The 105,127-nt window shown below is 41.5% G+C and overlaps 4 protein-coding genes across 6 annotated transcripts; all 4 read left to right on the forward strand.

Annotated features, from left to right (window-relative positions):
* Positions 1-8,838: 8,838 nt before the first annotated feature.
* LOC311037385 (toll-like receptor 2) lies at positions 8,839-17,130 on the forward strand. 2 transcript variants are annotated; one of them, XM_084046522.1, is made up of 4 exons: positions 8,839-8,922; positions 11,720-14,166; positions 14,393-14,510; positions 15,809-17,130. In XM_084046522.1, exons 2-4 carry the CDS (start codon positions 11,811-11,813, stop codon positions 16,023-16,025), a joined length of 2,691 nt encoding a protein of 896 aa, XP_083902648.1. In that variant the 5' UTR covers positions 8,839-8,922; positions 11,720-11,810; the 3' UTR covers positions 16,026-17,130. The 2 variants fall into 2 exon arrangements, with proteins under 2 accessions (XP_083902648.1, XP_083902649.1); XM_084046523.1 differs by lacking the exon at positions 8,839-8,922 and having other exon boundaries at positions 11,632-14,166.
* A 1,941-nt stretch (positions 17,131-19,071) lies between these two features.
* dennd1a (DENN/MADD domain containing 1A) lies at positions 19,072-62,138 on the forward strand. Of its 2 annotated transcripts, XM_084047490.1 has the most exons (23): positions 19,072-19,216; positions 30,324-30,388; positions 33,108-33,151; positions 33,900-33,949; positions 35,103-35,222; positions 40,049-40,118; positions 42,467-42,547; positions 43,116-43,169; positions 45,514-45,624; positions 47,304-47,404; positions 48,861-48,906; positions 49,603-49,704; positions 50,276-50,401; positions 51,435-51,536; positions 52,305-52,392; positions 52,702-52,742; positions 52,925-52,996; positions 53,518-53,574; positions 54,117-54,251; positions 54,912-54,982; positions 56,923-57,057; positions 58,459-58,699; positions 59,629-62,138. In XM_084047490.1, exons 1-23 carry the CDS (start codon positions 19,200-19,202, stop codon positions 60,673-60,675), a joined length of 2,976 nt encoding a protein of 991 aa, XP_083903616.1. In that variant the 5' UTR covers positions 19,072-19,199; the 3' UTR covers positions 60,676-62,138. The 2 variants fall into 2 exon arrangements, with proteins under 2 accessions (XP_083903616.1, XP_083903617.1); XM_084047491.1 differs by lacking the exon at positions 56,923-57,057.
* Positions 62,139-71,437: 9,299 nt separating this feature from the next.
* Positions 71,438-77,271, forward strand: LOC311037631 (chymotrypsin A-like). Its single transcript, XM_084046864.1, has 6 exons — positions 71,438-71,530; positions 72,204-72,280; positions 72,516-72,590; positions 73,054-73,234; positions 74,903-75,045; positions 77,028-77,271. The coding sequence occupies exons 4-6, from the start codon at positions 73,132-73,134 to the stop codon at positions 77,187-77,189; spliced, it is 408 nt and encodes a 135-aa protein (XP_083902990.1). The 5' UTR covers positions 71,438-71,530; positions 72,204-72,280; positions 72,516-72,590; positions 73,054-73,131; the 3' UTR covers positions 77,190-77,271.
* A 1,598-nt stretch (positions 77,272-78,869) lies between these two features.
* Positions 78,870-80,352, forward strand: LOC311037965 (F-box only protein 7-like; the record flags this gene model as incomplete). Its single annotated transcript, XM_084047260.1, has 2 exons — positions 78,870-80,046; positions 80,213-80,352. 2 exons carry the CDS (start codon positions 78,870-78,872, stop codon positions 80,350-80,352), a joined length of 1,317 nt encoding a protein of 438 aa, XP_083903386.1.
* Between the last annotated feature and the right edge of the window lie 24,775 nt (positions 80,353-105,127).

The following is a 105,127-nucleotide window of genomic DNA, read 5'->3' on the forward strand; positions in this document are numbered from 1 at the left end:
TTCTGTATATCTCTGCTGTCCGGCAGGAACCAGCTAACTCCAAAATGTTCATTTTTCAGGAAATGAAAAAAACAAAACTAAAAGTGGAGTTAGGAGGTTTTGTTCATCATTGATAAGAACAGCTGAATGGACCTCCATGCTCACAATGAGGTTGGAGGTCAGAAAGGGGTTGGAGCCTGGAGTCAGCAAAACCAGCTAACTCCACCCCCCTTTGGTGGACTTAGCTGGTTTAGCAGAAAGTTTGAGGATCCAATGGAGACTTTTTAATACTTTTCATTGGTTCAATATTTTTTTTTACCAACACACAGACGTAAAGGGTGTTCAATAGCACTGATTTATGGAAAAAAAATACAAAAGCGGAAAAATGAAGTTAGCTGATTCCTGCCGGACAGCAATGATATGTTGATGAATTGAATGCGTAGGACCACAATGGAAACAAGTCCCCAGGATGTTTTAGTGTTATCCTTTTACCCTTAATGTTTTACTGTACCACGTGCTGTTTACATTTCTTACTAATAATTACTAAGTATTCAATCAATTTAATTAATACATTATAATAGATAAAATCAGGTACGGTACCCTAATATACTCTTACTCCAAATAGTACAATAGCCTAAACACACACATGAATGATTCATAATAATGTTACACCCTGACTCAGGGTTGCAACAAAAGGGAGACACAGGCACGGTTAAAAGTATATAAAATGTCTTTATTTAAAGATAAACTAATAAAACAACAGCAAACATAACATGTCAGTAAATATGCACGATCATCAGTGTGTAGGCAGTGTATGGGTGCGAGTGTACTGTATGTGCAGGGTGAATGTTGTAAGGTGTAAACCAAGGTAGGTTAACAAACAGACTGAGGAGAGAGGAGAGAGAATCTAACAGAAAGAGGGCTGGTTTTAAAGCCCTCAGAGCAATGGGCTCTATTCACAGCAGCCATATCATGAAGACATTCACAGGTGTTACCAATGATACTAATGAAGGCTCTGTTCCATTCTGGTCTAACAGAGTCAGGGTGCTGATATTGTGCATGTTGGCTCACTGGAAACACTCTGCTACACCAGTGGGTCTACAGTTGGGGTCCAGGGACCCTCATGGGCTTCCAAATGGCCCCTACGGGTCCATTTGGTTCCATTTGTACACGCTCAGAGTTATGGGGGTCGTGGAAACCACTGTGCTAGACTAAATGGAACAGAGCCTTCATTAGTATCATTGGTAACACCTGTGAAGGAAGTGATAATATGGCTGCTGTACATAGAGCCTATAGGCTCAGGTGCTCCAGATCAGAGCTGATGGCCTCCCAGCTCCACCTACCAGTGGGAGGGCGTCACAATAATAATAATAATGATGTTTCTTCACGCAATTAAATAAATAATAAAACATTTTAGGAAACATTAAAACAAACAATACTGAATGTATTTTGTATTATGAATTGTTTCACTCACAGTGAAACAATTGACATAATACACATAGTTCGTATAACCCCAAAACTCTGCTACATAATGGTAAACAAGGCACAGAAAGACAGCATATTACATCATGGGTGATTCTACCATAGACCATAGAAAATAGATTCAACCAATATGTGCTGTTGGCATTTCATTAAACATTAAGCAAAGTGAAGTACAGTTTCAATATAGTTCATAAACCATAGGCATTACATTGACCCCTCTATAATTAATCCTTCTGGGATTATGGAATAGGATTTATAATAGTATTGAGACAGACTGATGCTAATTTACTGGACTCAAAGCATTTTTCTTTATAAACCAAAGATAATTTGAACGATCTGAGGTGATTTCAGAAACTCATTAGAGATCTTCAGTACTGTGTGTGTGTGTGTGTGTGTGTGTGTGTGTGTGTGTGTGTGTGTGTGTGTGTGTGTGTGTGTGTGTGTGCACGCGCGTGTGCGAGAGAGGGGGGAGGGGGTACACAGCCTACAGCAGAGACTTTTCAGTAGGACTTAGTGAGGAGAGAATTAGGACAGTTGAATCACCCTGAATCTGACACCCTGAGACAAGATGGCTGTTTCACCCGATGATGACCTCTGACACCCTGACCGCTGTTACGCCCCAACTGACGACCTATTAAAATACAGTGACGGCCTGAGACAAATCATTTGACTCCAGAAGATCTGCTATTTTTGTATTTTTGTGACCCATAAATACGGGACTGCAAACCAACATTGGGTCACAACCCTATGATTGGGAAACACTCAAAAAGGCTCTCTTTCTCCCTCCCTTGCTTGCACTGAGCGTGCTCTGGTCTGATGTCAAACACAATCTCCTCTCCCTCTCTAATCCTAACCCTCTATTCCTATTAATAAAGGCTCAGAAAAGCACCCCCAAAATAACTGGGGAAAAAAGGAAAAAGACACAAGTACAGAAGTCAAACTTTTTTATCTATTTCAAGTACCCCCACAACTTCAACACCATCCAATCACAACTGCTAGCGCAGAAGCTTGCGGTGATGTGCGTGGACCGCGCCATGGTGGCATGGATCATGGACTATCTTACAGGTAGACCGTGGTGCGTGAGACTGCAGGGATGTCGGTCTGATATTTAGTGAGCAACACAGACTCCCCACGGCACCCCGCTGTCATCCGTCCTGTTCAATCTCTACATCTCTGACTTACGGTTCAGCTCCGAGACATGTCACAGAAGTTCTCTGAAAGATTCATTCACCCCAGGAGGAAGTTAGTTCACAAACTTGGACACATCATCAGTGTTGTTTCCTGGAGTCACTGGGTGTTTTGGGTCTCGCAACAGACACCCTACTCCAGGCGACCCGACCAAGGCTGACCAGACCCTGGCCTGTGTCCAAGTGGCATGCTACTGCCCCCACTGTCTCATGGCAGCATGGAGGCTGTATGTAAAATCACCGGTGTATTCCATTCAGCAGTAACACTGTGGTGTGCGTTTAGTGTTCTGATTTATGTTGACACTGTAACGATATCTGTGTTTTCTAACGCCTGTCTGATTGTAATAATAATAATTATAATAGTAATAATTATTAGAAAGAATTGAGCAATAAGAACTGGAATGGGCCCACGTTTACGTAAAACAAATTGGTGATACTTGCTAAGCACTGAAATCGGTCCAGGTTTAGATAAAACAAGTTGCTACACTCACTGTTAAGAATGCATTTGTTTTCTTGTAAATCTAATTTGTACAAGATATTTTAGTGTGGGATTATTTGTATCCTTTCTTGTGGACAGATTGCAATCAGTGTTTTACTGTTAGGACGAGGCACTATGTACTATTGTACTAGGCCAGTTTGTTATGCACAATAATCTAGTACGATTTAGAATAAATGCATAATTCCTGATTTTTGCTTTATGTTTTTTTGTTGCTTTTTGTTCAGTTACAGATACGTGATATATCTGACATTTCTTGGAATATATCGATTATCGCAGATATTGTGTAATGTGATATTATCGTTATCGAGGGCCAAACATCATCACAGTATCAAATCGTGAGTTACTTCATCCCACCCCTAGTGTATACTGTTGTATACTTTCATCATTGATGGTGCTTTCTTTGTGATGTTATTTTTTCCCCTTGTGACTGTACCTATAAGCTTCTCTTACTCTGTATCTGTAACTTGCGCCTGAATTCTCCCCCATCATATCAATAAAGGTCTACTCTAGAGAGTGAACAAATGAAACCAAATGGACCCCCTGTACACTCTCAGAGTTTCTTTGGAACCCCCAAGGACCCCAGATGGCCCCTGGACCCCACTTTGAGAACCACTCAAGTATGTGAGCCATTCCACTTGTGTTCTGAACGTAGCCGTTCTTATATACAAACATATAAGTATAAATGAGCATTAAGCTAAACCTAAGTCTCCCTACGGATTGTAAAGGCCAGGCATATTTTTCCAGTGATATGTAATTCTCCACAGCTGTTGTCCAGCTGCCTGATGGAGCCAGCCAGCCATCTCCTTAAGGAGCTTACCAACAGCACACAGACAGATTCAGAGCTGGCACCATGTCACCAAACTGGGACACTGTGAATCAACACTCCCTTCTGCCAAACTAGTCACAAATACAAACACTAGAGCAGCCAGCCATTCCCAAACTGTGGGCCGTGGCCCGCTGGTGGGCCATGAGGATATTGTAAGTAATTGCCCCAAAAGAATAGGCTCTATGCACAGCAGCCATATTGGGAATGAATTGGGCCCCTTCCTTACTTCCTTCACAGGTGTTACCAATGATACTAATTAAAGCTCTGTTCCATTTAGTGTGGCATAGTGGTTGTCTTATTTTCAAGGACCCCATAACTCTGAGAAGGGTCCATTTGGTTCCATTTGTACACTCTCAGAGTTACACACCCACCATAAGGGGCCATTTGGGAACCAAAATGGAGTCTGACCAGAATGGAACAGAGCCTTCATTAGTATCATTGGTAACACCTGTGAAGGAAGTAAGGAAGGGGCCCAATTTCTTTCCAATATGGCTGCTATGCATAGAGCCTATCGGCAAAACACTACAATTTCAATGATAACATAACAAATAATGTAAAAATAATAATAATAATAATAATAATAATAATGTTATTAATGAATTAAAGTACTCTGTTTAAACTAAAGCAACACTATAGCAGCTCACATCACAACGTGTTGCAAGCTTGTAGATCGGATATTTTCGAATAGCTGATATAGGGTTAAAGTGGTTCAACAGATTTTAATGCTATATTCATTCATTTAGCTGGGGCCCCAGTTTGAGAACCACTGCTGTAGACACATGAGACATATTCACAGCACGTCGACTTCAGGAGAGATGCCGGGAACAAAGGCAGCCATTGAGCATGGCCTTCATACACCTGACAAAGGCTTTTGACGCAGTGGACCGCCAGGCGTACTATCTAGGTACAGCTGCCCTGATAAATACATCAAAATCTTGACAGCATGTCAGCTACAGTGCTCAGCAACAGCGGCTTTGAATCCAAGTCCTTCACTGTGGAAACGGGGGTCAAACTATGCATACCCTGTTTGCTGTCTTTACTGCTGCCATACTCCTCCTCATTGGCAAAGAGCTGCCACAGGGGATTCCTGGCCTGTGCAGAGCAATGTGATTATATTTAATTAAAACCAACGAAACAACTAAAACTAAAATTGAAAAACGAAACAAAAAAAACATAATTTTAGTTTACTGAAAATAAAAATAAAAACGAGGCTTTACAAAAAATCACGCCCAGCGTGAGTTTGATGAGTGTGCTGGTATTCAGGCGGTACTACTCTGTTTGATGTGTACTACTTCTATTTAATGTACGGGCACTGGTATTCAGACAATACTAGGCTACTCTATTGGATGTGTGGGCACTGGTATTCAGACAGCACTACTCTATTGGATGTGTGGGCCCTGGTATTCAGACAGCACTACTCTATTTGATGTGTGGGTGCTCGTATTCAGACGGTACTACTCTATTTGATGTATGGGCACTGGTGTTCAGACTGTACTACCCTATTTGATGTGTGGGCACTAGAGGGTAGCATGGGTCCAAAAAATGGGATACGAACCGAAACGGACCCGTGGATAATTGGACCGGTCCGAACGGAACCGAGAAAACATTCTAAATTACAGGACCCGGTCCGAAACGGACCCGTGGATAGGTGGACACGGCCCGAAACGGGACCGAGGCAAACTGGACCCAGTCCGATATGAACCGAGGATAATTCTAATGTATTAGACCCGGTCCGACTGGGTCTCTAGACCCGAACTGGACCCGGAACTCATTTAATGTTAAAATCACGCATATTAACCATGTGTGTCAGTCATCTCCTGCTCCCCCCCGCCCCAACAGAGTAATCAGAGACGAGTTGCGTCGCGTGCGTTCTCCTCTGTGTTGCAGACAGAACATTTTCGCCGACCTTATACAGTCTGTCCCCGAAAATTATGTCCATAAACATGCTCCACACAGACGATGTTCCAACTTGCATCTTCCCGTGACTTTTGTTTGACAGACAGGGTGCAAAACATAGTCTCGGCCATGTCTTTCGGCCTGGTGGAGACAGTAACAACTAGAAAAGTGTGCTCCTCGGAGCGCAAATCCCCACCAGGCTGGATTGCCTACCCAGGGCCCGCCAAATTTGGAAGGCAGTCGCCAATTGAAATGGAATCTGCAAAATCATTCGATTCTGGACATCCACCTATTTGTCTTGTTCTTGTTATTATCTCTGAGTGCACACACAAATAAATTCCAAATCAACGGAAGTCTACGGGTCGGCTCGGGCTCCGTCTATAACCAGAAAACCGTAACCGCTTCATATTCAGGTCAGTTACCTTCGCACTTACCGGATCATGTCAGCATCTCTGTCGAGAGGAGAGAGAGCCTCCTCCCATCAGGTGGCGCAGTAATAGACACATGGAGGAGTCCGAGGAGGAGGATGACGAACAGGAGGTCTGAAGATGGAAAGAGGAGGCGAGGAGAGAGGTGAGGAGAAGACAAAATGGATGGAGACTCGTCCACAGTGTTTGATCCAGGCCTATTTAACCTATTTAATTTCAAAGGCCCCGAGTTTGGGATGCATTAGGCCAGGGGCCCCCATTTCACATCATTTGTATCTCTGGTAACCCAATCTTACTAGACTGTAAAATGCTCAGTGTTAGTGTTCCTCAGGGTCCATTTCATTCCAATTATAATGACATGCCCAGAATACAGACTGAACTGTCAGACTTTAGTTTTAGTGCCTTCAGAGCCGCTTTGAATAGAAGCTCACACAAATCTGTTCTCCTATAACATAATGGTCAAGAAATATGTCCAGAATAGGGACACCAGGGTTAAACATTTGTAATATATACTGTACTGGTTTATTTACACCATGGCTAAAGTGGTTAAGAATGTGTATTATATACTGCCTACTGGTTTATTTACACCAGGGTTAAAGTGGTTAAAAATGTGTATTATATACTGTACTGGTTTATTTACACCAGGGTTAAAGTGGTTAAAAATGTGTATTATATACTGTACTGGTTTATTTACACCAGGGTTAAAGTGGTTAAAAATGTGTAATACATAAACAGATATTTTAATAATTCATTATATATTCATTAATACTATATTGAATAAATACCCTTTATTTTCACAGAATCAAATGTTTTATGGTCATGATTCGCCAGGAGCCTGGATGGCTTGGTTCCAGGCTTAAAATAATTATTTTTGGAAATCTCTAAGGGATAAATGAATGGGTTTTGATTTTTGGCACCACAGAATGTCTGCCATTGCTATGCCCTATACTAGAGTTTAAGTGGTCAAGTCCAATGCCCTTGAACCAATTTAATTACAAATAATATAAAAACTAAATAATGTATCTCCTTAGAAAACATAAACAATAATAAAAAAGGTCCGTCAGTGATCAATTCAACGCAAATGTATCATCAAATAAGATAGAAATCTGTAGGTACTGTCACACTTAATGGGGATAAATACTAGACTGATCCTAGAAATTACATCTAAGTTTATTGAATTCTTAGTAAATGTGGGTGTTTCTCTTGAGGGGAAAAAAATCACAATTGAGAGGAAGTCTCCTTTATTATATAGACGGCTGTTATTCTCTATTTAGTTTTTTGGAATGATCTGACACCTCTGGTGTACTAAACAACTTCACAATGTCATGGAGAGAGTCCCTAAAGCTGTGTGTGCCACCTGCTGGAAGAACAAGGAAGTACAGTGGATGCTTCCTATAATCACTTGAAAGTGGTTAAGACCATCTTTAGCATCCCTACTCTGGGGCTAACATGCACTTGCAAATACAAAGTCTTTAATGTTCTGCAGTAGCAGTCAACAAAAACGGTGTTTCTATCTACTACACCAAGCAGGAGTCACCTATATATGAACCATTGATAATTAGAACAATGCAGGTGTGTCTCATTAATGAATGACATCATGTATGGAATACAAAACAATTCTAATAAAATTACATTTCAAAAACATCAAACCACAAATCCCAGAACAAACCACAAACTTGCATTATATGTTACAAACTTTCTACCTGTTGCCTCTGGAAACCTCCCTACAGCGAAACCTCCCCCCAGAAACATCCCTTTATATTGTGTGCGTCCACAAACCAACCACACACCTTCAGTAAATATACCACACTGTGGTTAAACTTGACCTCTCTGTCTCCGCCTCCTCCTTATTTGGTCAGCCTGACCCGAGACCATTGGCTGCTCACCCCTGTCAGTCACTTAAACCTGAACTATACCCAAAGACATTATTTCAGTCTAATATAAGAAAAAAAAACAATCTGTACATTGAAACTATACAAACAGGATGCCAGGTCAACAAATGAACCTGGCATCTAAATAACATGCTATCTAAATGACATTTTAACCTTTGCATAAGACTGCATGGTCGTTAAGGCTACTGTAGGTCAAGTAAGTGCTACAGGCTAAGGTGGAGTCTTGTTGTTTACACAGATTGATCCGTCTTAGTTTCACTAAAGTGAAGCATTTCTGCATTTTTAGGGTGCTTCCTCTTTCACTATTTGTCACCTCATGTTATTTCTGAGGTGTCAGCTGAGGATAATACACTCCTTGATTCTCAGATGTTGGCAGGCCTTTTAGCTTACATTTTGATTAATTCTCTATCACAAATGTAGGCCTATGTCTTGTAAGGCAGTCTGTCTTGGAGTTCCAGTAACATTTTTCAACTCTGAGTTTCTTAAATTAGCCTTTCATTATATATGTTCTGTCCGCCATTTAATGCCTTAGGAAAAAAACTTGGCCCGAAGCCAAACCTAGTTGCCTAGCCCTGCACTGAAATGAAGTATTTCTGCATTTTTAGGGTGCTTCCTCTTTCACTTTCACCCCATGTTATGTCTGAGTTGTCAGCTGAGCTGTGGTCAAATGGACTTCATTCCTGTCTGAGTGAAACACTGGAACGATGGTTGTCACTGACGTTTAGGAGTTCAGGTAGGATTCAATATTACAATTCCTTCATCCTGGAAAGTATTATTCATTGTGACTTTTCTGTGTTATATCTTATATAAATCAATGCGGATGATGTAATATGTTAAAGGGATGAACCAGTCAAAGTTTTTACTTCTACCTCTAGACATTCTTTGTGTGTGTGTGTGTGTGTGTGTGTGTGTGTGTGTGTGTGTGTGTGTGTGTGTGTGTGTGTGTGTGTGTGTGTGTGTGTGTGTGTGTGTGTGTGTATATATATATATGTGTATATATATATATATATATATATATATATACACACACACACACACACACACACACACACACACACACACACACACACACACACACACACACACACACACACACACACACACACACACACACACACACACACACACACACACACACACACACACACACACACACACACAAAGTGTATCCAGGTCTTTGGCATCTGAATTTCCCGTGAGATCAATACAGGTCTTATATTATGTTAGATCTCGTAATTAACTGCCGTTCATATTGAAACACTGTGGAAAAACATTCTACAAGAATTTGAAAGCCACAACGTAATCAAAAACGACTAGTATTTCCCTAGAACAATTGCCTTTCAAAATTGCACATTTATACCAAAATTATCTTTGTGGTGTTTTCTCTCCTGATTGGATGAAGTTGATGACCCACCTAAAAATATATGTTCTATTTAATAAGTTTCCAGTAGCAGTTGTTGTTATAGGGAGCAAGGAAACAATCCTTACAAGTGCAAAGTTCAAACTCAAGAGGAGAAATGTCCAGATACATTCTGTAACATTAATTGAATACAAACAGAACATGTGACACGTCATGAGTTTCCCTGTCATTGCTAGGGTTATATTGCTGTAATTGCAGCTTTTATCAGCATGTTCAGGTTTCGGTACTCAGCCCCGGGCGGCAGTGCTGGCTTAATGCAAGCACGGGGCACCAAGCTTGGGGGTGGGGGGGTTTCGCACCAAACGGCAGGGCGAAAGTGAGAGAAGACTGTACTATTGCTGAAAGACCGGCGAAATATTGAAACGATGGCTGCTATAAGAACCGGTAAAACGTGTCGGCAGCACTACCGCTGGTGGAGCGAAAACCTTCCACTGCAGTGGAAGATTCTCGCTTGTAGCACTGGGCACCACAAAGGGTTGTTGCGTGTGGGTGACACACACACACACACACACACACACACACACACACACACACACACACACGGCTGGCTCACTGATGTAAAGTCATCAACCACACACACCAGGAGCATTTATTTAGTGTGATTAATTCACATGAATTCAAACTGAAACTAGCAACGATACTAGTGCTAGTGTGTCTAATGTCTGGTAAGATAGGGCCCTATATTTACAATGTAGGCATTTAGCAGATGCTCTTCAACCAGAGTGACTTACAGTAAGCAAGGTAAACACATTGATCAAATGCAGAGAGACAGTTTAGTGCCTCATTAATCTAGGATCATAGGTAAACGAAGAACCTAACATCAGTCTAAACACTATAATATAAAAATCAAAATAAATGAAACTTTACGAACAGGATGCCAGTTCAATCAACATGGCATCTGTCTAACAGAATGCGTATATTTTTTAACCTTTTCATAAGACTGCATGGTTGTCAAGGTTAGGTCAAGCGCTACGGGCAAAGGTGGAGTTTGACCTTGTAATATTGTTGTTTACACTGATTGATAGTTACTATAGTTCCACCAAAGTGAAGTATTTCTGCATTTTTAGTGTGCTTCCTCTTTCACCTTCCTCTTTTCACCCCATGTTATAGAACCAAGTGGACCCATAGGTCCAGACAGACAGACAGACAGACAGACAGACAGATAGACAGACAGAGAGAAAGAGGGAGAGACAGACAGACAGACAGACAGACAGACAGACAGACAGACAGACAGACAGACAGACAGACAGACAGACAGACAGACAGACAGACAGACAGACAGAGAGAGAGAGAGAAAGACAGACAGAGAGAAAGAAAGACAGAGAGAGAGAAAGAGGGAGAGACAGACAGACAGACAGACAGATTTTGATTTTTAACCAAAACTTTATTTTAACAATCTCTTAACAATCAACTTCTGCATCAATGTCCACTGAATCATCGATCTTCCTCTTTCTGCTGACATACTGTAGATGGCCATCTTTGCTTGTCCCAAAATAAAATTCATAACTTGAGACTTTTGTTTTGTATTCATTCTATACTTGAAAGTGAAACCCAGAATGAATATATGCATGGAGAAAACCTCTCCCACCCTACTAAATAACCTCTCCAGCAACAAGAACAAAGGCACCAGGCGTCTACACTCCAAAAAACAGTGGAACACAGTCTCTCTCAAAGGAAAAAAAGGACATTTATCAGTTACCTCCTGATTCATGACAGAAATAAAAGCATTGACAGCTATTATCCCATGTAAAACTCTCCACTGTAGGTCAGCTACTTTTTTTGTTGGCTTGTAAACACTCCTCCACTCAGGTCTGACTGTGACATCTTCCCCCAAATGCAGATGACCCTATTGTGCAATTTTTCTTATTTAAACATTTGACCATAGGCATTCATGTCCAGTCAGACAGTGTTTCAGTGTTCATGCAACTTATTAATGTTCCTCACCGATCTCACTCCAAACTCAGATGCCAGAGCAGCTGCGTTATCCAAGTTACATTTCAGTCTCAGATGAGTCCCAAAAAGATGGTTTAAACCTTTAAATCTTTAAAGTTCAAGATAAAACAAAAGGTTACTGTATACTGTAACTGTTTTACTGTTGTATCCTCTTCAGATCATCAATGCTGAACAGTGTTGTCACCAACCAGTGTCCACAGCAGAATTACACCACCGAAAGTACCTGACAGTTGACCCTGAAGACAGCCATGATGCTACAGACAGGAATCTGCCATGGTTTCTCCTTATTTCTGTTGCTAACGCTTCATCTTAATCCTACACTGGCTTACTTCCTGAAAGACTGCACTATTCTTTACTCTGACAATGTCACTGCTGGTGTTTCAGTGAATTGTTATAATTGTGATCTTGATAGCGTACCAGATGACATTCCTAGAGACGTTATATTACTAACACTAACGTACAATAAGATCCAACAGATAAACTGGTCAGATTTTTACCATCTGTCAAATCTCACAGATTTGGATCTGAGTTTTAATTTAATAACTCATGTAGATGACGGGGCTTTTGTCCCTTTGGTGCAACTTAAAGTGCTCCATATGGACGGTAACCAACTGACAACACCGACAGACAATATGTTTCAGGGACTGTCTAACGTCTTGATACTGAGCATGGATAGTAGTAGTAACACATTCATCAACCCTGCTGCCTTCCAGTCACTCACCAGCTTACAGGAACTAAGTCTGTGGTCCAATCAAATGACAGATATTATCACCATCTTACAACTACCAAGCTTACAGGTGCTGAACATCACATTTCATGAATTAGAGTCTTTTCAGTCAAAAGATCTGCCATTAAACATGTCCTCTGAGCTCAGGGAGTTGAGAGTGAGGTCACGGTCAATAAAAAAGTTTAGCATCACAACAGCTGTATTTCCACATCTTAAGACAATCGACCTGTCAGAATGTTGTAATGATAATGGATGGGAGTGGGACATACCAGACAAGTATTTTCGGAGGAATATAACTAAGGTGTATTTGGCTGGTGATATCATGTCTTATATCACCATCAGAAAGGCTCTACAGAGCCTTGATTCACTGGAGGACCTAACGTTGGAATCGTGGGATGTGTGGATAGACAGAGATCTCTTAAATATTGTGTGCAAAATACCAACTCTGAGAACACTCAGTGTGCAGGGTTACAATGACAGCCTTAGTAAAACACTGTCACCTTGTACTCAGCTAACCTACCTGGATCTATCATATAATGTCCTGACTGAACTGTCTAAGGATTCAATAAAACAAATGAAACAATTGAGTCACCTGAACCTAGCCAACAACCAGCTTTCCAAAGTGCCAGACGATGTTAAGAATCTCTCCACGCTTCAAGTCCTCGTCCTGAGTAACAATCGTATTAATGATTTAAACTGCTCAGACTTCATAAATTTAACCAGACTCACACACCTTTATCTAGATTACAACGACATACATGAACTCAAACCATGTGTTTTTCAACATCTTAATGAGTTAAAGGTTCTAACTGTGACTCACAATTTAATTATTCAGTATGGCGCCACATTCAAGACGGGCCTACACAAACTAGAATCTTTGGATTTAAAAATGAATGACATCTCACGGCCCCAAGGGAAAGGGGATTTCATGAGTCTGAAATCGCTCAAGCACTTAGCCATGGAATACAATAACTTAGGTGTTTACGATCCTTGGAACAACAACTGTTTTGAAGGACTAGATGAACTTGAAACACTTATTCTAAATGTTAATAACCAATTCAAAATGACATCTTCACCTCCCCATGAGTTACAATGGCAAAACTATTTACTGCAGAGCCTGAAGAGCTTAACAATACAATACAGTCCACAATACAGTCCATATATCGTATGGGACATGCTCTCAGATATGAAACATTTGGAACATTTGTATGTTGAGCATGGTATACAACCGGACTCAGACTCATTTAAATATGTACCACAGCTGAAGACTCTGTCCTTAAGAAGCTGTAATCTGAAGTCCCTGGATTTCCTGGCACAAGCCAATCTGACTAGACTATCCTGGCTGGACCTGAGCCAGAATGAGTTGATGACGGGGATCAATGTCTCCGTGTTCAGTTTTCTCCCTGCTCTCAGGTATATTCAAATGAATGACAACCCTTTAGCTTGTGATTGTTCAAATGCTGACTTTCAGCAGTGGATGCAGAACAACCACCAAACGCAGGTAGTTGACGCTCACCTCTACACGTGTGGCTCTCCTCTGGCTAAAAAGGGAACCAGGTTTCTGGACTTTGACATTCATTCCTGTTGGGTGGACGCTAGCTTCATCTGCTACGTTTCCTCCACTTGTGTGATTGTGCTAACTCTGCTCACATCGTTCACCTACCACTTCCTGAGGTTGCATCTTCTCTATGCCTACTACCTCTTCCTGGCCTTCCTTCATGATGCCAAGGAAAGAAAGAGGGGGTCTCCTCAGCGCTACGATGCCTTCGTCTCCTACAACGTTCACGATGAGCTCTGGGTTTGCAGAGAAATGCTTCCAGTGCTGGAGGGAGAGCAGGGCTGGAGACTCTGTCTGCACCATCGAGACATCCTACCAGGTACAAACCTCTCTCTGTCTCTAAGTAATACCGTATTTATCTAAATATGTCTGTCTCTTTCTGTCAATAACATTTCTAAGCAGGTAGGGACCTCTCTCTGTCTGAAAAACTGGGTTGTCTTTGGTGGTATTATTATTACAGTATGTGATACTATATGTCTATCTGTCTCTCAAGAGGTGAAATAGTTTTGAATCTGGTGTGAATAATGTCTGTGTTTTATATCCAGGTAAACCCATCATAGAGAACATTACAGATGCCATCTATAGCAGCAGAAAGACCATCTGTGTGATCAGCCATCATTACCTGGAGAGTGAATGGTGCTCTAGAGAGATCCAGATGGCCAGGTGAGGGCTCCATTTCTCTGACGTTTCACTGTAGAATCCATGAAAAAAAAAGATATGAGGGCCACATTTACACACATGGAAGAGGCAACACAATGTGTCCATTATGCAGAATTGACATTCATTCTTTTTTATTTTTTTATTTTTATGGCATAGAATAATAGATAACCAGTAATCAATAATAATAATAATAATAATAAAATTACAATAGTAATTTATTATTATGAATAGCAGCAACCAATCGACAGCCTTCCACCATCAGTCTCCACAGTCTCCACCTTCCACCATCATAAAATGACGGATACTGAAATGATTATAAACTCATTTATTAAACAATTAAATCCTTTAATTGGGATATGTCTATGATTTTCATGTTAACATATTTGGTAACCATTTTAGAAATGCAATAAGCCAGCTAAACAATGTAAAGAAGAACAAAAGATAAGGGTGCTGTAATCAAATACAAAACACTGTGGTGGATCACAGTGGTATCAGAGCTGGAGGAGGGTAGAGGCTCCATCACAATGATTATATCTCCCTACAATCCAGGATGTTTTGTCACATTGTTTGTGATTTGGTGCCTTGCATTACAGAGGAATTGAACATTCACTGAATGTGTGTTTTCTGTTTGTGTGAATGTGTTTGTTGATGATACCCACCATCAGAATATCCTCGTCATTTGGACCAAGCTTCCCTTATTCAGGTCTTAAAGTTTATCCACTACAATATTCAATGGTTTAAAGTTCTGATGTGGATACAGTGTAGGCTTTAGTTTAAAGAGTGTCTTTGCCAAACCACAACAAACACTCTTTACCTCCCAAAATGGAACCCCCACAGCCTCACTTCCTGGAACTGTTCTAACAGCTTTTCCCCCACAGCGCCCCCTATGGAATGAACCCTGACAACAGATAATGAATGGATGTGTTCATCAAATCAGAACAGAACAGAACAATGTTCCGTACAATACTTTTCGGTTTTAAATATTTAACCATCTTTTTAACCAATATATTCCCTTTGCTATCACCAAGTATGTTATGAGTCATTCAATACCAATAGATGGGCAGGAAATATATCCTTTCACACATTTATGTGGCAGTGTCACACTATAAACTGTATTTACTGTAAATAAACCATTATTTACAGAAAATAAATACATTTTTTTGAATGCAACTAGTAGTTTGTCTCAGTGTAAATAAAGTGTTACTTAATGTAAATAAAGTGTTACTTAATGTAAATAAAGTCTAACTTAATGTAAATGAAAGTTGACTGAGTGTAAATGTCCTCTGGTCTCCTGTATGCAGCTACCGTCTGTTTGATGAACAGAAGGACGTATTGATCCTGGTGTTTCTGGAGGACATTCCAGCCCACCAGTTGTCTCCCTACTATCACATGAGGAGGCTGGTGGAGAGACACACCTACCTGAGCTGGTCCCAGGCTGGACAGCACCCTGGACTGTTCTGGCAGAACCTACGCAGAGCTCTGGACACACCACACACTGACCTGGGTTTGAATGAATAATCTGATATTTCATGTATTTATGTTACGGTGAATGTGAATGAAAGGGGAATCTGGAGGAGAATTTTAATTGATTTTGAAGGAGAAATCGTACTGTCAGGGATGGGGGAGTGTTTGTTTCATTGTTTGCTGATGACATAACAGTGCTAGTGTTAACTTTTACTTGCTTGTTTTTGTTATTCAATATGAACATTTAAAGCGCCTCTTAAGACTCTCCTCTTACAGTAATTGTTTTTTTGTTTCATTCTTTACTTTTTATTATTTGAAATTTGAAATTATGTTTTTATTTCACTTTATATTTTACCTTCTATTGGATTTCATCATTTTGTTGTACTTTAATGTAATTTAGCAGGGATCATGTACAATTAAAATAAGGAAATAAAAAAAAGAATACAATACAGGTAATAGAGGCTGGTGAGAGCATGACAGTGTGGTTTTAAACCAATGAAAATGGTGAAGGTGGGAGTTTTTTAGATTTGTATTGATTTACCAGAAAAGGTTGATTGTTCAAAGGTTTTTCTCCTGCATACAACCTCTCACTGAGGCTCTATTCTCCCTAACTTTACATTTACATGGATGTCTTTCTTCATTGCTCATTACCATATTAATAAATTGTGTTAAATGAATAAATATAACATAAATATATTATTCTTAATATTTTAAGCATAATAATATGTTATACAACAATCAGTAACAGTAACAAAGTAATAAATGGGATGTAGGCCTATTTGATTCTCCTTACCTTAATCACTTGAACCCCAGCAAACCTATTCTGGGGGAACATTCACCAAAAATAGCTGATCTACAAGCTTACATGCGTCGCGTTGCGACACGTTGTGAGCTTGTATCCTTTATCGTGGTGGGTCACATTTACTTAAGTACTGTACCTCAAATGTAAACATTTGAGGTATTTGTTCTTTACTGGAGTATTTCCAATTTTCAATACTTTTACTTCTACTCCACTACATTAGCCAGGGCTGCCAACACTCCTGGATCCTGCATGAGTCTCCTGGTTTTTGACAACGTCTCCTGACACTCTCCTGGATCGTCATTTCTTCTGGGTTTCTCCTAGATTTGGTATCAAACTCCCAAAATTCACCAGAACACAGGAAATTACATCTACTATGTTAAAAAGTTTCGGGGGGACGACCCCCAGACTCCGGTTCGGGGGTGTGGTCAGCCATCATACAGAGATATTAACTTTTAAGTAATGAATAGCTATTTTTAAAGATGGGTCTTACATTGCTTCAGTCATCAAATCAATTTCTGTAGGCCTACTTTTTTAATGGATGAAATTGTACCCATTATTTTCCAAGTAAAGCATCCTCACAAAATTCACCAAAACACAGGAAATGACATCTACTCTGATAAAAAAAAAAAATATTTACAGGGGGGGGGCCCAGACCCCCCGCTAGCCACGCCCCCAACCAATCTCCTGGATTCTGACAGTCCAATGTTGGCAGCCCTGACATTAGCCTGATCAGAGAGTAGGCGGGGTCTAGGGTCTGGAACCAGGGGAGGTATGTCTCCTTTGATGTTGCCAAAAAAGATGGGCTCACTTGCAGACAGTGCACCCAAATGACCACTGTAGTCACTCCTCTCATACAGTGACATCATGTATCGTCTATCGGCCGCTGTCACATCCAACATGTCAACATCCAGGCTTTCCCCAGAGTCAATAATGGGAAAAGTGCAAAAAAATAAAAACAGTTGCATTGTTTTGTTCAAAAATGTCTATAAATCATTTGAAAAGGTATAGGCCTATGTATGACAATATTAAAGTTTAAAAACGTTGGACGTTGGTTTCAAATTTGGCACAATGCATATGAAATTAGCAAGAGAAGGTTGATAACATTTGTCTACGCTTACTTTATACATTTTAATATATAATAATAGAAGAGTCAATTTGGGAATTTATAAAATGATTAAGATCAATCCAAAAAAGATGACAGTAAGTAGGCTACAATCCCTAAATTAAAAGAAAGAAGTGTGAATATCAATCTTATATTTTATAAGATTGGTCTTGACAGGATATAACAGATATAAGTAATTTGAAAGTAACCTTTCATATCTAATTTGTATTAAGACATTTTCTCAAATACCCAGCAAGTGTTCTTCCAATCTGTCATTGTCATTATATAAATGATTCCAATAGAAAACTGCTGGAGGGTTGGAAACAATATCCCTTTGAATAATACTCCGCACACATTGATTAATGGCTTTATCACTCAAGAAAGGGCATACATTACCAATCAAACAAATCATGAGAAACTTGAAATAAAACTTGAAATAAGACAGTTTATTAGGAGTAGACATCAGTAGCCTTCTAGCCCCATATCAAATACAATGGAATATTCTCTAGGTAACTAACAGGAAACCTGTAGACTGAGAGAAATTCTTCATAGGTGAATAACTGACCATTGTCATTTAATTATTAGTAAAATATTATTATCATCCCATCTCTTAAGTTAATATATAAAGACTTGTTTTTAAACCTAATATCTTGATTGTTCCAAATGAAATATTTATGGGGATAGAAATTGTGTGAGTAGGCTACATCATTGACCAGGATAATTAAAGTTGGCCATGAAAATTATAAAGTTTAACCGGTAACAGAAAATCCAATCCTTCTGGTGAGTTGAATAAAGTTCCAAATTTAGTTTTTTTAAGAAAAAGTTGATCCATTCATTTGATTTTAAAGGAAGAGTTTAGGGAGGTGAAGTCTAAAGCATTAACGCCACCAGTCCAGCAGAACATAATTTGTTATTTATCACAACATTCTTCTTATAATATAATGTATTTTCTTAAAAAATATAAAATGAAATACAAAACGTGCAGCACGTAGGCAGTTAATCAAATCTCTTGACGTCATCTCACACAACGTGACCCGCATGGACTCTGGTACGTGTAGTTCCCGACGGAGCACCAGTCCGCGCTGGCAAACGGGGCCCGTCTGGCCATAGAACTACAACTCCCGCAGCAGCGTTGTGTGTCACGTGACGTATGACACCATCATGGAGGAGTCGTCCATATCCGCCTGACAGCCAGTCAGTCAGATATAGACGGTGGAGAGATAACAACATGTCGGTGTGAATTGGAGGTTTTTACATGTTTTCTGGAGGTTTGCGGAGTCAACAGAAGGTCTAAACGCAGGCGGCAGGACACAGACATGGGAAGATGGGTTCCCGCATCAAGTAAGAAGCGTTAATGTTCTCCTACTAACATTAAAACACCCTCCATTGTTGTTCCATGACAGCAGCGGGTCATGTGTAGAGAGAGAGTGAGACAGTCACAACAGGGCCGTGAATAATAATACAATAATATTATTATTGTATTATATATCTTATTATTATTATATATTATATATCATTATATATTATATTATATTATAATATGTATTGTGTTATATATTATTATTATTGTATTATATATGTATTGTTGTTACAGTGGTTATAGGTGTGTAGAGGGATATATAATACAATAATAGTATTATACTATTAGATATCTTATAATTATTATTATTATTATATATTATATACCATTATATAGTAATATATATTGTATTATATATTATTATTGTATTATATATGTATTGTTACAATGGTATAGGTGTGTAGTGTTTCCCCTTTTGTGTGTTTTAAACGTACCTCAATGCTAAATTGGCTCTCCCCCCCTAGAATATTAAAATGGACAATAATATTAAAGCATTTGGAAAATGGTCTGAAGTAATATAGTGTATATATGATTTGAACATGCTTGAACATTTGACATTTACGGCCTAATATTTCTACATATATTGCTAAGAAACGTGTGGCTTGCCAGTCATTATGGGCATATACAAGAAGTTAAAGAGTACATTTAGGTCTGAATTCTAATGATGAATTCTTTATTTATTTTTTTTACATTTTGAGAAAACAAATAATAGGCAATTTAACATTGAGGTGCCCACGATGTTTAGGTGCCAACTCTTCCTATGCTTTCTAAGTTTCAACCAAATGGACTTGTGGGTCCATTTGGTTCCATTTGTACACTCTCAGAGTTACAGACCTGCAAGGGTCAATTTAGACCCTTCAAAATAAAGATGATCAAATTAAAAAAATGTAAAGCCTTGGACCAAGGCTGTCAGGGATTTCTTTTATTCAGCAGTCCTCAAACTTTTTAAGTTGAAGGACCCGCAGAACTCTGAAAGTTTACAAATGGAACCAAATGGACCCCTGCGGGTCCACTTGTACTCTCAAGAGTTACAGACCTTGTGTAAGGGTCCATTTAGAGCCCCCTCAAGGAGGAACCCTGAGGGTCCCTGGACGCCACTTTGAGAGCCACTGCTTTTTTATCGATTTGTCAGAATCGAAAAATAGCCTTCAATAACTGAAGATATATAGTGTATGCATTATGCAATCAGCTGACAGCTTAACTGATAGATTGCTTTATCATTTTACAAACACCTTAGGCTCAGATCACACATTGGAATAAGATAGACACAGACACAACGGAGATCTCCTTCTTTTTACTTGCGCAAGGAGCAATGTACAGCTTGACCTGAATCATTTCTGAAGTACAACTCACTTTACATTGTCATTTATACAAGGAAACAGGACAGACAGAGAAGCTAGCAGGGAGGCGTGACCAAAAGTACTTAAAAGTATCAGATTACTCTAGTAATCTATACTGAATGTAATTTATAACAGCGTACAGGCAGAGCAAACTGAGAGAGAGAGAACTCCAAGGCAGGGAGTGAACTGATAACAGAGGAATGCAAACATCTGTAGCTGTAACGATAACAAACCACCTAATATGCAGTCTCTGGCTTCTGCACACATAAGGAGAAGAATATACATCATCTATTCAATTGAATGATTAATTAGTTGAACACATTAACAATATGAATAGAACTTATAACCCCACATTACATAGAACTGAGAATCGGCTCTGTCATTTCCCTCCTGTTGATCAAATTTATTAATCTTCACATTCTTCTTGTTTTCCGCTTTTTCAAAATGGACATCATAACAGGAATCACTTGCCTCTTTTGCTTTCAGTGGCCTTGGTACTTAAGCTATCCGCTTTTCGCACTTTGTCATACAGAGCATAGCACAAAGCTGTTATCAGGGCACATGATGAGACTATTAGAATGTCACTTGATCCTGATCAATAATGATATAAACGATTGTAGATAATGCTGAAAAAACCCACGGATAGGAAAAAGGACATTATCACTCTCAATGTGTGGCTTTCTTGTGAGCAGTGGTTGTAACACTTAATAACCTTCAACCGTTTGTATCATTAATTTGACCATTATGAACTGACAATTCATTTTCAAATATTAACAGAGCTTAAATGTCTGTGTCATTTTCATCATAAAGGCTTCGAAGGGAGAACACATTCCCGTCATCTTTTAAGTCTTGCCCAGTCTGGGATACCGCAGTATACGTTTGAACGAACGTGTCAGCAACCATGCGTTTCACTAAGGTCCTGATGCACGGGATCACACAGACCGATAACACGCGAAACAGCACCAAAGCACAGAGTACCATTGTTTCAAATTTGCACAGAGCTTGAATCCAACCCCCTCCCATTAACCAAGAAAAACCACCCCTTATCGTGATGTTACCATTCATAGCTTTCTGAAGGGCACGTAGATTGGACATCGCGTTATTGGCCTCCTTAGCATTAATGTCATCTGAAATGTAAACACAACAGGTACTTATTCGAAAAGTACTTCTCACCAGGACCACTGGATCCCCAGTGGTGTCACGGTGTTTTGATGGCATCATTAGTATGTGGCTTCGGAGAGGGTTTGATGGCATGTTAGGGTGTGGCTTAGCCCAGATGATGACCGTTTGGTCGGTTATCCCGCCCCTCCCTTCGGAGGTTGTCTTAAATGCGCCCTCATTCCACACTAACACATTTACACTCCATGATATGCATTTAACCTCCTCACACTTCATACTTAGTCCGCTTCAGAGTGACATAAAAGCTCTTATTTATGTGCTTAAAACTGATCATACGTTTTGCACGGCAAATAGCATTGACCCCCAAGGCGCACTCACTATTTTGGATTCGAGGCACTTACTTACTACCAGTTAACTGCAACAGGAAATGTAGGATGTAGACATATATATATGCAACATAACAATCATAATTATCTTAGCTTTAGCCTTCCCCTGCTTAACTTTTAATAATAGAGACAAAAGATACATAGAAAAATATACAATAACATAGATAGGAAAATATAAAAACAAGTGTGGTGCATCGTCCTTCTAAGTGTAATCAGGTGAGGGAGGGGGTACTATTCTAAGTGGATTCTTCACCGGTTAGGGCCTAATATCACTCTATATGTGAGACTCCACCCCACAAGCCGGCCTTCTTCACCTTCTTACGTAATGTTCGATGATGTTTGCACCAACTTGCGAATGTTTTTGTGTGGATTGGACAAACCACACGTCTCACATCAGGTGACATGTTGACCAGGGACTGCATCTCACAGCAGTTGGCATGTTGACGTGACCCGGGCATGGACCCTCCTAGCACGGAGAGTTCAGTTCACACTTGATGACCTGGTCAGCATCACCATAAGCAGTCCCATCGTTCCTGTGGAAGAGATAAAATCTTGGCAGCTTACTAGTTCTTTTGACCTTTGTAACGTCTTCAAATTCATTTTTACAGTGTATGGCTTTTACCAGAATTTTTTAAAATATAAGTGTGAATATAGTGTGAATATGCTTCATAATCTTCAACTATCCCTCCTGTTGAACCATTACTCAGATGATTGGTTCAATATATTTCAATTACTGCATTAAGACACTATAATTATATAAAAAAATAAAAAAATAAAACAATCGCCTTATAACACTGCTTGGGTACTTCAAATATAGGAATTTGACACACTAGTATCAAGACACAACAAATGAAAGATAAGTTCCATGAGAACTGAACTCGCTTCCTTTGCTATTGTTTTTATATAAGCGTTCCCATGGGCTTGGGACGAGGTAGTCACTGCTCTACCCATAACATCTTGCAGGCTGAGATTAGAATGTCTTCACATGATATACTCCACAATTTGAGTAGAAATACTCTAGTTTCTTACATGTGGAGAGGGAAAGGGCCAAAACTATGAATACTACTGATTCTCAAACATGTACGAAGTGTCAGTTTTGACATAGGGTAACTTTACATAAGTCTTCTAATACTTATGATACTTTTCATTATTGAGTATTTCTTAAAATCAACAACTGCTCTACAGCTTGTAGATCTGCCATCTTTTGGAAAAAGATTTCCATTGCTAGTTAAGACACAAATGTCACTTACAAAAGTAGAGCTATCTTCGCTTAAGTCTTTTAACTATTTTTAAATCAAAACAAAAATATTGAATATAGTTTTAATACAAAAAGTTTGTGAGCCACTCCATGGCACAGCGGATTCAGACTTGCAGCCCTGCAGTAGCTTGCAAACTCCACCCACACTCCAGGACACGACACACAAACCTCTACGCTTCTTCTCTGGACAGTAATGCCCCTTGACCCTGCAGTGCACATTCCTAGCTTGGGGTACTTGGAACTAATCCCTCTTAATATTTAAGGTTCACTTCGCTTCGCTAATTTACTAAAAACTTCATATTCTACCGCAATGAGCTCAATATCATTAAGCAAAGGCCCATGTTACTTTGATCACTCTTTCAGAGTAAACCACCCACAGGCCTTAATTCAATGTAATGTCACCGCAACAGAACAGAAGTCATAACACATCTTTAACATTTGAGTTTAGACAAAGGGCTTGTAACAGAAAAATGGGCCTTATATGGGAGCTGGTTAATAGCTTTAACTGCACATACTTCACTGATAAGGGCTCCTAAATATCACTAGAACTTATGGCCTTTTGTGATGTTTTTTTTTTCACTTCATCACTGTCTTTCTGTCTCGCTCTGTTAGCACACAGCCCGCACACACACGTGCACATACACACGTGCACACAGACTCCTCTAAACACCCACACACACAGTACCACACAGCAACCCTATTGGTTGGCATTTAAGTACAGTACTTGAGTAAATGTACTCAATTACTTTCCAACATACACTCATTTCAACTGTTCGCTGTAACTCATTCATACCAACCACAAAAATACTTTTACTCTCTGGGAGTTACTGATTTGCTCAGTCACCATTCTGTCACTTCTTCCCCCCACACGTATGTGATACTTAAGTACAGTACTTGAGTAAATGTACTCAGTCACTTTCACACTCACACTCTTGAGAATGGTTTATACAGTAAACTACATCTGAAGCTGTAACGCCCAGTGATTAAGTATACTCATAGCGGTATTTGGAGTCCAATGTACATGATCTCCCACTGTCTGAAAATCACGCGCTGGGATTGGTGTCAGGTGCCGATAGTTTGTTTCGATGAACAAATTAAGGGATAAGAGACTTTCTTGCTGTAGCCAACTCAGTGATGTGGAATAATTTAGCAAGGGCATATAGATGATTGCATTTGGAACCGTTTCCCTGGCTTAAGATTCTAATTATGACTGTAATAAGATGTGGGGCTTTTATTCATGCATAAAACTTTGCTTTAGACTGGCTACTGTAAACAGGCAAGGGGCTTAGACATCGTAGCTAATTAATACCAAATGTGTGCAGAATGTGTGCCCTCATCATATATATATATATATATATAAGGGTTTCTGTACCAATAAAACCAAGGTCCTGCCATGTATCATCTTTCTCCATTCTGCTCTTAGGTTTACGTGTCTTTCTGTTATTATGTCTTTCCTCTTCCCATCCGTCAACCGTAGTGCTCGATTTACAATCTGCTATGAAATGGCCGGTACGGCCACAGCGAAAACATGTTCGGGAGGGTCCCTTCTTTCCTTTTGGTCTAGCTCCTTGGTAATCAACATCACCCCACTCTCTTTCTTTCGCTTTCTCTCCCATCTTGCATACACGCACGCTTGAGTACAGTATCTGAGTAAATGTACTCAGTTACTTTTCCACACTCTCAAGCAGTCGCTATCTCTCTCTGCTCGGCACATATATTCCACTGAACATTCCTCACAATCTCTCATAGGCTTCTACAGGAACATACACATATTCCCTGGGGATCCCCACACCCATTCACTGTACTCTCATTCATAGATTCATACAGAAATCACCAGTCCACGCGACTGTCCCAAACAGACCTCGTCTCTCAACCACCGTGATTATCATTCATACTTATTTCGAGCGTTATTTACACTGCTGTATACTGGTTGAATCGCACTTCACACATTCCTTAATAACACATCTTAATATCACACTATCACCACGTTCCAACGGATTTCTCCGGAAAGGTGCTCACGGTAGTGAGGATCTTTTAGTAATATTAAGCACAAACATACAATATAAACACATTCAGTTTCACCACGTTCCAACGGATTTCTCATCGAACACCCAAGAGTACTCTCATCCAATCTAGACCGAACACCCCTTAGAATGAAATGGGGGTTATTCTAGATTTAGACTGAATATAGATACCTCGTGGGTTATTCTAGAAGATGATCCGGAAAAGTGCTCACGGCTCACTCCTAGTGATGACCGCGGAGAGAAAATCGTTAGACCCGGATAACTCACTCAGATCGCGTTTTGGATACACATAGTGATGCGCTTAAGTCTTTCGGACCTCCCCACTCCTGTGCCTCCTGCACCGGGACGCAGTCCTAGGCTAGACCCCTTTCCACTTGAGGTCTACACCCAGGTCACCCTGGATAGAGAATTCAAGTCTCCTGCTTCCCGGCGTCTTCTTTTCAAAGCCCACCGATCACAGGAGCATCACTCGCTTAGTAACTGTTGCACAAGCGGCGGTCGCTTTGAGCTTGTGATGGCCTGACTGTACATTGAGCCGAGCATGACGGCCAAGCATACCTTCCAAAGGCATCGCATGGTCTTAATGTCACCTGTGACCCGACCGGCCGGTGACCCAGTCGATAGCGACCCCTTACCCGTTGGCGTGGTTGGCGCCCCAGGCAGGAAACCGACGGTCTTGTCCTGGCCCCGCTTGGCTACGGGAACCAGAATATTAACCGTTTTCACCAGCCTTGCCTTTTCACAGAGGCCGTCCCTCAAGACTGCACCTTCTGCTAGGTGTGGACTGTCGTCCACCTACCACGCAGTGCCTGACACATCACAACATTTACAAAACCCACAGGTGACACTTCAACGCTGTGACTTTCAAAATGTTGCCATGTGCGACACCCACGCAGACTAGACGGTTGTTTACACAGACAGGATGTTGATTCATCCTTGACAGAACACGGGGGCCTTTCAGTCACTCCCCAGCACTATATGTGGTATTTAACGTGCTCTGGGAGCCTTGCGACCCCGCTGCCGCCTGTTGTGCGCAGGGATTGGGGAGCCTAACCCCCTAACCTACGCACGTCTGTCAATATCTGTGATTTCATACACACTACAGTATACAATTTGCAGGAAATAAATCACTCTGTTGCTTCTAAAACAAGCAAAATATCCTAAGATTTCACTGCTTATTCAGTGCTTAGGCCTATGTCTATATGCACGCAGATAGACAACTTTTGTGTCTCACTCACGTGCTATCTTATAGTTGTGTGATCAGCGTTCAAATGCCGTCGGCCGTTCCTTGAAGAGCAGATGATAAGACGAGATGACCACCGGCCTGGAGGCGAATTCAACGCTCCAGGATTTTTTCAGGATCCGGGTCCTGGCTGCAGACTTTTCCAGCGGCGTCTTCCTTCTTACTCTTCTTGGAACAGCTCTGACATCCAGGCTCGAGGGACCATTGTAATGATAGATTGCTTTATCATTTTACAAACACCTTAGGCTCAGATCACACATTGGAATAAGATAGACACAGACACAACGGAGATCTCCTTCTTTTTACTTGCCGCAAGGAAAAATGTACAGCTTGACCTGAATCATTTCTGGAGTACAACTCACTTTACATTGTCATTTATACAAGGAAACAGGACAGACAGAGAAGCTAGCAGGGAGGCGTGACCAAAAGTACTTAAAAGTATCAGATTACTCTAGTAATCTATACTGAATGTAATTTATAACAGCGTACAGGCAGAGCAAACTGAGAGAGAGAGAACTCCAAGGCAGGGAGTGAACTGATAACAGAGGAATGCAAACATCTGTAGCTGTAACGATAACAAACCACCTAATATGCAGTCTCTGGCTTCTGCACACATAAGGAGAAGAATATACATCATCTATTCAATTGAATGATTAATTAGTTGAACACATTAACAATATGAATAGAACTTATAACCCCACATTACATAGAACTGAGAATCGGCTCTGTCATTAACCCATTGAGACCTGGAACGCATCTGTGTCACTTTAGATTTCTTTGGCTATTCAAAAAAATAGCAGATATACAAGCTCATAGCGCGGCCCAGAGTGCCGCGCTATGAGCTTGTAGATCTGCTCTTTGAAAAATCCTGAAAAAAATCTAAAAGTGTTTTAGATTTAGATTTTTTTAAAGAATCACCTCAGGTCTTATGCCACATTGTGCTAACAAAGACATACATCAGCAATATTCAGCATGGCTGGAAAACTGATGAACTAACTCAAATATTGCACAATTCACTAATGTGTGGGCTACTCTCTGAGTGGGGAAAGCAGTTCTCTTATTTTGTGTGGAAAAAAATGCTGTGCTGACTAAGGAAATGACACCATGTGAACAATAACGGAGCATGGGAACTTTGACCTGGATTTAATAGGCCTGCAAGACGTGCAATTTACAATTTGGGCATTTAGCAGAAGCTCTTATCCAGAGCGACTTACAAGTGCAAAGTCAGAGTAAATGGCATGAACCCTAGTAAAAAAGAAAAAGAAAAAAACTTCTACGAGCTTGTAGATCTGCTATTTTGGAAAAATCGTGGAAATTTGTGCAAATCTTTGAATAATATGTATTTTTACATATTAACTCAAATCTTTGCTTCTGGGGATTCTACAAATGTCTTCTAAATCCTAACATTTTTTTGAAAAAAAATATGTTGCTATAAAATCAGTGGTTCTCAAACCTTTTCATGTCAAGGACCACCCAAAATGATATGAATTTTGGTCGCGGACCCCCATCTAAAAATATATATTGTTCCAGGGACCACCACAGAAGCTGTAACAGAGTTAAAAATGTTCGCTTTCGAAAAATAGACATTCAAAGATTTGCACACATTTTCACGAAAAAAAAAAAAGAGAAAGCAGATCTACAAGCTCATAGCGTGGCACCGAGAGTGCCGCGCTATGAGCTTGTATATCTGCTATTATTTTGAATAGCCCAAAGAAATCTTAAAATGACACGGATACGTTCCCGGTCTCAGAGAGTTAAGGGGCGGACTGCAAACAAAGCCAGGGGATGAAAAATTCAGCGGCTCTTATATTTGTTATGTAAAAAAGTTTTTTTTTCTAGTTTGCTCTCCGTGTGTCCTTGAGCAAGGCACAACCCCTAACTGCTCTCCGGGTGTTGTATTTATATCACCCAGTGCCCCTAATAGTTAGGATGGTGGCATCTTACAAATGTACTGTGAAAAATTCCCCCAAAGGGTAAGGGACCAAATGATTAAAATACAGAAATGCAAGCTGTCAATTTTATCATCCACTTCATGTTGAAATGTGTTGTCCAGCAGATCATATCACATGGACAAAGAAGTGGCAAAATAATCATCAAACAATAAGGAGACATTTTTTTTATTTCTTGTCCACCTTTGGAGTTACATCACTGTTTGTCTGTTTTCTAATTTTATGTTTTTTGTGAGGACTGCGGATTAAAACCAGCATCTTTGCTAAATCCGGTGTATTTACATCTATGTGACGTCCATTAATATGCATTGTCCTGTCCAAATAAACAAATAAAGTAAATCATGGCAGTAACACAACCCAAACCTCTACCATAGTGGTTTTGCCCTTTTGAGCCCAAATGTGTTGCAAGTTTTACTTGTGACCAATTATTTGAAAGCTCAAGCGATTAGATTTATTTGCACTGCGTTCATTTAGAAGGTCTCATGTGGAAAAAAAGAAAAGAACACAACAGCAACACTGAGGTGGACTCTCATAATAACTCATAACAACGAGCCTTTACCCTGTGACATCTAGTATCAGTGTTTGTGTTCAGTTCAACACACATCTCCCTATCCTGGCGCTGAACCAAACTGTAGAGCAGTGGTTGCCACACTGGGGGGGTCGGGGTCCCCAAATTATTTTGGGGGGTCCCCAGATGATTGGCTTAACCCTTTTAAGACCTGAAGCCGATTCTACATGTCTCCTAAATCCCAACAGTTTTCTGAAAAACGTAAGTTTCTATATCAGTGGTTCTCAAACTTTTTCATGTCAAGGACCCTCAAAATGATATGTATTTGGCCGCGGACCCCCATCAAAATATTTTGTTCCAGGGACCCCCAGAAGCAAAGATTTGAGTTAAAAATATTCGCTTTAAAAATATATATATTCAATGATTTGCACACATTTTCATGATTTTTCAAAAATAGCAGATCTGCAAGCTCATAGCGCGGCACTCGGTGCCGCGCTATGAGCTTGTATATCTGCTATTTTTGAATAGCCAAAGTGTAAAATATAGCTTTTTAGCTCAAATCTAAAAATGACAGTTCCAGGTCTTAATGGGTTAATGTGCAACATTCTCACTCAACAGTAAACAAACCAATATACAATATAAGCGTATACAGGGTATCTGCACATCATAAAGTGACGATTTAATGACTTATACAACCTTTTTAATACCAAATTGTCAAATATTACGTACGAAAGAGGCATACTTTGTGAAAATATCCGAACTACAAGCTCACAACGCCTATTTTCACAGTGTGTATCTGTGGAACCGAGTCAAACTAAATGTAATGCCTGCATTTCCAAGTGCTTGTCAGGGTGGGGGGTCCCCAGTTAAAATATCATTATTTTGGGGGGGTCGCAGCCTGAAACTTTTGGGAACCCTTGCTGTAGAGCACAATAATGCTCTGTATAAAACGCTTGATTTCATAACAATGTTTTGAGCCTTTTGATCCGTTTGAGGAAAAAAAGCAAAAGAAAAAACAGTCAGGGATTTATTTTATCCAGAAGTTTCAAGCACCCCCATAACTCTGAGAGTGTACAAATGGAACCAAATGGACCTCTAAGGGTCCATTTGGCTCCATTTGTACAGTCAGAGTTACACATCTAATAAGGGTTCCATTTAGAACCTCCCCCAAGGAAAGCACAGGTCCCTGGGCCCCACGTTTTGTTTTATCTTATGATGTGTTGCTGACTTGTTTCCCCCCGTGTGTGTTTTTGTGTTTTAGGGAGAGCCCTGATTCCATATTCGAGCTGTATTTGGAGGTTGCTCACCCAGGAACAGAAGGCTCTGGTAAGACTTTCAAAGCCGCTTTGGAAGCATTCACAACATTTCACCTGTGATGTTGATCATTTAACAAGGACACAACCGCATGATAAGGAAAATAGGTGATCTACAAGATCACAACGTGTCATGATTCGTCACATTGTGAGCTGGTAGATAGAGCATTTGGACAATGTTTGCCCATAATGACATGCCCAAAATAGGGACGCCAGGTTTAAAAGTGGTTACACTTAATTTCTGATAATTATACTAATTGGATTATCTGGAAATAAAATTACAAAATTTAAAAATTCAAACACAACTTTGCAGTTTGCACACTCTTCTTGATATAAAATAAATCTTTAAGAAATGGGAAATTCCACTTCAGCCTGACACTCAAATATGGTTCAAAGGTTAGAATAAAAATAAAATAAAATGTAAATGACTGTCCAACTCACCTGTAATGGAAATCCATTATATTGGATGGCAGTTGAAAAACCCTGAACCCTCAAAATATTTTGAGATGGGGGTCCGCGGCCAAATAGATATCTAAAAATGTTTTCTAAATCCTAACAGTATGTTGCTATATCAGTGGTGCTTCAACGTTTTCATGTGAAGGTCCCCCAAAATTATATGTATTTGGCCGCGGACCCCCATCTCATAATATTTATTTCCAGGGACCCCCAGAAGCAAATATTAGAGTAAAACACGTTTGCTTTAAAAAATATATATATATTCAAAGATTTGCACACATTTTCATGATTTTTCAAAAAAATTGCAGATCTACAAGCTCTTAGCACGGCACTCGGTGCCGCGCTATGAGAGGTTTAAAGGGGGGTGTAAGTTAAATACGTTAAAGCCAATTTAAATAGCTCCATGTTGTGATAGTAATCATTGCTCTTGATTGAATGAAATTGGTATCCTGATTTGAAAATGCATTTTCTGTTTCTTGGGAGATGCAACTCACTCAGTAACACTGTTAATGAACAAACACACTGTAGCAATGATTACTATCAGAATATCAATGTATTTAACACTTATTTCAACAAAAACAGCAACAAAAATATCACTTACACCCTTGTCACCCCATTTAATTAACCCCATTTAAGATTTAGTCCAAAAAGCCCTGCCACCTAGGGATGTTCTAACGGTGTTAGAATTTCCCCATATGGTTCATATTTAGTTTTAGTGGAACCTGTATGAAACCTGTATAACAAAGTGCACACAGTTCACAGTGCAGTGCTTTTTTTGGGTTATCCTTTTAACATTCTTTTGTATAAATCAGTCTGTACCGCTGTTCTTTTTTTGCAAACTGTTAATTAAAGGTAGGGTAAGTGATTTACTTTTGTTACAATAAGTGTTAAAAAGCTCCATATTCTGATAGTACTCATTGCTATAGAGTGTTTGTTCAGTAAAATGAGTCTCCCAGCTCTTTATTAAACAGAAAAGGCAGTGGTCAGTGCTCTCTCCTGATTGGCTTAATCTTTGTCACCTGCCTGAAAATGCACTATATTCTGTTTTACTAAAGAGCTAGAGAGACCCCTGTGACCGAACAAACGCTCTGTAGCAATGATTACTATCAGAATATACTACTTTAACCTTTTTAAGTACCAAAAAAAAATAATATATATATATGTATCACTTAGCCTACCCTTTTAAGTGATCATTCAAAAAGCCTCTCTTTGATACAAAAATATCGAGGCAGTTTAACAACGGTCGTGACTCCTCGCGAATAATGACGGACGCATCACATGCTGTAACAAAGAATAACAAAACGACTGCCCCAAAACACAGTCGCCCCGGGGCAAATCCTTAAAAAATAAAATACATATTAAAGCAACATTGGCATTAATTGGCCTGCTACATACATATTGGGATTAGTTTGCTTTGCAGTGTTTTAACTTACGTATTCTTTGCCAGGAAAAAAACGATTGGTTCACCTTCTCTGGCTTAAGAAGAGCTTTTACTGGTGTAACTATGTTCCCCGCTGCACTGAACAGCCTCTAGGATGCGCAACTTGTTGCACATGTGCCTTCTTTCTCCCGCCCCTCACTCTCGTCACGTGATATACGCTTCTGTGGCTCTGTGCCCTGCATGCGACCTGTAGGGCTGTCACGATTACACATTTAAGTTGACGATTAATTGTCACTAAACTAATTGCGATTAACGATTTTAATTGTGTGTTTGGCCATTGAACGTTGGAACGTGTGAATGAAATAAAAAAGTCTGTTCGCCTTTTAGGTTTGCTTTATTTTTAATTTGAAAGCTTTTGACGATTATGCAAAAATAATTGCAATTAGACGATTATGTAATAATTGTGACAGGCCTAGCGACCTGGCCGACTGCACTCTCCAACTCGTTGAGGCAGAGAGCAGGAGGAGACAAGTTTGTACTGTCCAGTATCCGGCTAAATATTTGTAACAACCGTAGTCATTTACAAGAACGTGCATGAATGGCACACAAAAAATGTACTTTTATTTGAAAAAAAGAAAAATAAGAAACTTAAAAAAAAACAACTCAAACTCAAATCGGTGTGCAGGTAACGTACTCGGCAGTGTGCCTGCACACCGGTAACACCGGGTACTGTGACATCCCTACTGCCACCCCCACACACCTTTAAAAAAAAGTAAATACAAATAATATCAAATTTATCTTGTCATAACAACTTTTTATAGTCAGTTATAACGTGCAGCAGCGTTGACGTATGTGATTGTTCGGTTTACTAATTAGTTGTGTCATTTATTTCCAGGTCCGGAGGTGCGGAGGCAGTACCCAGAAGACTACAGTGATCAGGTTCACTATACAATACATGCTATACAACTGTCACTCTCATCATTTATTTAAAGAGAACATTTTTAATTCAAATCTTTGCTTCTGGGGGTCCCTGGAACAACATATTTTCAGATGGGGGTCCGCGGCCAAATACATGTCATTTTGGGGGTCCTTGACATGAAAAAGTTTGAGAACCACTGATGTTATAGCAACATATGTTTAACAACATAGGAATTAGAAAACATTTGTAGAATCCCCAGAAGCAAAGATTTGAGTTAAAAATGTTTCAAGATTTTTCTAAAATAGCATATCTCCGAGTGCCACGCTATGAGCTTGTAGATCTGCTATTTTTGAATAGCCAGAGAAATCTAAAATGACAGGGATGCGTTCCCGGATTGAATGGGTTAAAAACATGAACACACTACAAGATTTTACAATAATGGGGCATCACACACTGCAGATTTCATGAAGCAGCACCTCACATCATTTCATGTCACATGATCACACGCGGAAGCAGTAGCAGAGCAGATGTAGACGAGAACGGTTAAACTTGCAGTGTTGACGAGCCGTTGTGGTACGTCTGAGAAGACACACTACTATGTACAGTGATCTTGCCACATTAATCTACAAGCCTCAGCCGCCCTACGTACTGTACCCCAAGCCTTCGAGTGTGTCAGTTCGGAGCTCACCTTGTTCCTGTTTGGCTGTGTTTCTTCATTCAATCATGTCATTGTTTCTGTTTCCTCTTTTGATTTGTTTTGATCCACAGGAAACTCTTCAGACTTTGCCCAGGTTCTGTTTCCCTTTCATCATGGACAGGTAGAACGCACGCACGCACGCACGCACGCACGCACGCACGCACGCACGCACGCACGCACACACACACGCACACATGCACACACACACACACACACGCACACGCACACACACACACACACGCATGCACACATGCATGCACGCACACACACATGTGCACATGATGCAAATACCCCAAAAGTGTTAGCAGATTATTTGGACAACAGTGGGAAGGCGATAGGTTTTTTCCTGGGATGGCTGCACTCATTTTGCTTCCAGTGATAATCGGTCAAATACATATTAATTTGGGTGCCTTTGATATGAAAAAGTTTGAGAACCACCACTGTAGTCCCTGTTGACCCCTGCTGGTTGATCTGTGTCACTGAGTCGTTTACTTATTCACAGCAGTCCTGTCTTTCTCTTACATCATACTCCATACGTTAAGTTTTCGCTATAATGTCTCTTTTCACAATATGCGGTCACAGTTCAGCCTAATTCTGATAGGCCAACTGCCATGGCATGCCCAGGGAACATATGGTGTTAGGGTGTACTACTGATTGTTAAGTTATTTGTATAGTCTGGCGTAGGCATATTGAAACCGTGATATGATTGGTTAGAATCCGCTTTCGCTGCTGTTCTAGCCCATTTATTCAATTTAGATTAAGCCAGATAAAATCTCTGATAGAACGCTAGTATACGCTGGGCCTAGGCAGGAGCGGGTGGGCACGCATGTGTTCCCGAAAGTTTGCGGTTATTGGGCGGATTTGGGGCGTTTTTGGGCGTTCTTTTTTTTTACTTTATTTCTGTTTTAGGGTTAGGTTAGGGTTATGTTATTTAATTCTTATTTTTGCCTGATTTTACCGATTTATTAGTTATTATTTTATTAATCAAAAAAATAATGATATTATATTATTATTCTATTATATATATTATTTTTTTGCAAAATCGATTGGGTGGGCCAGCTTTCTATGTGGGTGGGCCACGGCCCACCTAGGCCCACCCATGGCTGCGCCCCTGATATGCGAGAGTTGTATACTGTATATAGTTGTCCTATAACCCCTAGGGAAGATTTCGAGCAGCTTTTGCAGAAAGCCTTGGCAGGCCGCACTTCTCAATTTTGGAAAATGAATGAACCTTTTGTCTTTCCACCTGTCTTTGTGTGTCTCTCTCCCTCCAGCCTGACGGTCAGCCAGGTGGGACAGAACTTCACCTTTGTGCTGACGGACATAGAGAGCAAGCAGAGATTTGGATTCTGCCGCCTCTCCTCAGGAGCCCAGAACTGTTACTGCATCCTCAGGTGTGTGTGTGTGTGTGTGTGTGTGTGTGTGTGTGTGTGTGTGTGTGTGTGTGTGTGTGTGTGTGTGTGTGTGTGTGTGTGTGTGTGTGTGTGTGTGTGTGTGTGTGTGTGTGTGTGTGTGTGTGTGTGTGTGTGTGTGTGCTGTCCAAGACTGACGCCACCTATCCAGAAATTGTGCATGACCTGGTCAGGTGTACAATTGTCATTTTAGACATTTAGCAGACGCTCTTATCCAGAGTGACTTACAAGGGCGAGAACGGAATAAGCAGATTAAGCATGAAATCTAGTCAACAACCAACAAGGTCAATACTTAAATAGAGTGCTGAGAGAACAACGTCGTGCTTCTGAGAAACTATACAATATACGTTTTTTTGTAAATATAAGAAACTAGAACACCAGGTAAACAAAGAACGTAGCATCTGTCCAAACAACATGCTATCTAAAAAAAACATTCTGTACATTTGAAACTATAGGGTACCAAATAACCTAGCGTCCGTCTAAACATCTGAAAAACATTCTGTGCATTTGAGAGAAAACTAATCTAAGAAACAACATGAGAACAAGTGATTAAGATAATACTGTATCTGTATATGTATAAACGTTATTTCAGACACAATAGGTCCATATACAAACAGTACAAAACAGACAATAACAGCACATAAATAGCCTGAGTACCAGACTGTTTTCACTAATTAAAAACACATAAACATTGCCTCCAGTGTTTCCAGAAGCATGAGGAATACCTTGTTATCACTCTGTGTGATCCCTGTTAAGGCCATAATTAATATATTCTTTGACTCCATCCGTCTACACATACATTTAAACATGTCATTCCTCAATACGGCATGAAAGGTGGGTACATTATTTACTGCTCACAAACATTTCACTTGCACTAGTCCATCTTGGGAGTTTCAGGAATATTCGTATATAAAAACTATCATCGAGAAAGGATACAAGGAGAGTGCTAGGGGGAGGTGGAGTCTGATGGCCAAACAGTTGACAGCGCCGAGCTGTGTAGCTCGGTATGAACTGAAAAGTACTGTTCCTATAGAGCATTGGTTCTCAAAGTGGGGTCCGGGGACCCCCAGGGGTCCTTGCGGGGGGTTCCAGGGGGTCCCCAGCAAAATGTGTTAATAGCGTCACAATAATTTAAACTTATATACTTTGGCTATTCAAAAATAGTAGATATACAAGCTCATAGCGCGGCACGGCACCGAGTGCCGTGCTATGAGCTTGTAGATCTGCTATTTTTGAAAAATCGTGAAAATCTGTGCAAACCTTTTGAATACATATATTTTTAAGCGAACATTTGTAATTCAAATCATTGCTTCTGGGGGTCCCTGGAACTAAATATTTGAGATGGGGGTCCGCGGCCAAATATATATCATTTTAGGGGTCCTTGACATGAAAAGGTTTGAGAACCACTGCTATAGAGAGTGGGGGTTGACTGTGTTGTTAGGCTGTATGTAGTAATTATGACTGTTGGGTAACATAAGAGTGCTTGTAGTGTCTACTGCAAGGCAGGTTTGTTTGTATAGCACGTTGCAGCAACAAGACAATTCAAAGTGCTTTACACAAAACATTAACCACTTAAAGCCTTGTTGACTGGGGTTCCCCATGTGCTCTATAGGCTCTATACCTTTTTCCATCTACACCAAATCTCTTCTCCGAATAGAAATAACACATTTAAAAGCATCTGAATACTATAGGCTCTATTCTCAGCAGCCATATTATGAAGAAATGCACAGGTGTTACCAATGATACTAATGAAGGCTCTGTTCCATTCTGGTCAAACAGAGTCAGGGTGCTGATATTGTGCATGTTGGCTCACTGGAAACACTCTGCTACACCAGTGGGTCTACAGTTGGGGTCCAGGGACCCTCATGGGCTTCCAAATGTCCCCTTACGGGGTGTGTAACTCTGAGAGTTACGGGTCCATTTGGTTCCATTTGTACACTCACAGAGTTATGGGGGTCGTGGAAACCACTGTGCTACACTAAATGGAACAGAGCCTTCATTAGTATCATTGGTAACACCTGTGAAGGAAGTGATAATATGGCTGCTGTGCATAGAGCCTATTGAAAATACAAACGTAGTTATTCAAAAAGAGACTAAGATTGGATATCAGGGTTAATGTGGTTAAAGGAGCTGTACATGCCGCAGCGGATACATATACTATGTGTAAATATGTAGATTCATTGTTGTTCTTTTTCTCTCTTCCCCTTGCCTCGCTCTTATTCTTCCCTTTCTCTTTTTTTGTATGGAAATAACAAAAACAATGGAGCTTGCACAACAACTAATTTCACGCACTGTTTTACACCTGTAAACTTGTGATGTGACAATAAAGATGATTCTGATTCATAGTTGAGATGCAATTGTTAGTTTTTTATAGCTCCCTCTGGTACAGACAGACTGATTAGAATATGCATAATGTTCCACTTGTTGCTTTGTGGTGACTCTGCTAATATGCTATTGTTCCCAACCCGACTGAGCTACCCGGACAGTGCATTCTCTGACATTATCTAGGGCTGTTAACTTTCCTCAGAAATGATATTCGAATATTGGTCTTAAAAATTGGCAGATATTCGAATGTATTCGAATATTATTATTATTATTATTACTCTCCGCCAGGAGAGTATTGTTTTCACTTTCTAAATATGACACACCGATTGGTCAAGCCTCACGTGACACGTGACAATACGGTGAAATACTGTGATCTGATTGGCTAGTGACGCATAACGGCCTATAAATACATGGCGTCACTTTGACAGTGTCTGCGCCACTGTCAAAGTGAGGTAAGACAGGAACCATCACGAAATGGCTGCATGGCTGATACATAATTGGCAGATAGGACAGATAGGACACTTATATAGACAGGAGGGATATGACACTTACACAGACAGGACGGATAGGACACTTATACAGACAGGACGGATAGGACACTTATACAGACAGGACGGATAGAACACTTACACAGACAGGACGGATAGGACACTTACATAGACAGGAGGGATATGACACTTACACAGACAGGACGGATAGGACACTTACAGTATACAGACAGGACGGATAGGACACTTATACAGACAGGACGGATAGGACACTTACACAGACAGGAGGGATAGGACACTTACATAGACAGGACGGATAGGACACTTATACAGACAAGACGGATAGGACACTTATACAGACGGATAGGACACTTATACAGACAGGACGGATCGGACACTTATACAGACAGGATGGATAGGACAGTTAGAACATAAGAATTAGAACATTCCCAACATTCCCAACACAAGTCTGGTAAGAGTGAGTAAGACAGGAACAATCACGAAATGGTTGAGAAATGGCGGATACTGTAACAATTGGATAGGACACTTACACAGACAGGACGGATAGGACACTTACACAGACAGGACGGATAGGACACTTACAAAGACAGGATGGATAGGACACTTATACAGACAGGAGGGATAGGACACTTATACAGACAGGACGGATAGGACACTTATACAGATAGAACATTCCCAACATTCCCAACACAAGTCTTCTAGCGGAGAGTTGTGCTCCGGGGAGCACAACTCAAGACAGGAGGGATATGACACTTACACAGACGGATAGGACACTTACAGTACACAGACAGGACGGATAGGACACTTATACAGACAGGACGGATAGGACACTTATACAGACAGGACGGATAGGACACTTATACAGACAGGACGGATAGAACACTTACACAGACAGGACGGATAGGACACTTACATAGACAGGAGGGATATGACACTTACACAGACAGGACGGATAGGACACTTACAGTATACAGACAGGACGGATAGGACACTTACAGTATACAGACAGGACGGATAGGACACTTATACAGACAGGAGGGATAGGACACTTACACAGACAGGAGGGATAGGACACTTACATAGACAGGACGGATAGGACACTTATACAGACAAGACGGATAGGACACTTATACAGACGGATAGGACACTTATACAGACAGGACGGATCGGACACTTATACAGACAGGATGGATAGGACAGTTAGAACATAAGAATTAGAACATTCCCAACATTCCCAACACAAGTCTGGTAAGAGTGAGGTAAGACAGGAACAATCACGAAATGGTTGAGAAATGGCGGATACTGTAACAATTGGATAGGACACTTACACAGACAGGACGGATAGGACACTTACACAGACAGGACGGATAGGACACTTAGATAGACAGGACGGATAGGACACTTATACAGACAGGAGGGATAGGACACTTATACAGACAGGACGGATAGGACACTTATACAGATAGAACATTCCCAACATTCCCAACAGCGGAGAGTTGTGCTCCGAGGAGCACTTTTTCTAGTTATTATTATTATTATAAAAAAATATATATATATTTTTTTTCAAAAACGTTTTTTTTTTGACTGAAACAATACAAAAAACAATGTATCGATCCAATAAAACATATATTTTGTTTGTTTTTATAACTTGATACATTGTTTTTTGTATTGTCCCTGTCAAATAAACTAAAACAAAAATAAAAAAAATAAAAATAAAACAATTTTTTTATAATTTTTTTTTAAAATTCTAATATAAATTTTCATATTCGAATATACATATTTTCCCAATATTCGAATATTGAATATTCGTTTGACAGCCCCTATTATTACAGTATGTTGATGGAAAATACTGTAGTGATTCTTACATATTTGTACCATGTAAAAAAAATGTTGGTTGTCATTGTGGGATAATCCCAGTTAGTATATCAAAGTGTAAGAAGATAACAAAAATCTTGTTTTGTTTTTTTGTCCCAGTTACCTGCCTTGGTTTGAAGTTTTCTACAAGCTGCTCAACATGTTGGCAGATTACACTATCAAAGGCCAGGTCAGTAACACGTCAGCTGCTTTAATCAAACTAGTGTTACTGTCATGCAGAAACCGTGTATCTCCATATTTCAACTTTTAATGTTTTCTTCTTCCTCTTTTTTTTACGTGACTACAAAAGTAGCAAAAATAGCAGATCTACAAGTGTGAGCTTGTAGATCTGCTATTTGGGGAAAAACAATTAACCCATTAAGACCTGAGACGCATCTGTGTCGTTTTATTTGAGCTAAAAAAGCATTATTTTACACTTTGGCTATTTTTGAAAAAGCGTGAAAATGTGTGCAAATCTTTGAATATTTATTCTTTTAAAGCAAACATTTTTATCTCAAATCTTTGCTTCTGGGGGTCCCTGGAACAAAATATTTTGAGATGGGGTCGGCGGCCTAATACACATCATTTTGGGGGTCCTTGACATGAAAAGCTTTGAGCACCACTGATATAGAAAACATACGTTTTTCAGAAAACTGTTGGGATTTAGAAGACATTTGTAGAATCGGCTTCAGGTCTTAATAGGTTAAGGCAAAAGTGGTTAAGTGTATCTGTGGGTTTTATAAATATTGAATCAATGAAAAGTATTAAAAAGAGTACTACTTAATGACTACAATGGATCCATTGGAACACACACTCCTTTTTTTTCTCCATTTCCTGAAAAGTAACAGTATTAGACGTACATGGTTTCTGCCCAACAGCGACAATGTTACTTTATTGAACCTGTGAGCCATGTAACGCTGAAAACGTTCACAGCTTATCAGGATAAACGTTTAGCATCCTCTAGGGCAGTGGTTCTCAAAGTAGGGTCTGGGGACCTGCAGGGGTCATTTGGGGGTGTTCCACAGGGGCCCTAACAAAAATGAACAGTTTAATTCCGCTCTATCCGGTCTATTAGTTAACTCATTGGGAGACTGTATAAGAATGACTATTCTGATCACAGGTTTTACGCTCTCTGGACCTACTCTCTTCAACAGTAAAGACAGTTGTAGAATTCTGTTCTAAATATCATCTAACAACCAAAAAAATCTCCTCTTATGGGGTCCCTGGCACAAAATGTTTTCAGGTGGTGGTCTACAGGCTAATGCATATCAATTTGGGGGTCCTCGACTTGAAAATGTTATAAAGAACATATTGGAACAGGCAATACATGAGGCTGCTTTACTCACAGTTGAGCTATTCCATTCCAAGTGTTCAGTGATGGACAGTTGGACATATCAGGTTTTAGGTGACACTCGTCAGCAGGAGATGATATGGCAACCTGAAAGTGTGCTCCTCAAAGCGCTTATCTCCAACAGGCTGGGTTTGCCTAGCCAGGAAGGAAGCTTAGGGGAAGAGTAGCATTTCAACAACGTACCATGCAGCTTTTAGCATTTGTTGGCAGAAGTCAAATTGGTTTTGGAGCTGCACTCTATAGAGGCCCCTCGACATGCGATTCCAATTGGCTCTATGCACAGCAGCCATATTGTGAAGACATTCACAGGTGTTACCAATGATACTAATGAAGGCTCTGTTCCATTCTGGTCAAACAGAGTCAGGGTGCTGATATTGTGCATGTTGACTCACTGGAAACACTCTGCTACACCAGTGGGTCTAAAGTTGGGGTCCAGGGACCCTCGTGGTTCCTTGAGGGTGTTCCAAATGTCCCCTTACGGGTGTGTAACTCTGAGAGTGTACAAATGGAACCAAATGGACCCGTAAGGGTTCCATTTGTACACTCTCAGAGTTATGGGGTCATGGAAACCACTGTGCTACACTAAATTGAACAGAGCCTTCATTAGTATCATTGGTAACACCTGTGAAGGAAGTGATGATATGGCTGCTGTGCATAGAGCCTATTTGGGGATGATTGGATATTGCATTTTGTTGTAAGCAATAGGACCCTCGCACTACTGTTTGAAGCCAATTAGAGGCGAACCGTATGGAATATCAAAACCTTGTTTGACGTTCATTTTCACATGTCTCATGATGTCATTTGTACCTAATTTGGTGGAAAAAAATATGTTTCTGCAGCAAACTGTGACACCAACTATGGACGGAAATTAAATCTTTTGGCTCTGCCCTCTGGGCCAGTGGCTTTTCGAGATCACTGGCCCCACCATTGTAATTGGTCAAGAATTGACCCCCTAATAAAGGGGGGGAAACAAAAATACTAAACACCTCACATATGGGCCTATTCCATATTATGTGTAAATAAGTGCATATAACTACTAGCTACAATAAAGCAATTGTTCAATATTAGATTGTTATTAATACATACAGTTATATCATGGTCATTGCAACAAATACTGTTTGTATGTACTGTACTGTATGTGTAACTGGCTATTATTGTGTGGTTCTTGCTTTCCGTGACCTTTTCAGGAGAGTGAATGGCAAGAGCTATTAGTGTCTTTACACACACTGCCCATCCCCGATGCTGGGACCCCCGTTCATCTCAGCATGGTGAGCCTGACTTCTTGATTTATAACCACTTATAACACCTGGTGTCCCTATTTAGGCGAACATTTTCAATCATTTTCAAAACTAGCTAAAATAGCCGATCTAGAAGCTCATGTCACAGAGCTATTTGCTATTTTTGAAATAGGGCTTTAGTGGTTATAGTGCTTGTGGAAAAATTGTGTCTGTTGAGAAGCTTGGGAACGCTGTTTTTGAATTCACTATAATCCTTGTTTCTGTGTCTTCCCCAACACATTTTAACCCATTCAATCCGGGAACGCATCTGTGTCATTTTAGATTTCTTTGGTTATTAACTCATTCACTGCCAGAATTATTTCTGGCCCGTTTGAACACCGCCAAGATTTTTCATTGAAAAAAAAAAGTACTCAAGAGCCGAGATACAGAATTTTTAAGTTTTAAGTTAACAAGGAAGTGGATGGGAGTCTATATCTTCGAAAAATTAGTCGTTCTTGGCAGGCATGGCTTAAAGCAGAAGTCGTTTTAGTCGTTCTAGGCAGGGAATGAGTTAAAAAAATAGTATAAAATATTCATCACTGTGCCTGTTCCCTTGCAGTATACCTGTTTTACTGTGCCTAACACAAGAGAACTTCCCAGCATCCCAGAAAATGTGAGTATGGTCAAATGTGTCTGTTCCTCTAGTGTCATTAACATGCACCCTAGCGTCCCTTTTCTGGGGCAAACATTTGGCAATAATGGCTGATCTACTGGCTCACAACACAACACGTTGTGAGCTTGTAGATCAGCTATTTTTGGCAAAGATATTTAGTGTAGAACGAAAACAGGAGGGGGCCTAGTATAGAGCCCCGGGGGACTCCGGTCAACTAAGGATATAGGGGTTTAAAGTGGGTTAAAGGAGTTTCAGTTCAGTTTATTTGTATTTATAGTGCAATATCACCCCACGGGGTCTCTGTGCACTTCACAACAGGTCATACAACAAAAACATCATACCAAAAAAAACACAGTAGCAAAGAAACATAGTCAAATATGCCTGCACGCATGGTCAAACAATTGCCATGCGGCAGTGCACGGCCCAGGCAGTGCATAGCTGAAAAAAATTACATATTAGCTAAAAATAAAGGAAATTTTAACAATGTTAAAAACCACAGGGCAAGGAGAGGTGGCCTCCTTGAATTAGACTTGGGGGGAACCATAGTGCAGGGAAAAAAGGTGGCTTTTTAGCCTAGATTTAAAAATGCCCAAGGAGTCGGCATCTCTAACAGCTGTAGGGAGAGCATTCCAGAGATATAATAGGGGGCACGATGTGTGAATGCTCTGCCCCCAACTGTTATTTTATTATGTGTTGTGACTGTGAGGAGACCAGCATCCTGGGAGCGTAGTAGTCGTCCAGGGATGTAAGGTTCTATTAGACTGGACATGTAAGATGGAGCAAATCCATTTAAGGCTTTATAGATCAGGAGTAGCACCTTGAAATCGGCTCTGGCCTGTATCGGCCAGCCAGTGTAGTGCTATGAGTGTTGGTGTGATATGATCGTATTTTCTTTTTCTGGTTAGTACTCTGCTGCATTTTGGACTAGTCTAAGGCCATTTGTTGCTGTTGAGGGTAGACCGGAAAAGAGTGCATTACAGTAATCTATTCTTGAAGTGATGAAAGCGTGGACCAGGGTTTCGGCATCGGGAAGAGAGAGTATTGGACGAATTTTGGCTAAGTTGCGCAGATGGAAGAAGGCAGATTTTGTGATGCTTTTGATATGGTGTGTGACGGATAGGGATGGGTCAAAAACTACGGTACTCCTAAACTTCTGACTGTTGGTTTGTGGGTTATTGAACAGCCATCAAGGTTTAGAGTTGCGTTATTGAACAGATGGGTGTGTTTAGCACTTCATATAATTGGACTTATGTTGCTTTATATATAGCTGAAATCTAAAATTATAAAGATTCTTTCCTGATTTTAATTCGTTAAATACATAGCATTTTTTACTCTATGTATTGCCAATAATGCAGAATGCATAGCATACTGTACAATTCCATTATTGAACAGGTACTGGGCCAATCAAAGAGCACAGAGATTCCATTCATTTATTGATAGGATAAAACATAATATAAACAAGACGATGAATTGCAAAACATCGTAACAAATTAATCTAGTTGGAAAAGCATGAGTAGATGACAATAAATTGCCAGAGAGCATGCGTATAAAGAACATAACCTAATAATCACGTTAAATCGTGTACATGGAAGAATTTTCCTTTTGATCGGGTTGTGAAGAGATTTAACAACCCCTCTGCAACCGATTTCAATTTCAATCTTATTCATTGTGATTGAGGTGTTTAGATGGAGCATTTTTATTTGGTTTGAGCTTTTAACCCGACCATAATTGGAATATCAGGGTCCATGTAAACCCAGCTAGAGTGAGTACAGAAATGGAGCCATCTTATAATTAGCGAGGACCAATTATATGAAGATTATCATCGGAAATGTGTGAAGCTTCCACATTCATATTTCCGATTCAATATCCACCAGATAGCCCTTATATAGTTGTCACTAATAGCTGAAAGGCAGCAGCTCGCAGCAAACTGCTCGTATGAAAAATGAATGTACACTCAAATGTTTTCATTGGACACTGCTTTCATTTGAACTGTCGTTCAAACTCTTCAAATTTGTAGATAGTACAGTAATAGTTTTTGGGGGGAAAGCTATAACCCTAAAATGAAGGGTGTTTTACCAGGTCGTTGCTGGGATTAGATAATAAGAATGATTACATTTTTTTGTTTGTTTAAGTCTGCATCGGCAGGTGTAAGGTAAACCCTACTGGAAACTTGTTTTGCAATATTGGCAATGTATCAATCTATTTCACCACCATGCAATAATATATTGGCCAAAATTTCAGCCAAAAAGCACTGTGCATCCCTATTAGACGTGGTCTACAGGTCACTGCCTTTCACATCTAATGTGTCTCCTCTTGTTGTGTGTCATTGTTTGTTCCCTTGCAGAGAAACCTAACAGAGTATTTTGTAGCAGTAGATGTCAATAACATGCTCCATCTGTACGCTAGTATGCTTTTTGAGCGTCGAATCCTCATCTGCTGTAGCAAACTAAGCACTGTAAGTAGAATACACATCCTTTTGTCTGTTTCTACTACTGTTGTTCCCTCCATTCCTTTCTCTTCTCTGTGTTCTACCCATCCTTCTCTCTTCACCTCTGTTTTTCCTTCATTTATTCCATGTGTTCTTTGCCCTTCAGTCTTCACCCCTCATGACAACCACGAGGTCTCTGAACTTGTCTGAAGAGTTTCATTGGATTTGTGCCTTATAATAGGTAGTTCAGGGGTCTTCAACAGTCTGATAGGAACTATTTTTTCATGTTAACCACTTGAACCCTAGCCTCCCTATTCTGAGGGGAACATTAGCCGAAAATAGCAGATCTACAAGCTCACATGTGAGCTTGTAGATCGGCTACTTTCGGCAAAGAGGTTTGGTGTAGGGGGGAAGAGCACATCAAGTACAAGTTTTCTAAGTATTGAGGGTTTAAGTGGTGAACTGTCTGAAAATACACATTAACATGAATCCAACACAACGCTACACAAGTCTATGAAGTTTTCTACGAAATCTATGAAAAAGTTTAATCTGCTACACAATTGTATGCAATATGTAGTAGGGCTGTCAGTTCTCCTCTATAATCCCATTTGAATTTCAATGCTTTATTATTTTCAATATTCAAATATATTTGAATATTTTATATAATATATAAAATATGTATAGTAGTACAATAATAAACACGCATGCACACATACAATTGCTCTAATAACAGGCTAAACAAAACAGTGAAACCAACTACTTTAGTTAAGGGTTATGGCTTTAATTTATGTTAATGTTCGGGTTTTTTGATAAGAGGGGAGAAATATTAGGCAACAACTTATTACTGCACGTATATAATGTCTCTGTAATGTCTCTCTCTTGCCAACTAGTGCCTGTTTTTGTTTCGGTGTACAGCGGTGTTGGGCAGAGAACACAGCTGACCTACAAGCCCATCAGCCAAGTGTTGTGGTCTTGCAGATCGGCTGGGGCGAAGCTACACTACAGCTCAAGTGAGGGCAGCTGTGCTAGTGCGACAGATAGAGAGAAGCAGAGCGGATTAGCTGATCTTCTGCATTACAGACGGATAATGTTACATAAAAACTTTCGCTGTTGTCATAATTATTAAAGTTTCTAAAACGTAACTTTCAAGTGGCGTTTGTAGGGGGAAACTTTAAGGAAGAGAGGAGTCTTGCCTGCCTCTGCGCTGAACCAACGTGGTTTGACCAGAAACACACACACACACACACACACACACACAGGCATGCGGTGCACAACACACACACACGACACATTGGGTGGTTTTCTGTGTGCTAACTTTCTGTGTGCAGTAGATGCACTCAAACATTATTGTTAATCATGTGTGACATGATGAAAGCATTTGTTTTCGCATTGGTAGGTCAGGAAAAAATACAAATAAATATTAAAAATGTAATTAACAAAATAAAATATATATTTTTTAAACTACATTCGAATGGCAATTTTAGCGTTCGAATGTTATACATGTTTTCCACAATTATTTTCAAATAGCGAAATTCGTTCTGACAGCCCTAATATGTAGTGGGGGGTCCCTGCTTCATCTCTCTCTCAACTAAGCAGTCCAATGCCTGAAAAACGTTGAAGATCCCTGAGCTGGTTCATTAGTAGAACACTAAGCTGCACTGTAACTGCACAGATTTGGTTGTATACATTCTCCTGTCTCTACACAGTTAACGGCGTGTATCCATGGATCAGCAGCCATGTTGTATCCTATGTTCTGGCAACATGTTTACATCCCCGTCCTACCGCAGCATCTCATAGATTACTGCTGGTGAGTGTTTTCCTATATACTTTGTCTCAGCTCGTTGTCTTTGAGCTTGCAGATCGGCTACTTTTGACATTCTTGCAAATGTTCGCCTACAATGATCCGCCTAAAATAGACATGCCAGTTAGGTAGTGTTTAGGTATAAAGGTGCATGTCAGAATATTTGAATATCGTAAAAAATGAAACTTTTTGATGTTTCAGATTCATGGCACGTAACATGAAATATTTGAACCCTTTTTTCTTTTCGTTTGGTTATAATCTGGATGATTACGATGATTACGGCTCATGGAAATCCAAAATCCAGTACCTTAAAAGTATCTCAAAAGAATATCTCAAAAGTTGACCTGGAATGACTTCCTTAAATCCCAATAATCCCAATAATAATACATAATACGCTAAATACGTTTTAGAAAATATAATATATAATATTTTCTTGGATTAATTTGGGTCATATTATTATTGTCATATCTAAACATGCATTTTCCGAGATATGTAGATTTTTTAGATGAACTTAGTGTTCTTTTCCCCCCTCCTTTTTTGTAATATAGTGAGATGCCTTATGATGCGTACTGTTGTATCTTTAGTTTATTAGTGAATATTTTAATATATACATATGGACAATTTAATATGGTCTTGGCTATTGCATTTTTCTGCAGTGCATATTTCAGTTTCACATGTGCCAATAGCTGGCAGTGTTGCCTTATTTTGTTGTAGTGCATGCATGATATCTGTAATATTTTTCTCAGTAGAAGGAGAGCAGTACGACATCAGAATGTGTGAGCCAGCAGTGGTTCTCAACATTAACATTGACATGATTTTTCTGTGTAGATTGGGGGTCCCAGAGATTTAAAAAAGTGGCATCAAATGGGGGGTCCGTGGCCTAATGCATATCAAACTGGGGGTCCTTCAAATTAAAAATGTTGAAAAACAGTGATCTAGAACAAGAAAGAGACGTTATATTGAGCAGCGTTACAGTAAAGAGAAATTAAGTTTGAAACCTATCATTCCATTTATTTATAAAAAGCTGTAGTTACCATTAGCAAATTAGAAAAATTAAAGGTTGCACTTGCAGCCACTTAATAAAATGTCACGTACTGTGATTGGTTGGGAAGATACACGAGACTACATTCATTTCTTGTGTATGTCTTGTAGCAACACTGTCGTGTCGGCGAGACTGTGAATGCTCAAACCTCTGAACGCTGAATGACATATAGTGCGACACGTCGGCCACCACTTGCCTCTCAAAGCATACATTTACGTTGAGACATTGTAGTACTGGTGTAAGAGCCTTGTGATTATGCCATTTAATGACTATATACTGTAGGCCTGGACATATTTTGGAACACTTATAGAAACGTTTAGAAAATGAATTGGTAATAACGTGTGGGTACCCTGACATTAAAGGCAGATGGAATGTGGTGTTTGTTACTTCATAATCATGAGTGAATGCATTTTTTTGCAGTGCTCCGATGCCCTACCTTATTGGTGTGCATTCCAGCCTAATGGAGGTAGGTGTCTTTCATTTACAACATGAAACCCAGGTGTGAAATGCTATTGCTTATTTTCTCCCGTAGTCATTCAGATAAGATATTCAGATATTTCCTGATAAGCTATCATCCACTGTGGTGCATCAGGCTTTGTCGAGCGCCTGTACGAACACAATTGGCCCGTGTTCGGGGGCGGGGGGAAGCCAGACGGGGAGGGTGATATTTGTCACTACACGTATTCCCACGGGCTGGGGGATGTCACCTGTCAGCAGGGAGTAAGCTCTACGTCCTCCCGGTGGGGGCTCCTCACTGGCAGGTGAGTCAGTACTAGGATACAACAGCAGTGACAACACACAAATGTGTGAGGAGAGGAATTCATTGGCATAACGGCTACATTGGGGCTTAAAAACATTTGGGACCTCAGTGGTCTGATTTTGGAAAGGCGTCCTGTGGGGTATGCAACACTTATGTATTACTGTTACAAGCGACTACATGTTAATGGCATTCAATGTCTATGGCGTAGTGTTTCATCTCTTTCTCAGTAATAGTAAAGACGTTTGCAGCAGATGTTTCGGCTGGTATTTAGGATGGTTTAAATGCAAAGGATGAATTTCAGGTATCTGCAAATGTAGCTGACATAAAAAACCTAATTAAAGGGGACGCGGTTATTACATGTTATTCTTAACATGCAGTGTGTACTCATGTGCTCGTGTACAGAAAGTGAGAGGCATGGCTCTGGATGATGTGGTCGTCCTCAACGTAGACACCAACACACTGGAAACCCCCTTTGAAGACCTCCAGACCCTGCCCAGCGACGTGGTATGAACACTATTTAATGCTGTGTGTGTGTGTGTGTGTGTGTGTGTGTGTGTGTGTGTGTGTGTGTGTGTGTGTGTGTGTTGCATGCGCAGTGTCAGGTGTTCAGCTTAGAATCTTAGACCTTGTTTTTCTTGTTTTATTTGAACAATACTGGAGTCTGGAGAACATAGATCAAAAAGCATGAAGGTGGATTGAACAGAGTGAGAATATTTCTGTCAGTCGGTCGTTGTTGAAGCGTCATCACCCAAAAGTTTCATGCCATTTTTATTTCATTGTGGGTGTTCGAGTGAAAACTGGCAGAAAAAGACTCGCTGGCTGCAGAATACTGTTGGGATTTAGGAGACATTTGTAGAATTGGCTTCAGGTCTTAATGGGTTAAATCTAAATAGAATCTTAAGGATTCCAATGCCTAAATCATGGGGGATGACGTTGGTGTAAAGAGAGACCACGTCAAGGGTAACCAAATACATGGAATTGGGGATATTTATTTACCTCTGAAAGCGCAACAGTTTTCCCTGTTCTGTTGTGTTGAGTGTAAAGGAGTATTTGTATGTGTGTCTGTTGCATCCAGATATCGTCTTTGAAGAACCGTCTGAAGAAGGTTTCCATAACAACGGGGGAAGGCGTGGCCAGGGCTTTCCTGAAGAGCCAGGCCGCTCTGTTTGGAAGCTATAGGAATGCACTGCAGATCGAACCGGTAAGCAGTGGTGTAAAGTAACTAAGTACATTTACTCAAGCACTGTACTGAAGTACAATTTTTAGGTATTTTTTTTACTTAACTGGAGTATTTCCAATCTTCAGTACTTTTACTTCTACTCCACTACATCTCAGAGGCAAATATTGTACTTTTACTCCACTACAATTATTTGAAAACTTTAGTTACTTTGCAGATATAAATTATTATATTGTAAAACATACATTAACCACTTCAGCCCTATTTTATACTTAGGCATTAGAAAATAGCCACACATCGCACTGTGAACATTTTAATGATTTTAACCATAAAAGCTGTGCCCGAGTTCTGCCTCAATTAAACACATCATCTGTTTTTAGAAATGAAATCTTTGTAAGTTTGGGTCCCGGGGGGAAGGGGGGACAAACCAAATTTCTCTTTTGGGTCTCAAGCTGAAATACTTTGGGAACCTCTGGGCTAATAGAACATCAATCAAACTATGGTATGTTTTTTTTTAAAGGTGGTCAGTAATGTCAAGTAGGGCATTAACAGAATAATCGAATATTCGAATATTCGACTATCAAACCGACTATTCGACTATCAAACCACTATTCGATTATTCGATAAAAAAAAAATTAAAAAAAATAAATCTTTTTTTTTTTTTTTTTTGATTTTTTTTTTTTTAGTGGCTTTTCTGCAGCAGACACGCAGCTGTAAGCTCTGGTGTGACGTCAACTCGCATTCCTTGAGTCCAGTCATCAATGTCATTGAAAAAAAAAAAAAAAAAAAAACTTTTTATCTTTTTTTTTTTTTTTTTTTTTATTATTTTATTTTTTATAATCAAATCGATTAATCGAATATTCGAATACTTATAGGTCGAATAATTCGAATACTAAAAATCACTATTCGTGAATGCCCTAATGTCAAGTATACAATGAGTCAGTAGTCAATGGATTCTATCACTATGCTGCTTTAATTCACCTGACGGTTGGATGTAAATGTAAGTAACCGACCACTCCCTCTTCCTGACGGCCAGTGTGGTTTCCTTTGCTTTTAGGGAGAGCCAATCACGTTCAACGAGGAGACATTCATGAACCATCGATCCAACACCATGAGGCAGTTTCTACACAACGCCATTCAGCTGCAACTATTCAAACAGGTATGCACATGCACACCACACACACACACACACACACACACACACACACACACACACACACCTTAATTATGCTTAACGCATTTTGGGCGGAAACCTTATTTGTAGCTATACCTTTCAGGACGGGAACCCCTCTTGGGGTTCTTGTTGCTATGTACAGTATATAGCAACATAGATTTTGCAGTAATTTTTTTTATAAATATTTGAAGTTTTTCAGAAAACCTAGGTCAGGATTTAGAAGGCGTTTTTAGAATCGGCCTCTGGTCTAAATGGGTTAAGCCATAGTACATTATTTATTTAGATTATTGGTATATTACAGTAGTACCAGACATTATTATTATTGCCAGTCTTTGTATATTTATATTATTTGTCATAATCTGTGCAGTATTTGTTTACAAAGCTGAAAAGGCAAACAGAAATGTAATTTTGATGTATATGTTCCAATGTTCAATGCCAAAAACTCAAACAATTACTAGTATGATGATTAATTATCAACCAAAATTGTATGATCTTGACCACACACACACACACACACACACACACACACACACACACACACACACACACACACACACACACACACACACACACACCGATGCGTTGCCACTTTATGCACCTTATGTGTAACCTCATGCAGATGCCTACTGCTCTCCCTCCCCCTTTTTTCCTTATCTGAAAACTATGAAATGAATGAACTTGCACTAAAATGAGTGAAAAACCTGTGATATGACAATAACATTTATTCTGGCTCTTCTGCCCTGTCGTGGTCAGTTTGTGGACGGTCGTTTGGACCTGTTGAACTCAGGAGAGGGGTTCAGTGACGTGTTTGAAGAGGAGATCAACATGGGTGAATACGCTGGTGAGTCCTAAGACATATTGGTTTGGATGGAACCTCCAGTGACTTTTCCTCCGATTTCAGCCACAAACAAAAATGTTTTGGGGGGACAATAGAAAAGAAAAGGAAAACATTCATTGAATAGTTCAATTTTTTTTTTGTAAAATTAAAATTAAATGAAAGTACAAATAGGAAAATATTACAATATTAACAGCAACAAAAACAGCAGTAATAATCCATCTGTTTTAAATTCCAAACTTGACCTTTAGTGGGACCTTGACCTTTGATCCTTTCCACCCATCCAGTCACACAAGTCCTCTGTCCATTTCACAGGTAGTGACAAGATCTACCACCAGTGGCTTCTAACTGTCAAGGTGAGACACAGTTCATGCCGCTGTAACTAATGGAATAGATAGTCTTTAATGCACAGTACACTTACCCATGTCATACCACCACCAACTGGTCAAGTGTAAGTATTGCACCTCTTAAGATGATGAAATGGGATGCATTCAGAGAAACGGCAAGTTGATGATGTTTGTGATGTGTTGTGTGACAGAAAGGGGGCGGGGCTCTCTTTAACACCATGAGGACCAGGGCCAACCCTGCCATGAAGACCGTCTACAAGTTTGTAAGCATTTGACCCGCTTCTGTTCGACACAAACATTAACCCATTAAGACCTGAGGCCGATTCTACAAATGCCAAGTGGCTTCTAAATCAGTAGTTCGCAAACTTTTTCGTATCAAGAACCCCCCAAAAAATGCATTTGGCCGCGGACCCCCCCATCTGCAAATGTTTTGTGCCAGGGACCACCCTAGAGGAGAAGATTTGTGTTAAGAAATAAAAAAATATTCAACATTTTTCAAACACTTTCAACATTTTTCAAAAATGTTCAAAAATTGCAGATGTACAAGCTCACAGCGACACGCTGTGAGCTTGTAGATCTGTTATGTTTTAATAGACAACGCTAAAATCTAAAATGACACAGATGCTTTCCCGGTTTTAATGGGTTAAGATAAACTTTAACGTTTGTAAGCATTTGACCCGCTTTTGTTGGACACATAAACATAAATAAACGTTACTCTTCAGCGCCAAATGCGCACGAGCATACTTCCAATTGTTGTTCCAATCACTTTCTCTATCCATGGTAGGCGAAGGACCACGCTAAAATGGGCATTAAGGAAGTCAGGAGCCGACTCAAGCAGAAGGTATACAACTCTACTGTATTTGACCAAGGAAATGTATGTAATAAAAATGTTTCTTTCTGTTAATCAGATGATATGAGGTGGCCAGGTTGCATATTGTCATTGAAATCAGTTGAAAGCCAGCAGAGGATTGTGTCCTTGTCAGTGCACTAGTGACACCTACTGGTGTACTAAGTGTTGTCTTTTCCTTGTTTTTATGACTTGTGGTCTATTTTATACTTATTTGTTTTAGTTGAAAATCGTGTAAAATAGCAAAAATAGACGATCTACATCTCACATTACGTGTTGTGATGCGACATATTGTGAGCTTGTAGAGCACTTACTTTTGCCATTAACAAAATGAATAAAGATAATCATTACATCACGTTACTGTCACAATATCAATGTTGAGGTATTCGGTTAATGTTGTCCATATATTGCCCAGCCTTAACTCTACATGTATCAGAGGTGGAGAAATGGATTAAAGGTTGATCCAATAATAATAACAGCAAAAATCTATCTGATAATCTCCTGCTTACATAAACTGGACCCTGTGATCTCTCCAGGAGCAAGCAGAGAATGGCTACACCACTGCGGGCGTGGCGGCCATTGAACACGACGGCTCTTCCGGCACAGAGCAGAGAGAGGGAGTGTGGACCACCCTGGACCACCGCAGGCCCGTCACCGTGCACTTTGGACAGGTAGGCAGAACCAAACCACCCGGATTGGAGTGGCAGGGGTCTTCAACGTTTTCCAGGACCCCCTTAGCTAACAGAGCGATGAAGCAGGGACCCCCCACTACATATTGTATAAAATTGTGCTGCAGCTTTTTCATAGATTTCATAGACTGCTTCGTAGATGTGTTTGACAGCACTGTCATCAGTGTTGGATTCATGTTCATGTGTATTTTCAGACATTTAACCACTTAAACCGTCAATACTTAGTAAATTTCTCTGTGTACTTGGTCTGCTCTTTTTGCCCTCTACACCAAACCTCTTTCCTGAACATAGACGATGCGAGGCATTGTGAGCTTGTAGATCTGCTATTTTTGGCTAAAGTTCTCCTCAGAATAGGGATGCTGGGGTTCAATTGGTTAATGTAAAAAAAAAAATACTATGACACAAAGATTTGGCAGCCCCCCTGTAGTAACTCTGAGGACCACCTAGGGGTCCTGGACCCCTTGTTAACTGCTTTAACTTTCACTCAATTTCTTTGTTCTTTGTTTCGTTTGATACTGTAGTATGATGATGTAGGGCATTCATTTACGAAAAAACATAACGTTTAAATGGAGATACCTAGGTTTCTACCCGACAGCAACGATTATGGTATTTAATAGTTTCGTTTTTCATTTTCCTCCACAGGCGCGGCCCCCCAGGCCCCTGATGATGAAGAGACCGTCTAGCAATGTAGGCCTGGACAGCAACCCTGACCTGTACGTTATTAACAAAAAAAACACCACCACTTAACCGCTTAAACCCGATATCAGGGCTACCATTGGCACAGGTTGAGGGTTACCACTGGCACACTGGCATAAGTGTGAGATAGAGGATTTTTCTTTTAAATTACAAACTTAGTCAATTAATTTAAGTCCTCTGGCATTTGTATGCAAATGACGTCACCTCCTGCACATAATCCTTCCTCCTATTTACGCCTATTCTACTTAGTTGTATGTATACGTCAGAGTCTGTTAGCCTGGCATGGCCAGACTAATATCACTGCATGGATATTAGTCTGGAATCACTGTGTGGAACCTGCATTTCCAAGGGGCGGATTAACCCATTGAGACCTGAAGCCGATTCTACATGTCTCCTAAATCTCAACAGTTTTCTGAAAAACGTATGTTTCTATATCAGTGGTGCTCAAACTTTTTCATGTCAAGAACCCCCAAAATTATATGTATTTGGCCGCGGACCCCCATCAAAATATTTTGTTCCAGGGACCCCCAGAAGCAAAGATTTGAGTTAAAAATGTTCGCTTTAAAAATATATATATTCAGAAGATTTGCACACATTTTCACGATTTTTCAAAAATAGCAGATCTACAAGCTCATAGCGTGGCACTCGGTGCCGCACTATGAGCTTGTATATCTGCTATTTTTGAATAGCACAAAGTGTAAAATAATGCTTTTTAGCTCAAATCTAAAAATGACACAGTTCCAGGTCTTAATGGGTTAAAACAAATGCCTTTAATGATAAACCCGCCCCATATTTGTATACTGGGCCCTGAACGGTGCCCCACAACTTCGGGGGCAGCGATTCTTTTATCTTATTTTGATTATTATTACAAAACATATTCGAACCACTTCAACCCTATTTATATTTTGGCCATTAAAAATGAATAAATGTATTCTTTGCAGCGAGGCGCACCTGCCGTTCGGCTGTTTGGACGTTTGCAGCGTTGCATCGTGGGTAGTGGCCTGCAAAGCGATCCATTCTAACTGCTATCGCGTACGACTCAATGCTCCTTTTCATCATTCTGACAATATCCAATGCAGAAGAGAGTTTTGAGGAGAGAGAGGGGAGTAGTTTTGAAGGTTGTTTTTAAAAGGGAATTCATGAGCTAATGCTGTGCATGTAACATTCATTACTGGATCTCCATTTCATGACTACATATTAATCTGAGTTCTGTCAATCATCATCATTTTCCTATCCTTTCTTCTCTACCACCCACTGTGTGCTTTTAACCACTTAAACCCTGTATACCCCCCCCCCAAACTAGACCCTGTAGTATTTCCCCTCTACATCAAATCTCTTTGACGAAAATAGCAAATCTTCAAGCTCACAGTGCAGTGCATTGCGTTGCCTCGTGTTGTGAGCTTGTAGATCGGCAATGTCTTTGTTATATTGATAGGGACGCTAGCCAGCATTCATATTCTGGCAAGAACATCAGCCAGAAATAGCACGTTATGACACGTTGTGATACTCTGTGAGCTTGTATATCGGCTATTATGTGAGCTTGTATATCGGTTATTTTTGGTGAAGAGATTTGCTATGGACGGAAAAAAGCAGTCCAAGTGTTGAGCAAACTCGGGTCCAGCTTACTAAGTCTAGAGGGTTTAACATCTCTGGCTCACACTGCAAAATCCTGAGTGTTGATTTGAGTCCTGTAAGGGTTCGTTTATACACTCTCAAGTGATATTTCTTTGGTAAAATAAGTGTTAAATAGCTCTATATCGTGATAGATATCATTGAGTGTTTGTTCTCTCCAGCCCTTTTATAAACAAAAAATGTGTAAACACAGGGCAAACTTGCATACTACAGTATGCCTTTAACAAAAAAGAAAAAAATACTTACCCTACCTATTACCTACATATAAACGCTCCAGCTGTCGCCTTCTTTTCCTCTTTTCCCTTTCTTCTCTGTCGTCCTCTAGCTGTGCCCGTCCTACGCGCCACTACACGGTCTTTCTGTCGGAGGATTCGTCAGAGGACGAGCTGCAGCGCGACGACCAGTCCGCCTCGGGCTTTAACGAAACCTTTCTCTTCTCTTCCTTCGAATGGTCTCCCCTGTAAGCCAGATTCGCACTCGAGTCGCGCGACGGCATCGCCCGGTGAAAAACGGCCGACCTACAGGTTTCAAGGCGACTTGTAGGTCGGCTGTTTGCACCGTGCGACATTGTCGTGCGACGGAGTATACTTTTCGCTTTATGCTCCTCTTTGATTGGACACTTGATCATCCAATCATGCCTTCTGTTTCTCTCTGACCTTTTCTTTCTGTTGGTTTGTGTGCATCAGAGATGGGTAGGTAGAGTAGCAATTATAATGTATCTAACTAGTACTGAAGTAAGAACATATCTAGTACTCAGTCAAGTACTCAAGTAATGAGTTTCTTCATACGATCTGATTTATTGTAATAATCACAACAATCATACCATATTTGAAATGTCTACATTATAAAATTATAAGTGTGTGTACTACAGAAATAAACACAATTGTCTGATGTCTCTCTAATGTACATTACATTTTCAAGCATTGGCCCAAATGTAAAAGAGTAAAAGTGACAGTTTTTCTTCACAAGTAAACTTGAGTTAAGGTGACAAGTGCGTTGCATTAAACCTACTCTTACAAGTACAATGTATTAGTAATATAACTTATTACTACCCTCCTCTGGTGTGCATTCACTAGTCTTGGATGCCAGAGCTTCCCACTAGCACTTTGAACGCACCGGTTATATATGGTTATACTTTTAACATCAGTCTGTGCTCTCAACTGCAGTATCCTACAGCCGTGGATCAACGTTTTCATGTCATGGACCCCCACATTAATATGTATTTGGCTGCAGACTCTCATCTGAAAATATTTAGTGCCAGAAGTTACAATAGGTTTGTATAGGAAGGGGGCATGGTAGATTAAATGAATATCAAATATCTAAGTATTGAATCAAGCAACTTAATAACTGCGTGGAGTGGCTGTATTTTGGATTTGTTCCACAGTTTATGTTGACATTCATCCCTTGCAGGGACGCCTCTGTCTGTGGGAGGAGGGGGGGGGGGTCTCGGCCGGAGCTCTTAATTGAACTTCAATGCGGTTGTGCACTGAGTTGATTGATTGGGCCATAAAAGTGTAAAACTCGTTATGGACTCGTTAGTGCTCTCTCTAATCAATGACTGCATCAGAGACGGCAATCACTTTGATACTTTATTTATTTTGTATCTATCAGAAAGTGATTTTATTTATTTGTATCCTTATAAGTTACATAAAAAAAATCTTAAGTTCATGTAGATTCAAGATTTTGCACTTATTTATTTATTTATTTTAAATCTGGCATGGGTCGGACTCCAGTTTAATGCGTGTGACTGTGAATAGTATTTCATTTACTAGCTCTGCTACTTGTAACTCTCTCCACACTGCATGAGGCTCGATGCACAGCTATATGAGACTAAAGACATCCTCTTTGGCACCTCCTGCAGGCCTCAGCCCTACCGTTCCCTGAAGGAGGTGGAGTCCGCCGCGGAAGGCGGCGGCGATCCCGGCCCGGTGCCGGAGCATCGCACGGCCCCGCCCAGCCCGACCGCCGACAAGCTCTCCAACGTCAACCTGCTGGGTGAGCTGTTCAGCTGCCAGGACGAGCCGGACAGCCAGCCGCTCAGCCTGGCCAAGAGTCTGGAGGACCTGAGGACGCCCAAAGAGCTGTACAAGTTCACGTACCAGGTAACGCGAGGCTATTACGGAAACTAGAATTGGCAAAACATCGTAGTTAAAGGAGCCATTTTTAACGTGACATTCCACTGTTTATGTTGACATTCATCCCTCGCCTCTGTCTGTGGGGGGAGCGGGCTCTGCCGGAGCTCTTAATTGATCCCTTCCAACTTCAAAGGGGTTGTGCACTGAGTTGATTGATTGTGTCAAACTCGTTCTGTGCTCGTTAATAATAATAATAAAATAAACTTTATTTGTATAGCACCTTTCATGACAGGAAATGCAGCTTAAAGTGCTTTACAGAGCAAGAATACAATTACAGAAAAAGTACAAATAAGTTAGTGCTCTGCTGCTCTCTAATCAATGAATGCATCCTAGCATACCTTTAAAATGACCCCAGAAAGTGTGTATTTTGTATTTATTTGTTTGCGTGTTCATTGTATAATTAAAGTAAAAAAAATAATATATATATATATATATATTTATATATATCACATGCTCATATTACTGAGGCGCCATAAATACTTTATTTATTTTGTATCTATCAGAAAGTTATTGTATTTATTTGTTTCCTTATATGAACCTTATCTTCATATAATTGGTCCTCATTAATGCTCATTATAAGATGCCACCATGTCTCTCTACTTGCTCTCCGTCTCATTAGTGGGCTGTGGACAGTTCAGAAACCTGACTACTAATGACATCATCGATGAGGATTCCAAGCTAATAGAAACTACAGCCTTTCTCTTCCTGGAAAGTTAGCATGCTGACATAGAAGCCAATAAAAATAAACAAATAAAGTTATCAATCTTGTTTGAAATGTCCACAGCCCTCGCCTCGAGACACAGAGTGAGTAGACCGAAATGGTGCCATCTTGGGTGAAGCGCTCCTTTTAATTATCAATATATTTTCATGTTTTCTTTGCGTTCCTTGTGTTGCAGCGCATGGACCTTTCTGCCAACGAACGCACCTGCACCCTGCCTGGGCTCAAGCTCTCCCACCCCTACAACAAGCAGTGGAGCGGGCAGGACGACATGGCTGCACCTGCCTGGCCTTCTCCTGGCTGGGAGCGACCGCCGTCTGAGCCGCCGTCGGAGCTGCAGGAAGCACAGCCGCCCAGCGGTGAAAGCTTCGGGCCGAGCTCCGTCTGCCCCGATCCGTCCGGCGAGAGCAACATCACCATCCCGCGTCCCCAAGGCAGGAAAACGCCGGAACCCGGCAAGATCCTGGCACCCCACGTGACCAAAGCCCGCACCACGCCGACGGGGTCGTGGGAAGGACGGACTTCGGCGGGGGGGCAGGAGTTTAGGCAAGCCCTGGGGATGAGCCCCGGCGAGGATCTCCTCAAGCCCACCAGGTCAGACAGCGACGACTTAGACTTGTTGAACCTTTTAGACCCTCTTAACGACTCTGCGCAGGCCGCCGCCACTTCCCTGTACGAAGGGGGAGAATCCGGCTCTTCGGCCTCCAAACCGACCCTTCCGCCTCGGCCCAACCTGCCGGGTCTTCCCTGCCTCCCGCCATACACCCACACAACACTCAACCCCTTCGCCCATGGCCTGCGCACCACCTCCCCCCTCACACACTACTCCCCGGCGGTGGGCGCCAATCCCTTCGGCGGAGTCTACATGTCTCCCGCCGGGCCCTACTTCCACGGGCCGCCCCGGCCACACCCCCCCTCCGCGCTGCCTGAACTCTACAGAGCCTACTCCCCGAGTGCTTTCTCGACCGGCTTTCGGCCGCTCGGGTCGGCTTTCCCCCCCGCGGCCGCCTCCCTGCCCCACCTGTCCGCCAGCAATCACGCCCTCTCCGCCCTGGCGGACTCGCCCAGCGCGCCCAACCTGGCGCCGAGGAAGCCGCAGAAAACCGAGGAGGACTCCGCGGCGGCTCAGGACTTCTTCGGGGATCTGTTGACTATGGCAAAGCCGGCCACGCCTCCCAAGAAGAAGGCAGACGACCTTCGAAGGAGGTGGGAGACGTTTGATTAACGTCTCGCAATAATGTCCCCCCCCTGGGCTTAACCGTCCCCAAAGTACCACCAGCTGTGCTGCAGACCAATGACCACTAAGCGCGTCTGGTGGCTGAAGTTGCAGCCGATGCATAAACGCCGACTTCCCCCGTCTACGAGACACAGGGATGTAAAATGTGTGTTTTGAGTTTTGGTCTCTTTTCCCTCTCCGACAAGAACACTAGACATAACCGTGGCCCTTGCTGCTTCAGCACAACTCACTGTCCACAGTTAATTGTTTGATTCTTTGCAGCTGAGCCTGCTGCGTAAGCCTCATCTCCGACGCCACCTTATAGTCATACATGCTTATACCGCTCAATACATATAGCTACTTTTGTGACGTACAAATGCCAGTGACCTGAAGGGTGAGGGGGAATATGTCATACTCCTGTAACAAAAAAAACAAAACAGTGTTTGTCAAAATGATGCTAGCCCTTATCGGTAGAGAAGCTAGTCCGCTATTGTTGATTACCAGCTTTGTGGCATTATGGTAGTTATGACGTGTGGCGCATTGCAGTTATTTCATCTATCGATGTCGAGTGGGGTCATGCTGAGCAGGCCTTTCTTGGAGCCCACCGTCGCCTCGTGATTGCATCACTCGATGAAAAGAACAAATTATGAACTGAAAAAACTTGTCACGTCATGGTTGATCAACCGGAAAACTGCTTTTCCCCAAAATCCGGTGTTTTCCTCTAGCAACATGATCGTGCGACGAATCATGAACTAGGCTTAACTCTCGGGCTCGTGTCGTTAATCCCTGAATTATGTGTGACGAACTCTATGAAACCCTTGATGGGATGAATGACCCACTTTAAATATGCAGTGAGACACTGAATATCTGTAACTCTACAGCAGACCTGCTTTCTGCAACTTCCTGTCAATAAACAGTATGGGAACTTCTACATCTGTGACTGTGTATATACAGTATGTATCCACGTTTACAGAACATCTTATGTCACTATTCTATTTTAACTGTTCACTGTTAAAGTTTGTGAAGGATACAAACGTATGGATCAGAACCCACTTTATACATTTACGCGAGTGGTTCTAAAAGTGGGGTCTGGGGACCCCCATGGGTCCTTGGGGGGGTCTTTGTTCCAGGGGGTGAGCTTGTAGAGCTGCTTTTTTCATTTATTTTTTATGAAACATCTTGAAAATATGAAATATTTGGAATCATTTTGAACCTTTTTAACAACACAAATCTTTTCTTATGGGGTCCCTGGCACAACGTCCATTCAGGTATGGATTTGCAGCCAAATACATGAACAATCTTAACATGAGTCTTTAACATGAACAATGTTGAGAAGGACTGATTAAGTTGCTGGATGGAATACCTCATTAACAACTAGATGACATGATATCAGTGTATAGATGTCGGACTATTTTATCAGGTGGGTTGGACGGACGCCCTTTTAAATCTCTGGGACTCAATCTACACTGTTTTGTCAGTGTTAATTTAACTCTTGAGAGTGTAGAAATGAAACCAAATGGACCCGTAAGGGTCCATTTGGTTTCATTTGTACACTCTCAGAGTTACAGACCCTCAAGGCCCCATTTGGTTCCTAACAATCATTTCGCTGGGCACCCCCTGGAACCCCCTCAAGGACCTCTGTGGGTTCCCCGGACCCCATGTTGAGAACCACTGGCTCACACCCCACATGAGATCCATGTCATCAGTGGACGTGAGGAAATCTGACGGACTAGTTCCGCAATTCTGAATGTGGTATTGTGACAGTGTGCCATTATTTACCGTAAACAATAGTCCTCCCTTTCTTTACAGCTGTAGATCTCCAAATCGTTTTTTTTTTGTTGTTGTCACAGATGGGTCCAATCAACAGACGTCGATTTAATATCGGCTGATATTTACTCGGTGGCGAATATCCGCCCAGTCGTAATGCTTCTCGTGATTTAAAAAAAAGGTAATCGGCCTTTAATATATAATTAAGCACTTTTAAGTTTGATTTTGTGTTGGATGTGTTTTTATTTGTTTTCTGTTTCTCGTAATTAAAAATGACATGCAATCGTTTTTGGGTGGTTTCCATTAGTTCACTTAACTGTTTATTTTTTAACCCATTAAAACCGGGAATGCGTCCGGTGTCGTTTTAGATTTTAGCGTTGGCTATTCAAAAATAGCAGATCTACAAGCTCACAGCGCGGCTGAAGAATTTTGAACTACTGGCCCGGACCGCTGGCGTAGCGGTCCAGGCACCTAGGTTACAATGTAGCTTGACAGCGCATCGCAGGTTCGAGTCCCGATTCCGACGGCCTTTGCTGCGTGTCACCCCCCATCTCTCTCCCCATTTCCTGCCAGTCTACTGTCCTATCTATAATAAAGGCATAAAAAGGCCAAAAATGTATTTAGAAGACATTTGTAGAATCGGCCACAGGTCTTAATGGGTTTTAACAGACCTGACAACGTCCTTCTGATTTTTCTCATAGTAGCCTGAAAGATTATTTCTCCTAGTTGCCATCAATGTTAGGAATAACATGTTAGGAATAAATTACCCCTAAATAAACCACTTATAAATCGTGAAAATGTTTGCAAATCTTTGAATATATATATTTTTAAAGCAAACATTTGTAACTCAAATCTTTGCTTCTGGGGGTCCCTGGAACAAAATATTTTACAAATGTTCGCTTTAAAAAATATATAAAAGATTTGCACAAATTTGTACCAAAAAAGATCTACAAGCTCATAGCGCGGCACCGAGAGTGCCACGCTGTGAGCTTGTATATCTGCTATTTTTGAATAGCCAAAGAAATCTAAAATGACAGATGTGTTCCCGGATTCAATGAGCTGGTTGGTGCCTTGCATGGTTTCCTCCTCTGCCATGAATGTGGGATGAATAGTGAGCTACAAGCTCACAACACATAGAATTGCGACAAGTTTGATCTCCTATTTTGGAACTTTTTGGAAAACCTTTGGAAACCTGTGAGAAATGTGAAAGTTATAATATAATGACATGCCCATATAAAGTAGGTCTCTTGACACCTCTGCATAGCGTCTGTCTGCTGTCGTCGCCGCACCCCATTTCGGATGCTATGGTCGTCCACACTGCTGTCCTCCACCTCTCCGGCCTGGCTGTCTCTCTCTCTTAGCAGCCACCCACAGACGGGGTCTCCCAATAGGTGACACACGGCACTCCCCGCCTGTTGCCAAGCTGAAAGTTGTAACATTTTTTAACAATGCTATTACCGTGCATGTGGTAGTTAGCTATGTTAAAGTTATGGGATAACACTGTAGAACTGACATCACATCGAGAACATAGACAGACAGTGGATGAAAGTTATGATTTGAACGTGCTGGACTACAAGGCCTCGCATACTTGTTTGTGATCTTTCCTAGCATTGCACAGTATACAGTTGACACATCAATAACACGGAGAACAGTGAATTAAATGTCAGCAGTGGTTAACATATTTGTTGACCAATGCGTGAAGAGAAGAAGCAACACTTTCTAACGGTTCTCACCTTGACTTCCCCGTTCACATTTGTTTGTTTCTGTTTGTGTGTCCTTATTCTCATCAGTGGGTCTCGCTGATTGTTGATGTAGACACTGTACAGAAAATCAAACATTAGAAATGACATTTTATATTTTGTCTGTGATCATTCGCAACCTTGTAGATAAAGCGTGCTTTGTTTAACACACTATTAAGGCAGATCAGTGAACCAAAAGCCACTAATAGTGTAGTGAACAGATGTACTATGAGCAGATCTACTGAACATCCCCCTTCTGTGACACACGCGGAAGCTTGCCTACTCTAAAATGGCGCCCGAGATACCAATGCCTCAGAGCCGAAGGAGGCGTCTACCTTTATATGTCTATGGTGAGGAGCCCCCACCGGGAGGATGTAGAGCCTTCGTCCCACTGTGGATTCGAACCCACAACCTCTGCGGTGGTGGGCAGGCATTTTACCTCTGCGCCACCCGAGCACATACATACAAATTTAAATCATCAGTTGTCGGAGTTAAAAGAATGATATTGCTCGATATCGTCCGGATAAGAATGGTATAGGACATGCCTTTAAGACTAATTATGTGTACATACCCAACACACATATACACAAAATGGCACTAGTATTAGCTACCCAATATAGCAGGGTATGGGGGTAGTTAAATGACTGTAATAGGCTATACGGGGCTGGGTCCAGCTGGAATAGGCTAGACTAGAATGTTCTAGGTCTTAATAGACTCTAATATGCTCTATTAGGCTGTACTAGGCTCTTGTCAGCCCTTTAGCCCATTTGCACTTGAGATTAACCACTGTGTCCACGGGCAATAGTTTTACAAGGGTTTGTGTCCACCGGCAATAGTTTTACATGAACATTTCTAGGCTATTAGAGTCTAGTAAGGCCTAGAACATTCTAGTCTAGCCTATTCCAGCTGGACCCAGCACTGTATAGCCTATTACAGTCATTTAACTACGCCCATAGCCTAAGCTATTCTCCCAGTGGGCTGGACTTTGTGTGCTGGAATGTGCCGGACTGCTTAGCTCTGGTGGGCTATAATGGGCTCTGGTGGGCTGTGCTGGGCTCTGTTAGGTTGTACGGGGCAGTACTATACTATAGCCTAAACATTTTCATGTAAAACTATTGCCGGTGGACACAAACCCATGTAAAACTATTGCCCGTGGACACAGTGGTTAATCTCAAGTGCAAAGGGGCTACAGGGCTGACAAGAGCCTAGTACAGCCTAATAGAGCCTATTAGAGTCTAGTAAGACCTAGAACATTCTAGTCTAGCCTATTCCAGATGGACCCAGCCCTGTATAGCCTATTACAGTCATTTAACTACCCCCATACCCTAGGCTATTCTCCCAGTGGGCTGGACTTTGTGTGCTGGAATGTGCCGGACTGCTGGGCTCTGGTGGGCTATAATGGGCTCTGGTGGGCTGTGCTGGGCTCTGTTAGGTTGTACGGGGCAGTACTATACTATAGCCTAAACATTTTCATGTAAAACTATTGCCGGTGGACACAAACCCATGTAAAACTATTGCCTGTGGACACAGTGGTTAATCTCAAGTGCAAAGGGGCTACAGGGCTGACAAGAGCCTAGTACAGCCTAATATAGCCTATTAGAGTCTAGTAAGGCCATTAAGTAAGTGGACATTAAAACATAGACTTAGATTCGAGAGCTAAACTTTTAGGACTAAAAGAGAAAAACAAATTGTAATGCCTTACCAAATTCTTGCATAATTTATGCTAATAAGGAAAGGTAGCATGATTGCACCATGGTAATAGATGGATTTCTGGACATCATAAACATGGACTTAAACTCTTAGATTACCTTTATAAGTTAATTAAAAGCTAAATTATAGCCTTTTCCAAGTTTTTGGCAATTAAGTTGCTCATTATGCAAAATTCTCGATATTTATGCCTAAACCGAGACTTTTACAGCTTGGCATCCGGCAGAAATGGATTCAGCGCCTAAAAATCATATAGAAACAACTCACTTAGTACTTTTACTCAAAAATGCCTACCACATTGTTTTCCAGGGGGAATTTTCCATTTTCGGCCCTGTCTAGTAGGTCGCCTACTTCGCCCATTCAATGGTCTGATAAAACGTTATAATCTCCCATTCAATGCATTGATAGCATTCGAAGCCGGTGCCAAGGCACAAAGTGGAGAGGTAACAGGTAGACATGCTCCTCTAACATTACCCTTAAAGACCGTTTGTGTCTAGGGTTGATTTTATCAGCCATTTTTAATGGCTGATAAAAAAAGCTGCCATAATATGGCTGATTTAAATTTAGTCTCATTCTTAGTCCAGTTTCTATCGCCCTTGTTGTTTTTTATCATATTTAGTCAACCTCATCCTTTATTTATTTAAGTTTCAGTCGACTAAAAGTCGAGCATTTTAGTCTTTATCTTAGTCCATAAGGTATTTAGTATTTACTTTAAGTCAATGACAGTGATTAAAAATAAATTGACTTTTTACCGCCCTGATCCCAGTACAACCCATCACTAAACACCTGGTTATAGAACCAATGTCCAGTTCTACCAACTGATCATAGTACTGCCTGACAACACAACGTTATAGAACCATACATTTTGTTTGACTCAGATCCTGAGTGGGCTGCCCATTGATCCGACAGCCAGACCAATGATGGTGCTTAGGAATAAAGAGCTGATGCGCGCAATACCATGGCACAATCCTAAATTCCAGGTGCGGAGAGGGCATGCCTGTGTGTGTGTGTGTGTGTGTGTGTGTGTGTGTGTGTGTGTGTGTGTGTGTGTGTGTGTGTGTGTGTGTGTGTGTGTGTGTGTGTGTGTGTGTGTGTGTGTGTGTGTGTGTGTGTGTGTGTGTGTGTGTGTGTGTGTGTGTACAATGCCAGTTTCTTTGGAAACTATCTAGATCTCGCCTAACCAGAAACAGTGTCTGATGACATTGTATTCACCTGACCTCTCACTCTGTTGTCGGTTAACTTGGGTTCATGCACTCTGAGTTAAAATGTCTATTAAATGGCTGCATTGCAATTGTTTTGCATTTGTTCGTTGCTGTACTCCAATCAATTCATATTGAGAGAGAGAGAGAGAGAGAGAGAGAGAGAGAGAGAGAGAGAGAGAGAGAGAGAGAGAGAGAGAGAGAGAGAGAGAGAGAGAGAGAGAGAGAGAGAGAGAGAGAGAGAGAGAGAGAGAGAGAGAGAGAGAGAGAGAGAGAGAGAGAGAGAGAGAGAGAGAGAGAGAGAGAGAGAGAGAGAGAGAGAGAGAGAGAGAGACGGAATAGATTGAAGAGAGAGAGAGAGAGAAACGGAATAGATTGAAGAGAGAGAGAGAGAGAAACGGAATAGATTGAAGAGAGAGAGAGAGAGAAACGGAATAGATTGAAGAGAGAGAGAGAGAGAAACGGAATAGATTGAAGAGAGAGAGAGAGAGAAACGGAATAGATTGAAGAGAGAGAGAGAGAGAAACGGAATAGATTGAAGAGAGAGAGAGAGAGAAACGGAATAGATTGAAGAGAGAGAGAGAGAGAAACGGAATAGATTGAAGAGAGAGAGAGAGAGAAACGGAATAGATTGAAGAGAGAGAGAGAGAGAAACGGAATAGATTGAAGAGAGAGAGAGAGAGAAACGGAATAGATTGAAGAGAGAGAGAGAGAGAAACGGAATAGATTGAAGAGAGAGAGAGAGAGAAACGGAATAGATTGAAGAGAGAGAGAGAGAGAGAAACGGAATAGATTGAAGAGAGAGAGAGAGAGAGAAACGGAATAGATTGAAGAGAGAGAGAGAGAGAGAAACGGAATAGATTGAAGAGAGAGAGAGAGAGAGAGAAACGGAATAGATTGAAGAGAGAGAGAGAGAGAGAAACGGAATAGATTGAAGAGAGAGAGAGAGAGAGAAACGGAATAGATTGAAGAGACAGAGAGAGAGAGAGAGAGAAACGGAATAGATTGAAGAGACAGAGAGAGAGAGAGAGAGAAACGGAATAGATTGAAGAGACAGAGAGAGAGACATGGAAACGGAATAGATTGAAGAGAAAGACATGGAAACGGAATAGATTGAAGAGAGAGAGAGCCATGGAAACGGAATAGATTGAGTCATGTTTTTTGCAATTCAACTTAAATGAGTGTGCATCAAGTGAGGCTTGAACCAGCAACCTTGCGGTCAAGAGGCACTCTTAGGTAGCTGCAACACTACCTATAGTGCTATAGCTTTGTCCAGGCTGATGTTGTCTGTTGAGGATCACAAACGCTTGCCTTCTGTCATGACCCAAGCCCCTGTTTCACTAACACTAAGATCACTCGTTCACAAACCATTTACCAATGAAGAAATTGTACATCTCCTCAGAAGCAAAGTAGCCGATCTACAAGCTCACAAACCATTAAAAGTTGTCAGATTGTACATCGGCTATTTTCACAATGAAGTATGTTATACATTGAAAAAACATACTCTCATTGCTATCTGAAAAGTTGTGAGATTGTAGATCAGCTGTATGTAAAAAACACTCAATTAAGTATTTCATGTTATCTTTAACAATTGCAGATGTATTCATTGATAGTCATGTTGTGTGAAATGCAACTTAGATGAAGTCTGCACCAAGTGAGGCTTGAACTGGTGACCTTCAGGTTGTGGGGCACACATTTAAGCGAGAAGCCACCAACAGACAAGAACCTGTGAAAGGAGATCACACACATGATACAGTTTCACGCAAATAGCTGAAAAAGTGTTTTTCAAACTGCTCAAGATTGCGGACAATCTAAGGGCGGTGCTTACTGGTCAACGTGATAGATGTGTTCCTCATTAGTCAAGGCACATGTGTAAGCAGGTCTAATGGCTGTCGGCCAAACGAGGCATGACTTTTGCCTGTTTAAAGTTTGCATTTTCAAAAAATTGCTATAGCGCCCCCGTTTGACCAATTGGAGTAAGATTGGTTTCAGTGATATTTGGAATGGCCCTTTACATTTCTGCAAAGTTTCAAAGAATGGTAAGTCTGCATATATGTGTTAGGGGCAGATGAATAATTGTCATAAAACTGCAATATTCATTGGCTCATTAAAGCTTCATTTTTTCACTTATGGAAAATATTTTGCAAATGTTTTTTGGCATAGGTCCAAAGTTCATGTGTAAAAAGTTTCGTGCAGATTACTCAAAAATCCCAGGAGGAGATAGGTTTTAACTGTTTTTCATATAATTCAAAATGGTGGGAGATCTAAAGGTCAGAGGTCAAAAGTCAGAGTGTGAAAGTTGTTCAGCATGAGGAGACGCATGTGTGCATCGAAGTTTCATGGCTGTAGGTGAAACAGGGCATGAGTTGTACCTGTTCAAAGTTGGCATTTTCAACTGAGTGCTATAGCGCCACCTTTTGACGAAAGATTGTGAGAATTATTTCTTGATCGTTTTTCATGACCATCTATGATATGGCAGAGTTTCATAAAAAGCGACTGCACGGTTCAGCCAGAACTGCCAAAAGTGGCAGTTCTGAAGAAACGGAATAATCAGAATAACAATACGGGTCCATGCTGGAAGCCTGGCCCCGTAAAAAAATGAAAAAGAATCCTGACATTCAGTTCTTCAGTCAGTGATAGAGGTAGCAACTTGCACTTCTCCACATTCTCCCAGAACAAGGGACATGTGTTCAACCTCAATTGATTTCAAAAGCATATTTTTTGTTGTACAAAAATATAAAGAATTTATGTTCATTTTTTAAATGTGTGTGTTGTGATCACTGATCATCCCTAGCATTGTACAGTATACAGTTCACACATGAATTAAGACAGAGAACAGAGAATTCAAAGTCAGCAGTGGTTAACAAAATGGTTGACTAATGTGTGAGACGCAACGGTTCTCACCTTGACTTCCCTTTTACATTTGCTTGTGGTCTTCATCTGTTTATCAATGTAATGTTAAGATAGACATATTTTACAGGAAAGTGTAAGTGTGTGTGTCTGTGTGTGTGTGTGTGTGTGTGTGTGTGTGTGTGTGTGTGTGTGTGTGTGTGTGTGTGCGTGCGTGTGTGTGGCACGCAAAAACAGGATTTGTTGATGACAGCGGAATGCCATTAAGAACTGAAATCACTCCCTGATGAATAGATAATGAGTAGGAGCTGACGTGTCAAAAAACATCAAGATAAAAGACGCCGTGCTGTTCAGTGAAGGTCAGTGAAGGTCAGGTTCACATTTAAGAGTAAGTGTATTCCAGCAGCCGCAGCGCATCACCGTCTCTGTCCTGACAGACTGAGATGTTCAAACTAAGATTGATTCTGTTCCTGCTGCTCTGGAGCTCAGGTAGGAGTTGTTTTTTAAATGAATAATCACTCATAATGAATGTATTCTGTGTGTAACGCAATAATGCAGTGGCTCTCAAACTTTTAAATTTCAAGGACCCCCATGCAGTGGTGTAAAGTACCTAAGTACATTTACTTATAAGTACTGTATTTAAGTAAAACTATGAGGTATTTGTACTTTACTTGAGTATTTCCAATTTCCAATACTTTTACTACTACTCCACTACATCTCGGATCCAATTCTCTCTGACCTACTTAACTAATGACTTTTAGAAGGAACATGACAAAACTCTAATCCAAAGTAATGGAGGTCACTTTGAAGTTGTGTTGCTCAGCTTGAACAGTTGCCGTCCATCTTTTCAACAGGTACAGATCCAGCATCAGCAGACCACTTGTATTCCCTTGCAGAAGTTACCGTGGAGAATGGAACCACCCTGGGAGACCCACTCATGTGGGTAGAGACAAAAAATGTTACTCAAGTATTTGACCCATTTTTTCTTTCTTTTCTTTTTTCTCGCATTTCTAAACCAATAATTTCATGATCAGCGAACCGGTAGGAAGCGGTACTCGTTTGGTCTCCTACCTGCCGGTCATCAAATTATTGGCTTAAGAATGCGACAAAAACAAAACAATATCAAGTCTCCATGGGGTGACTAATCGATAGAAAAAAAGTAATTTTGGGTGTGAACTATCCCTTTAAGAGTGCTTGTTTAGCTGTAAATATACAGTGTTATAAGCCGATGAAATAGCTTTTATACTTGACCTTATAGGTCATTATAAAATGCTCAATTATGTGTTGATTATTGTTATAAAGCATCATGAGTATTTATGAGTTCTCATAACTATAATTAAACAGTGTTATATGTAGGTTATAATGCATTATCATTATGTTTATGAAGACTTATAGACATGCATAGCAAGTGTTACCAGCTGATCTTGCAAGCTTTTAGATGAAATTGCTATGGCTATTTTCGACTATGGGCTTAGGGTTAAATGGCACAAAAAAAGAAAGAAAAAAGAAATCCGTCCAAACATCCCTGGATGTTCTGGGTTGGGGATCATTAACGGCCGGCAGGCTGTAGCTCACTCCTGGCCCTGGCAGGCGTCCCTGCAGGTAAATCACCAACAACTCTTTGTTTACTAGAGCAGTGGTTCCCAAACTGAGACATTGTTTTGGGGGGTCCCCAGACGATTAGCTTAATGTGGTGCAACATTGTTTTCTCACAGTTAAAGAAACCAACCTACAGTATAAGTGTTTTCGGGGTATCTGCACATTTCTAAAGTGACAATGTAAGCGCTTAAACAGCTTTTAAGACATTTGTAACACCTCTGAAATTAATTTTTCATTGCGTCAAAAGTAATCAACAAACTATACTATGAAAAATTGTCAAACTTTGGTGAAATTGTCAAATATTACCTATTTTGACAATTATCTGTGGAACCGAGTCAAGCTAAATGTAATGCCTCAACTCCTACGATTCCAAGTGCTTGTCAGGGTGGTCAGTTCAAAAATGATTATTTTGGGGAGTCACGGCCTGAAAAGTTTGGGAACCCTTGTACTAGAATGGACCGTGCAGTGGAGTGTTTGCTCTGTGTGTGTGTGTGTGTGTACCTGTGCGTGCATGCTTGCATGCATGATGCAAAGGAGTGGGTGACAGTAAGGCGGACGTAAGGAAAGATGGGAAGCTACAGTTTGTTGTTTTGTCGTTTCATGATGGCAGACTTTCTGAAGCGCTCTTATGTTGAATCAAACGTACAGTTTGCTAATGAGAACAATGTGAATCCAGGCCAGCGGCTCGCACTTCTGTGGTGGAACGCTGATCGGCAAGTACTGGGTGGTGACTGCTGCAAGCTGCAAGGCCAGGTATGGTAGTCAAGCCGCCATGTGTCTTTGTTTTGTTTGTTTGTTCGTTGGTTAATTTCTTTCTGTCGTTCGTTTGTTCGTTCGTTCATTCCATAGCCCTTAAAAAATAAAATGTCTTTGCCTTTTGCACCTTGCTCTGCATGTCTCTCCTCTTTGAGTTAAACACCCTCCATCATTGTGTATTTTTGAGTTAAACACCCTCCATCATTGTGTATTTCTTTGTAAACCTTTTCAGCACAAGTCACCGTGTGATCCTGGGCCAGCACGACCTCAGAAACACTGAGGCATCCAGAAGAAGAGTATTGCACGAGTAGGCTGCTTTGTTTGATACAGTATGACATGATGCATATTGTTGCTGTCGGGCAGACACCTCTTATCTCTAACCTTTTGTGTTTTTTCGTAAATTAACATCCTACTTCATCATACTAGAGCATCACACAAAAGCAGATATACAAGCTCGAAACGCGACGCTTCACGCCACGTTTATGCTACGTTTGTTATTTTTTTATTTGAATCCCGAAAAGTAGCAGTTTTGGAGATAATGAGGTTTCCAGACGGAGACGATAAAATAGGGACACAACATAATTTTGTTACATTTGTTATCAGGGTCCTCTCTCCATTACCTGCTCCTAATTTTGGCAATTACAGTACATGTTTTGAAGTTTCTAATGTTCCTTGGCTCCAGATTGGAAAATGTGGTTGGAGCCAGGCATTCATTCAGTCAACAAGCACTAACAAACTATCTTTTTCCATTCATCTCTCCTACATGCTAGGTCTTCAAGCACCCTGACTACAACGCCGGAACTCATGACTACGACATTGCCCTGATCAAACTGGCCCACCCTGCCCGGATGAACAGCTATGTGTCCCCTGTGTGCGTCGCCGAGACGTGCGACAACTACCATCATGGCACCAATTGTGTGGCCACCGGCTGGGGCCTGACCCGCTACATCCGTGAGTGAATGAGAGCAAACACACCCATCAACCACAGTTCAACAGTGTAGAATAGAGTAGGAGAGAGTAGGATGTGTGGATTGTACATTAGCCTATAGTGACAAACAGTGTGCACAAGACATTTGGCGCTGATCGGTCCAGCGGTTTGCGAGATTTGCTCCGGACAGACACACAGATATACAGACAGACAGACAGATGGTCTTATAGACAGCTTAGCCTCTTTCAGAGACATTCTGAGTGGCACATATATGGGGCGACAGTGGCTCAGGGGTAGAGTGGCCAGGTAGAGTGAACTGGAAACCGCAAGGTTCCCAGTTCGATCCCGGGCTGGGGGGCTCCCCCAGAGTTAGTGTTGAAGTGTCCTTGAGCAAGACACTGAACCCCTAATTGTTCCCGATGAGCAGGTTGGTGCCTTGCATGGTTTCCTCCGCCGTCGGTGTATGAATGTGTGTGTGAATGGGTGAATGCACAATCTATGTAAAGCGCTTTGGATCAAAGCACTGTGTAAAATGTCTTGGTAGAGAGTTCACTGCCTGGCTAAATTATATACCCCGACACCAGTATGCCGGCAAGAGCAGTTGGACCAGACCAGGATTGAGAGTTGAAAATGGGTTTATTGCCAGTTCTGTGTACAACACAAATGCTGATGATGATGATGATATGGTGATGATTGATGATGATTTTAAACTATAATAGAACAAACAAGGGGAACCAATCAAACAAAGTACACAACAATAAACTTAGGCAAGGTAACTTAACAAGTGATAAAAACTAGGCATAAATGTCAAATAAACAAATAATCAAAAGGAACATTATGTACTAATAAACAGGAAACAAGCAAACAAATAATCAAAAGGAACATATGTACTAATAAACAGGAAACAAGCAAACAAATAATCAAAAGGAACATATGTACTAATAAACAGGAAACAAGCAAACAAATAATCAAAAGGAACATATGTACTAATAAACAGGAAACAAACAGAACTTACATATAATGCATCAAGTGGACATACAACATAGGAGCACTAGCCAGCAGCACCTCTTCCCCTGGTGACAAATGTTTGGTCTGACACTACCTGGGCCTATATAGACCTACCTCAGGTGTGACAAATTAGGCTAAAACCAGACTCCGCCCACCACTAATGAAATGATTAGAACCACAGGGTCCAACTCCACCCACTCCCAGCAAGAGAGTGAGAGGATTTTCTACACACTGTATAAATGCACCATTTAACATACTATAGGTGTCTATAGCAGCAATTCGTTAGTACAATGGACTACAATGGAAACAACCTTTAGCATAACCTTTGACCTGTATTGTTATGTACTGTACTGCACTGTATTGAATTATTCAATCATTCAATCATTCAATCATTCATTCAATCAGTCAATCAATCAAATCAATCAATCAATCAATCAATCCCAAAATGTGTGCCGAGGCTAGTTTTCATATTTTTTTTCACAGTTTTCATCGTGATAGCTGATGTGATAAATAGAAACTTAAAGTACACTACCTTAGTTCCATTGATCGAGGCCGCAGCACAATCGATTGATTGTTCATTAAAAATAAACATGCTCTGAAAACGCACAGGGCCCCCCAACCTTGGTCTATTAGCTCAAAGCTAAACTGTTGAATCATTATGTACGTTCTGTTGTGTTTCCCAGCTGCCAGGACACCTACCACGCTCCGGCAGGCCTGCCTGCCCCTCTGGGGGTTCCAGAAGTGCAAGAGCTACTGGGGCCGCCGCCATTCTGCCATCAGCAGTCAGATGTTGTGTGCTGGAGCCAACGGGGCTGAAACCTGCCAGGTGAGTGACACCCTTCAATGAAAAAGAGAGGGGAAAAATGTCAAGATGACGTTAACCCATTCAAACCGGGAACGCATCTGTGTAACCACATTAACCATTATTTTATACTTTGGCTATTTTTGAATAATCGTGAAAATTTGTGCAAATCTTTGAATATATATATATATATTTTTAAAGCGAACATTTTTAACTCAAATCTTTGCTTCGGGGAGGGTCCCTGGAACAACATATTTTTTAATAGATTGGGGTCCGCGGCCAAATACATATCATTTTGGTGATCCTTGACATGAAAGACTTTGAGAACTACTGATTATAGCAACAGTGTTGTTTTCAAAAAACTGTTAGGATTTAGAAGACATTAAAGAATCATCAGAAGCAAAGATTTGAGTTAAAAAAAGTTGCTTTAAAAAATATATATATTCAAAGATTTGCACACATTTTCACGATAAAAAAAAAAAAGCAGATCTACAAGCCCGTAGTGCAGCACTCGGTGCCGTGCTACGAGCTTGTATATCTGCTATTTTTGAATAGCCAAAGAAATCCTAAAATGACACAGATGCGTTCCCGGTCTTAATGGATGAATGCCACGTTCATGAAGATGGAAAGCAACGGCCAACGTTTGCAGCTGCTACAAAATCAAAGCTGCCATCCAAGTTGAGCTGGTTTTAACTGCAGCTTTCAACTTCCACTCAACTTTTCTCTTCACACAATGCCTGCTTGCAATGGGGTCAAACTAATTATTTACGTCAGTTCCGTGCTCTTTTTAACCGTAGGCGTTATAGATTCCTTTATAGTTTTGCTTGCTTGTCGGACGCATGCTTGACGTCAACGAGTGTGTCGACAAAACCGCGTCAACTTTTTTAGCTTCGTATCTCTTGTAGCTGCCAGTGTGAACGCGACATTAGACGTCAAACACATTCAAGGAAATCTTCACCCCCACTTCACCTATCATGGAGGTTACGGTGAATGAAGAATCCCAAAGCGAAGAGATTTTTTTTTATTTGATGAATTGAAGAAAATAGGGGTCCTTCCAGGATTAAAAACAGCAAAACTATATCAAAAATATGTTAATAAACTCCAACACAACTCTCAAAGTATAATTACAAGCTTCCTGTATCAAGTCTGCTCAGTACTTCTGAAACACTGCATGTCTGCTGAAACGTGTCTCATGTACTGTATTAAGGACGCCCACACCTGGGAGAACAAGTGCATATGAAGTCAGTCACCTGTGTTGAATCCCACACGCACACCCAGGATCATATCTCTTTCACATGAGACTGTTTATCCCGGAAGAGTCTTAAAGTTTCTGTGAAAATGTGACGTTTTGAAAGTTCTAGGGACACATACTGGATGCAAGAGGGCTTGGATTATACTTGTTCTTTAGTTGCTTACAAACAGATATTTGATATGGTTTTGCTATTGTTAATCATGAACCCCTATTTTCCTCAACTCATAGAGCATTTTCTTTATTTTGGATATTTGGACCGCATAGGTGACAAATTCTCAATGTATTCAAGGCTTCATATGAGTAATAAAAAAAAAGAAGTCATTTTGGGGGTGAAGTACTTCTTTAACCACTTTAACCCTGGTGTCTCCATTTTAGGCATGTCATAAGTAAATAAGTAAATAAATACATAAATACATAAATACATAAATACATAAATACATAAATACATAAATACATAAATACATAAACACATAAACACATAAACACATAAATACATAAAATAAGAAATATATATTAGATTAGAACATTGTTGTGGATACGTGGTGACGTGGTTAAAATACAAAAAAAAAGAAAGCCAGACACCAGAGGATTAAGCACTTAGTTAAAACCCCAGCATCCATATTGTGGGGAAAAACGTGTACTTTGTAAGCTTGTAGATCGGCTAATTTCAGCGTTTCATGTAGAGCGAAAACAGAAAAGACACTATGTTTTTTTTTTTAAGTGGTTACAAAACACACGGTTCTTGTTATTTCAGGGTGGCGGTGGCGGACCCCTGGTGTGCAAGAAGAACGGAGCCTGGATGCTGTTTGGTGTCACCTCCTGGGGCATTAGGGGCTGCATTACCACCACACCTGGCGTGTACTCCGCCATCCCTTGGCTGCGCGCCTGGATGGACCGCACCATGGCTGACAACTAAACTGTTAACCGCCTGGCTGCACCTACAGTAGGGCTGTCACCATTTACTAAATTTAAGTTGCCGATCAATTGTCATACAAATAGTCGCGATTAACGATTGAATTGGGTTTTGGCATTGAACATTGGAATAAAAAAATTTATTAAAGAAAATCTGTTAGCCTTTTAGACTTCGTAAACAGAAATTGCCCTGGGCAGATATGAGTGAACATACAAAGGAATTACTGGCATATTTAATCATTTCATACTTTAAAAGGAAAGCAGAAACAGTTGTTTGTGACGAGTTGTAAGCTTGTAGATCTGCTATATCTGCTTTTTTTTATATTTAAAAATGTATGAACATTTTTCAACAATTATGACGAATGTTAAAAAATAATTGTGATTATCTCAAATAATTTCGATTAGACGATGATGTAATCATTGTGACAGGCCTAGATGGACGCACTATCGCTGACAACTAAACTGCAAACAGTTGTTACTGTAGCTGGTATTTACACCAGTGGTTCCCGCCATACAATATTTGAGTTATTAGAACGTTTCAAAAGCATTCAAAATTATAGTTTTTTACTTTGTTTTGAAAATAGCAGATCTGAGATCGGCTATTTTCAAACGGACAGCGTATGTAGCGTTAAAGTGATTAAACCTGTTTTGGATGCTACAATAACCAATTTGGCTGGGGACCCCCTGGAACCCCCTCAAGGACCCCTGGGGGTCCCCGGACCCCACTTTGAGAACCACTGATCTACACAATCAATAGTAGCCTACAATCACTGCAAATGACTGCCTGTATTTGTCCCTGCACTTTGTTTGCAGTGATGAATGCATATTGCTTATTGGAATTGCAATTGAGTACCAGTTATTGTCTCCGCCAGGCCGAAGGCCGTGGCTGGGGACTATGTTTTCTTGAGTAAAAGTACAAAAGTATTGGTATACAAATGTACCAGAAGTAAGAGGCATTGTGCAGAATGTCCCATTTCAAGTTTTAAAACATTTATGAAAATCTTTTCATAATATTATTATTATTAAAAGCCCCATATATGGAGTACTCTGATGTCTTCAAAATGACATCATAGTACTGACCTCATGGCCAGACTCCATATTTGAGCATACCTGACACAGAACTCCATATATGGCCATAAAAGGGACACAGACAGACAGACAGACAGACAGACAGACAGACAGACAGATAGATCTAGGTTCAGGCTGCATAGCGGCCCTCACATTTAGAGTTCACCTACAAGTTACACCTCCAATCCGACCAACATGCCCATATATGGGCGTGTCAGGGGCCCCAGGGGACACAAGCAAATCGGTGATGCTAGGCAACGGTTTATGTCGCATCTGACATGAGAGCTGGTGATGTCATACTGATGAGGCACCACCTTGGGAGAGTTTGGGAATCTCCACAATATGGGCAAGTGTTTCAACCTATCAGCTTGTGGATCTCCATACATGGGCAATGATGTACCCTATATTTTAGACCAGGTGTGTGAGTAAAGACTGATGTCATATTTGATGACATCAGATGTCAAGCAGCTATAAAACGCGGCTTCGTGTCGCACCTTATGTCACATCTTTTGTCACAGAGTCTGTGAGAGCGGTGGTGTGAGGGGGCCCTTTGTAGAGAGAGCAGATCGGGGATTTCTACAAAACGTCGTTTGTCGTTCACATCAGCACCGGAAGCATGAGGTTAAGAATTCAGATCAACAACCAAATCAGCAGAGTTGAGCTGGCGGGAGAGGAGCCCACGTTGGCAGATCTCCAACTGCAGGTCCAGGAGATCCTTCTACCTTCTCACGGACTCAGTCCGGACACAGAGTTCACTCTGTCTCTGAACAGCACAGAGCCTCTGGTGGTTGCAGACACTGTCCTCCAAACTCTGTCCTCCTGTGGGATCGTTTCTGGGGATTCTATCAGTGTGCTCCTGTCCACCGCCTCCCCTTCAGCCCGGTCTGTCAGCAGCAGCAGCACTTGTAGCAGCCGTACGCCATCCCAACAACGCGGCCAGATAAACCACATGGATGCTACACCTTCTTCCAGTGAGCCTAGCGGCAGCGGCCAATCGTCACGCATGCAAGTCTGCACCTGGGAGCCCGTGCTTTGCAGCGAGGCAGAGGAGGGGAAGGTTCCCCACTACCTGGAAGTCCTGCACCACGGAGCCCAAAGCGGCAGCCCCGCCGACTGCCTCGTGGTGGCAGTGCATCTCCTGATGCTGGAGACGGGCTTCGTTCATCGCGGTTCTTCCGACATCGCGCCTGGTGGTGAGATGGCGGCGATGCCCACCGGCTGGAGGAAAGCGGGCGGAGCGTACGGACTGCATTACACTCATCCTCTGTGTGAGGAGAGCCTCGTCATGCTCAATGCCGTGTCCATGGGAGCCAAGCTTGTTATCAACGCCACTCTGAAGATCAAGACGGCGGATGCGACAGCAACGACGACGACAACGGTGGGCAAACTGTGTCTGAGTCCATCCAACTTTGTGAGAGCGGCGTGGGCGGGCTCCAGTGCAGCCGCGGCGTTTAACCATCTGCGGACGCTGTCGCGGACATTCAAAGACCAGCTGGCGTTCCCTTTAATAGCTGCAGCCAGAGACTCCATGGCTCTGCCGGCTGCGTTTGGGCTGGACGCTCTTCCCCCAGAGCTTCTGCTCCCAATCCTGAGGCTTCTGGACGTCCACAGCCTGGTGGCGTTGTCCTCCGTTAGCGGACGTTTCCACAGCGTCACAGCAGACAACCCACTGTGGAGACACATCTACCAGCGGGACTTCAACAGACGAGATGGATCCAGCGGCGGATCATCCAGAGACACTGACTGGAAAGATCTTTACAAGCGGGAGTACAAGTCACGCCAGGATCGGCTACGTGTCGACCCTAACCCTAACCCTCGACGTTTCATCCCTTACCCTATGCCTAACCCTAACCCTAACCCATACCCATACCCTATGCCTATACCTATCCCTGACCCTTACCCTTACCCTATGCCTAACCCAGACCCTTACCCTTACCCTTACCCTTTTCATCCTTTCAGGCATAACTCCATCAGGCAGCTCCCATGTCAAGCAGAGCCACCAAGAGGTGGTTTTCTTGGACGGCAAGGATCAACGACCACATATAGAGGCCGGGCCAGAAGAGGAGGTGGTGTTCCTGGACACGACCAGAGCCATTTAAGGAGAGTTGCGTCACCTCCGTTAACTTCATCGGGCCAGTCTTCTACAGAGCCTTCTATTGGCGAATAGTGACAAAGCAATGAACCGGAAGTTTATGGAATGCACTGGAGTCTCTTTGTCTCGAGTATACATGAACCACGTGTTTGTTTCCATTGTGGTCCATGTAAAACATTCCACATCTAGCAAGAAACAATACAACAAACAGATGATACAAGAAATTCATTTAAAGAATACACAGTTCATGTTGATAACTTAATATGGGGGACCAGGGTTGATAACGTGTGGAGGATGCCACTCACAGGAGATGTTGTGAAGCTCACTAAAAGAGTGAGTTGTTTGCAACCAGTGTTAATTTTAATGGCACATTTTGATTTAGTTTTAGTTAGTCTTTTGAATAAATTCAAATTTTAGTGATATGAAATGTTTTAGTTTTTGTACAGTTGAAAAGTCAATTAAAATGTAACAGGTTTGTTAGACTCTAACAACCCTGTTACATTTTAATTGACTCTAACAGTTAGAGTGTAATGCATTGTTTTGAATGATTCTCAAAGGTGCATTCTTTTTAGTACACATTTGTTTCAATTTGAGGAAAGTACTCATTCAGCGAATCAATCTTTTAATTTACAAACTAAGATAAGAAACTCTGGGCCATTCACTTTTCTAATCAGTACAGGTCAGTCATTGGTGGTTTCTTTAGCTTCAGCATAAACAAACCAGCTTACCTGATAAAATAACTTTAGCATATGTGTGAATGAAATGCACATGTCTTAGTTCCACTGGATCTCTTCTCCACAAAAGTCCCTCCGTAACATTTTCGTTTTTATTTAGATTTCGTCAGTGAAAAAGGAGTCAACAAACATTTTTCGTCATAGTTTTAGTCGATGAAATGAACACTGTTTCCAACCCTGTAGGAAGGCTAGTTGGAGAACATGTTTAGCTACATCTAAGACCAATTAGAATTTGAGTAGAGCCATGATTGTAGGGCAGACATACATTTTATAGGAAATGTCTGTCTGCACAGAAGGAAAGATAAGCCTCTTCTCCATTTACAAAGAGACCAGTGGTTCTCAAACCTTTTCATGCCAAGGACCCCAAGTTAAGTATAATGCGGACCCAATTGAAAATAATTTGTGTCACAACACGTCACATTGTGATAAAATAGCCAATGTATTATATAGGGGTTGAACCGAGTTTCTATAGTGTTTTGCTGGGGACCCCATGAAACCTTGTCATGGACCCCTCTATAGTATAGACCAGGGGTTCTCGTTTTTACACCACAACCCCATTTTAAGGGGGAATTATTTTGACGACCCCACACTTTATTTATTGCACAATTTAGAAACAAAGAATATCTTAACCCTTTGAGACCGGGAACGCACCTGTGCGTAATTTTTTGATTTATTTATATAACTATGAGCTTGTAGATCTGCTATTTTTGAAAATTTTGAATATATATATATGTTTTAAAGCGAACATTTTTAACTCGGATCTGTGCTTCTGGGGGGTCCCTGGAACAAGATATTTTGAGATGGGGGTCCGCGGCCAAATACATATCATTTTCGGGGTGCTTGACATGTGCTTGGTGCTTGGAGCACCACTGATATAGCAACATACGTTTTTTCAAAAAACTGTTTGTAGAATATAAAATTTGTGCAAATCTTTGAATACATTATATTCAAAGATTTGCACAGATTTTCACGATAAAAAAAAAAAATGCAGATCTACAAGCTCATAGTGCCGCGCTATGAGCTTGTATATCTGCTATTTTTGAATAGCCCAAAGAAATCTAAAGTGACACAGATGCGTTCCCGGATTGAATGGGCTAAAATAAAAGCATACATTGTTGGCCTTGAATATTAATATATATTAGAAAATGAAATCAGAGCAGTTATTCCTGTGGATTTGTAGCCCTATTATCAATGCAATGAATGAATATATGCTAATATTGTGGCGACGTCGCCAAAAGACTCGCCCGGACTCGCTCTGTGAAACGTTCTTCACGCAGCTCGTCACCTGCGCGGTGATCTGAGCAGGAGATCGGGGTTCGATTCCAGCTCGGCGCACTGAAACGCCATATCAATAAAAGCAACGGAAGTGTTTCTGTGCACGGATTTGTAAACCGAAGCATATTTAGCCAACATTTTCTTAATCCAGCTCGCAATTTTATCTGTGAGCCCACCGACTGTCTGTGTACCTCCATCCCGGCCGGCACAGAGCAGGCTACTGGCTGACTGTGAGCAGGACCTCCCTGCTCGGAAATGCTGATTCGGAGGCTTCTTTTGTTTGCAGGCGCATACACAAGTTGAACAGATAAATTATGCACTTATTATTGGCCAGTGTTCATTTAACTCCGAGAGGGTACAACTACAACCAAATGGACCCGCGGTGGTCCATGTATTTATAACCTCTCGATTCGAAGTTGTGTACAGTATGTTGGCTTATGTTGCTGCTGGTTCTCGGTCGGTTGGAGCTGGGTGAGCAACCCCACCTTTTTCTTGGTTACATTTATGTTTTCCCGGTTGCCAATGCGTGACCCCAACGGCACCTTCCCGCGACCCATAGTTTGAGAACCGCTGGCATAGACTGTAGACATGCTGTCAGTGTCACACAGACAGCATGACAACTGACACACCGTGTTATCATGACATCAGAAATGTGGGTACAACTAACCTATCTCCATACATGGGCATAAAAGGGACACAGGTAGACAGGCATATACAGAGATCTCCATATATGGGCACAAAAGGGGCATGCCCATGTTGCGTGTGGCCATCACATGTATCATTCACTCAACCATTCACTAAACCCCACTGTCTCGCCTCTCACTCAGGCTGGCACACCTGCAGCTGATCAGTGATTGCTGCCGCCCCAATCAAGGCACTATAAAACCAGCCAGCTTCAATCCTTCTGGAGACACAGACACAGCAACACGGTGTTCACTCTCCATTCCGACATCTCACCACTCCGACTAGTGGCTTCCGCGTGCGGTTAGGGTTAGGGTTGGGGTTAGGTATAGGGTTCGTCAACGTCGGAAAGGCGACATGTCGGAAAGGAGAAATGCACCCCAGCAACACATCAGTTCCCACACCCTCCTTTGTTCTGGCTACAAAGCCTTTTCTTTAAGTTAGTTTGTTAACTTTAGTTTGGCCTGGAGATGGCCGGCAGTTCCCTGTTTTCGTTTAGTTTTTAGTTTAGTATTGCTATTTTGTTAGGTAGGGAGGGGGGAGCAGCTTCGGTGTCCCTATAGGGGGTGGCCTGGTCCCCCCTCCATTCTATTTAGTTTTGCCGGCATCTCCAGGCCAAGAAAAACAAAACTAAGAAACAAAATCATGAGAACGAGTTACGAAGACGTGCCTGCACAGTAGCCATGTCTTGGTCAATCGCTATAGCATCAATCAAGAGAGAAGGTGGAAAGAAGGTGTACAGGGAGAGTGAACAAAATGGACCCTTATGGGTGTGTAACTCTGAGAGTATATGGGCAGGCAGGCAGGCAGGCAGACAGAATTACCTTTGATACTTAATAGCAGTAGTAGTGCATGGAGCTTTGTCTACTTGGAGGTAGTCCAATTACAAAATTATAATTTGCTTTGCTTGGGTCATTATATTGTCAGCAATAGTCAAAATATTTTTCAAAAACTTTTAACAAATACAGAAAATAGGCGATCTACAAGCTCACAAAGCGTCCCGATGCGACCACAACGCGTAATTGTATGTCATGATGCAACGTTCTGTGCGTGTGTAGATCACTATTCATTGTACGAGAATTATAGGGCTTAAGTGGTTAACATGTACAAAAATGTGTGTGTGCGTGCGTGCGTGCACGTGTGGGGGGTCTCAGCTTCAGTCAGAAGTAAGAAGGGGAAAAACGGTTGGGAATCAGTGCAAGACACACAGGTTATATGGAGTAAACACACAGTGAATGAACCTTTGAACAAACCTCCTATCACGTCACCTGGCTGTATGCCCAGACAACCTCTACTACTAGGAGGCCTTGAATGCACGGGTTATGAAAAACAAACTTTATAAGAGAGAGAAAGATAAGATTATGACCAATAAAACCATAAAGAATATATGACCCAGAAGCGACCAACGATTTGTTTATTGCGACCGTAGGTCGCATTTACTATAGAAACCTGCTCCAGGTGTCCGTCCGTCACCCCGTCCCTCCGTCACACACGTCCCGTCACACTTCCCTCCGTCACACACGTCCCGTCACACTTTTGCCCTGCTCATATCTCCGCACCCGTTGCCCCGATCCATGCCAGATTTTGCACACACACTCCTTACCTGCCAAACTACACCCTCCAAGGACCCCCGGAGCTCCAGGGACCCCCAGCTGCCTCGGGGACCCCCAAGTGTAAAAAATGAGCACATGTGGACAAATTACCAAATGACCACCCCAACGGGGCTGCTCACGGGGCATTCCCGGGGACCACCCACTCCTGGTGCTCCAGAACGGATGCAAAAGTGGTGGCGCCCCCAGTGGAGGACCCCCTGCCACTGCAGCTCACATAAAATGCCGTAACTCGGGCTAGGAGCGTCCGGGAGAGCCGCGGCCGGTACCTATTCGTCCGCCAAGGCAACGCGGACACCCCACCCCTAATTTCTCACATGGCCCTCTTCTAGCGCCACCTTCAGGCCGCTTTTCACAACACATTTTGGCCCACTACTCCTACAGTTTTGCCCCTAAAAACACGCAAATTGCTACACACTACACAGTATGTCTACACTCATGTCATCAACATGCCTGCCACCACATTTCTTAGACCACCAAACAAAACTATACATTGCCCACACAAATAGGAACCAATCGCCGTTACAACCCTCTTCTGTATACATGTGACCTACGGTCGCTTATCTCCCGATTAGGGAGTCTTACTGGTTTACTCTACTACTTGGACACTTTCCTGAGCTCCCATCATACAGTCAAAGGTTTTAAGAGAGTCAAAACATACAATAAGTGCAAATATGAAAATAAATATATTGGTTACCGGTTATAAAATAATATATACAGTACATAAATATAGTATACAGTAAACATCAGACTTACTTCTATGCCATATGAAAGGGGAAGACTCCCAAACCTTCTCTGGTATTATTTGACACTTATTTGATGGAGTATGGGTGTGATATCTTCATATTTCCACACTCTCATAAGGATCCTAGCAGCACTGTTCTGAATGTACTGGAGCTTCTGGATGTTCTTTTTAGGGATCCCAGATGAGAAGTGCGTTGCAGTAGTGAAGCCTTGAGGAGACAAGGGCGTAAACACATTTTTCGGCATCTGGCAGGATGAGTGAGGGACGGAGTCTGCATATGTTTCTGAGGTGGAAAAATGAGGTTTTGCACACATGTTTAATGTGAGAATCAAAGGTCAGGTGGGGGTCCAGTTTTACACCCAGCTAGGTTGGTGACTACACCGTGGTGAGAGGGAGAGGTTCTGGATGGAAAATGTGTGGAGTGCCGATTAGAATGGCTTCTGTCTTGGAACTGTTAGATTTCAGGAAGTTGTGTGTCATCCACGCCTTTATCTCCTCAAGGCAGAACTTGATCAGGCCCAATTCATTAAGATTCTTTGTCAATAGACTGTCACGCGATGGTGGTGATCTGGAAAAAGACATTATAAAGGGACTGAATGAATGAAATAAAAGGGGGGAAAAGAGCACTGTTAATTGGTGCTGCCAGAGTGCACCTCGAAGCTTAGTGCCCTGGATTGCAGCCCCGTGAGCCTATGTATTAATGCAGGACTGCGTGCGTGCGTGCGTGTGTGTGTTTGCGCGCAAGTGTGAGTTTGTGTGTATTCTTCCTCAGACTGAACCATGGTAGGAGCAGGACTCCAATTAGTACACTGCTAAACTTTTTGTTTGCGATTCCTGTAAACTCAGACTAACATTACACTTCAGGAATACACTCTGTCCACAGACACAGTTTTAAAACGCCAAAGTAGAATACGCATCACTGTGAAAACAAATACATTGGCACATATTCTACACAAATAATTATCTTTCTCAAGGAGATAGTTTTTACTATATTGGCTGAACTTTACCTATCTCTCTTTACCTTATGATTTAATTGTGACCTTGACCTTTGACCCTTTTAGGGCCCAAACCCCCTAACATTCCTTCTGAGTTTCATGTAAATCTTCCCATCAGTTGTCAAGTTATGTTGCTAACAAAAACAATTTCCATTCCCCACCATATACTACATAAACTATTACAAAACCTCTGCCAGGAACTCCCTTGAGATTATCAGTAAATCATACTTGATCCTGATTGATGATTGATGATTTACTTGTGTTTAGTGCTGACCTCTACTGGTGGCATGGGGAATTAAATAAATTAAAACAATAGCCTCACAGCAATAGCCTATTTGAAGAGAAACTTTACTGAGAACTGTATTATCTTTATGTTTACATGTTTCACATAATTCAAAAAATAATCAATGGTCATTTTAAGGCAAACATTACAATATATGGTTATTCATATCAAAAATATGCCTAGAAACATCCTTGCGACTTAATGCAAGATTTCTAAAATCCCAAGAAGTCATTCTGGATCAGTCCCTGGCTTCTATTTCAGTGGAGCGCTGTCCTCTTAATTCTAAAAGAAGAATGTCCTGGGCAGGCTGGACTGGGACATAAATTCGGCCCTGACATTTTGGCCAGACCGGCCCACCACAACCGGCGCTCCGTCGAGGCACATACAAACGCACATAGGATACAAGGATAGGGGGCAGGTATTAATAAGAATGTATTCTTCTTCCTGCTCATTTTGCTCATGGGTGTATTCGATTTAATTAATTATTATCCTCTGATATGAATTGTATAATTGTAATACACTACCATGTGCGAAACAAAATAAAATTAAAATGAAAAATGAAAAACATGCCCTTAATACCACGACTTTTACTGAAAAGCATCCATCCATGTTCTGGAGCCTTGAGTAAAATAAATGATAACTACACAGCCCATACACAACTACACAACCACTGTCAGCAAGCTACCCTACTCTGGGGAGATCATCTCCAATGAAGATGTTGTATTGGACCTATTACAAACCTGGACAAAATAAGTAAAGGACTATTATGAAACGGTGAAGTAGTAAAACATGATTACATGCAAAAAAAAAAGAGTCTGCATGCAATCAGGGCTAGAGAATTCCTGTAAGGAATGAGTTCATTCTGAATGAATACATATTGTCCATAAACGCAGTCTTGAGGATGTTTTTTTACTGGTTACACGGTACACACACACACACACACACACACACACACACACACACACACACACACACACACACACACACACACACACACACACACACACACACACACACACACACACACACACACACGTGAACATACACTATGAATAATAATAATCGTGTAACTCGCGATCTCTCACCTTTCCCAGCTATCTGTGCAGTTGTGGTCACGATCATCTTATCATGGCTATATCCTGACCAGATAGTCGGCTGGGTAGATGTGGCCATACTCTTGCTTGCAGGTAAGGATGGAGTAAACCCATAGACATATACACAGCTCATCTGGTTCAAATGTTACAGCCAATACCATTTTAGGTGGCGGCCATATTGGATTTGGCCGATATGGCGACCCCAAAGGTCGCCGGCTCGGGCACCCTTGTTAAATTATTAGAGCATATCCTGGGCTACATCTGGGCCAAATTTGGTGCTTTTATTGTAGCAGAATATTGTAAAAGCACTATTGTAGTGCTTTTACAATATTCAAAAAAAGTGAAAGTAGCAGATCTAAAACTTCACAACACATGCGAGTTGTGAGACATTGTATGATTAAAGTATAACATGGGGCTTAAAAGCAGCTAATCAATGAATCAGGATAGTATATGAATATGATTATTGTTTTCCAATACATTAGATAACTACATAGTTGCAACAACACACACCACACCATGCAGAGAACAGAGTTTCCAGTTTTCTATGTACTTGTTGAGTTAGAGCTAAGCAACCATTTACGAAACCATTTTGTTAATAGAAACCATTTTACTGTTTTAACTGTCGCGATGCGATCATCATGGGTCGCAGGCTCGCAGCGTCGCTATTTATTTATTTATTATTATTCCACACCATGCTTGATGTTGCTGGAGGTAGAGGGGCATACAACAGGCGAGCGCCAGCCGCGCGGCCTTTGGTAATTATGATTTAAATCATAACGTGATGGCACCGGCACATTACTGGGCGGTCCACTGGGCATATGCCCCCTGTGTCAAACGGCCAGTCCACCGCTGGTGGGTGCGTTGGTCAATCTTTTTCTTCATTATGTAGGCACAGATGTGAAAGATACCTGCAACAGACAGAAGTCGGTATTGTTCAGTCATGGATGCACACAAGGGCACATCAAGGAATATTCTATGTTATATTTACAGTATAGAAAAGCTTTTACAATCTAGCGAGGAGTCAAGTTCTACAGCTGAACAGGCAACATAAGGCTTAAAATAGCCCACTACTCTAAAAGGACTCTGTCGTAGAATAATATTGTGTCTGTTATGTGCTTGCACATATTCACTCACCTCAGTCTAACAGCACTATTATTTGTTTGCTAATGTATGTCTGTCCTCTGGTTTAGTGTCTACTGTCTATACTGTCTTTCTCTTGGCTGTTGGCTATGCTGCTCTGTTCCATGGCTAGACACTAACCTGTGCATCATTGTGATTGCTCTGGTTGCTCCTCCCTGTCTCAGCTGTCCCTCATCATGCAGTTTAGGGCCTTAGTCTATAAAGAGGAGCTGTTACAAGTTCCCACACTCTCCAGCCTTTTAGTCTACTTGCCAGCCCATAGAGCCCCATTGTGAACACGAACATGTTGAGTACACCAAAGTTTTATATTAGAAATGTTGAGTATGGGACCCCAGCATGTAGAAACTGCCGGATGCTAACTTGCGTATGTTGAGTAATTTTCAGAATTAGTGTAATTAGCTTTAATTAGCATAATCACCTATATGGACAGTATTTCAGCAATAGTCCCGGGCCTAGGGATATATTTGTGCTGATCAATCTTAAAAGCACCAAATTTGGCCCAGATGTAGCCCAGGATATGCTCTAATTATTTAACAAGGGTGCCCGAGCCGGCGACCTTTGGGGTCGCCATATCGGCCAAATCCAATATGGCCGCCACCTAAAATGGTATTGGCTGTAACATTTGAACCAGATGAGCTGTGTATATGTCTATGGGTTTACTCCATCCTTACCTGCAAGCAAGAGTATGGCCACATCTACCCAGCCGACTATCTGGTCAGGATATAGCCATGATAAGATGATCGTGGCCACAACTGCACAGATAGCTGGGAAAGGTGAGAGATCGCGAGTTACACGATTATTATTATTCATAGTGTATGTTCACGTGTGTGTGTGTGTGTGTGTGTGTGTGTGTGTGTGTGTGTGTGTGTGTGTGTGTGTGTGTGTGTGTGTGTGTGTACCGTGTAACCAGTAAAAAAACATCCTCAAGACTGCGTTTATGGACAATATGTATTCATTCAGAATGAACTCATTCCTTACAGGAATTCTCAAGCCCTGATCCGATGAGCCGTCCCAAGCACTGGTGCGAGCCCGCGTTCCTTTGCTATCGCTGTTTTAATGCGAAAGTAGCAGATCAGACCAGTTTTGTTTTTGTATTGGTACCACTACCACTACCACCATGTTTCTTTCATTCTGTCACCTGCTCCAGGGCCTCCAGCGCTACGGCTGTCAACTAATATTTCATGTTGGAAAATTCCTTAGAAAATAAAGAAGGTTCGACAATAAAAATAAAAGTTGTAATGCAAGACTTTGGGCACCTGTTACCTTACACAGCATCTGGTCTCGCGAGATTGCATCAACGTGACGTGAGCTCTGAGCAAGCAGCTTCAAGTCAAACTAGTCGTCGTACAACGGTGTTGCGAGCCAAATACGAGCCGATCTACAAGACCACAACTCGACGCAAATGCAAAACGGCTATGTTTTCCATGAGACACCGTCGTGCAACTAAGCATAAATCAGGTACGCCCCTGTCGTGCTGTAAACACAGCAGAGCAGACACACAAGTCGCTTGTTGGTAGAAAGTCAGCACTGTACTGAATGTACGCACGTTTAATAATCACACAACCACGTCACATTATTTAATTAAAAAATAATAACAGGTTATTTTGATTATAATTTCCTGTTTCATGTCAAGAACAGGTAAATATTGTTTCTCCATCACAGGCTCAGATCTGCGGAGCGCCAGTTCTCTGGGACAAGTGTGGGCTTAACCATTACAGTATACAAGCTTATTAAATGATGCTATAGTATAGAATAAGATGTATAAGTATGAATCATTCATTTCATCCCGCAGGAGAGAGTGCTTCTCAACGCCAACCTCGGCTCAGAGACGTGCATAGGCAGGGATCAAGCATGGAGAATAAAATAAAATGACCCTCACACTGTCTACACTTGCACAATAGGAACGCTATTATTTAAGCAACTTTTCGGTCACATTTATGTGACCAAAACGTTACTTAGATATTAGTGTCACATTAGGTTGCCATTGCCTTTAAGATAAAGATGGCGCTTTGCAGTGCTATCTTTCGTACATGTAATGTCCCGAGATCACAGGAGCACAGAATGCTCCGAGACCTGAACTGAAAGCATGCAAGCACGAGATCGCTTGCTTATTATTAATAATGTGATAATAATAATGTCAGGAGACACGGGCGAAACAAAAGCTCACTGCTCACCGACACATCACATAGAAAGGAGAGATGTCCAAGCGCAAGTGCATGGCCGTTAAAAGCGCTGCTGCCTAATCATGTCTCATGTCCATCCGTGTTATCTGTGGCATCTGTGATAATGACACATCAACTAAACTTCACATTCATTTGTTTATTTTAAATGAATGTGTTGCGTTTGAGAGACATTTGTATGTTCCATTTAATTGCTGCTACTGCTGCACAAATAAATATCTGATCTCCAAACTCACAACACATTACGCTGCGACCCATTGTGAGCTTTGAGATCAGCCGTGTTTGTACAGCAGTAGCCTAGCAGCGCGCAACACAAGAGGCGTTAACCTTTTCTTTTATTTCATAGGATTAATGAAGGATTAAGTGCTTCAAATGCCACCTAAATTGAGAGTAATAAGTGTTGTGTTCAGACTGGATAGATTGAAACAATTTAAGCAGGTTGCTTTTTACGATAAGACGAGGTCCATGGGTCATCTTAATGCAATGCACAAAATCTGTGGGTACGATAGCTTTGAGTTCAGATTGCGCAATAGCGTGCCTTATTTCGGCGCACAGTGCCATGAATCTTAAATCAAAACAGTTGCGTTTGGGGAAAATATTATTTGTGGGTTGCGTGGCCGGCACAACCTGCTAAATTAATAACAGTGCGTCACGGAAGATAGGGACCCGTAACTCTGAGAATCTAATGGTACCTTTTTAGACCATCAAGGATTTGTACTCTCACTGATGATTTTATTGTGAAGACTCACTGGAAAGAAATGAGAAAATTCCTGCAGCCAATAGATTATTGCCCTTGCATGAATGACAGCATGACAGTCCAAGGATGATGCCCAAGCAGCCTAAAGAACAGGCCACGCCTCCTGGTATTGCTGCAACTAGAGACAGTCAGGGGAGATAATTGAACAAATCATCAGTCATCGTGTGGAATGACACCTTCATGGTATCTTTGGTTAGAAAAATGTCTGAACAGCAAAATCCTCAAGGTTAATTTAGAATGTACAAATGTAACCAGTGTTACATTTGTACATTCTCAGATGTAGAAAAGGATACATTTTATTGTGTGGCAAGAATGCCACACAATAAAATGTTGGGTAACGTTACTTTTAAAAGTAACGTGTTACGTTACAGGATTACTGCCATTTAAAAGTATTCCGTTACGTTACAGAATTACAATTATCAAGAGTGCAGCCTACCGGTGTGACCACCAGTGTTGTGGAGCTGTGCTGAGCTTCACCAAGACTAATTTGCATTGACATTCTCCTCCTATCACCAATAAATCCCCAAATATTGTGAATGCTTCCATCTTAAATGTACAAAACACCATTTTGGAAAAGGTAACTAAGAAACCGAGGCATTCTAATTACAAAACACGTTAGGTTACTCCATTACCCTAAAAAAGTATTCCGTTACAGTAACTGTGTTACCCCATTACCCCAACACTGGCCAGGATAGAGCTCACGTGAACTGTAAAAGGTGCTGTGCCAGTATTTGACTTTTTAGGACATGGCATACATTTATGCTAACATTATACCAGTAATAATATTCACCAATTTGTTATATTACTTTGCCACTCATAAAAGTAATATCATTATATATTTGATAACCAGTAAGACTCCCTAATCGGGAGATAAGCGATCGTAGGTCACATGTATACAGAAGAGGGTTGTAACGGCGATTGGTTCCTATTTGTGTGGGCAATGTATAGTTTTGTTTGGTGGTCTAAGAAATGTGGTGGCAGGCATGTTGATGACATGAGTGTAGACATACTGTGTAGTGTGTAGCAATTTGCGTGTTTTTAGGGGCAAAACTGTAGGAGTAGTGGGCCAAAATGTGTTGTGAAAAGCGGCCTGAAGGTGGCGCTAGAAGAGGGCCATGTGAGAAATTAGGGGTGGGGTGTCCGCGTTGCCTTGGCGGACGAATAGGTACCGGCCGCGGCTCTCCCGGACGCTCCTAGCCCGAGTTACGGCATTTTATGTGAGCTGCAGTGGCAGGGGGTCCTCCACTGGGGGCGCCACCACTTTTGCATCCGTTCTGGAGCACCAGGAGTGGGTGGTCCCCGGGAATGCCCCGTGAGCAGCCCCGTTGGGGTGGTCATTTGGTAATTTGTCCACATGTGCTCATTTTTTACACTTGGGGGTCCCCGAGGCAGCTGGGGGTCCCTGGAGCTCCGGGGGTCCTTGGAGGGTGTAGTTTGGCAGGTAAGGAGTGTGTGTGCAAAATCTGGCATGGATCGGGGCAACGGGTGCGGAGATATGAGCAGGGCAAAAGTGTGACGGGACGTGTGTGACGGAGGGAAGTGTGACGGGACGTGTGTGACGGAGGGACGGAGTGACGGACGGACACCTGGAGCAGGTTTCTATAGTAAATGCGACCTACGGTCGCAATAAATATAAGCAAAACATTCCTCCTGTCACTGCTTATCTGGAGAAGAATTGCTTCATAGCATCATGTAACTGATTGGTGGGTCTAAACTATATTGTGTATGTGTGTAAAGTACTTACATACAGTGTTCACTAGAAATAAGATTGCACTCAGGACAGTTCACGATGTTACAGACTAGACCACCCACTATGCATATCCACATCTTGCGTTGACAGCTGTCACTGCACCACAACAGGAAGATGTTTCAACAGGAGGGTGGATTAACATATATGAAATGCATGAGGCACACATGTGTTTTTGAACACATGCAGTCATTGTGATCTATCCAACAGCAACCATAACATACTAAAGACAATCATCTAATGTGGTTCTGCATGACTATAGTATGTGCAGTCCAAGGTATGCACTAGTAAATACAAAACCATGACGCTACTTGTATGTATAGTTACATGTATCATGTATACTGCTTTTCTTGACATGTTATGATGACAGAACGCAAAGGTATCATAAATATATTAAAACACAGTATACTACAAATATCAACATATTGATTATATTGTCAACTTACAATTTCATATATATTAAAAAAGTTGATGGTGAATGTCTCACCATAAATCACTGCAAATATGTTTTTGAAACAAACATACAGAGCCTGTCAATAAGACAACATTTAATATCAGGCAGATATAGGCTACCTTGGTTCCACTGGATCCTCTCCATCAGGACAGGATGATATTTGAGGAAGAGAGGGATAAGAGGGAAAAGACAAAGAAAGAAAGAGTTACTTAGATAACATTACATTACAGTCATTTAGCAGACACTTTTATCCAAAGCGACTTACAATAAGTGCATTCAACATAGGTAGGGAACGAAACTACTAATCACCAGAAGTCTTAGGTGCATTTCCTGCAAAAACAAGCAACCAAGAGTATACCTAGCGCTAAGGTAAAAGTGCAATATATCAGGTCTACTTTCTTAAACAGATGAGACAAAATAGCAAAATCAAATGAGCACGAGCTAAAACAAATAAGTGTATCGACTAAACAAGATCCAATAAAACAGTACAACAATACAAAGTTAACAAGTAGGCCAGGCAAAGAGGAAGGGTAGTGTTTCCTGAAGAGGTGGGTTTTCAGCCTGCAGCGAAAGATGGGCAGTGACTCTGCTGTCCGGACATCAGTGGGAAGTTCATTCCACCACTGTGGGGCCAGAACAGAAAAAAGTCGTAGAGGGCATGATGCTTCCAACCGGGAGGGAGAGAGAAAATTTGATGATTCTCTTAGGCCTATTTTCCAAAATTAAAGAAATGTCATTAATCATTGTCTGACTGACCGGCCTAGATAGAGCAAACCGGCAGGATTGCTTCCACTTTTTCCCATAGTGGGAGAAGTGAATTCCCCATTGTAGCTTACCTGCTGTACTGACTGAACAGTCGCCAACATCACTGATCACTAACAGGTGGGGGGCCATAACGCTTGGCTATAATTGGCTATAAAAATTAGCATTTAAACATGTTTCTGATTGCCAAAAACATGAAATAGACACCAAAATGTGTATCTAATCTGGTTCAAAGGCTATAGCTAGCCAAAACCATTTTCAGGTGGCAGCCATATTATATTTGCCCACTATGGTTACACTGAAGGTCGCCGAATGCAGACCCTGAAAAACATAATCAAGACATGATCCTGAATAATGACTTGTATTGGACTTCCGGCGCACCATGGAGAAGGTGCGCCATGAGAAGGTATCTACATCCGGCGCGCCATGGAGAAGGCACGCGCTGGTACGCGCTCCGTAACATCGCAACGGTTTTTCCCTCTTTTTAGTATTTTTTAGCCTTTTCTTTTTCTCCTACACCGTCGGGTGCCTAAGGAGTTATGATAGACAAGCACTTAAGGACATCAGAAAAGTTTTTTACCGAAAAACCTCCACCCGGCTGGGTGGGGGGAGGGGTTCCCTTTGTCCCTGGAACAGCTGGAACAACAACGCAGAAGCGACGCAAACGGCGAAGGCGACGCGGAAGGAGAGCAGGCGTCCTCGTTAAAACAACAAAACGTGGATATAAACCTGCACTGCCTTCAATCCTGCTAGCGAACGTTAGATCTCTGTGTGAATCTAGAACAGTGACCACGATGGACGACTTACTGGCGCGCGTTAAGTATAACACCGAGACGAGGAATACGTGCATTGTCGCGCTAAAGGAGACATGGCTAACGGAGCTAGCATCTGATTCTTCCATCACTCCTCCTGGCTTCACCGCGTATAGGAAAGACAGAGACCCTGTACTGAGCGGTAAGCAACGTGGAGGGGGAGTTTGTGCCCTTATCAACAACAACTGGTGCAAAGATGTTAAAATCCTAGATAGCCACTGTTCACCAGACCTAGAACTTTTAATCATAGCCTGTCGTCCTTTCTACCTACCACGTGACTTCAGCATTGTGATTGTAGCCGTTGTCTACATTCATCCTGGAGCTAACAAGGACACAGCCATGAGGGAATTACACCAGGCTATCAGTGCACAAGAAAATTGTCACCCGGACTACGCAGCAATCTGCCTAGGCGACTTCAACCGGACAGACCTAAAAAAGGTATTTCCCAAATTCCACCAGCACGTCACCTGCAGTACCCGTGGTGACAATATTCTTGACCACTGCTACACGCCCTTCAAGGATGGATACAAAGCCCTCCGCCGCCCACCGCTAGGAAGCTCTGACCACCACGCCATCCAGCTGCTACCTGCCTACAAACAGAGGCTAAAAAGGGAGCCGGTCGTTGAGAAGGAAATCCGAATCTGGTCTGAGGACACAGACGCTATGCTACAATCCTGCTTCTACCAGACTGACTGGGGGATGTTTAAGAACGCCGCTGGGAATAACATCAACGAACTCTCAGACTCAGTCACTGGCTTTATCAGTAAGTGCATAGACGACATAGTCCCAAAAAAGACAGTTCGGATCTATCCCAATCAGAAACCATGGATGGACAGCGAAGTACGTGTACACATGCACGCACGGGATGCTGGTTTCAAATCTGGCAACGTGGAAACGCGTAACACGACGCGCGCGGCCCTAAACAGCGCCATCAGGAAAGCGAAAAAGGCCTACACTGAAAAGATGCAAGACCAACTCAGCAATGGCAACATCAGGAGCACGTGGCAGGCGGTACACACCTTGACAGACTGCAAAACAAGAACCAGAAGCGAGGTGAACCCGCCTGCCTCCCTCCCCAACGAACTGAACACTTTCTATGGCCGGTTTGAGATCAGCTCCAACCGCGGCAGCCAAGCGGGGGCATCAGCAACACCAGCAGAGGAGAACCCTCTAATCATCTCGGAGAGAGAAGTGCGTACAGCCTTTGCACGGGTCAACATCCACAAGGCAGCCGGACCTGATGGAATCCCAGGCCGGGTCCTTAAGGCATGTGCAGACCAGCTGGCGGGTGTCTTCGCTGACATCTTTAACCTCTCCCTCTCCCAGGCTGTGGTAGCCTAGTAAACCCTCCCTCCGGAAATCTCATTTCCATTTGATTTCAGGAGTGAGTCTGGTCTGAACCGCCTTTCTGCAATAATCGCTCTGTGCGCCGAACTGACGAGCCTATCAGCGTCGTCGCACATCGTTCTGTGATTGACAGCGACAGTTGGCCAATCAGGTGGCGAGTTCGAGTGAGCCCGAATGAAGCCGAGTGCAGCCTGACTGGGGCCGACAAAAGACGAACGGCAGCCATTGTTGTGTCTGCGAGTGCCGCCACTTGTTATTTTCGGTTTTAAAACGGTCTCAAACTTATTTTTTGAGGCACGGAATTTACTATTAAGATATCGTTTGGATAGAATTTAGTTGTTTAACATCATATATGTGGTCAATTAATCATGACAGAGCCTATTTAAAAATATAAATTCAGAGAACCGGGAGGGGCGGGCTGTGACACACATGTATCCCAATAAGGCAACCTATTTTGGGCATGGCGATCTCAAAAGTCCCGTTAGTGACGGAGGTGGTAAAAATCCACTGCAATTGGCTGAAGGGGAAAAACAATCATTGGTTGAAGGGGTTGTCAGTCAACAGTATTACTCCCGCCCAACTCCAGCCCACAGCGAATATTGCAGAAAGGCGGTTCAGGCCAGACTCACTCCTGAAATCAAATGGAAATGAGATTTCCGGAGGGAGGGTTTACCAGGCTAAGGCTGTGGTCCCTGCAGGGTTCAAAATGTCAACCATTGTGCCCATTCCCAAAAAGGCCAGAGTGACATGCCTGAATGACTAGAGACCTGTCGCTCTCACCCCGATCGTCAGCAAGTGCTTCGAGAAACTGGTGAGGGAATACATCAGCTCCACGCTACCTGCCTCGCTGGATCCGTGGCAGTATGCATACCGCAAAAACAGATCCACCGACGACGCTATTGCCATGGCTCTCCACACCGTCCTCTCGCACATGGACAACAAGCTGCTGAAGGACAAATATGTACGTATGCTGTTCGTGGACTACAGCTCAGCATTCAACACCATTATCCCAGCAATACTTGACAAAAAGCTCAGAGACCTAGGGCTACACCCAAGCATGTGCGACTGGATACAGGACTTCCTGTCCAACCGACATCAGGTGGTGAGAATGGGCAGCATCACATCTGACCCCCTGACCCTCAACACCGGAGCACCCCAGGGATGCGTGCTGAGCCCTCTCCTCTACTCCCTGTACACGTATGACTGCATAGCCACACATGTCTCCAACACCATCATAAAGTACGCAGACGACACGACAGTGATAGGCCGAATCGTAAACAACGACGAGTCTGACTACAGAGATGAGATCAACTCACTGGCGCTCTGGTGCCGGGAGAACAACCTCGCTCTCAACGTCGACAAGACCAAAGAACTGATCGTGGACTTCAGGAGGCCGCGGAGAGACCATGCGCCCATCCTCATCGACGGTGCTGCAGTGGAAAGGGTCAGCGAGTTCAAGTTCCTCGGAGATGGGAGACGCACACCACACACGTGAAGAAAAAGGCTCAGCAGAGACTGTACTGGCTCCGCCGCCTGAATAAGCTTGGAGTAGGACAGCGCATCCTCAAGCTGTACTACAACAGTTCGGTTGAAGGCGTCCTAACAGGCTGCATCACGGCCTGGTACGGGAACTGCACTGCCCGAGAGAAGATCAACCTACAGCGAGTAGTGCGATCGGCAGAGCGAATAATGGGAAGCGAGCTCCCAGTGCTTCAGGATCTGTACAAGAAGCGGTGCGTGGTCAAAGCCAAACGCATCATCAAGGACAAGTACCACCCAAGTCACAGACTGTTCAGAACCCTACAACGACCGCGACCGGGCAAGGGGACCTACGGCAGTATCAAGAGTTCCACCACCAGGTTCTGGAATAGTTTTAACCCGGCTGCTGTCAGAATGCTGAATGAAGCATGAGCCCTTTTCAGCAGCCTGACAACAGGCGGTACTGCCCAGCTGGTTGCAGACTTTTCTGGCTCTTCCTGAACACACCTGTGGATTATTATACCAGGAAATGACTTGGACTTATGAGGAATCATACCAGCGAAAACCCCTTCAGGTGTACAGTTTTGTGACAAAAGCTTTAGTCAAAATGCTAATCTTAAGAAACACATGTTGATACACACAGAGGAAAGGCTTTAACGGTACACTTTGTGGCAAAAGCTTTAGTCAAAATGCTAAAGATTACTTTTTGTTGCTCTCCCTCATGGAGCTACTTGCGGATTATACCAGGGTCAGTCCACCCTTAGGTGAACACGCACTGACCCTCTGCACCTTAATCCCCATGTATAACGCACAAACTTTTTTATTTATTTTTAATTGCGCTCTTTTTCTCTCTAAGCACCTTAGCGTCTATAAGTATATCATGCACAGTATACATACATTGCTGCTATGCTCAGGCACCTTAGTTTGTCTCTTATCTCAGGTACTTTGTAAATATGTAGATAACTTGTTTTTGGCCTTCTATTGTTCTCTTGTTGATCTCCTTCCCACTTGCCCCCTACCCCTCTTCTTATTCTCTCTCCCCACTCTTCTTTCTACGGAATCTAACGTTGCGATGGGAGTGATGTACAAAAACGAATTTCACCCACTTTTTTACCTTGTAAACCTGTGATGTGACAATAAACCTGATTCTGATTCTGATTCTGATTCTGATTCTGACTTGGTATTGGTATTTAACCTCTAATAACATGTTTTTTTTTAAATTATTTTTGCTGATGATACTAATATCTTTCTCTCGGACAAAACCTACAATGATCTGATTGTAAAAAACAACTGTCTTTGGTTTCATATTGATAAATATATCTTCAATGTTTATTAATGTATAATATACTCTGGTAGTGAAAGAGTTAAGCTACTGTTTGTGTTATAGAGACACACGGCCGGAAGCGGAAGGCCTACAGATTCACGCCCACTTGCCGCTGCTCGAGGTCCGTTAGAATGATGAACTGCAGCTCTCAATGCATTCCCTATGAGAGGACATGAGAATTAGCCTACTTTTAAAATATTCCTACATTAACTGGAGACGATATTGATTTAAATAAAAATATGTTTCCAAATGTATGGAGTGTCTTTGTCAACATATCTTCTTGTTTTCTTAATAGTTGATGTGTTTCACATTTAATTTGTCACTTTAACGAGTTATCCATAATGTTAACACAGCAGAGGGTAGACGGCAGACAGACAAGTTGTCGCATTTCAGTGACATCACTGTCTTTACGAGCGCCGAGCGGCGACCAGTGGCGTACCCACACTGTAGAGGAAGGACAGGCGGTCGCCTGCCCAACTAAGATCTCGCCTCCCCTAAAAAAAAAAAATAACCCAAAAAGGTGTCAATACGTGCCTAATGTCCTCAAAGTCACGCATCCAACAAGCTTTGAACTGAGCAGATTGGACCTTCTGTTTCAGAGATAATGACCAAAACATCTTGAAAACGGCCACGCCAGTTTTCTGGGTATTGAAAACCTCAAGGGATGCGTCTGTGACGTATATACCATGCGACCACTTAAACTCTAGATTTCCGATGCTAGCGGTTTTGACATACTGATGGAGTATATTATAGTATATTGTGGGTAGTATATCGAGATGGCAGATATGGGACATTAAAAAGGATAAATTAACAAATGGGACAGTTTATTAGAACACAAAAAAATCGCTACAGCTTCAGCAGTTAACCAATAACCAGTGAAATTATGGTATTTTACAATGCCTCTCATAGAGATTGCATTGAGAGCTGCAGTTCATCGTTCTAACGGACCTCGAGTAGCGGCGCTGTCTCAAAAGTGGGCGTGAAATTTGTAGTGCCCGTGTGTCTCTATGAGTACATGCACAAGCAATGCAAAGTGATGTGTTCTGTATCTCTATCTGTCCTTTGCTCCATTACGGCCGAACTACACCAGACTTTTCAAAGCGTGCGTATGCGTGGCGCGTATAGCACGTTTGTTTAGATCCAATTGATATCAATGACACCGGCTACAGCAGGCGTGTGGGTATGCAAGTCCCGCATATGCAGGCTTTAAAATAGGACTGGATCCAAAAGTGTGCGTGTGCGTATATGCGCGCACATTTTCTGGTGTAAATCGGCCGTTAAGCAGACGCACACGCACACGCAAACGCACGCACGCAGCACGCACTCACACACACACACACACACACACACACACACACACACACACACACACACACACACACACACACACACACACACACACACATACACACATTTCTTTGGACAAAGACTCACTTTATATGAAATACTGTATGGTCACAGGCTCTGGTGGAGGTAAAGCGTTGAATGCAGACCCTGCAAAAAATAATCAAGATATGATCCTGAATAATGACTTGTATTGGACTTGTATTTAACCTCTAATAATATTTTTTTTTAAATTATTTTTGCTGATGATACTAATATCTTTCTCTTGGACAAAACCTACCATGATCTAATTGTAAAAAACAACTCTCTTTGGTTCCAAATTTTGGTTTCAAAACACACATATCTTTGGACAAAGACTCACTTTGTATGACACAATTTATGGTCTCAGGCTCTGGTGGAAGTAAAGCATCAAATGCAGACCCTGGGAAAAGAAAATCAATATACAATCCTGAATAATGACTTGTATTGGACATTATCTCTTAATGTGAGAGTTCTTGAAATAGCTCTTAGTGAAGACGTTGTCATTTCTGATAATGTCTTGATCAGACTACCATATGCCAAGTTCTTGGGTTTTCTTCTTGATGAAAAACTTCATTAAAAAAAATCTTATGTCATTAATCTCAAATAAAATAAATATACAGTAGGAACATAGCTATTTTACACTTAGTATCTATGACATCATTGCATTCCAGATCTGTTTATTCGTTTTTCAGTACAAAATGAATATTTTTCCCTACAAGTTCCTGTGATCTATTTTTGCCCATTAACCAGGTACACAACTGAGCATTTATTTTGTGTAATTAATTCACATGAATTTATGCTGCTGTTTGTGTTATGAGTACATGCACAAGCAAGGCAAAGTGATCTGTATCTCTATCTGTCCTTTGCTCCATTAAAGAGGTGGTCCCATGGTTTTGCACTTTTTCTGTTTTTCACGTGTCTATGCAAAGTCTATGAGGTTGATAGAACTTCATTAAGCCCCTGGTTGTGTTTTTATGGTGTTTTATGTCTTCTCTGACTATATTGAGTTTCTTCCTGGAGGCTGAAACCTTGAGGGTCAAACGTGCCAATAGAGAAACAGCACTTTAATGACACAGTAAAATTATACCCTCCCCCTCATTATCATAACACAACAAGTGTCGGCATGAGGAGGAGGAGGGACTACGACAGGTGGGTGGTGCTAAGGTAGTGGAGAAGGTGCTAAGGTGAGAATCTAACCCAGTGGTACAGACAAAAATCTCTAAAGCAAAGACAGTGAACAGAGCAGTAAAATCACACATAATCACACACATGCAGACTCAGATACAGATATTAACGTTTTCTTCCTCACCTGTCTCACACGTCTTTCTTTCTTCTATTTTTCTTTGTTTCTTCTTACAATGATGTTTTGCTAATTCCTCACCAAAACAAAAGTAAAGGCAGTGGTGTGCTCTGTGTGATGTATCCTCATATGACGATGTCATGCAGTGAACATAGACACAGTGGTGGAAAGTAACTAAGTACATTTACTTAAGTACTGTACTTAAGTACAATTTTGAGGTATTTGTACTTTACTTGAGTATTTCCACTTTCCAATACTTTTACTTCTACTCCACTACATCTCAGAGGCAAATATTGTACTTTTACTCCACTACAATTATTTGAAAACTTTAGTTACTAGTTACTTTTCAGATATAAATGATGATATAATGAAACATACATTAACCACTTTAAACCTATTTTATACCTAGGCTATTTTCAAATATTTAGTACTTTTACTTTTGGTACTTTAAGTGCATTTTGATGCCAATACTTTTGTACTTTTACTCAAGTAAATTTTTATTTCTGGATTTGTACTTGTAACAGAGTATTTTTATATTGCAGTATTGGTACTTTTACTTAAGTACTTGAGTACTTTTTCCACCACTGCATAGACATACACACGTTGCGAATGTGACACGTTTTAGATCTGCTATGTTGGCCTGACACGTTTTAGATCTGCTATGTTGGCCACACAACACCGCCATAGGAGGAAGCATACAGTATATATTGTCACAGCCCCTTTGGCCTGGCCTGTGTTGTCTGTGCATAGTATACTCCCCTGTGTGCTTTTCTCTCACGGAGCCTATAGGCGTCGGGCCAACTTGGGTGCACCCAATTAGTTGCATTGGGAGCACTTGATCAATGCTCCCTGGAGCCCTATAAAAGAGTAGGTGCCAACCATTCCCAGTGACCCTCTCCAGATGACAGCACCCTTTTGTTTGTTTCCCTTATGATTGAGTGTACACACTCTGCAACACCCCCACACTACATTTATCACACCTCCATTCATTGCTGACATTACTGAATTACACACCTCACATATATTGTAAGCATTATTGAAAGTTATTTGTTAATAAACAAAAACACACACACACACGCACGCACGCACGCACGCACGCACGCACGCACGCACGCACGCACACACACACACACACACACACACACACACACACACACACACACACACACACACACACACACACACACACACACACACACACACACACACACACACACACACACACACACACACACACACACAAACCTTGTCTTAAACAGGTACATTTAATTAGCTGTGTGCAGGTGTTATATACTATGTATAATCTAAATGCAGGTAAAGAGCATATCTTCAGGTGGAAACCTTGAATGTCCAAACCCGTTTCCTTTTTTATTATTTAAAATAATTGAAATAAAATTGTGGAAATAGTGAGCTTGTAGATCGGCTATTTTCTCTACTTTCGTGCGACACTCTTGTACAGTATGATGTAAATTAATTTACACACACAAAAACCTAAAAAAGTTGAAATATGGAGATGTGAGGTTTCTGCCCGACAGCAACGATATGAATATCTAATCAGTAGCAGCAATATCACAGTCGAATGTGCAAGGAGTTGAGCATACTGTACTGTATATACATAAATGAGTCATTTAACCCAATCAAAAGTGCAAAGGAGTCAGCGTATATAAAGAGAGTCCATGCCATTTATTATGTGTTGTCCATATCCTCATTTAGTGCTCTGACAGCTGCTGGGAAGAGGCTTTTGTTCAGCCTTGAGCCTTTGGCTGTAAGTCATCTCAGGCGTTTCCCATTTTGCATCTTCACAAACAGTTTGTAACTAGGATGATGATTGTCCTTCATAATCCTTTATGCCCTGCTCAAGCACCTGCTCTGGTAAATGTCCTGCAGAGACAGGAGAGAGCTGTCTGTGGTGCGTTCAGGTGCCTTCGCTTTTTTCAACTGTCTCGTGTGGAACAGGCGTTTTTTGCAAACTAAATATAGTGCATCACAAGCTAAATGTTGGAAGACTTGAGTTGTATTCCAAATACTGAAGCAGTTGAAAACACAATATTCTTTCAGAATTAGAAGTTTTACATGGAACACAGAGGTCATTTAACATCCAAAGTGCCAGTTGACGCTAGCCTTATCAGCCTGAAGTCCACTCAGAGAGTGGGCGGGGTCTATGGTTTGGAACCAGGCTAAGTTGACGCCAGAACAGCTCAAATGTTGGAAGCGTCACAAAAATGCTTCTTTTTGTTAGGCTGTTTCTCTCTCTCTCTCTCTCTCTCTCTCTCGTGAGATTAGCTCCGAAACAGATATTACGCAGACCCTCTTATGGGCGGCTAGTTAAGATGCTCGTACAACATCGTTGGACTGACATGGATTGGTATCTTGATCAGTGTAACATTATGACCTTCTGTTCTCATTGACAAGGCTAATGAGATAATGAGAACAGCCCCCATCTCTATACTTCATGGCTATTGAGTCACAAGGCAGACAATGAGAACAGGCACACTGGACTAGACTGATTCATATCAAGGCAACAATTGGAGACATTCTTTCTTTTTAAGCTGTACGCCACTGTACTGTATCACTTTGGTTTACTTTGAGGTTGTGAAAAGATTACTTACATAAAAAATTAAATTAACCTATTAATACAGTATCTTATCTTATCTGCACCCCTAGGTCACTGATAAAACACATTACATCATGTCATGAA

This window comes from Gymnoscopelus microlampas, assembly GCF_963454915.1.
Source record: "Gymnoscopelus microlampas genome assembly, chromosome: 21".
NCBI classification, from domain to species: domain Eukaryota; kingdom Metazoa; phylum Chordata; class Actinopteri; order Myctophiformes; family Myctophidae; genus Gymnoscopelus; species Gymnoscopelus microlampas.

What these genes read in the sequence shown, in the direction of transcription:
- LOC311037385 (XM_084046522.1), top strand. Translation starts at nt 11,811, where the DNA reads ATGATGCTACAGACAGGAATCTGCCATGGTTTCTCCTTATTTCTGTTG. An exon ending in CCATCGAGACATCCTACCAG is followed by an intron (nt 14,167 to 14,392) that starts GTACAAACCTCT and finishes TTTTATATCCAG; the next exon opens with GTAAACCCATCATAGAGAAC. An exon ending in AGAGAGATCCAGATGGCCAG is followed by an intron (nt 14,511 to 15,808) that starts GTGAGGGCTCCA and finishes TCCTGTATGCAG; the next exon opens with CTACCGTCTGTTTGATGAAC.
- dennd1a (XM_084047490.1), top strand. An exon ending in TGAAGACCGTCTACAAGTTT is followed by an intron (nt 52,997 to 53,517) that starts GTAAGCATTTGA and finishes TATCCATGGTAG; the next exon opens with GCGAAGGACCACGCTAAAAT. An exon ending in TCACCGTGCACTTTGGACAG is followed by an intron (nt 54,252 to 54,911) that starts GTAGGCAGAACC and finishes TTTCCTCCACAG; the next exon opens with GCGCGGCCCCCCAGGCCCCT.
- LOC311037631 (XM_084046864.1), top strand. Translation starts at nt 73,132, where the DNA reads ATGAACAGCTATGTGTCCCCTGTGTGCGTCGCCGAGACGTGCGACAAC. An exon ending in GGGCCTGACCCGCTACATCC is followed by an intron (nt 73,235 to 74,902) that starts GTGAGTGAATGA and finishes TGTGTTTCCCAG; the next exon opens with CTGCCAGGACACCTACCACG. An exon ending in ACGGGGCTGAAACCTGCCAG is followed by an intron (nt 75,046 to 77,027) that starts GTGAGTGACACC and finishes TTGTTATTTCAG; the next exon opens with GGTGGCGGTGGCGGACCCCT.